General features: G+C 42.4%; 3 protein-coding genes and 1 long non-coding RNA gene across 6 annotated transcripts; 2 read left to right on the forward strand and 2 right to left on the reverse strand.

The window, feature by feature from the left end:
- Positions 1-33,743: 33,743 nt before the first annotated feature.
- On the reverse strand, positions 33,744-86,232 carry LOC102006164 (24-hydroxycholesterol 7-alpha-hydroxylase). The gene is made up of 12 exons (XM_005389856.2): positions 85,850-86,232; positions 78,723-78,858; positions 76,528-76,702; positions 75,083-75,232; positions 73,911-74,004; positions 73,367-73,471; positions 68,876-68,966; positions 56,649-56,782; positions 48,076-48,171; positions 47,137-47,225; positions 36,712-36,799; positions 33,744-34,069 (listed from the first exon to the last, which is right to left on the reverse strand). The coding sequence occupies exons 1-12, from the start codon at positions 86,036-86,038 to the stop codon at positions 33,911-33,913; spliced, it is 1,506 nt and encodes a 501-aa protein (XP_005389913.1). The 5' UTR covers positions 86,039-86,232; the 3' UTR covers positions 33,744-33,910.
- A 39-nt stretch (positions 86,233-86,271) lies between these two features.
- On the forward strand, positions 86,272-103,172 carry Slc25a27 (solute carrier family 25, member 27). 2 transcript variants are annotated; one of them, XM_005389860.2, is made up of 9 exons: positions 86,272-86,531; positions 89,241-89,432; positions 91,077-91,161; positions 92,901-93,023; positions 94,973-95,085; positions 95,733-95,817; positions 97,040-97,132; positions 97,703-97,805; positions 101,295-103,172. In XM_005389860.2, exons 1-9 carry the CDS (start codon positions 86,282-86,284, stop codon positions 101,364-101,366), a joined length of 1,116 nt encoding a protein of 371 aa, XP_005389917.1. In that variant the 5' UTR covers positions 86,272-86,281; the 3' UTR covers positions 101,367-103,172. The 2 variants fall into 2 exon arrangements, with proteins under 2 accessions (XP_005389917.1, XP_005389919.1); XM_005389862.2 differs by having other exon boundaries at positions 101,545-103,172.
- LOC106149124 lies at positions 100,906-106,958 on the reverse strand. Its single transcript, XR_001235084.1, has 2 exons — positions 106,871-106,958; positions 100,906-101,044 (listed from the first exon to the last, which is right to left on the reverse strand). It is a non-coding gene; the product is annotated as an uncharacterized LOC106149124 (long non-coding RNA).
- Tdrd6 (tudor domain containing 6) lies at positions 106,058-120,780 on the forward strand. Of its 2 annotated transcripts, XM_005389858.2 has the most exons (5): positions 106,059-112,657; positions 114,215-114,339; positions 115,627-115,716; positions 119,252-119,315; positions 120,216-120,780. In XM_005389858.2, the coding sequence occupies exons 1-5, from the start codon at positions 106,894-106,896 to the stop codon at positions 120,374-120,376; spliced, it is 6,204 nt and encodes a 2,067-aa protein (XP_005389915.1). In that variant the 5' UTR covers positions 106,059-106,893; the 3' UTR covers positions 120,377-120,780. The 2 variants fall into 2 exon arrangements, with proteins under 2 accessions (XP_013372448.1, XP_005389915.1); XM_013516994.1 differs by lacking the exon at positions 114,215-114,339 and having other exon boundaries at positions 106,058-112,657; positions 120,216-120,297.
- Positions 120,781-122,505: the final 1,725 nt, after the last annotated feature.

Here is a 122,505-nt window from a genome sequence, read left to right on the forward strand (position 1 = left end):
GAGGGAAGCAATTGGGGATTGACAGTACAAGTGCACAAGTGCTAACAGGTGATTCCAAGAGCCACAGGTCCTGTAGTGAGGTGGATCTCCCCCCAGAGTGGCATGACCAAGTGCCCACGGATGCCCATGACTCATTGGTGTGGGTTGATTTCCAAAGAAGGAGCAGCAATTTATGGGGACCATCAAAATTTTTCTGGTGGGAATCAGATTCCCTGAAGTTTGGTAAGCACTCTGTTGAACTAATTTGAGCAAAGGTGTTAATGGTGGATACTAAGTTCTGTGGGACACTTGAATAGGACACCATAGGCCATCCTGTCCCCTCTTAAGTGTCCCCTACCCTGGAGCTTCCTCCTGCTCTTAGGCTTTCCTGACTTGGCTGAAGTCGCCTGCCAGATTTTTGGAGATACAGATTCTTGGGCCTATTCCAGATGTATTAACTCAGAAACGTGAAGGTGGGATCAAGAAAGCTTATTTGAAAAGGACTTTACGGAGACTCTGACACATGCTATATTTTGAGACCACCATTCTAAGTATGTTTTATACATCACCACATTTAACCTATGCTGCAGTCCTCACAGGGAGGTCCTCAGATTGCACCACTCTACTGATGAGAAAATTGAGACACAGAAATTTCAGGAACCTTGGCAGGGGTCCCCACTGGCAAGGGGTAGAGCTGGCTTTGACCCTGGCATCTTTGGAGATGCTAGGGCTCAGCTGCTGTCCTCTGGAACATGCTTCTGGAAAGCCTTTCCCGAGTCCAAGCCCCCAGCTCCCACCAGACAAAATCAGCACCTGCCGCATGCCTTTCTTCTCCGGGAAGTGCGGATTCTTCTTGTCTGTCTATTCCTAGTGCCCACTTCCTACACTGCAATGAGCAAACTTCAGAATATGAGAAATAATGAATAATTGACTGAATTGACTGGTGAATCAATAAATACCATGACTCAGAGATAAACTGGTGAGAAGTTTCTGAAGAGCTTTAGAAAATGCAGATTACAGAATCCTACCCTTCACCAACTGAATGAGAATCTCCAGGAGTAGGGTCTGAGAATCTGTACTGTAAAAAAGTAACAGCAAAAATAAGAACCTGGCTTCAAGAAAAAGTTGTGTCCAACCTACTGGTCCTGCATACCTGACCCCCTGCTTTCACTGATGATGACAGTTTCAGATGAGCCCATGAAGCCTCGGTTGAAGTCATGCTTGAGCACAAGGTTGTCATGTGATTCTTAAATCCTACCTCATAGGGGAGCTGCTTAGCCAGCATTTCTGGATGAAAGCCAGAATGTGCTTCAGAGTTTACACACATTATATATGATTTTTCAAAAATATAAAATCAGTGTAAGAACTGCCTGGATTGAGTTTCACCAAGTTGCACATGCAAAGTATCTCCTCCTCCTCCCCTCGACAAACAACCCTCAGCCTAGAAGTGGGTCATATTCCAAAATTGCTTTTGTAAGTTGAGTTGCTTAGAGCTTGGAAACACTTTCCCACAGAGGTAATATTAGAAAAGAGGGTTCCAGTCCTCTGCCAAGACACAAAACTGATTTAGAACACTCTGAAATAGCCTTGCAGATGGCCTACATGGATGTTCATGGGAAATGTGGCTACCACTGTACGTAGAACTGGGGCTGATGAGAGCATGCATGATAATGTCTCAGTGGGACAGGGCTGTGTCCAGTCAGGAGCTTCTCCCTCCCCTAACACACACACACACACACACACACACACACACACACACACATGCACTCTGACACACACACCATATATGAGGTGAGTGCCACCTGATAGAAAGGCAAAGCTGCTGCTCAGCAAACATCCAGGCCAAATGAAACCTTTTCTCCCTTTGCTATGCAGCCTAGAGCTTCCCAGACCTTTAGAACTCCAAACAACACTATTATTGATAACATAAATAGAACACCAGAAGTGCTTCTACTCTAACCTTTTGATAACCTTTTCCTCAAATCTGGAAACATTACTCAGTCTGTGGTTTTAACTTGAAGACGACTGCAACCACCTTCCCTACTATACCTAGTGTAACAATTTGGGGAAGAATGTGGAATAAAGATTGTAAATAAAATTGTAGCTGATAAGGTGGAAAAGAGACTCAAACGTCTAATTTCCCTTGGCCATTAAGTGATTAGCTCTGAGACATCAGACCAATGTCTCTGGGCCTCTGTTTCCTCATTTGTAATCTATTGAGGAAGAGGAGTGGATTAGATGAGTTACCACAGTCCCTTCTAGATCTTACATTCCAGAATTTGATAAAAATATTCCTCCCTACTCCCTGGTGGGAAGATTGGCCAGTTGGCTTTTTCCATATTTGATAGTGAAAAACTAAAACTTCATTGCATCTCAGGCCCCAAGACACACCAGGAAGAACCAAAGCTGATAAGTTACAGTTTTAATCCTTAAAAGTTTAATTGAATTCTTACTTGCCTAAAAAACCAGACTTCAGCTAGGTGATAGCTCGTTGAACTCACTGAAACATGGACTCACTGAAACATAATTTTTAAAAATGAGGACCTGTTTGTGTAGTACTTCCCAGCCACTGGCCTAACTGCAAGTCCTTGAGCCTGTGTTGGATAGGAATTTTAAATGGAAAATGGTTCTGTAGACCACTGTGTTGAAGAGGCAGAGGAAATAGAAAACTTGTGAGTTCAAAGGGTAATAGTTAAATTTGTGGTGTTTTGTAACTTGTTTTGTTGCTGTTCAATGTTATACTAGTCTCCCCATTGTGAAATTACTGAGCCCAGTGGCTGTGACCGGGACGCATTTAGAATGTCAGTGTCAGAGCCACCAGCCTGCCACCTAAGCCCAGGGGTGCCCTTGCCAGTCTGCCTTCATTCATGCTTTCAACATCTCTGTTCTTCCAGCATGAGCTCCTCAGGCAGAGACGACAACAGGGAAAGACATTCACTTATCATTTATGTCCCTGGCTGGGACGGGACCCCATAGTTCAAGAGATGGGAAAGGAACTTGAAAAGAGACATCAAGACCTTCAGTTCTGTCTTAGCCAAAGTCACGCTCCCCTTCTTCCATTTATAACAGATGGATGGGAAATGCAACCCCCTAAAAAAAGAAGGCTAAAAGAAAAAGCCCCAGCTCTTATCTTTCACTGTAACATGTTAGTAAAACCAGCCACCTCGTAATCCCATCACATCTTGGCAGCTTTTCCTCAAACATCACATTTACATATAACCCGACACTCTGACTGCTCAAGCTTTTAATCCTGCCTCTTACTAGCTAAGTGTACAAAATGGAGCTAATAACAGTCCTTACCTTACAGATTTTCTGTGAAGATAGAATGGGTAATAAATGTAAACCACTTAGAATGGAATCTGGCACATAGTTAGAGCTTGGGGAATGCTATTCTAAGATTATTACTATTATGCACAAAAAGTGTCTATATATAAGTGATTCATTTTCTGTGGCATTTAGCTGTGTAAAGTAATGAAGGAGCTTCAAAATGAAATGCTGTGCGTACTAAGTGCAATATCGTATTCTAAAATGGATACTGAAAGAGACAAGGAAATTGGTGGGGAATTTGGTGATGTCTGAATAAAGTCTAAAGTTTAGCTAATTTAGAGCTAAGTGCTTAGTTTTGATACATGTACAAAAGTGAGGTGTGATCATAAAGTATGGTGAGTATCTATATGTGGAAAAACCCTATCACAGTAAAAGACACATTGCCACAAACCCCACCCACGTACAATCCTCCCTCTTGCATCAACCACATTTATCTCGTCATTCATGCCCCTTTCTGAAGCAGCTCTGGAGTCCTCTTTCCTGAGTGACTTTCGTTGTGCTGTCCTGGCTGCCTTGATGTCCTGAAAGGATTCAAAACGTTTCTCTTTCATAGTCATTTTGACTTTGGGAAAGAGCTGGAAGTTGCACAAGGCCAGATCCAGTGAATGAAGTGGATGAGGACATGCTGTCATGTTTTTTGTAGCCTGATTTTCCATTGGATGGTGCTCGTCAGCAGCATTCACTGTATCTGTTATCACAACTCATAAAGACACTCACGAAAGAGGACTTCCAGAACTGCTTCAGAAAGTGGCAAGAAGGATGAGATGAGTGTGTGTGAAGTAAAAGACGAGTGTTTTGAGGGGATTTAATAGCAGTATGTCTTTTACTGTAATACATCTTTAAAATTTAAACATTTACTGTATATTCTGATCCCACGGCAACCTGTGCTGGAACAGCAGCTTACCACAGAACAGGAGGCAGACACGGACCGAAAGCCCATTCGAAAGAAGCAGCCGCACTCTCTGGGTGTGGATGTCACTTGGCAGACCCTGTGGCCTTCCTGTCCTCAGGGCAGAGTGGGTGCCTGCCCAGTGCCTGGCACTATGACGTGCATTCAGGAAAAGGTCTGCCGCTGGACAGCTCAGGGGCAAATCGCTAGCAAGAGAAAAGGTTTCCCAGAAGGCTGAGCTGAGACTTCTGCTTCCCACATATTTGAAAAATCACAGAATACACAAGCTCTTAAATAATTAATCGTTAAAACCAACATCACTCTGAAGAGACGCTTGTTTCGATGCCAACATTTCTTTGGAATGAGACAGGGTCAGCTAGGAAAGAAACAGTTCCCAGGGTTGAGCTCTGCGTCTCTCCCAAGTGGGAGTCTCTCCCTGCCCCCCACTTTTAATCATGGCTTGGAGAGGTTTGTAAGGAATCAGAATTGTGTGTTAATGGTACCTCTGTAGAAAAAGATGTAAAAATTAAAGATGAAGAATGTATGTAAATGGTCATTCAGTTTTTAAAAAATTGGTCAGTACCATATTTAAAACTTCTGTGGTTTATAGGGTTTAATTTGCACTTTAAACTGCACATAATACATTGAAATGGAAAAAAAAGAATAACTTGGATCCTCCAGCCTGCTCATCACTTTCATTTATTGATTCTTTTCCTTATTCACTTACCCAATGGATATTTTTTAATAGCCACTATTTCCTAATCAAGCTGGGGAGAATGGTAGCAAGCTGCCAGTATGATTAAAATCAACAGTATTTCTACACATCTGCAGTTTCCGAAGGTATTTCATGTATCTTATTATTAATTGTCTAAACTGTTTTTCAAGGGAGCATTTTTCCCAATTGTCTGGCTGTGAAAAGTAAGTATCGGAGAGGTCAAAGCAATTTTCCACAGAAGTACACAGCTGGTGATGTGCAAAGCTGGGGGTGAACTCAAGTCCTTCACACTCCAAGGGCTGAGCTTTTCCATAGCATGAGTGTGGGGAGCACAGCCAAGAGAGCAGGTGCTGGGGTAAGCCTTTTTGGAAATGCTGGGCTGCGGGTGATCGGTGTGAGCAGGGAGTGAAGCTGAGACAGAGCCCTCTGCCAGCAAGGCCCTGAGGGGGGAGAAAGCTCCGTGGAGGACAGGAGCAAAGTGAGGAATGGGAGAGACAGGCAAGACAGAGATCACAGGAGCAGCTCTCTGCAGAGATATCTCGGATTAACTCAGGTGGACACAAGTCACTGCCAGTTGTCATGTAATAGAGCGCATCAGACCATCGCTTTACTGAGAGATGGAGAAAAGGAGAAAGGAAAGTGGATACATACATGGCAAAGGGGTCACATAGCAGCAGGTCCAGGACCCAAGAAGATCCAAAGACATGAGTTCTTTGGCCAACACAAATTAGATGCCAATGCTTAATAAAGAAATCCGTGAAATTCTGCGTGTATGAAGTCTCTTTTAGTATTTACAACATTTGTTTCTAGTTTTTTTGGAGCCTCATTTCTACAGAGTACGAGGGAACCAGGAATTGATGAATGATGGTCATGCAGCGGGCACTTGGCATTTTGAAGCCCTCTGTTTCCTCCCAACCCTTATTCTTAACACCTATCACATCTAGCTAGGCCCTGTTGTAATCTGAGTTTGCTCCCTGATAAGCCTTGATCAGCTTCCAGTCACTCTAGATAGTTGGGCCATTGCTGATTTAAAAAAAAAAAAAAAAAAAAAAAAAGTATACTTAACGCATCTTTAAGATTTCCTACAATTACTACACCCTGCTTGGGTAATCAGAGAAAATGCGAGCATTATTTTTAAAACTATCACTTCCACAAGCACCAAAGGAGGAGCTGTGGCTTGGCAGGAGTCTTGTGAAAAGATGCAGGGGTTTTATTGAAGTCAGGCTCAGTGCGAGCCAAGATCATGACACAGCGGCTAGAAAACAACACAAAACAAAACCCTCAGCAATCCTTGGAAGCCGTGCCTCCAGGACGCTGCATGGGTCAGGCCTCATCTGGAACACAAGCCACATTTTATGAGAGAATGTAATAAACTAGAATGTGTTTGCTGCTGGGAAACCAAATAGAGAAGTCTAGAAGTTAACTTATGTGAGGAATACTTAGGAGAAAGCGGACATTTTCAGTTTGAGCTTCTTTAGAGAAACCAGAGTCAGGCAGTGGCTCTCTTCTGGGTTTAGAGAGATGGAATATGGTCGAGACAGCATCTGACTTCCATGGCAATGGAGGAGGTAGGAGGCAGGGAAAGTGCCACAAAAGGGACAAAATAGAAGATACCAATTTGACATGAAAGGGGTATTCAAAATGCAAATCATCCAACAGTGGGTTGCCTTGTGCATTGGAAGTTTCCAGTTTACAAGAAACCTTCAGAAAGAGACTGTATGACCTATCTCAGGAGGGAGTTTGGGCCAGACCTCAAAGCACCCTTCTGATGTGCAGTTCCTCTCTTCCCTGACTAGATCAATGATGGTTACAGCTATTCCAGATCTCTGGGATAAAGACAGGAAAGTGAATACAAGTCAACTCTCTGGAAGATAAGAAGCAAGATTACAATGGGTACATTCAAGATGGCAGAACAGAGGTACCCAGCATTCACCTCTTCCGCAAAGAAAAACCAAAGTAACAAATGTATAGCTGCATTTGGAGGTCAGTGACCATGGGAGAACCCCGCAAATCAGGAACGGAGGCTAGAGCCTTGTAAGATTCAAGACCTGAGACAACTGTATAGAAAGAAACGAAACATCCCAGCATCTGCCATCCTGGCTGCACAGCTGGGAGAGAATCTTTCTAATAAAAATACAGTTGAAAGGCTTAGCAGATTAGATTAAGAGGCAGCAAAAAAATAACTGACTCCAACACAGGTGTTTTAAAAATAGCACAAACCACACACACACACACAGAATGAAGAGAGCATTCAAGACTCTTTCGGAATACAATTAAATGAAAAAATATCAGCATTTTAGGAATACTGAAAGGTAAGAAGACAGTACCAGGCTACAGAATGAGAGAAAACATATGCAAGTATTTGTCTTATAGAGGGTGAATACCCATGAGTCCTAACAAAATTCACCAGGACTTTATGAGACATCCAAAGGTGAATTTGTCCCAAGTTACAGAACTGGTGAAGTGGTAGGATTTGTTGCCAGAAATCAAGTTAATTTACATTTTGGCCCTGTCAAAACTGCACATTTTGGGTGGAGTTAATCCAAGATATATGTGCCCCGCTTGTCTATTTTAATGATTTTACTGCCAGAATATTTGTTATTTGATCAGGAAAACTGCTTAGACTAGAGGGGTGTGGGGAGAAGCTCCTCGTGTTTGATTTTCTTCTTGCTGTCTGAGGGGAATGCATTGATTATCCATTGTGACATGTGAGATCTATGGTCCAGTGGTAAGGAGGTACTTGGCTACAGGACCCAGCACCTTAAAAGTAGAAGAGCCTATGCATTGCACTTGACATGATGGGCTTGCATCCATTTCCCTACAGATGACTCATTTATCTTTCTTTATGGCAGAGTAGTATTCCACTGTGTGTAAATACCATATTTTCTTTTCTTTAATATCAGATTTTCTTTACAGTAGGAACTAGGGAGCTAGATTATTCTCAAAGGGGAAGGGGATCAAGAGATGGAGGGGGAAAGGGGTCAGGGCTGAAAAAAGGGAATCAAGATGTATTATATACACGCAACTCCACGCAAAGAATATAAACATCATGTACTGCAAACATGCACACAAACAGAAAGGGAACAAGAGATGTGTGGACAGAGAGAGAGAGAGAGAGTGAAAGGAGATGAAGAAAGGAATTAAGTTGTGTTATGTACATGTGCCAACTTCCCGCAAGGAATCTAAACATTATGTACTACACACATGTACTAGTAAACTGAAAAAGAAAAAACATTAAAAATAGGAGAGGCTACTAGAGATTTAACTCAGTGGTAGAGCACTTGCTTAGTATGCACAAGGCCCAGGGTTCACACCCTGGTATCAAACATATATTTCACCTAACCTAGGGCTTGATAGAAGAAATGATAGCTGGTGTGGTGGCACACACCTATAATCCCAGTACTCTGGGAAGCTGAGGCAGGAAGACTGCAAGTTTGAACGTAACCTGGGCAATTTAGTGACTTACTGAGACCATGTCTCTAAATAAAAATTAAATTAAATTAGAAAGGTCTTAGGACACACATGTATACGAGACCCAAGCCCTCACTGAGCCTAGTTCCTGGACTAGGCCAACCCACACACTCTCTCCTGGTGGACAACTGGAAGCACTTTCCCTGTAGGAGTGATGTCACCCTCCCTTTCAGAGCTGCAGGGACACTTTGTGTTTGTTAGATTGTGGCTAAATTTGTAAACGTATTCAATTAGCCGCTCAAAATTTCCTAGCTCTTTGAATAAAGTACAACTATTTCTTTTTCTATAAATATACACAAAGTAAAAAAAGAGGAAAAGTTATTTAATACTTTATTTTATAAAATTAAGTAATCAAATTCCTCCTCAAAGGAGAACATGGACGTCTAAATGGTCTCAATACTATTTTTAGCACTTTAAAAGCTTTCCTTGCAATCTCCTGACATTTCCTAATTTTACCATTTGAGCGTTTAGAGTAGGAAATTACATTTTAAAAATGTTTTCATTCTCTTTGACTCAAAGATACTTGATACTTCACACTGCCAAAACTACCCTTATTTATAGTACTTCTACAGATAATGCTAGAACATTTATAAAAGTTCATAGAAATTCTTGACCCTATTAATAATGTTTATCACGAGTACAAAACAAGCTATGCATTTTTCAATGCTATGAGAGTACCTTTATGAAATGACTTAAAGTATATATAAATAATATGAATGCCTACAGAAAGAAGAGAAAGACGGAGTGCTGAGCTGAAGGAAAGGCAGAATACTGACAGTGATTATACCTGAGAACTTTATATCCAAGCACTGGCAAATGGGAGAGTCTCAATTTCTTGTTTCTTTCTGTCAGTTTTGCTAAATTTCCTGCAATACTTTTACTGTGAGAAAAAGCCTGCTCTTCTTCCTAACAAGAACTTACATCCACTGAGTGCTGCAATATTCTAGATATTCGAGAGGGATTAATCTGTTGTAAGGCTCACATAAGCTCATGAATATGGGCAGCCTCAGCCTGTCCTCTCACCACGAGGAAACAGAGGCAGAGGTAGCTCTCTCAGAGTCAGGTAGCTTGGTTCACCTATCATCTGCACTATCTCAAGGTCTGGTCCAAATGAGACGATCAGGTGCCCCCAAGCCATACCTTTTTTCCCGTCCTGCTGTAGGAAGGCGTCACTTCTGCGCTTCCTGCTTTGACTTCTGTTTCAAATCTGCTAGAGCTTGGATCATAAATGTCCTTTAAGGCCCTTGTGTTAATGGTGTGGGGACCAGAGGGTACTTGTCCGCAGTGGTGGGCAGTCTAAGAGGTGTTGACTAGATAGTGACCTTAGATGTTGGGGTATGCCTTTGAAGGGGATGGCGGGACCCCAGCCCACTCTTTATTCTCCCTTGCACCTCTGCTCATGTCACCTCCAGCCACAATGGCTGCTCCACCCAGGCTCATAGCAATAAGTTAGGCAATCAAGACTGCACCTCAAACCTGAGAGGCAAAACAAACCTTTCTTCTTTATAAGTTGATTATCTCAGGTATTTGTTACAGCACCAGACAAGGACTAATAGGAAGTCCTTTGACTTGAAACTGTATTTAACTTTGGATCTCTCTGTGTCTCTCTGTCTCTCTCTCTTTCTTCTTCTTTTCCTTTTTATCCTTCATTCTTCTCCTCTTTCTGCCTCTCTTTCTTATTCTCTCCCCTACCCCCTCTCTCTCTCTCTCTGCTCTGCCTTAACTCAATACTGATCAAAGAGTCCACTTATACTTTGAATACTCTGCTTCCAATTTCTCTGAGAAGGCAGAACATGCATTTATAAATCAATCTCTCTCTCGCCCTATTATATATCCATCAATCTATCTATCTGTTTGCATCTATCTTTTCACCATATCTCTTTTTCTACACATCTAACATACATTCTTTTCCCTTGCCTGGATTTTGGAGTATAATTTACAAATTAAAATTGTATACATATAGAATATACAATGCGATGATTTGCTATATGTAATCATTCTGAATTAATTCCCACAACCAAGCCAATCAGCATTCTCATCACCTCCTATAGATTTCATGTGTGTGTGTGTCAGTGTGTGTGTGTGTTGAGAACATTTAAATTCTAATATTTCAGCACAATACAGTATTGTTAACTACAGCCACCTAGCTGTGCACTAGATACCCAATGCCTAGTCAATTTATGATGAAAGTTTGTATTCTTCACCCAGCATTTTCCCGTTTCTTCTTTCCTTCAATTTAGGACAACTACTATTTTACTATGTGTGTCTACCAGTTCAATGTTTTAAATTTCACATATAAGTGATCTCACAGCATTTGTCTTTCTATATCTATATTTTGATTTCACTTAGCTTAATGTTCTCCAAGGTCATGCATGTTGTTATAAATGACAGAATTTAATTTTCAATACTCAGTAGTATTCTATTGTGTAGAATAATGGATTCCAAGGTACATTTCTTGGCAACTGTGAACAGGGTTACAATGTACCTGGATGAAGGTGTCCCTGCAAGACTCCAATTTTATTTCCTTTGAAAGTATGCCCAGAAGTGAGCTAGCTAGACCATATGAAGTCCCATTATTAATGTTCTGAGAAATCTCTGCGTTATCTTCTGCAATGACAGCACCAGGTCCACTCTCAACCGTGTGTCAGGTCCTTCACCATGCTCTTGCCAGCCCTTCCTGTTGTCTGTTTGGTAATATCTGTCCTCACAGGAGTGAGACAACACCTTCTCGAGGTGGAAGCACGTCATTCTTTTTAACTGTTTACAAGTAACTTCAAACTTAGGGAAAACCCGGAAGAATATGACACTGTCATTAAAAAAAAAAATGGGATCATACACTTTGAAATGTTCTTACTTGATCCAATAATGCACAGACTTTTTCACATGTGATTCTTATTTCTTTGACCATTCAATCTGAATGCTGCTGACTTCAGGGTAGTTCATGATTAGGATCTAAAATTAATTTCTTTTTCCAACACAAATCTGTCAGATATTTAGTTGCTTCTGGGTTGGTTTTATTCTGTTTTGTGGTCATAAACAGTACTACCTTAAACTACCTGGGGAGAACTCTTTTCAAATACCAAGGTTTATGTTTTAAAAATTCCCTAGAAGTGGAAATCATGAACTAAATTTTTGTAGATTTTAAGTTTTCAAATTATCCCCTCAAAAATATTTCAAAAATCAACACAACCCAGCCATCCCTGAGAGCACATTGTGCATTTTAATTTTTAATGACACTTTGGCAGTTGTAGAGGCAAAAAATGTACCTCATTTTCCTCATTGGTATTTATTATTTCATTACTGTCATGTATTAGCTACTTGTATATTTTTCACACAAATTTGTCAGCAGATTTTGTGAAACAGTAATCATTTTCTTGTTGATTTATGCAAGATATTTGTATAACAATTCAATAAGTTATTTGTTGCATATACAGCAAATATTTTCAGCTAGCATTATCTGAGACTTTTTATCTTCCTATATTTTGTGCATTGCATGTGTTTTTTCAAAGTTATAAAATGCCCACACTAAGGTTTTGTCATTAGGCTAAGAGCCCCTAAGAATGTCTTAAGAACAATAGTAGCTTCAGAAAATCCTGTGTTCCACACAGCTTTGTGAAATTCTTGGACAAGAACCCTTGGCCACAGCATCTGTGTAGCTCCCCAACGCATGCCACCCACCTGGTCTTTGTGCTCCAAAGCTGAATGCCTTTCTGGCTCCCTTCCCAGTAGTGGCACTGTCCTCACCTTTATATTGGCTTTGGTAGGGACCTCGATCAAGAAGCAGGGAAAGCACAGGTGCTTAGTGATCTGCAGTGACGCTCTGAGCAGTGACCTCGAGTCCAGTGTTCTCCAGTGCTTGGTTTTCTCCAGCTCTAGACATGTATGTTGTAAGAATACCACTGAGCAAGAAAGTTGTATGTAAGCAAGGAAAATACATCCTGGTGTTCTCGGGCTGCACTCCCACAATCCATCCAGGATGAGAGAGAATAGATACAGGAGAATCTAGAGGTGACCAACGCTCTCCCAGCTATGTCCCTTTCCTGCTCTCTCTTTTCCCTTTCCTTTATTCTGTCCTTCTTTATTCAACTCGGAGCCACAGAGAACCACTTTTACAACACCACATTTAAAATTTTGAAACAAGGTCCCCCAAGCTCAACTGAATTTCTTACTCTTAAACTCATATGAAGAGAATGTGCTGGACCCTTGGGAAGTTTCAGTGTTTGGAAATATTCCTGGTCATTTTATTATTTTTTTTTCTCCTGTTGTCCCCAACTGATCCTTGAAATACCTCTCTTATTTAAAACTTCAAGTTTCCTACTAGCACTACTAATATTACCCAGCCTGGATTCCATTCTAAGAGTTCCAACACTAATATTTTTCCTGATATTTCATATATACTTGAACAAAGCAGAAAAGCCATACGAAGTTTGTTTTGCTTAAAGAGTAATTGAATTACAGACAGTGTAACAGCATCGCCAATATCCTTTCCTATCCTCCCCATCTCCAGTATCCTGTCCATGTTCCTCTTCCTGTTTAATAAAATAATTCTTATTTTTGCCTGTGCAAATTACTGTCCTATCTTCAGGTGTTGTGGCTATGCATGGCGGTGCCAGTGAATTGTGATCAGCGAGAGGGATATGGTATGTGCTGTCTCTGTCCCTTGTAGGAAACAGATCAGACTTTCCTCCACCTGCTGTGTGGACTTTGGTGTCTAGGGTTCATGGGGCACCTTGGACCATAAAACTGAAGCCTTGTGCTGATAATGGGAAGTAAAAGGCAAGGAATCTTGGTCCCCAATGCCCTAGGCACACTGGGACTTTTCTTCTGTGAGAGAAAAACATATTTATATCTCATGTAAGAAATTAGTGTTGTAAAATTTATGATATGTGGTGGCCAAATCTTACCTTAGTAATAGATGTCTACTTGATCCCAACAATTTGTCTTTAGTCTGTGTTAATTTCACCTGCAACCAAAAAGTCATCCCTGGATTATATATGTCCTGTATAATGCAGTGTGTGATTTGCATGTGTATCTGCATGTACACACTCATCCAAACTATGTAGAGCACAAGTGCAGTTACACATGTGTACAAATAAGTGTGTACCTGAGCATAGAAAGTTCAAGGGTGAGAGAGATCCAGAATATTAAAAGTGATGTTTATTTCTAGTTGTGGGAGTAATTTAATGTGACAACACTAAATTAAAGATGGCCTTATTTTATGCTGGGTGTGGTGGCACAAACCTGTAATCCCAGAACTTGGGAGGCTGAGGCAGGATTGCTGCAAGTTTTAGGCCAGCCTGGCCTACATAGTGAGTTCAAGGTTGGTTTGGACTACATAGTGAGACCCTGTCTCAAAAACAGAAACAAAAACAAAACAAAATCAATAAAGAAATAAGATAGTCTTATTCTATACATGTATGTGTGTTTGTCTTTGAGAATGCTAGAAAGTATTTCTAAGGGTTAAAATTGATAAGAATATCAGAGTCTGGATCATATTTTTATTTGTTTGGCCTTGCATGACATCAAAAGGAGCAGGCTTAGGTGTCCATTGTGATGGTGGCTGTCTTCTGTCAAGTCTGTTTGTGGCCTGTGCTGTTTATGTTAAGTCCCTTTCTCTTTATGACACCCTTAAAGGATTAGTACTTTCACTCCAATCTCAGGGTTGGAAACAAGCTCTAAGAAGGTATGGCGCTTTTCTAATAACTAAGAAAAAAACAGGCAGAAATAGGATTGTGTGGCCTCTTGCATTAGTCAGCTTTCCACTACTGTGACAAATCCTAAGGTGATCAGCTTGTAAGAGAAAAGGTCATGGTTTCACAGAGTTCAGTCCATGGTCAGGTGGCCTCACTGCTTTGCACTGTGGTGAGGCAGTGCATCACGAAGGAAATATACAACTGAGCTAAACCACCCACCTTGTGGCCAGAAAGAGAGAGAGAAGAGATTGAGGTCCCACTGTCACCTCTGAGGACATCCCTACTCTCCATGACTGAAGACATCCCACCAGCTCCTACAAACTGGAGGTTCTACCAACTCCCAACAGTGTCTCAGGCTGGGGATGGAACCTTTAACACACAGACCTTGAGGACCCTTATCCAGACCACTGTACCTCCCCAATCATTCATGAAGTGACAGTCCCCAGGTATAACATGTAGAACTTGCACATAGTCATGTAAAATATGATGAATGTGAAAACAGCCTTTACCAAAGGGGCCATCAAAATTAGTCATGCGCAGTTGTAGAGCAGGGAAGGTGTGGCTTGGCTACAGGGCACATATTCAGAGCCAGAGAGTACTGGATAAAGGTGTCACCTGGAGGGCTGCCCTGAGGAAGTTGGACCACTGGATCTGGGGGTGGGAGAGTGGGACACGATGGCCACTCCATGGGAAACCCTAGTGGCATAAAAACATGGAAGTGAGAATAAGGTTGGCACGGGGACAGTGAAAAACAGCATGAGTAGGAGCAATGGAGCAGGGCACCAAGGCACGAATTCAGGTGGGGCATGGGGAGACCCAGGGTGCACAGTTCCAGAGCCACATGAGCTCCAGGTAAGGGGCCTGGGTATCAGAGCTGTGCCCCTTCATAAGGCTGGGGGGCCTAGGGGTTTTGATTTCCTGCTTTTTAAATAAAACAGACATTCCTTGTTGACTCAGGGTTATGATAAATAAAAAAGAAATCCACTGGCCTAGAGGGCTTAAAGCATTCCAGACTTTGTTTATACAGGGAAAGATTTTTCAAAGGTCAGCCTTCCAGTGCTGTATCGCCTTTATATATCTAGGTTCATATTATTCTAGGTCCATACCAAGCTTAAAATAGGAGCTGATAATACCATCAGATTTTTAAAAGGGAAGAGCTTCACATTTCTGTGTATCTACAGCCACATGCACTGTTTTCAAGCAAGGTCAGTAGTTTTGGGAAAACATTGCATTTTTGGCAACAGGTTTAAACTCTGATTTCTTTTCTATACAGAGTCAAAGATGAGGTTGTAGAAGTGTACACATTCACACAAAAACTTGCGTACAGATAATAAGTGAGAAATAGCATACCATGAAAGATTAAAATCCCATTGCTAAATTAAAAATACTTTTAGAATGCATTGGAAGGGTATATGAAAGACATAGCTATAATTTTCTCTACAGGCAGAATTACAGATGGTTTTAATTTTCCTTTTCATGCTTATCTGTATTTTTAAAATATTTCCACAGGAAATATATAGTCCTTGCATAATTTTTATCCTGATTAATATCTAAGAACATAAGAATTTCAATATGCAGGAACTGCTAAAATATGGCTATGTTTACCACAGGTTCAGAAAGGGATTTTGTTATTAAAAAAGGGATGGGGAAAATAATTAATTTTCTCTTAATTTCATTAAAAGGAGGATATGACAGCAAGACTATAATGTAACTCTTCTCATATGTACATGTTTGTGACAACCTTAGTTATGTTTATCTAAACCTTCTGATCCTTATTCTCCCATATATGAATTAAAGACCGGGATGGTTTAGGCATCCCTTCTATCCTGAAAAAAATTACCATGACTGCAGCCTTTCTTGACAGTCATGAGACTGACCTTACTTGGCCTGTCATATTTCTGTCATGATGCCAAAAGAAGGTACTGATCTTCACTTATGTGCCCAGAAAAAAACACATTATCTAAGTGACTCAGCCTCAGCCAGGAAAAGGCAGACAGTGGGAATTGTTTCATACCCTGTAAGTTCCTTAGCTTCTGGGATCAACTTGATTATTTCAGTGTGAAGGAAAAGACAAATTAATTACAGAATTTTCTAATACAGGATCAGGCAGAATTGCACATTCCTGTGCGTATTCCCTTTTTCATTGTTTTCAGAGAAATGCCTCAACCTTGGGTATAGGCCCAGTGGACTACGCTTTGTCCTTGAAACCACAGTTTGTGAGGGTTTTGTTCACAAAGTGGGAGATATCATCCACAAATGGGAAATACCATCCCTGTCCAAAGCAGTCTCACACCATTTTCCTTCCTCCATTGCTATTTTATCTTCCATTAGATTCTAATTCTTCTTCTTCTTCAAATTGTAGCATTTAATCTCTCCACGAATTTACCCAAATTATTTTGCCAACAGTGATTGCTCCCTCTGTGGAAATTCCAGTCCCACACCATTGAACACTTATGCCATCTTCTTGTCTATGTTACTACAGTGTCTATGTCTTGACAGAAGACTTTTTCATTCCAGGTGGAATATGAAGACCTCAACAATAAAAACAAAGCCTTCAGCTATTCCCTACTGTTCCAGTAATGCCTGGCATATTGTTCAGGCCACAGGACTTTGCTTGATGAAAAAATGAGACACTTTTCGATTGGTGAAAGGGTCCCAAATTATTGATCAAGTCAACTTTTGCCAGGAAGTAGAATCCAATACAGTGCTTGCAGCAAGTGTGGAAAAAGGCCACTTAAAACTAGAGGTTCGGCTTTCTGATTTGTGTTACCCATAAAGAGGAATTTTGCCTGCAAACACCGCATACACTAACAAGCCTCTCCTGACCTTGCAGCAGGAGCCCTGGGGAGGCTGAAGCATGGGCTTCTTTCAAAAGACTAAACAGAAAGCAAACTAGGAAAGAAGCAGAAGAAAAGTTAGATTGCTGCATGCCTTGAAAAATCAGAAAAGAAGTCCTGGATTTGCACAGGACAATGTCTTAGAAATAATGTATGAAATTATATCAGAGAAACAAACATTCAGAAAATGGCTTGCTGCAGGTAGGTAAGTGGAACCAGCACTGGAATCCCAGGCCCAGGTTTGGGTCTATCAGGTCTAGGACTTCCTACTTGGGTCCTTATGTTTTCCTCTGGGATTTTAATGAAGCAACGTGCCTTAAGAACTTACACCCATTTTTTACCAAGAGGCCAAGCATGGAGAAGGATATGCCATGCCATGCCCTGCAACCCTCATTCCCATGATGTACCGCTTCCCTCTCTGCATGCTGGGACAGATTCCATTTTTATATTCCACAGCCCTAAAATCAACACTGAGAAGAAAACTAAACAATCAGACCGAGAGAACATACCACTGGTTCCACTTCGGGTTAATGGTAGGCCTGACTCTTTGAGCAGTGCCTAAGAATTCACGCCCTGTGTGATGCTGTAGTGCTTGGTTCCAGGAGGCCTAGAGTCCTTTGGGGGCATTCTCCGAGGCCTGAGAATATGTTTTGATAAACAATCTGCTAAAGGGATATTCTTAACTTCATCTGTTATTACCACAGCGAACTGTTGTGATGTGTGGTTGTGGGTGGTCTGCTGGAAATTGTGCAGTCACTGGAGACAGAAGCAGGCCAGCTCTTCCCCGTGTTGTGTTGGAACCAGCAGCTGGAGATGGTTCATTGTTTTTAGTTTTTATTACACAGCTGATGTGAGGGATTCAATCGTCACGCATTGAGGCTTTCAGGACTCCTGGGAGCTAAGAGGAGATTCTTTCGTTGGGTGGGGACTCCTATTAGCTTGATGAGGTGTCATAGCAAAAGAGTGTGTTTAGGTAAGTTCTGGCTGAGGACGCTGTATACTATACACAGCATAGATGAATAGTGAATTTCACACTTATAAAATAGGACACTATTTCTAGTGCTTCACTGGTAGATTCAATAAATCCGCCCTTTGTGAGTCATTGATGATAGGAAGAAACCGCAAATATTCTGCTCTATCCAGTGCATCTCTAGGGGTAATTGGAGAGACTTTTAGAGGGATGCACATACTGTCCCCAGCAAACACTTGAGAAAGGGCTAGAATGACATGCCCATCCGAGCCTTTTACATCAGCCTGACTTCTCCAGTGCCCAGAACGTGGCTATGAATATCCTCACTTACAGATGGGGAAAGGGAAGTTTGGCATGTAATCCCTACTGGTAAAGGATGGAAGAATGGAAGTAAGTGTTCAAACCTAGCAGGTTTTTGTGTATTGTCCTGTTTCCCTCAAACTGATGCAACGCAAACAAAGCAAAAAGCAGACCTGCTTGGATGTTGCTCATATTTATGAATTTATTAAAAAAATAGAAGAAACCCAAGCATATCCCTCTGACAGCCCAGAGCAGCAGCCGCTCTCTTACTAGTTTAGTAGGTTGAGTAAAGGGAAATAATATTTGCAAATATGATCCCCAAAGCTTATTTAAGTTTCTAGTAAGTTCATATAAATATCCATGTGGAATTTTAAAGGCTTCTAACCAAACAATTATCTTTCTCCTCTCCTTTTGAACCAAAGCTCTGTCTTTGACATTATAACAGTATTTTTCTGAACTATATTTTGATGCTGTTAAGTATACAGAGGAAAAACTAAATATAAAATGACATTTTAAAAAGTAATTCAAGAAAACATCAGGATAAATATAGTGTTATTCTGCTTTAGGACTTGTCCAAGATTTTAACACTCCAATGTTTGCGGACCGGGTCCCAAATATATCTGACCTCAGGATCTCTTTCCTCCATTTTTGAGGAGTGAGTCTACGACTGTTTTATGTCCTGTGGGGCATACCTTAGAAAATATTGCCCAATACAACAATTTCCAAGTTAGTTCTCTGGAGATTCTAAAGTCTCAGGATTTCCAAGTTTTGTAGCACTTGGGAGAGATGCTTCATCTATGACTATGAGACTTGTGAGTAACAGCTGAAGAAAATGTTTTTAAAATGAGCTAACATTCTGAAAACATAAGTCACATAAATATATAGACAGCTTGTTGAAGAAAGCTTCAACAACAAATCTAGATCTCTCCCCTGTGCTCAAGACTTCCCTGACCAAACAATCTCCAGCTCCTTTTGACTCCTTTGCACTCCTGGAGTTCATTTCTACCATATCATCTTGTTTAAAGTTTCTCATAGTTTTATCATCCAAAGTCATTTTATTAGTGTGTCTAGATTTAGAATCTGAGATTCATAAACATTGGGCTTTATCTAGATTTCCAGCAGCTACTACAGTGCCAACTATATATGAAGTCAAAAGTTGTTTCATGCATGGGTATATTCATTTATTCATGCATTCATTCATTCATTCATTCATTCATTCATTCATTTATTCATTCATTCATTCATTATCTACTGAGCACTGACCATGTGCCCAGAGCCCATCCCTTCCTGGTTGCCACAGTTAATTGAGTTGATATCTCTTCTCTCCTTGAATTGTTGGCACATTAGATTTTATTTTTGAAAAGTAAAAAAGACTTTGCATTCTATGAAGATGGATTATTTTAAGCTCTTGTAGGTATTACTTAAAATTTGCAAGTATCAATACTTAACTCACCTAAGTTGGCAAACATGAATTGTCCTATACTTGATTTCATTGTGATTTGAAGTTATCCATTTAACATGGAAGAGTTTAGTACTTTAGCCCCTTGTAACCCCAGCAACCACTCAGTAGAGTGGGGAGCACTCCCCACATCCGGCATATGTGGAAATTGAGGCTCTGGGAGCAGATTACCCAAGACTCTTACCTAGCAGAGAGGTCACCCCAAATATAAGCCCAGAGAGCCCAAGTCAATGCCCACATCATTTTCTCCCACATCCACTCTGCCTGTGATATGAGTACAACCAACAGTTGTTCATAGAAGAAAAAGCTGAAGCACTGAAAAATGACTTAAGTCCATGGGACCCTTGGGTTGGGTTTTGTAATTGTGTGAATTCCCTCTGAATTTTTGCATCCAGGCTCCCTGTGTGAGCCTTGAGCAATGAATCCTTTTGCCTCCTAAGGGCCCTGTCCCTGTCCTGGCTGTGAGCAGATGCCTGCACCACCTCCAGGCAGTGACCTCTGTGTTTCTGACACTTCCTGTCTTCCTGTGAATAAGACCAAAAGGTATATTTCATTGCATGGATGCTGCAGAGAGAAGATAAAACCAACAAAAGAGCCAAAGGACATCAGAAAAGAGGAAAGGATAAGGCGAATAAAAGCAAATTCAAAATGAACTAAATTTGGGAATCAACTGAAGTGCCATTGTTCATAATACAAAATGTGTCCTGGCAGCTCAAGCTCTGTCTACTCGATGTGCGACTGTACCAGGGTCCTCTGACCTTCTGTGTGTCATGAGTGACACCACAGAGTGATGCCTGGACTCCAAACCCTGACTTCTTGTATGCAGAATAATGAGCTCTTGTGTTTATATCATTGTTATTTTGGATTTTTCCATTGTATACAGCCAAATGTAATCCTAATTGATACATGACTGCCTATTTTTAGTATTTAAAAAGTACCTTTGAAAGAACTCCTTGAGAATCAGCCACACACTCAAATAATTGAAAAAGTAGCAGTATAAATAGTGATGAGGAAAGGAATAATCAGGAAGAAGAAGAGGAGAGGAGGAAGAAGTTGAAGGAAAAGGAGGAGGAAGGAGATGAACAGACTGAGTATGGGGAAGGAGGGTGCTATGGTTTGTTCTAGAATGTCCTTCAGAGCCCTCATGGGTTCAGAGGTGGAGATTTGGAAGGGAATTGGATCATAGGGGATTAAGCCATAGATGAGTTCAGAGCTAAATATGCTTTAAGAGGTGGGGCATGGCTGGAGGGGTCACTGGGGGTGTGACCTGGAAGGGTCTATCTCCTCCCCAGAGTCTCCTTTCTTTCTGCTTCCTGCCCACCATGACATGAACAGCTCTCTTCTGCCCAGACCCTTCCACCATGCCATTTCTAGCTTGAAACTGGCCAACCATGGACTGAGACTTCTGAAACCGTTAGCCAACAAAACTCTCCTTCACATTGCAGGTGGCAGGCATTGTGTCTTGGAAAAGGGAAAGTGACTAAGACAGGGGATGAGGAGAGGGAGAGAGAGCAGCAGCAACAGCAATGACAACCATCAACAGGAACACGGAGAAGGCCCTTTCCAAACAGAGACTGAAATCCCTTAAGTGACACTCAGATCACATTGTGCCAGTGTCTGGGTGACTCTTGAGGTCTCCTTGTTCATTAAGTATAATTCCTCCCAAACATTCATTATTACAGTCCACTGTCATTCCCACCAAAACCCACCAAACTAAGGTTCAGAGTTCCTCTTGTGTATAATGATCTGTAGTATTTTTCTTTCTAGTTATCCAGAACAAACCAGTAGTTCCTTCATTAACCAAACTGTATCAGTTACTACTCACTAAGTATTCGCCAAAGTTTGCACATAAGCCTTCATTTTACTTTCCTTATTGAGGCACAGTATTCCTGGAATCAGTATTCTAGCTTCAGCATCAAAATCCTTTCTCTCTGCCCCTTAGATCCCCCCATTTGGAGTAAACTGGGTTTATCATTGTTCTCCTGGTCTACCCACTGCAGATGAGTCAGAAGGAGCTTAGGGGACAATCATCTCACCGTACTGACACTGGGTTATGGTGTGTGATGCTTTGGGCAATGAAATGGAAGAGAATAAAACCCAAAAAACAACAAAGCTACTATTCACTCCAGTTCTGAGTGTAGGAAAAGATTCTCTGGCAGAAAGAAAGCAAAGATGGAGGAGAAATGACCAAGGGAAAAGAGGAGGCCGATCTTGGGCTTTGTGTCTGAGGATGGCCCAGCCATGCTGTATCAGGACTTCCCATCAGCCACAACCAGAGAACAGAGGACCCAACTCACTGACCCATACCCACCCCTGTGAGAGAATTGAACATTTCCTATACTTGGTGACTATGCTAGTTTCCTATCCACCTGCACAGAGAACGATCTCCTTTTAGTAGCTACCAACACTAGCCTGTCCCTCAATGGCTAGGTACGGTCTTCACTTGAGCCCTTCCTGACTTTCCCTTCATGACACCACCCAGCCTCTACCACCGATGTGTCTGACACTCACAACCTTCCTAGACCCTTCAGGTGTGCAGGGTCGGGCTAACCAGTACAGGAAGCCTTCATACTTGGGATCTGCATGGGTTAAATGCACTCAGCTTGAGAGCCTCCCCAAACCGGCCCCCTGCTCACACGTCTCTTGCTTAAGTCGGAGCTTGCTCCATTGTACAATCCTGTGGTCTGACAGCTGTGCTCAGGTTCTTGTTTCTGCATATGTCCCCCTCAATAACTTGTCCTCAGTTTTGTTTGTAGTTCCAGGGCCTGATATGACTATGCCGGGTCACCAGTCCCTTCCATGCTGCAGTGACCTCACCCTGGATCTACCATCCCCACTGACATGCTACAGCCCTCCCTCCCTCCCTCAATGGGCTTGTCATTTAGTTCCAGCATCCAGAGCTCATGGGGTAGCATAGAGTTTCTCTCGAGTTTCTTCAGAAAGTAGATCACCAACTGCTGAGCACTGAACCACAGTCTTTCATCCTTACTTCTGTCTTTATCTTTACCAGCACAGAAGCCAAAACAGAAAGGGAAAGAAAAGAAAACCTGTTGTAGACTTTGGCATGTGAAACCCCCTCCCTTTTTCAAACCAGAGGGCAGTCATTCCAATCCCTCCCTCCCAAACCCCATCCATCCTGACTTTGGCTTTTGAAGTGAGTGCTTATGTTTGGTACTGCACATTTGATCATTATCCCAAGCAGAATGCTTGGGATAATGATCAAATGTGCAGTACCAAACGTAAAACTACTTTCTAAAAGAGCTCAGACTCATAAAACGAGCTTATCCAGGCCAAACTGTAGACCTATATAAATGGAACACACACATGTGAATGATGGATGAAGATATTTTATCACGTTCCACTTGTGGATGGGTGAAGTACAGTAAATCGAATCAGATCAATTTCTAATCTGGCCTAAATTAATTTGGTGTCATTTCATTTTACGGTACTTGCACTCTGCACTAAGAAAAAAATCAGTTTTGTTTCCTTCAAGGCATGGGGATGGAAATAATCTTCAAGTGATTTAGAAGCCTATTTCAGTCTGATCCGAAAGACAGTGCTGCATTTAAATTGTTACAGAACTTTTATTCAAGCACACGGGGTAAGTTGTCTGCCACCTCCAGATGTTTGAGGCTTAACATTTTACCAGGCTGCTATTTATATTCTTTACATGTCACTGTGGGCTGCGGGGGCCGGGAGAGACCCTTCTCCTCAAGGTCACCCCAGGTCCCAGGCCTCTTTCCGCGGGGCTCTCCCAACCCATTGGTAGAGCCAGGCAAGGAAGTTCAGAGTCTTGCTGGGAGGTGGAGGAAGACGCAGAGTGATGCGCAGGTTTTCCACAGCCCAGGCCTAGAAGTCACACTGGTCTCATTGGTCACACCCCAGTCACATGGAACCACTGAGGAGTCTGTGAAGAGTGAGACTGCCAGGGTGGCAGGAAGAGGAGGAATGAGTTTGGTGGAACCATTTTGGAAGAGCTCACGATACAGGAGAAGGTGCCTTTCTCGGCAAGAAGAAAAGGAGAGGCGAAGAGAGCGGCACCGAACGAAGGGGGACAGCACGGATCATGGCGTCCTCACTCTGCGCTTTCGTCTTCCAGCTTCAAAGAAGGCACGGGGAGAGCTCTGCTGGCTCTTGGCATGACCTGGATGACCTAGCCTCTGTTGGGTTCCAGAGGAGCAGGCGCAGCCCCAGGCTCGAGGGGAACACAGCCACTCTTGGTATTACTTCAGCATCTTGTGAGTTTAATGATGTTTGCACTCTGTTATTTCCTAATGCTTTTTATTTTTAAGTTTATTCATATAACATTATAATAAGGATGTGCGCCCGTATTGTAGAAAGTCCCAAGAGTATGTGTGTGTGTGTGTGTGTGTGTGTGTGTGTTTTGGTAGGAGTATTGTGTGGTTGTTGAGAATAGAGGTAGTCAATGGGTTGGGACATTTAGGTGAGAGGACTGTCTTATAAAAATTAAAGAGAAAAAAAAAATTAAAGAGCAACGGGCCGAGGATATAGCTTAACGGCATAAGTGCCTGTCTGGCAAGTATAAGGTCCTGAGTACGATTCCTGATAAAAAAAAAAAAAAAAAAAAAAAAAAAAAAAAGAGCAAACTAAAAGATAGATAACAGGAAGTATGCAGATTGGTGTTCCTCAAGTGGGAAGGGGGGGTCAGGAGATGGGTGGAGCAGGAAGGCAAGGAAGGAAAGGGAATGGAAAAAAAGAATTAAGATGTGTTATGCGCATGCGCCAATTCTGCAAGGGAATGCAGACATCGCGTACTGCAGATGTGAACTAATAAAAACATGAATTGCCTGGAGGATTTGTAGACGGTCCCTTGGACATTTTTTTTTCCACAATTGCACCGTCCAGCCCTATACATGCTAGCTCATCACTGCTGTTGGCTGTTTTGTTGGAAATGTAACCAAATGCTAGAACAGACCCCATGCTTGCCATCTCGGGCGTATCAACTCTGAGGATTATTCCTGAGGGATACAGCAACGCTGATGGAATGCCCTGGATATCTTCAGAGTGAAATCACTGAAAAGAATCTGTATAATATGACTCACATGCTAGACAAAGTGAATGCTTTTCATTGTTGAGGCTCTTTTCTTTTCTACGGTATTTTTGCCAGTGACGGCAATGATGGAAATATGAAAATATTTAGAGAAAAACAGATCCATAAAGTGAAAACTACAAATGAACTAAATCACCCTCCTGGGGGCTAGCACTGCTCCACGATATTTAGAAAATCCTGGAAATGTTAGAGTATATGGGTCCCTGGAGGAAATAATCACCTGCTCAGTGTTTAGAGAAGTGGGAATTTGAAGGTTTTGACCAAGTATCTGAAAGATCCGCGTGACTCATTCCTACGGGAAAGGCTGATGGTGACTGCGGGAGAGAAGGCGAAGACAAAGCACAGGTTCTGGCCAAAGTGTCTGGGTTGAAACCTGGCTCTTCAGCTATAGCTTGCCTTAGGGAAGACATTCCAACTCTCTGTGCCTGTTTCTGCTTTTGAAAAATGGAGATGATGTCAGCGCCTGGGTTGTCACAAGCACATGCCATGTGCGTGGCATTATCAAGTGGAGACACGGGTGTTGGGGAGGGCTCCTTTCCGCCATCTTAGCCTTCTGATGCCCAGAGGAGAAAGAAAGACCACAGCTGTGCCCAGCTGTGCCCAGGGCAAGTGTGGAGCCTTTTCCTGTAGCTGTCCTATTCAGCACCCTTCTTTATTTTGGGCTCAAGATTACCAGCCTCCTGGTGTGTTTCAAAGGAAAACCTTACCCTCCAGCTGTTTGTCTTTAGTGAAAACTACACTTCCATTTCTTCTGGTGAGGAAATACATTGAAAATTAGAAAGCTATTGCTTATTCCCATGGGTGTAGGCAATTGTAAAGTAAGAATCCTTGGTTTCCTTCCTAACATCCTTCAATAAAGTACTATAAACAATTTCAGTAAAAAATTTACTGTAAAAAATTTGATTTTCTGACTCAATTTCTTGATCGGAGGGAAGGACGAAATCTCCATTTTCTTATTAAGCATGGTTCTTGTTTGTTCTTGGAGGAAGAAAGATATGTGACAATCATTCACACGAGGCCAACCACACAATAATGTCAAGTGTTACCTGGTTACCTGTATTACCTGTAACTCAGGGCTTTACTCAGAAGTGTAAACCTTCAGAGGGCTCAGATACAGCAATGTAATGAATCTGTTTGTCCTTTCCTTTGCTGCCCTAGAAGAATGGGGTGTAACTATTTCTATCATTTCCTGGAAATATTTTAACTCTACGCCATTTCTGTCCTAATTGAGATCTGCTGTGGGTGTAAAGAGCCATGGAGACCAGCCCTTAACCAACAAGAAGAATTGAGTTTCAGTGACACCACAGTGAATCTTGGAGAAGCAGGAAGCAAGGAAGCTTCTCCTGAGACCAGAAGGACAGGCTGGTGGGAGCTGGCTAGGCTTGACGGGTCCGTGGTGATGAGGCCCTGGTGCTCCAACTATACTGAGCAGGGCAGTGGGTCCTGAGAGTGTATGATTTCTCCTCCTATAAGTACGAAGACAGCCCTAGCACATAGACACTCCATCAGTATAGTGTGGGGGAGCATCTACTACTGAGGTAGTAACTTGTATGACTCAGAAATTGCTTTGGGTGAGATTTTTTCTATTTTTAAATTTCAATTAAAATAGTTTCTTAGCTGTTCTTTTAAGAAAGAAGAAACACATTAGATTATAGCATGCTTTTTAAAACAAAACGGCAATCGACTTGAATCTCGCACTTGGAATTTCATAAAAAGTTTTCTTTTGATATGGCAGATTATATTTCACATGCCATCACTTAGCACCTCTGTCTTTTAAACACATTGGAGCCCGCAGCACCCTATATATCATCAGGCTTTGCTACACTGAGACCATGCCTGGCCTGGAAAGTCTTTGTTGAAAGCAGGATTCCTAGAGCTATATTTGAGAAGTAAAGAGATAGACTTCTCAGGGTGAGAATACCAATCTTTTCTTAATATTTCAAATTTAGGTGTTATAGTCGTAAATCTCCCAAAATTATTTGCTCTCTGCCTTTTAAAGCCTCTAGTAATGCTCCTAAGATACTTGTAAGTTCTCTCTTAAACAACAAGACTTGAAATGGGGCACTTACAGATGGGTTAACATGCAGATTAGGTTAAACACACACACACACACACACACACACACACACACACACACACATTCATATCACTTGCTTCTATTAGGATCTAGTTCTTTTTTATTTATTACTTGTGAATTAATAGTGCTCTTCATAATCTTCCTTTACCAAATTAGAGAATATAAGTTTAGATGATCAAAGCAGGTAGAGCCCAGCCTTCAAAGAACTATTTTAGGAACAGGAGGGAAATTCTATGGTGCTACAAAGTATCCCCAAAACCTTCAGGAACTTTACTTTCACAACTGGTAGAAAAGTACAGAAGTTACAAAGTTACAAAACATCACCCCAAAATTTCAATTCTATTTGATACCTCAAGCTCTCAATCCCACTTTTTGTTTCAGTCCCTCTTTTTTATAGTCACTTCAAGACAGACTAGAAAAAAATATTAAGAATAAAACCTTAATATTCCAGATTTGCAAACTCAAAACCTTCAAATGCTGCCCTGTGAAAATCTGTAACTTTCCTATCTGCTTCGGTGCCCTGGAAGACCCAAGCACAGAATATTAAAGTTTAAAACTGCACTAACACTCTCAGGACACCCTAGATTTTACTACCTGCTTCTTGTCACCAGACCACATGTTGGCTACATAGTGAAAATACCTTCCACTATGTTTGTTTAACAGGCAAGAGGAAAATGATCAGGAATGGAGAAGCATGATGAATAGTTCACAAGATGGCATGTGGACCCAATAGAAGTAGATAGTCAATAACTGCTACTTTCTCTTATGACCACAACCAAGCTAAACGCTAGTAAGTAGTACTTGAATATGTACGGCAAGTGGTAGCTGACAGCGTTTTGGTTTAAACTGATTGCCACTAATGACCAGCAGCTTCAGTGATGCCACAGGATGAAGACCTTCAGTCCCTAACAAGTCTACTACTAAGTGACTTTGAGAGGATGAGGAGGCATGGCTGGGGCTGGGAGTATGGCTCCATGGCAGAGAGCTTGCCAGGCACAAGATGAGGCCCTGGGTTTCATTCTCAGCATCACGCAATAAAAAGAGCCCCGTGCTTTCACGGTTCTGCTACACCAAGCCTAAAGGCACATGGGGCAACAGGAAAAATATATAATGGGGGCAATAAGAAAATCATCAAATTACACAGTGTCTTGAAAATCTAAACATTTAAAATTTTAATTAAAAAGCTCACATGGCTCTCAGATACTGGTGTAGAAAGTAAGCACATACCTCTTTTGGTTGGGATTTCTGTTTTGCAGCTCTTCTGTGATCCATATCTCAGGGACACTGTTCACCTGGGAGCCTCCTTCTCGTAGGGAATAGCAGCTCACCCCTGCTGGGCCTGGGCCAATGCCCCCTGTTCACTCTCACTGTGGCAGGCTTCAGTCAACAGCCGTCTTCATCACCACTTTTACCTGGTCAGTAGGGGACAGCTTTCTACCCCGAGCTCAGAACACCTGACCCCAGGTGCACCAGCCAGGTGGTGGATCATTGCCCACCCACACTCATGGGGAGGAGGACCTCACCTGTCACACGGGGTCCCAGGAGTCTCACTGAGTAACAGGTAAACCACCAGGGCTGGGGGAGGCTTCAAGGTATCAAAAAGACAGGACACACCTGCTTCCCACTAGAAGACGGGATTAGCTGGTGTGAAGGATCCCTTCGGCTGGCAGAGAATTGAAACCTGCTGGTGAGGATGAGCAGAACCTGGTTCTGCCTGGTGAGGGGATCTGTGGGGCTGGGATTCTGTTGTCCAGGTGCAGGATGCACCATGTAACCCAGGGGTCCCGCTGTCCACACTAGCCAGGGTGAGCCAGAGAGCTGGAATACACAGGTAATGAACCTCAGGGGCAAAATGGGGTCAGCCCTCCAACAGGGACTGCCAAGACCCACTTGACGAACACACAGTTCCTGTCCCTAAGCCCTGGATCAGATGAGAGGACACTTCTACCTGGTGGCACAGTAGGTTTCCAAGGAGGTAAAATTACTTCTCAGCCTTTGGGGCTGCTCATGCTTCTGAATCAGCAATCCGAGAAGGGGATTTGAGCTGTGGTGGAGAAAGCGACCCCACGCAAGAGTGGGGAGTTTCTGAAAGCAGGAGATCTGCTCTCTAGGTCACCTCTGTGGGCTGTGTCTAGTAATCACGGAGTGGGAAATTGCAGTCATTCTGCTTGACAAAAGCCAAGCAACCAAGCACTCAGGTCCTCAGGGATGAGGTTCGGTTGTTTCATTTTGTTTTGATTTTGAGACAGGGTCTCACTGTGTAGTTCAGGCTGGCCTTGAACTCACTTATGTAGCCCTGGCTGGCCTCGAACTCATGGCAGTCCTTCTGCTTCAGCCTCCTGAGTGCTGGGATTACAGGCATGTAGCACCACGCCCAGCCTATGGGGTGAGTTTTGGGTCCTCCCACCAGGTGAGTAACCCAGAGACAGTGGATAGATTCGCCCTGGAAGATCAGTCTGTACTCTGGCCCCAGACTCCACCTGTCTAGTGGGGCCCATGGCCTCAGAAATTAATCTTTGTTTTAAGTCTGATAAAGGAGAAAATGACAATAAATCTAAGTTTGAAGATATTAATTGGTTTTCTTTGTGGTTCTAGAATTGGACAGCAATCTGCAATGGTTCATAAGGAATAAGAAGGGCTGAGAATGTCCCACCCCAAACCACAGTGGGTTACCTTTACATCCTAAGTGACGAAAGTGACAATCAAAAAACACAAGTGTGGTATAGACAGAGCCCTATGGAGACAGTTCACACCTGTCTGGTTTGAACAGGGCTAGAACAGGGGCCCATTGTGAAGGCAGCACAAGCCCAAACTTAATTCCTCCAGTTTGAGAGATTGAGCAGAAGGGTTGGCATTGATATCACTTTGTCACCACTGTAAATGGATTCATTTAGCCTCAAATGCCACTGGGAAATAGCAGAGCAGTGGGTTGTGTAAGTTAGGAACAAGAAAAGAGAAAAATAGGCAAAAATATTGAGTGGTTAATACTGGGTTACTGCTTTATAAGGGTTAAAGCTGAGGGGACCTCCTTATTAGCCTGACTCAGCCTGGAACCTGCTATTTTTAGGGGGAAAATTGTCCTGTTCTGAACTGATCTGCTTCCTAAAAGTTTCAGTTTGGTTGTGCGACACTTAGCATGGGTGACTCCATTTCCTTTCGGACTAATTTATTGGAGCCTAATTTAAGAACGTAAAACAATGGCATGACCAAAACAATGGCACTGCCTAATTTTAACAATCCTGCATTTTGGGAGAAGGGTCTGAACAAAAATTAGAGCCTTCACACTATAGTCTCCGTGATGCCATTTTGGGTCTACTGCTTTGTCGTGTTGTTTATAAGAGATGGTCTTCATGATTACACATTTCTTTGAGTTTTGTCATTCCAGTCAAGGAGAGATCCTTTAGTGGTTTACAGACGGCTGTATGTAAACTTTTAAAATGTTTTAGATAATCTATACATGAAGACGGTTTTAACTACCAGGAGGACAATGCCAAGAGTTTGGAGTGTGTTCCTTAGAACGGGACCGCATAAACCACACCAACTAAAATCCAGTAGGTCAAAGAACGCGCCAGACAAAGCATTAGCCCATTTGAACCTGAAACTGAGTGTGTAATGTCTGGTGCATTTATCTATGTGTGGCAAGAAGTACTGACAACTGCACAGGTTCTTCCGTGTCTGGCCGGCATGTAATCTACATCAATTCTATTATCCAAGACAACTTGCATTAGAGGATTTAAATAATCCTCTGTTGTGTACCCTCAGCCTTTGCAGTAGAATTGGCTGCAGAGCCTATTGTGAGGGATAAATTTCCACTCATTGCCTCATTTTACTTTAAGGCATAAAAAGGGACCTAGCAAATGAGATCCATCCAGAAGTGTTGGTGCTTCCTGGCAATGTTCTCCTTAATCTATCATGCAGATCAAAAGGAGGGGACCAATACTCTCCTTGTGTTTCTTGAATAGAAAAGACTGTTAACTTTCCTGGCTCGTATCCGTCCTTCCTCCATCTGTCAAGGCAGGAGACTGCCTCTGAGTAAGGCTGTCTAGCTGGGTGGGAGGCAGGGTTATTAGAAGTTAGAGAGCACTATGGTGCTTAGGCACATAAGTCTATTTGAGTTTTTGGTGCAAACCTACCTTGTAAAATACTCATTGGTCTTGATTCTCAGATCTTATGACTGGGTTACATTAAAACAGGAAATGAAAACATGTGGGTTTAGAAATTGCACAACGAATGTAATTTGGACAACAGTTACATCAGGGATGTTGTTAAAGTTAACTGCTGGGTGAACTAAATGATTGCTTGGGTCATGCTAAATCTGGGTTGGGCATGTCAGGTCTAACACTTCGTCAGAGAAGATACTGATCATGAAATTCTAATTACAAAATTACCCCCTGCAGTGGAAAGGAAGCATATGTAGGGTAAGGGTTTTATTATGAGGGAAGTCTTGTTCTGAAGTTTGGGGAAAAGCCGTCCACTCTCAGATACCATCTGATCCCAGGGAGAAACTGCCCTGGCTGGCTTTATCTCCAAGTCCCCAGGGGGTATAAGTGCTAGGAGTTCATTAGCGGGTTCAGTGATACCCTGGGCCTGATGCTGCTTCCATTGGCACAAATGAAGGCCGAGGCCAATGCCAAAAAGCTGGGCACTCAATGGAAAAAGGGCAGAGCCCCCAACCCCCACCCTCACAGGAACTCACCCAGGACCCTGGCTCTCCAGGAAGGCAGGGAACCCCCAAGGGGTCTGCAGCGCCTCTCCGGGGCTCCTCAAGGAGTCTTTGTATCCCCTTGGCATGGTTACTAGAGCTGCTCCAAGAAAAACATGACCACAGCTTGAGTTTTGCAGATTGTAATTGGCTTGGCTTGCAATTCTAGAACTGGGGAAGCTGTCTGGACCCAGAAGTGCAGAGTCCTGGGCCCACCCCATGAGCACTTATTTATAGCCACAGAAAGGGTGTCACACACGGGACAAGGAAGTGGGTACAGAGCTCAGCTGGTCACAGCTGGCACCTGTCTCACAGGGTGGGTAGAACAGGGGCCTCTTGTTACAAAAGGTCACAGTCACAGCATGCAAGGCTGCGTTCACTGCGCATGGCAAAGCCGTCAGGCCAAAGCTAAAACATGCACGAGGGCAGCTCGGGCCTTCACTTGAGATGGAGTGTGGGTCTGACTCCAAGCAGATGTAGGGCAGAACTCAGTGCCAGTAAAGGAGTCCCCAGATGTCCCTGGTGTCCCCACTTCACACTGCCCCACTCAACCTCTTTGCACAGAGTTCAGCAGCTCCAAGCAGGCTCAGACTCACCTTCTGTGGCCTCTGGAGCTTCTGACACCGACACCCAGCTCAGCCCTCACACACAGTGGCTGGGAAGCACAGTGTCTCTTGCCCATGCCCAGCAGCCATTGCTCATCAGAGGTCACTGATGCCAACCTGCAATCTTATCTCTGCCCTTCTGGTGGGTGAGTGCAGGAAGTGTTGAATATGTATCTCAGGGGGCCCCAGAACACTGAACCCCATGCCCACGCTGCAACATATGCCTGCCTACTCTGGCCCTGACCTCTCACCTCTGCGTGGGTGTGCCTCCGGGTACACTGTCTGCACACATCTCTGTCTTCTGCTTCCAGTGAAACTCCCGTTAATAGGAGCTATTATGACTTTATAGTATTTGTAAATATAAGTAATATACAGCCCCTGGCTAGGGAAATAGAAAGTCTGGGACATCCAAGCCTATTCAACTCATTATTCCAAAGGCCACCAGATCTCCTGTGTATTTTCCTAAAAGTGCACAGACTTGAAGCTACCATTCAACTCACCAAGCAGAAGGAGCAGGTACACAGTGGCCCTGAGTGACTGCAGCTTAGTGGGTGCGGATCTCACACAGTTCCCACATGGGCCAGGCCGCTGTCCAGAGCTCGGAGCTCTGCTGGATTCTAAACCGCTATTCTCAGCTCCTTTGACTCCAGTCCCGAGTCTGCTGCTAAGCGAAGCTATGAGCTGCCAGCCAAGTTTCAAACTCCTCACATCAGCCTGAATACCACGCACAGCCTGACTCTTCTAAGGAGTTGTGAGCTTGTGTGGGAAATGTGTAACTAGGCAGTCATTACTGACCCTGAGAGATGATTCCAGCAGAGGCAGGCATGAGCCTGAGGACCACACAGAACACTTCCTGGGAAATTCGGGAGGCAATGGGAAGTGCTTGGCAAACAGTGGTGAGTAAATCCTGACATCACCATACACTGTCATTACTGTCATGCGTTTCCCCTGCACATACATGGCTGAGATCGTTCTATGGGTTTCATGGCAAATATTTCAGTTGTAATTCTTAAATACAGTTATCTGCCTTAGGGCAGTACAGCATTTGTGCTTCCATGCATTAGCAAACACATGGTATTAACTCCGTCACATTAACTTCAAACACCTAGAGTCACCAGTGCTTCTACTTTTACTAAAATATGCATAAACACATCAACCAACACGCATTTATTAAATATTTGTTATAGAGGAGATGCTGTCCTGCGTGTAAAAGATGGAGAAATGTAAGGCATGATGCTTTCCTCATAGGTTTTAGAAAACTACTTTATTTATACTTTTAACTTAGGGCATGTTACAATAAAGTATTAACAGAGCTTAAGAGTTCCAATTACTAGTTAAGAGATTATAATGGTTGATACATTGTGTCAACTTGAGAAGTTTAGAAGGTTAACTAAGGGGGAGCTAGGGTCCTTACTTTGTAAAAGTCCTAATCCTGTGCAAGAGGGCACGGAGATGGTAGAAGTGCTACACCTGCCCTTGGAGGTGCAGATGGGGGTAGCCTGCTTACAATATAAGGCAGGGAAAGAGGCTTGCTCTTCTGCTCTTTTGCTCTTCCTGCTTTTGCTGTCTTCTGCTGCCTTGAACTGTTGGCCCTGTGCCATGCCAATCTGCCTTGGAGCCAGCTGATTATGGGCTGAAACCTCCACAGACTGGAGCTAAATAAACCTTTCCTTCCTTAATTTTGGGTGTCAGGTATTTTGTCTCAGCAAGAGAAAGGTAACTAAGAGAGATGTAAACAAAAGAAGTTTCTAGAAATCAGTAACTTTGTTATTCTGAATGGCTGTTATGGGTCAGGTTAGTGTGTGTGGGGTGACATCACCCCTTGTGCTGGCCAGACGCCAGGTGAGTGGCTGGTGGCGTGGCTCCTCCAGAAGGCCCTGGCTCTCTTGGGTCCTGGCAAACGTCACGTCTCTGTTTATATTCAATTCGGCACTGTCCTTCTGGCTGGGGGACACCCACCACGTGGAGATGACTCTAAAAGCAGAAAGGCAGAAGAGAGATAGACATTAAGCGACATAAGCCAACTGTTCTAGACATCGGTTCATTCACCTGCAATTTTCTCTAGAAAGTACAGGGTGCGGGGTTCTGGAAGCATCTGCATGGATGAGAACCGAAAAGCACTCTGAGAACAGAGCATGCACTCTGGCTCTATTCAGGACGGAAAAGGAGGAGAAAGTACTGTATCTGATTCTAACAGTCTCTTCCTGGACACACCTGCACTGTTGTGTTCTCTTTATCTGAATAAAGAGGACACGGTAAATCAGGCCTTTCTGCATTCCTGGCTCCAAGGCTGTGACACCTCCCTTGTGAGCAGGGGCTGAGGTCACAATCTCACATGTCATAGGTGTTTAAGAGCCACCTGGAGTCGGAGGTGTGAAACACTGGCACAGTGTACTTGTGATCCTGATTTTCCAAAAACACATTTTCTTTTTTGGTTTCAAATGTGACTTTTCTCCCTAGCCATGAACAAGGTGTGAGTCTTTGTGGGGGTGGGGGAAGGAGTATTATAAAGAATGCAATTTTTTTGTAAGGATAAGGGGATTGAAAAAGAAAAGCAACCCATTCTGTGGGGGAACAGTGGGGACACATTCAAGGTCGATGATCAGTCCGTTTCCACGTCTGAAGGTGGCAGGGCCCCACCTGACTCCTTAGCAGGAGAACTGGGGAGGCTGAAGAAATGAGCGGCAGGGTTCCCATGGGGCCACTCAGACTGGACCCACAACCATATATTAAGAAATATGTACTTTTCTAGAAAAGGATCTTTAAATGCTGAGATTTCCTGAGGATCCACGGCCCAAAAGAAAGTGAAAATGGAACACAACTGAACAAGTGCAAGCCCACTGCATGAGCTACAGTGTGCTACAAGCTGTTTCAGGAGCACTCTAAGGACCTGCATACCCATTCCGGGAACAGGACTCTCCTGCCAGCCAGGATTCTCAACGCTTTGTAGTGTCTCCTGATTGCTTCCTAGTGGGAGGGAATTGAAGTGAAATTAATTTATTAATACTTTTTGAGTAAAATAAAGCATTGGGGCCTGGGGATAGCTCAGTAGTAGAGTGCTTGACTAGCATGCATGTGGCCCTGGATTTGATCCCCAGCACCTAAAATAAAACTCTGGGCTACTTGAAAATTAAAACTGGGGGTTCTAATGTTTGATTTTTGCTACGCTGGCAGGTAAATTCTTGTAAAGAGCAGGTTCCACAATCCCTGATTGCCCTGCAGTGGACATTGTGTTCAGAACACACCCTTCCGGGAGAGGCTATAATCTGAAAGTCATTTCCTCAATTTCTGACCACTTCATTTTGTAACGTATTAAAGCAACTCGAATAGTTTCTAAAATAAGGATTGTGAAATAAAGTGCTCTTTGAGATCATGGGAATTTACTCAGATGTGTACATTTTACAAACTGAGATAACATTTCCTTAAACAATGTTCTGATTGGTGTCAAAGCAAAATAAGAGGTACACAAAACAGTAATAGAAATTAAATGTAGGGGATGGAATCTTTTGTCAGGAAGAAAGTGCTAGGAATATTCTTGCCTATGGGAGCTGATCACAATTACTGATCTCCATCATTTTCACTGATGTCATCACATAGGAATAGGCAAACATTTCTGGGTCTTCTTGGTGGCCAGGGAATAGCTGAATGCTGAGTCAATTCTGGGAAAAATTGTGGCATCTAACTTGGTAGACCAGAGAGCTAGTGTGTGAGGTCTATAAACTTTGACTCTGATCTGCATGTTGCCCACAACACAGCAGGCAGCTGAGAGCCCTGGGGAAGGGTGCTTTGGGAGCTCCTACATGCCAAGATTTGGAGAGCTCCTTAGCATTCATGGTTAAGCTCAAACCAGAAGTACAAAAGAAATCAATGGAAATTGTTGACAGGTTCATGTCTGTAATATAGTTTCTTTATCACACACACATAGATCCCTCCATACGTTTGTCTTATGAGACTGACGTGCTGCAACATTAAATCAAAATGTTCCATGAACAGTCTCAAGACTGCAGTGCTTATTTTTTAGTTTCAACCTGTGCTCTTCCTTCACTAGCCCCCAGGTGGCTCTGATGCTCAGGCCGGTTTGAGGGCCACTGACAGCCTAGAACAGATCCACTGTGGAGATAAATGATTGCAGTATTCCATGCCGCCACTAGGGGTAAAGTGATGGCCTTTCCCACTGCGTTTTCTGCTTTCTGTTTCCCCTGGGGCAGTTTTTTTCCTACGACACTGCTTTCCTAGTGGACCAAGGATATGACATGCATCCAAAATGCCTGGCTACTTTCAGACCTAGAGAACACTTCCCTTTCTGGGGATACAAGGTCAAAGCTAAGGCCATGTTTGTTTAGCCCAGGAAAAAGAGTCAAATCTGGGAAGGCCAGCGAGGAGGCCCTCACACTGGTAGTTGCAGAAACACTGATATTTGGTCCTGGCCATGTAGCACTGTGGCACAATAAGGAGACCCTGAATGAAGGAGACCAGGAATGTTCTCAGCCTGATTCCACCGAGCTCAGGCCCAAGTGAGAGAGTCGTTAGCTCATCTCCAGCAATGAAAATGAAGGAGTCAGAGGTCATATCAAATCTGAAAGTTATCATGATATTCAAAATTCTGAAATACTTACCTGCTTTGGTAATGGGTCCAGAAGACTACAATCATACTTATAAAGTATTAAAATAATACATATTTGAATCTCCAACAGAGCAAACCACCTAAGGAAAAGCATAAAATTGGTGTTTAGCTGTGAAAGTTGTGTAAGTACCAACTACCAGAGAATATCCAGAAAGTGTGTGTGTGTGTGTGTATCAGAGCAAATATGCTTTTTAAATAATCTTCTCCTATTGAAGGTACAGAGTAAGAATTTACTCATTTCTTTTAGATTTATCTTTGTTTTAGTTAGTGCACGTGTGCAGTGCATAACGATCACACTCCTGTGTGGAACCGGCGTGTGTACACGACACATCCTCACTCCTGTCTTCTGCCCCTCCCCGCCCCTTCTTCCCCCATCTCGCCATCCATCTCTCAATGCCTTCTCATGCAAGTCCTCGCAGACACTACAACAAGGGACCTGGAGGAGACGACTCTGAAGAGCGTCGTGGAGCTGGCCAAGATGGTCCCCAAGGCAGAGGCATGCCCTGTCCCGCTGCGTGCACTGAGAAGGAATCCGGCTACCTGGGGGCTGCACGCTGCTTGTCCATGCTGGGGGCAAGGTGAGGACATGAAGCGGGACAGGGCAGGAGGAGCCTGTTCATGGGAGTGAACTGCATGGGACCCCTTGGGATTGTGACCCTAAAAGCGCTGGAGCCAGTGATTGATCACACTTAGAGAAATTACATCGATGTGTGAAAATGAGGCTTCTCTAAGCATTATTATACATAAGAAGCTTCAATAAATGCTTCGTCCGTCACTGACAGAGTGTGCCAAACACACGAGTGATGTGAACAAGGTCGGTGTTCTGATTTAGAAGAACAACTGGAAACATTCTAGAAATAGTGGGGCTATTTCAATTAGAAACGATGGTTCTCAGTGGCCAGGTTTGGGAAGTGGGGGAGATCTTAGCTAAAGGACATAATTTCAGTTCGTCAAGAGGAGTAAGTTCAAGGAATGTACTTTGCATCAAGGCCTTTAACAATGTAGTGTATGTGTGAGAACTGCTAGGGCACTAGCTTCTCGTGTTCTCACAACACACACAGTAAGTATGTCAGGTGACACACACGTGAAGCAGCTTGAGGTAGTCCTTCCACAACATATGAGCATGTCGAAGCGCCATAAATACATACTCTTCTCACTTGTCAATTAAAATGAACACATTTAGAGCTTTCAAACAGAAATGTATATATTAAGAAAAAATCTATGGAAATTGAATGAGAAAAAAAGAAATGATAGAAATTTTTCAACAAGGGAAACAATTAGAAATAATATTTACCATTTCATTAAAATAGTATCCCACTACAAATTATAAGGCATTTCTGAGATTCTGTAATAGTCTTAAAAATGATAAAACTGTATTTCCCTTAAAAATAAACTATAATACAGGCTTTTGGCCAAATGATATGTGTATTCTGAATTAGAGAGACTGTAATATTTTTCTTCTTTTATTTTTTAGTGTTGTTAGTTTGGTTATTAAATTAATATTAGCTACTAAAATAGCATTAATATTAACATGACTTTTAGTAGTGCTTATAACAATTTTGATAGCTTAAGGGAAAAGTAAGCTTAATTAATAATGTGCCATAATAAAATTAGTGCTGAAAAAATCTTATTTTTTTCAAATCTAAATATTTGCATACACTCGTAGAATTATCTCAATTATCCACTGGTATCTGGGGGAGGAATTATGGCAAAAATAAAATATAGTGTGTTTTAGGCTTTTACTATGTTATTGAGTTTTGTTTGATGTCTAAAACACAAGAAAATCTGTGACATTAAAAGCCTTTTATATCAAAGAGAAGGGCTTCACAAATTTGAATTTTTACAAAAGCTCTCAGAAGCAAGCTGAGCTGTGTTTGTGTTAAAAATGTTTTGTTAATACTTGTAATGACACAACGGTAAAAATAATGAGGAATATTATTTATCCCAGATTTGTTTTTTTACACTTAGAAGACTATCACACCTCTACAAATAAAACATATTAAAATACAGACATGTTGAAAATTCCTCAACTACTTAGTACTTGGGTTATTTTTCCCTTGGCTCAAGGAACATTACACAGGCATCAAGAATACAAAGTCCTGAAGAACACACTGCCGGGATGACAGGGAAAGGGAAGGTGACGGTGCATGCTAGCCATCGAAGGAAGGGTGTGGCTGAGGTGGTGACTAGGTGGCCGTGGGATGTGTGGTCTGGCAGGAGCACGCTGACCTGGTACATGCAGGGGAAGCCGGAGTTCGGTGTGGAGGAAGAACAGGCTTTAAATAAATGGACTTGCTGAGCACCAGTCTTCACGAGTGACAACCAGACATTATTATTTCAGGAACATTAATCTATCTGTCATAAGGGGATCGAGAGAGAGACAGCGCCAAGGAGAGGGCTAGAAAACAGTAAAAGTCACCTGACACTGGGTTGATAAAGATCTGATTTCAGGAGCGTGAACAAACAGGGAAAGCCAGGAATGGGTGAAGCAAAGGACGCTTCCCAGAGCCGGAGCCGCCAGAACAGGAAAGCAGCTGTGAGAGACAGACAGAAGGGAGGCCGGGGTGCAGGTAGTAGTTAGTGAAAGCCTGTGTAAATGCTTGATCTTGAGGGCTAGTCTTCTTTTATAAAGAAAATCTCTTTTCCTCCTAGAAGTCATGGCAGGCAATGGCAGCATGGGCTGGAAAACCATTGCTGTTGCCAGGAGCAGGAGCTGCAAAGCGTCCCGAGCTGCTACCAGCTGCAGCTTATGAAAATAGCATGCTCTTGCCTGGAATTGGGTGAGGCCAGTGGGCAGGCGTAGTTTCGCAGGCGTCATGCATGGGAGCACAGCTATTCAAGTTCAAGGGGAAGTGCTTTTCCCATAACCTCATTCCCCTAAGAAATCTTTTAGGAACATAAAATCAATTTGGGGGCAGGAGGTAAATAATCCAGACCTACGGTTCCCGAACTTTACCGTGTACTGGAATCTCCTGGAGGGTTTGTGAGAACACCGACAGCTGGACCTCACCCCGGGTTCTGATCCAGGAGCTCCGGGATGAGGTACAGGAACCTCATTTCCTACAAGTCCCCCGATACTGTTCCTGTCCGTGGTCTGAAGACCACATTTTGAGATTTGTTAACGAGAGAAACTTGACAAGCAGAAAGGAAAAATATTTCAGCAGATATAATTTACCAAACTTTCTAATTTTAGTATACGCTATCCAATTTGTTAGGAAGAATATCTCAGTGACACACAAAACGCTATGGGTGGGGCACCAAACTGTGGGCTGGGAACAGCAGTAGTAAGGGCGTAATCAGAAAGAGTGTGCAGGTAGATGCTTTATGATGAATGAAGAAAGTAAGATGGAATACAATGGGAAGATAGGAGTGGCATAAATTGGAAGAGAAGCAGAAGGTGAGAACATGAAAATAGAATAGGAAATATTTACAGGAGGAAACATGAGAAAGCAGATGGGAAGGATGGAAAACCTCAGCCCTGCTCGATTTGGGATGCCCTCTTCTGTGCTGTTGAGAAACTGGGTTCAGGCCAGGGGCCTAGTCTTCCAGAATGCAGCAGGATTGTTCTAAAAGTGCTCCTGCAGCTCCTCCTCCTAGATGGGGAACTCCCAGATGTATGAGCTACCTGCAGACCTTTGGGTGCCTCCTTTCACACCTCCATATTCAAGAAAAAGGACCAAGGTAATTCCTGTACTTGATGTTAGGGAAGGGTCTAGCTTTGCTCCGTTATTTATGCACACGGTGGTGAAGGTTGACAATATGTTCCCGTCACATTGCAAGGCCTCAGCATTCTTGTCAGAAATCACTTGCCCAGTGTACCTGGGTCTCTCTTCCCTTGGTCTGCATGTTGGTCTTTGTGCCAGCACCACATGACTGTGGAACTTTCCTTTTATTCTTAGGTTGATGAGTGCTTTTACCAGAAAGAGTGTTGATTCTGTGGGATGCTTTTTCTGCATCTATTGTGATGATCATGTGAGTTTTTTCAGCTCCTTTCTGAAAATTTGGGTCAGAAAAAAAGCATGTTTTGCCTAAGTATTAAAAACCACACTCAAATTGCTTCTTCAGTTCTTGGCAGACTTAAATCATGGCTCCATGTGAAGTGTCAAGATGAAACAGCTGGGCAGATAATGACTGCAATTCTGCAAAGGTTTCTGTGCTTCTTCAAGTGAGTCACGGCTCCTTATCTGAGCTGTAAGAGAGTGGTGTGGCTGAAAATGAACAGGGGAACCAGCAGCCCGGCTCTCAGGTTCAGGATTCAGCGTTTTCCCTTCCTCCCACCTGCACCCCTGACCTCTTCCTTCTCAGATATTTTCAAAGACAGACGCGCTCTTAGTGGCAATGATAAGAGACAATTACGCAAGTACATATGCTCATTCAATCACACCTACCAGCTAGAGCTGCGGAGATACATCTGCTTTTGTACCATATGCCTTGGAATAAACTGGATTTTCAATTAGTTGCTCACTCCTCAAATATAATCTATTATTTCTAAGTCTAAAAGGGAGAAAGCTATGGACAACACTCCTCAAACATAAGACTGTGCAAAAGTTGTTTACTGGATAAGGCACAGCTGTTAAAATGACATCAGCACAAATGTATAGGGATAAATGAGCTGCACAAATCCAAACACAGCAGTCTTGGTGTCAATGTGTAGGTGCACTGCTGCACTCATATGGGTTCTGAATTCTTTTCTTCTTTCAAAGTCTTGTAGCAAGGTGCCTCCATGACTCCTTTCACGTTGCAGCCTCCTGGGCCCTCTCTGCTCATGATGGCAGTTTCTGTGCCACTGAGTCACAGGGCGCATCCCACAGGAATCTGTTGCCAAGTGCTTGTCTGCCTTCATGCGGCTCTGTCCACGTCCCCAGGTACCGGATCAGCTAGTGCCTTGAAGTATCACAGTTTTAATGAAGAGGCTTGAGTCAGAACACAAGACCTGGGAGACAGATCTTCAGCTGGTTTGTTTTCTGGGGTGACTCTCAGAACCCTGCCTGACACAGTCTACATTCAATAAACTGAATGGCAGAAGAGTCATATTATACTGGGTGCTTGAGAAAGACCTGTTCAGCAGAATGAGAAGAGCACCAGCAGTCTAGTATTAGCTGTGCCCAGGCTTTTGATTAAGTTTCCAATAGCAGTGATTTTCATTAGAAATTCAATATCCACTTTGTTGCCTATCATTGCCCTTGATACATGAAGGACCCCCATACACACACACACATACACACACACACACACACAGAATTATATTTCTATTCCTTAGAAATCCACACCTCATTTCCACTTCTCAAATACTGTAGCCTGACTCCTATTACACCCTCTTCTCATTGGAGAATGCCGTTCTTCCTACGCTGGTTCATCTTGCAAAGATCAGGGTGGTTGTTTTACACTGGAATTCAACCCACATCATTCCACACAAGGGTACCTACAGTTGCAGGGGTGGGAAGCAAGATAAATCCATGGTTGTCAGCTCTAGTGGGCCTGCCAGGAGGAGACACAGCAAGCACATGCCCCTGTACCCAGGTCACCAGCTTTCAGAGATGCCGCTCAATGTCCTCTAACATTGGAATCCCTTTTTACCTCTCTGTTGAAACCCCAGGGTTTTAGATGAGACCATTCACTGCAAGGAGACTCTGTATTTTGCATCCTGCTTCTGCAGAAGCCTGGTAGTTCACAGGGCTTTCTCCTGATTGTTTTTCAAAACCCCTCGGACAGTAGAGAAGTATCCAGTGTGGGGCTCCTCCTGCAGACCTTTCGGAGTGCCCCGTTACTGCAAGAACTCCAGTTCTTCCATCCTCACTTCTGGTGGGCAGCTGACAACAGCCACAGTGCTCATGCAGGGAAATCAGCAAAGCCTTCCCTGTGCACTCATGAGAAGGAGTGACCTGCATACCACCTGATGGCTCAGACCCAGAGAGGTGATCGCTGTGTGTGTTCATCTCAAGCACGGTTGTTGGTTATGTCACAGGCAGCTTTCTCTGACTCACTGAGTTTTTGGTACATGAGAAAGCAAGTTGGCTCCTGTACTTCAATTAGTAATGGGTGTAATTTTCTGGTGTTTATCCTAAGGATTTGTGGGATTAAATTTCTAGTGGAAAGATCTATCTTGCTATACACTGTCTACATGAAGTCATTTGCTCTTCTGAACAATTTTTATTTTATCTCTTTAAAAACAAAACACTTTATAGGTTGGCTGTTTAAAATGCAAGTCCAGAACCTTAACAGAAAGCTAGACTCAGTGAGGTTTTTAACAGGTTAGATATCCTCAACACTAGCACTTTGCCTATAGATTTTTGCTACATGGCAGTGGTGGTGAACCTGTGGTACAGATGTTATTATGCTTTTCTTTTAAGACAAAGGATGTTAATAAATTGTTTTTCTAAACTAAAAAGTATTCAGGTTTAATTGTAGTATTGGCACTTTGCAATAAATAAGTGGGTTTGGGGTTGCAGTTTGGCATTCGGTCTCTAAGAAATTCACCGTGACTATTATATGGTATCTATTTTGCTGTGCCTCAGACTCATTTTCCCAAAGAAGGCTTCATACCTTGCCTCCAAGCTTGCTCTACTTCTAGTTGATTCATTCCCACCATCTCGTCCAGCCCTTTATAGATTCAAAGCCACCTAGTGTCCCTCCTCTTTCTTGATCCCTACAGCTAATGACCTTTTAAGTCTGCATATTTAACCATGCCATGCCTCCTACATGGAAAGTAATGTAACCATACAACTAAGTCATGCCCCACATGGATCCACTGTACCCCAAACCATTTGGTGCTTCATTAGTGCTTTGCGAGCTGCATACAAACTCCTAACGCAGGCTAAGGGGCCCTCCTAACTGGGCCAACATCTGCTTCCATCTTGCTCCTCATCACCCTGTCACTGGCCCCAGTAACAGTCAAATCACAGATGCCTCTACCACACGCTTCAATGCTTAATGATCCTCTGAAGACCAATGGAACAGACTAGAAGATGCAGACGCAACCACAAACACACTCAGCCACCTTATCTTTGACAAAGGGGCCAAACATGTTCACTGGAAGAAAGATAGCCTCTTTAATAAATGGTGCTGGAAAAACTGGCTTTCCACATGCCGAAGACTAAAACTACATCCATGCCTATCACCATGTACCAAAATAAAGTCAAAATGGCTTAAAGATTTAAATATTAAAACAGAAATACTAGATCTACTGGAAGAGAAAGGAGGTGGAGTCTTGAAGACAGAGGTAGGCAGAGAGCTCATGAACAAAAACCAAACTGCAAGGGAAATACTTCAAAGAATCAACAAATGGTATCTCCTCTTATTGAAAAGATTTTGCACATCAAAAGAAATCATCAACAGGATAAAAAGAAAACCCACGAATTGGGAAGAAATTTTAGCCAACTGTCCCTCAGACAAAGGACTCCTGTCTACAACATATAAAGAAATGAAAAAATCAGGCCCCCCAAATTCAAACACCCAATACAAAAATGGGCATCTGAGATGAATACACATTTCTCTGATGAAGAAATACAAATGGCAAATAAATACATGAAAAAATGTTCAACATCATTAGTCATTTGAGAAATGCAAATTAAAACACTGAGATTCCATCTCACCCCAGAAAGAATGACTATCATCAAGAAATCAACCAATAACAAATGCTGGAGGGGCTGTGGGGAAAAAGCAACTCTTCTCCACTGTTGGTGGGAGCGCAGACTGGTGTAACTACTGTGGAAATCAGTCTGGAGATTCCTCAGCAAACTAGGATTGGAAGTCCCATCCAGCCTAGCTATTCCCCTCCTGGGTATTTCTCCTGAAGAACTGAAAACATCATACCACAGCAATATATGTGCACCCATGTTTATAGCAGTGCAATTTGAAATAGCTCAATCTTGGAAACAACCCAAATATCCATCAGGAATGGATAAAAAAGATGTGGTATTTTTATACACTGGAGTATTACTCAGCTATAAAGAAAGATAAACTGCAGGCTTTTATAGGTAACTTCATGCAGCTAGAGACCATACTCATAAGTGAAATAAATCAGACTTACATGTGTAAACATTGTATTGCCTCCCTACTATAAGAACCTGAACAAGTAAATAAAATCTGAAGGGTGCAATAGATATTATGAAAGGGAAAGAAACTGCTCAAATAGGAAGGAGCAACTGAGATGAAGGAGGGGAGAGGAAAAAGAAACAAGGAAGAGAAAAAAATATGTGTGTATATATACACACACACACACACACACACACACAAAGATGGCTAAGATAATTGTACTACTAATTTCTATTGGTTTATTGAAAGGAACAGTTAAATCTTACATGTCTATATCTTATTATGTGAGCAACTACTTTAAAGATAACATTATATAATATAGCAACCATTGTTAATATCCTATCACCTTGTTTTGAAATTCTGTATCATTTTTATTGTTTTTTGGCTGTTTTATGTATTTTGTTAATTTGTTATTTTGCTCTTTTCTCTTTAAAATGAAAACAAAATGTATATGTATATACAAGGATATCTGGGATAGGTGTACTGCTGATGTCGGTGGTTTATTGAAAGCAACAGTTAATGCTTAAAATTTTCTTTTTTCTTGACCAATTTTGCATGCTTGTATTTGGTAATCAGAATGACTGATTTGAAGACAACAATATGCAATATAAGAACTATTGTTGAATTCCTACCATCTTGTATGGTGAAGCTCTGTGTCATTTACAATTTTTTTTCATTACTTGTTATTGTCTTTGTTTGATCAATCTTGCATTCTTACATCTGGTGGACTGAGCAACTTCATTGAAGGTAACAGTATGTAATGTAGCAACCACTGGTAATTCCTATCATTTTGTTTTGAGGTCATGTATTGTTTTTATTTTTTGTGTGTTGTTTTTGTTTTTGTCTTCATTGTTGTTGTTAGTTTTTTTATTTCTCTTTAAGATAAAAAAAAAAACTGCTTTTCTACAGTAAAAGTAACAAGAGGCAGGGTGAACACGATGGTTGGTGGTAGTGGTTAAACTTAAGCCTCCCAAAGCAACTGACGCTCTATCGTACCATTTAACTTTGGGAGCTTTCTAGTGGGTATGTTAGCATGTTGACACCCTTGACTGCCTTAAAGGATAACAACATTCATGATTTAACATAACAGAAAGTAGATGAGCTCTTCACAGCTGATGCTTTCAGTGAGATGATGACTTCACAGGAACCCAGGTTTTCCATATCTCTGCTATGTCGTCTGCAGACTGCCCCAGCTCAAAGCATGATCCTCTGTCTTCCATCCAAGTACTAACCCGGCCCAGCCTTAGCTTCTGAGATCGGGGTGGTATGGCCGCAGATAAGGCCTGATCCTTTATAAACAACTGGGGCTGTCTGCTTTTTCCCTCACATCTCCGGCAATGAGTGAAGGGGCCTCTTTTCTAATTATGGAAGAAAAGTCTCTCCTTATTGTATGATTGGCCAGTTTAGGTCACTGACCTAGCCTAGGACAAATAAGTGGTCTCCAGGGACACCCCAGGCATCAATTTGCTCAGGCTCAGGTTTCTAGAATTGTTTCTAAGAAGGAGGTTCAAATTTTCATGGTTGACTTAAGACTAAATACATTTGTGGAGAGAGGCACATTACTAAAAGCATGTAAAGGGGGAATGGAATGGATGTTTGTAGAGTAAAAGTCATACATATGAACAGGGACTACTGTTCTGTTCAAATTATGAACATAACTAACTTTTTAAATCAAGAAACTCCAATTTCTGAGATACAGCACTGAATGGGCTTGTGCATTTACACAGTGAGATGTTTTAAAGAAGCAAATCCTGCAAAGCTGGGGTTTGCAGTGGTTTTCCTCAGCACATGATCCCTGATGTTTAGCAGGGGGGTGTTCAAAACTGCTTTTCTGCTTGGATAAATACCATAAGTACAACTTCCTGAAATGAGGAACACTTGCACCAGAACAGCAAATCACACTGAAGAGGAGCCCTCAGGGCCAGGTGAGCTATAAAGGGTATCAAGGAAGAGGTCTGCAAAAGCAAATGAATCCTGTAAAGAAAAACTAAGGTGGTGCTGTTCTCCATGCAAATGATGTCTGATGACTCCAGCAAGCATCTATGACAGATGGGCTGTGTAGGTGAAGCAATATTTATCTGTGTGTACAGAAAGGAGCACTCACAGCAGTGTACACTACCCACTACTGGAAGCTGAGTGTCTGATCCACGAGCCTTGCTCCCCTGGCATCTACCTACTGCTGTCATCTTTACTCTGTCAGCAGTCATCACAGACGCACCCCCAGAGATGTCACCTAGCATCCCGTCCAGCCAACCAAGCTAACCATGCTCTCCGGCTTTCCCTGGAATCTGACGACAAGGCGGAGAGGGGCGAAGCCAGGGCTCCCCGTTCCAGCTGTCTGCTCCACAGACGCTGGACCACTTGGCCTCTGTGCCTCACTGACCTTCCAGGACACTGGAACTTCCCGCCTCCAAATGCCATGTAGCAGTCCAAGAACGTGCGCTTCTCTAAATTTGCCTCTTTCCAACGTTCCTGTGGGAAGAAAACATTTTTCCCCAGATCAGTCTTATATAAATAAGCTTCACTTTATTTCTCTAAGCTAAAAATGACCTTGTACAGCTAATCTCTGCATACAGAGTCTCAGGGTTGTTGGTAATTTTTTCCAACCTGTTATTAATATCAGACACAACTGGGTTTTTTTGGAACATGAACTTATAAATAAAAAGGCTTAAGAAGAATTCTGTTAAGTGGTAAATGTAAATGATAATGTAAATCAACCACAGAATGGACCTAAGAAGAGGAACAATATTTATAATAAGGACTCAGGCTCCATCATGAACTTGCTCTTGGTAATAAATTTAATAATAAGGCACCAGTAGCCACCCTGTGGGAGAGAGGTGTACAGAATGGATACAATCACAGCTTTGCTGGAAGTTTTACCTAAACGCAGAACATGAATGAAATGTGTGTCTAAAGACTGTCTGTTCAGCCTTGTAGCTCAGATCATGAGAGATGACAAATCAGTGTTTTAATTTGCTTTACTTTTACTTTGTGTATTCCTTGGAAACCAGTAACAGAAACAACTGCCTAAAGAATATGAAACAAGTCTTCCTTTAGAACCAGGTGTATTTACTGAGCATGCCTTTCTGGTTCCAGATAAAAATTTATTTCAAGGTAGTGGATGCTTATTCCAAAAAGTTTTTCTATCTGATCTGAGAATGTGGTACCTTCTACACTGCCAATCTAATGCACTTTATGGCGAACTTTTTTCACAGTTACCAGATAAGTATCATGTAGTATTAGTTAATTTATGAATTCACACTCTTGACAAAAAAAAGAAATTAAAATCAAAGGATGATGTATATGGAAGCACACAACTCACAGGTTTGAATGATTCGGGATCAGGAAAATACTTCGGATTTCTGTGCAGCCAAAATGGAGACAACATCAACAAGTCACCAGACGGAACTATGTAATTCTGCGGGAGAAAAATCAGCTTCTAAAATCTGTTTTGAAAAGTGTTTGGGTCATTAAAAACAATGCTACAACTATATTACAGCAAAGACATAAACATTTTATTTTTAAGTTGATTGTGAGAAAAATCTAATCTTCCTGGACCAATCATCTCTGTTACTCAGCTTATGCCACGACTGATTTCAAATTCTGATTATTCGTCACATGCTCACATGTATTTGGTAACACGGAAGGATACTAGGTAAATGACAAAGTTTTATGAACTAGTTTAGGTAGAGTGCAGTGCAACTTCTGATGTTTGAGGCTGGCATCGGCAGCAAGTGTTCTTGATGGAAACCATGATGGATCTCTATGTTGTGGGACAAATCATCAGGCTTGGAGACAAGGACAACAGCTAGAGTAGCACTGAAGACAGGCACACTGGTGTCCTGTTCTTGGGGACACTGATGAGAGTACCAGGGAAGGGCAGTGGATTTCTTGTTCCTTTTGTTTTGGATGCTTTTTCTTTTTCCTTTGGTGAGGAAATTAGCAGCAGCGATAAGGGCAAAAAGAATTTAAAGACAACTGGTTGAGAAGACAGAGGAAAAAGCAAACACGGGCATTTATTTGGCTGGTTTTCTTTGGGGTTGCAGAGCACCTAGGACAGAGGATAAGCAGTGCTTTCTCCAACAGGAGAGTCAACATCATCCTTCCCAATTCAAAGACAAGACGTTTTCATGATCTGTACAACCTATACCAAAAACTAAAAATGGATTTATTGAGTCTCTCTTTCATCATCATATCCAGGAATCACAGGACAAGGTCCCCCAAGTTTTGCGATCATCAGGTAGCCCCCAAACTCCCTGAAGTGAAATATTTTGAGGTCCCTCTCATGCTATTTATCATAAGCCATGTCTATTTAACACTGTACAATTTTGGGATGTCCTCCTGAGCAAAATACTTCAAATTTATATATCCAAAAAAGGTACACCTACAACTAAAAATCGGCCTTTGGTTGACAGGAGAGGATGGAATATGGGTGGGGTCATCAGTGTTTAACCCAGGTGAACCCCTGCTGTCTCTGGTGGGAGTGAATCACTGTCTGAGGCTGGGTGATTTCCGTACCAGCAGCGCTGGCGAGCCAGATCCCAAACCGGGAAGGGTGAGGCTCTTGCTGGTGCCCTCTGTCCATTTTCAAAAGCGGAGACCTGTGAGATCCCAATCCTAATGTGTATCTCACCCCTGCTGAACTGAGGCTTGGAGGGGTCATGGCTGACTCCAAAGCAGCCACAGAGGTCCTAACATATGTGGGGTGGGCTGGGTTGGCCCTGGGACAGGCCTCTAGTAGGGACAACCCCCTCTTTAGCTGCTATTAACCTGTGATCATGAGTTGGAGATTGCTGATTGCTGCAGCCCACAAATCAGGCTAGCAGAGGACAGGAGGCTTCAAATAGGTCCTTAGGTACAGAATTCATATTAGCAAGAGGGAGGAGGTAAGAAAGAAGCTCCTGGTGCAGCACCAAGTACCAGGCTGATGAAAGGCAGAGATGTCTGATCTGACCGTATCAAAGAAACACTTGGGGCAGGGAAATAACACTATGCCCAGGCTATGGAGTCGCCATCTTGGTTTATGTAACAATTGAAGAGAAAGATCGTGAAGGAGAGAATATGTCGAGGTGGGCCCCTCCAGAAGAAGGAAGCAAAGTCAGGATTACCTGTTGTCACTCCAGAAAGGGTAGCGAGAGTCAAGTGGGTATCAGAAATGTGGAGTCTTGAGAATGGGGAAGTCCTACAAAGGCCAAGGTGCAAGAGAGGGTAAGGAAGGAGAGAAAGGAATCTGAATATTGATGAGAAGGGGACAGTAAAAGCGTAAAACATTTTTAAGAGATTTTCATGATGGGCAAAGCAGTATTTAAAAAAATAACTATAGACCACTGTCTCTCATGAACTTAGAGGAGAGTTTCTCAATAAAATGTCAAAACAAATGCAACAATTTAGAAAAAAAATTATGCGCCTTGATCAAGTACAACTGATTCCAAGTATAAAAGGCTGATTCAGTGCTAAAATATCAGTAAATGTAATCTACCCACATCAATAAGCTAAAGAAGAAAATCATATGCTTACATCAACCAATGCAAAAAAGCACTAGAGACAATCCAACACCTACTCATGATAAAATTCTAAGCAAACCAGAAATAAAGCAATATTTTTAACTTGACAAAGAATATCAACAAAAACTGTACACACTCCCATATCATACTTAATGGTAAAAATGGAAATGCTTTTTCCTTAAGATCAGAAACAAAGCAATATCTTGTCAAAACGAGCAGTTAACAAGGAGCTAGAAGTTAAGGCCACCAATGCAAGGAAGAAAGAAAAGGAAACAAAAGGCACACAGGTCACAAAGTAAAACATAAAAATACTGTCTGCATTAAAAATCCCAAGAAATCTACATAGTGCTAGAGACTAGTAAGTTCAGCAAAGTTGCAGATATACCATCAACAAACAAAATCACTTGTATTTCTATAAACAAGTAATGCACAATTAAAAGCCAAAATTTTAGGGGCTGGGGATTTAGCTCAGCAGCATGGCACCTGCCTAGCAAGTGCAAGGTCATGAGTTCGATTCCCAGTACCAGAAAAAAGAAAACCAAATCCCCCCCCCAAAAAGCCAAAATTTTAAAAATACCAAGTACAGAAGTTCCAAAATGAACGAAATATTTAGATATAAACCTAAAAAAAAAAAACCTATTGGATCTATACGCTTAAAACAAGAGTATCTGCTGTCTGATAAACAGGCTGAAATTCAGCTAATTATCTACTAACCAGAACACAAATGGAGCTTAATAAAAGTTCAATTAAAAGTTACTGTAAAAACCAGGGTAATTAAAATACTGCTCTATTTAACCACCAAGTAGATGATTACATACTTTAATACCCATAATTACATACAAAGCATAATTATATGCTTTAATACTCATAATTTGAAGTAATTAATTGGATTAGTTAGAAGCAAAACCTGTCAATATATCAACTAAAACTAAATGCTGTAATTTATGTAGGATATGTTAAACAAACTTTATCCTCATTGGAAGCAGAAGTAACTTTTGGACAAAATTCAAATTTTTACCTCTTGTGTGTTCTACTACAAAATTTTCTTGGTTTCAAACCAAGGACTCAAACTATGTATAAAAAGGTAAACAGAAATGGAAGACTAACTAAATGTGACCTCTCTGGATAATGCAGGCCCTAAATCAACTCAATCTAAACCAAAAAAAAAAAAAAAAAAAAATTGCTCTGCCTGACATATTCACAGATATTTAACTGAAACTGCAATGTGCATAGACCCTATCCCAGAAAGGCCCTCTCTTTTGCACTCATTTGATGACTTGAACACCAAGTGAGATCATCCATGACATTTCTGCTACCTGTTCCCTCATCTGTGACTTCTGGCCTGACAGTGTCCTCCAGTTACCCAGAAGAACTTCCTCCACATCCCAAACTCCTAAGCCCATTGCTGCTCAGAAATTCTTGTGGGTTGAATCAGTAGAAGAAAGACCATCGGGGCCACCTGCTTGATTTAAATAGGATTTCACCAATTCTGATGCAGGCTCACATAGACAAAATGATTAAAGGTTACAGTTTAGCTAAAATATTTACCAACAGATAAATTTCTCTATTAATGACTTTTTTTGGTACTGAGAATCGAACTCAGGACCTTGTACTTGCCAGGCAAGTGCTTGTGCCACTGAGCTATATCTCTGGCTTTATTAATGAAAACATGCTACACAACTTATAGTTAGCTATCCAAGGTCACTTGGTACATAATGGAATTATATAATCATGTGTGCTTTCCAAATTCCAACAACATTTTTCACAGCAATAGAAAAAAATCCTAACATTCATATGGAACTGCGAAAGACCTTGAGTAGCCAAAGCAAACTTGACCATTACATTATCTGACTTCAAAATATACTATAAAACTATAGTAACCAAAACATTATGGTACTAGCATAAAAAGACACATAGACCAATGGAACTGAACAGAGATCCCAGAAATAAATCTCTACATTTACATTCAACTAGTTTTTAACAAAGGTGCCAAAAACACCCAGTGGGGAAAGAATAGTCTCTTCAATAGATGGTACTGGGAAAACTAGACACCCATATGCAAGAGAAAGAAATGAGATACTTATCTCATGCCATGTAAAATTACTCAATATGGATTACACATAAGTCTTGAAACTGTAATACCACTAGAGTAAAACATAGAGAGAAAGCTGATCTAGACAACGAGATTTTAGATATGAGCAAAAAAAGGCAGGGCAACAAAAGCAAAAACAGGCTTACATTAAACTAAAAAGCTTCCACACAGCCAAGCAAACATTCATAGAATAAAGACACACTACGGGATGTTAGAATATATTTGCAAACCATGCATGTAATAAGGGGTTAATAGTACAAATACAGAAGTACATCCAAGAACTCAATAACAGGAAAACAAATCATTAAAAATAGGGAAAGGATCTAAACAGACATTTCTCAAAAGAAGTCATATAAATGATCAACAGGTATATGAAAAATGCTTGACATCGCTAATCATCAGGGAAATGCAAACCAAAACTGCAATGAGATAATGCTTCACACTTGCCAGGATTTCTGTTATCAAAAAGACAAAAGATAAGCATTAGAGAAGGTGCAGAGAAAGGAATTCTTCCTGGCACAGTATTGGCTTGGAATGTAAATTAATACAGTCATAAATGGAACATTCTATGGAAATTCCTTAAAGAGTAAGAATAAAACTACCATATAGTCCCGCTATCCCTCTACTGAGCATATATTCAAAGGATATGAAATCTGTGTGTCAAAGGGATATATGTACTCCTATGTTTATTGCAGCATTCTTTATAATAACCATGGTATGGAATCAACCTATATCCATCAACAAATGAATAAAGTCACACACACACACACATAGACACATAGACACACATACACACAAATACTATTGAGTCCTTAAAAAGAAGCAAATCTTGTCATTTGCAACAATGTGACTGAACATGGAAGATATTATGTTAAGTGAAATAAACCAGGTACAGAATAATAAACAGTAAATTATTACAGTTTAGATCTAAAATGTCCCTAAAAAGTCTCATGTTTGGTGGTTGGTCCTGATTGGAAGGGATGGCTCACTGTGAACGTAATTTGGAAGGGTGTATTCTCATCCCTGGCTCCTTTCTTCATTCTCTGCTTCCTGGCCACCATGTGGTAAATAGCTTTTCTCTGTCATATCCTTCTACCATGCTGTTTCTGATTCAGAGCCAACTAACCATGGACTAAACCCCTGGAACCGTGAGCCAAAATAAACCTCTTTTCTTTTAAATTGTAGGTATTGAGTTATTTTGTCTCAGAGATGGAAAAATGACTAATACAGAAAATTGGTGCCAGAAATGGGGTCATTGTTACCTGACCCTGTGGGGTTCAGAAGCCTTTGGAAATGGTTTATGGGAGGAGTTTGAAAAGGTTTGGAGAAGCTGCCTAGAGAAATCCTAGCATGCTGTGAGGAGTGCTTGATGTGCAATACTGGTAAGGGCTCAGAAGACCAGGATGATGATAGGAATGTAAACAGTAAAGGCTAGGCTCAGGAGGTTTCATTTGGGAACAGGGACTCTACTGGCAGTTGGACGAGAGGGCATATGTGTTATATTTTAACAGAAAATTTGTCTAGAAACTATCCACATCCTAAGATTTTGCAGGAGACTGAGGTTAAGGGCAGTTGACTAATTAATCTGGTGGATGAAATTTCAAGGCCCAATGTTCTGCTGTGGCTACCTTTAGCCAGATGTACAGTGAGAACCAGAAGCAAATGGCAGAGCTAAATGATTGGAAAGGTCTGCAGTTTTACCAGAAAGGAAGTACCTGCCAAAGTTCAGGCAAAGGATTGCATAGCTGTTAAAAAGATTAGCATTAAAAAGCTGCCATTTTTTATATAGGAAAAAAACAAAGATGCCTTCAGGGGATCTTAGAAACCAGTAAGAGCCCATCCACTGCAGGGTTAAAAGTGTAAAACTAAATTTTTCCATTAAGTCCCCAACTTTGGAACGTTTGAGTTGTGAATTTTCATATACAAATGGATCTCACATTACAAATATCCTTAGATGAAAACAAATCATGGAAGTACCTCACATGTCTGCTGGACATGTCACAGTTGTATGGCTGTGTGCTTACTATATAGTGTGACGTGTACAGTAGTACAGTGCTAAATCAGAGCCCAGGATATCTGGAAGCAAGAGGAAAAATAGTGGTGATATGAAGGGGACTGCTAGGTTGCACAAAGCAATATACATTATATATTTGTGTCAAAGGTATATAAGATTCATTTTGTCATACTTACAAATGAATCCAACTTATGAATGAATCAACTTATGAATGTTCTCTCAGAACAGAACTTGTCCATAAGTCAGGGCCTTGGTGCATATGAAGACAGTCTTGGGAAGCTTGGTCATTCAAGGCCACCTAGGGAAGTATATCCCTGAGTTTGGCTATGTATGTAATCAGAGGTAGCTGCAGCTGTGGTCCAACGAGGCCCACCTACTGCTTGGGCTAGCAGGAGATCTCAGCATCATCCCTACTGGTATTTCAGGTATGCAGAGTGTAGGAACTATAGGGTCATGGAGGCTTCCATGCAGATTTGAAAAGATTATCTGGGCGGCCAGGGAAAAATGTGTGACAGGGTCACAGCTCCTTCTAGTACCTCTGAGAGGGTTCTGTATGAACCTATGAGAGTAAAGCCAAAAGAAAAGAAAATGGGAGAGCTTGGAAAGGTGGGAATGCTCGGACTATGGACCATCTACTGAGGAAAGGTGCAGGCAGTGAGCAGAGCTGCCCCAAGAGAGAAGCCACATAGGCTACAATTGGCAGTGCTGTAGGGGTGGGACCATCTAAGCCCTTGAAGCTCAATTCTTGACACAAGATCTGTCGGGGTGCTAGACACAAGGCTACAGGACTTATGTTCGCCCTGCAGGATATTGGTCTTGCTTTAGTCCTATTTTGTCTATTCCCCTATTCCACGTTTTAGAATGGGATTGTTTATCCTGTTTCATTATATGTTAGAAGTGTTGAACTACCTTTCTTTTTTATTTTTTTATTTTTATGGGGGCTCATAGCTGAGTTTGCCTTGCATCTCAGAGGAGACTTTGAACTTGGGACTTTACTGCAGTGCTGGAGCTGTTAAGACATTGGCAACTCTTAGAGAGAGTCTAAATGCACTTTGTATAATGAGATGAACATGAGCCTTTTGGGGGCCAGGGGTAGAATGCTATGATTTTGATAAAAAATGTCTCCCCAAAGTCTGACATTTGGAGGTGGGGCGTAGTCAGAAGGAGCAGGTCACTAGAGGCTTCATGTGCAAGGTATACTCTTGTTCCTGATGCCTCCTCTCACTCCCCTTCCCAGTCACCACGGTGAACAGCTTTCTTCCACCAAGCTGCTTCTGCCTTGGAGCCAGCCACTCATGGATGAAACTGAAATTTCCCCTGAAATGGTGAGTAAAAGAAACCTTTCCTCCTTTACGTTATAGGTGTCCAGTTATTACATCCCAATGAAGGGAAAATTACTAACACAATTAATCTCACTTATGTCTGGAGTCTAATAAGGGTGAACTCTCAGAAGAACAGGGGAAAAATGGTATTTACCAGGGGCTGGGGAGATGGGTAGTTTAGGGAGATGTTTGCCAAAGGACACAAAATTTCAGGTACCTACTAGAATTAAATTCAAGAAATCTATTATACAACATAGCAACTATGGTTAATAACAACGTACAGCAATACCTCGGCTCATAAGTGCTTCTATTTGCAAAAAATTCAGTTCCCAAGTGAAGTGTTTGGCAAAATTATGCTTGGTTTGTGAACTCTGCATCTGGTGATGAACACAACCTGGCCATCTTCCCTGCACGAAAATAAACTCAGCCAGTACCCCCAGAATCATGGAATGAATTAAGTTTATGAACCAAGGTACCACTGTATTATATTCTTGAAAATTGCTAATAGAGAGTAAATCAATGTTCTAACCCTAAATGTATATGAAAATACATACGATAATTAGCTTGATTTATTCATTCCACAATGTATACATTTCTCAAAACATGTCCTATATGATAAATACACTGGTACCTTGGTTCACAAACTTTATTTGTTCCACAACTCTGGAAAAGATGGTCACATTTGTGTTCATGTGGGAAAGATGGCTAAGGCCACACTCATCACTGCATGGAGAGTTTGAAACAAAAACAAAATTTTGCCAAATGCTTCTGTTCATGAACTGAATTGCTCACAAACAAAAGAGTCTGTAAACCAAAGTTCCACTGTATATGTAATTTTCGTTCAGTTAAATATAAGTGGAAACTTCATAAGTCATATGTCAATCTAAAAAATAAAATAAATGAGCAAATATGTACTTTTTTTTCCTAGAAGGATGATTATTTTAAAACAAAACCAATGCTTACCAAAATTTTCACTGGCTTCACTACTTTCCTAGTTATGACACCTGGGGCTCTTAAACGAATGGCTTCCAAAATACACCATTTAATTAGCAAGAGTTTCTTCAACATATCCTCTGATACTGTGATCTTCTCTTCACCTGGCAAGAGAAAGAGAAGGATGGACTAAGAGACCGGAAGATGACATCCTGCGGTCCCACGCACTCATTACTGAGGCTCAGTACTGCCTCTGGCTGCCAAGAAAGTGCTACTTGTGGTTTTCTTTTTTGGCCTTTTTCTGTGACATGATAAATGCACATTTGACTTTGATTCTCAGACCCATGGCTATCAGATGAAGAAAATCCCTGTCAGGAAGGTGTTCCATTTCCTTCTCTCATCCTTGTTGTCCAGGTTCTCCTTCCATGAAAGGAGAAAGCAGTGGGAAAGGGTAAGACTGGCACTGAAAGCACGAAGTCTTTCAGTGAGAAAGCCACCCAGCGATCTTCCTCTGTGTTCTCCCCCCTGGCTCATTTTTCCTTTTAAATTATTCATTTCAGAAGCCTGCAAAGAGGAACAGGATAGGGAGGGCAGGGCACAGGGAACTCCACTGGAATGACGTGTGTCCCTTGAGAGGTGCACGGAACTTCCCTAAGGTGACATGCACACCTCAGTATTTAACCTGAGGGCACCTGAAAGAGAACCCAGGTCAGTCTTGTGCTGTCCAGAGTATGATCCCTGCCTTTCAGCCTGATTAGACAGCTGAGGTGATGGTATGTCACAACACATAGCGTGTGTCTTTACACCTGTGGGGCCTGATCTACAAACAGTTGCTAAGAACCAAAAACATCATTATCCACTGAAAACCATCTTGATGTATCATGAAAACACAGTGGCACTACAAATTTCATTTTATACTTTTCCTGAACTATTCCTATATCTTCTAAGCTAATTCAGAAAAATAACTTAGAAAAGCCATGGCTGGAATTAGAAAATGTGTATTTGAAGTGACCGAGACTTTGGCACATGGAACAGAGACCATTACTTGGCCTTACTGCTTGTATTTAGCGGAGAACAAAGTGCTAAGCACTGCAGGAGGCAAGAAATTTAACCCTCAGGAGATCTTCACCTTCATACATGACAGAGTCTAACTAAAGCAAGGGTAAGGATGTTCTTTAGACAGTGTTTAAATGAGAAATTTGGAGGCTATATTCTGTAGACTTAGGGATGACATGTACCCTTAGAGTAGTTCCCAGCATTTGGTAAAGGCTTAATACAAGGAAGTGTTTATCATTATCGTACATTCACCAAATGAATGTAGTGATTCTATAGAAACCATATCTTCCTGATGTACTCTTATTCCACAGATGGTAGTTTCTTTTCCCCTCAGAACATCCCCGCTTCTGTCCTTTGATCCTTCCTCTCACCACTGCTCTCCCTCTCTTCTCATCCTGCAGTATTGCAGACTGAATCTAGGCCCTCAGGCATGCTAGCGAAGTGCTCTACCCAAGCTACATCCCCGGCCATTCCTGAAACCTACACAATGGACGGCTGAGTCCCTCACTCACTAGAGACCCTGTCTGAGGAGCTGTTTCACTCACTCTGCTGTGGTGCAGGTGTGGTTTATTCCCCAAGGTCCGTGTCCCTGAAGCTGGGTCAGCAATGTGCTGTACTGAAAGGTGAAGTGACTTTTGGTGACAGGTGACCGGGTCATGATCTCTCTCCCAAAGGGAGAGGGTCAGCAACTTAGAGAAGAGCTACTGCAGAATGTGCCCTCCCCATGTGAATGGTCTTTTCTGCACCCAGTTTTTCACTTCCCTGCCACATCATGATGTAGCCAGGGGACTCTGGCCAGATGTGCTCTGCTATTTGACCTCCTCCTCCTCATAGTCAAGAGGCAAATAAATCTCTTCTCTTTTGGACTTCCCCTGCCTTGGCATTCTGCTACAGCAACATGGGGCCAACAGGAGGTGGGCAGATGCTGAGCGAGGGGGAAGGGTGGCCCTGGGCAGTACTGTGGGCACAGCCCTTAGCCTGGGGATCTAACTCTAGGGAGCTGGTATTGGAACAGGGTTATATTCTTGGATACCCTGGCCATCCTGATGAGACCTGTAGGAATGCATGGTATGGAAAAATCAATGCCCCCCCTCAGCATAAATCCAAATTACTTTGCTGAGTAAAGTCTACCTCTCCCTTTAACCTTACCCCACACTCAATCGTGGAGACAAGACAACCTGCAATTTACCCAATCTCTCCACCTTATGCCGTTAGCTCACCTAAAAAATGGGAATATTGAACGTGTCTGCCCTGTAAGGTTGCTGTCAGGATTAAAAAGGCAGAGACACATACATGCTCACAATAACTGGCAAGTGGCAAAAACTCAGTAGCTGTAACCCATCACGTCAGCCATTCCTCTGCCTTTCCCAGTTCTTTGAAAACTTGGCTCCCTCCTACCCTTCAGGCCTGAGCTAAAACACCTCTTCCCTGACCACCTTGGCCAACATCTCCCTGATCACTATCACAGCACTTTATCTCCTTATACTTCTTAGTATTATATTAATTAATTTGGCTTACTGCTTATATTTGGGCTCCAGTACCTAACACTGAGTCTGCTACGTGCGGGGAGGGTGCGCCATACATTTTTATTAAATGGATAAATGGATGAATGAATGGAAGAATGTCTAAGATGACCAAGTCAACTAAGACCAATGAAAACATCTGTAGTTTGTGTAAGGGCATCAGAGGAAACATAAGGAAATCAAACCGGAAAGAGATTTCTGAAGGAGAATGTGAGTTGTTTATTTTTTGTGGGACTGTGATGGAGACCACTACAAAGTGGCCCTGAGCAGGGTTTATATTAAGCAGGTGGCTTTTCACGTTTACTTATAAGTTCGCCCAAGACCTAGGCACTGCAGGAGACTAGGCACTGACTCCTTGTCAGGAGATAGAAGCCTGTAATGGCAGGTGAAGCCTTGGTGCCTCAAAGGACGAGACAAGATCATGGCTAATGACACCTGGCTCCAACCTCAATTAGCTAGATAAAGACTGTAGCTGCAAGCACCTCACTCCTGTGGTGAAGGCCTTCCTGGGGATGACAGTTCTCCTAAATTAACATGATATACTACTTGAAGAAGTCCTTAAAGGGATTCCCAAGTCCTGCCCAGATTCCTGCGTTTTCTTCAGGATTCCCCTCCTTTGTTTGATAACATAATAAATATGGGCTGCCTAGAGAAGTTCTTGGTCTTAAACCCCAGAAAATCTCAAATTCTGTGAAAGTGTTTAGAACCTCCCAGAGCTCTGAAATCATTTCATTTGTCTCATTTATTTAAGCCTTCACCATCCACCCGTGTGGGAGACTGTGGGTCTGATCAGTCTGCAATAACAGGGGGATATTATTAATCCAATAGTACTGGGAACTGAATGTAGGGCCTTTGCACTGAGGAATATCCGAAGCTGCTGAAGCTTGTGATCCTCCTGCATCAGCCTCCCAGAGTGCCAGGATTACAGGGGTACAAACATACTCAGCTGAACATTTTAAAATAAAAAAGCGAGTAGTAAAAAGGTATATAGCAGATCAGTGCTTCTCTTGCACCGGGCCTGCGTGGTCCAAGTTCCCTGTGACTTGGATCCTGCAGGTCCGAGAAGCACACTGCAAGGAACACAGTGTGAGTGTAAAAGCAGATTAGCCTTGTAGCCAGCTGAGTTAGATAGAAATATTATAGGCAGTCAGATGGCCCGCCCCTCAAAGGAGCCAGTATGGAAGACAAGATACCTTGCAACTGTGGGAGAGACAGATACTTTCCGCTGTGGACCGGACCTCCAGACAAAAGGTTAAACAAATGCACCCACATACATCCCTAGGGATGGACATCAGGGATTGATATTTTAAACAGGTACCAATCGCCTTGAAAAAGCCTGGAAGAGCCACTAACCCAACCCCCTACAGGCCCCTGTTCTGTGTTCATGCCTGCTTCCTACATGCCTGGCTTCCCCATTTGATCCCGATTTAATAGATTATATCTGAACAATTATACTTGTAATCTTATTGGTTGACCATAGTTTTGTCCTACCTCATACCTGCCTTGTGATTTCCCATTTTTCCCCACCTTGGACCCATGTCACCTCGTGGCTTTGTTCTATAAAATCCTTAGAAAGGCAGGGCAACCCTTGGCAACCCACTTGGGCCCCTGTCTGTCCCTCTCTCAGACAGAAGCTTTCTTTCTCTCAGTAAATATATTCTACTTTTAACTTCCATGTTCCTAAAATTCATTCTTTGATTTTAGAGAACACAAACTCACCCCAGACATTTTTCAGGTTGGGAGTTTCTTTCCCCTCCATCAGCCTGATTATAGTTATCAAATGTTCTAGGCTTCTGGCAGTTCTTAGTAGCAGCTATAAAATTATTATTTAAAAAAATATGTATGTAGTGGGTAAAACTCATGATGAAATCAGAAATCCTGAGAGCATGTATTGACCCTGAAAGCCACTAGCTTTTATTAGTATGAACATACAAGGGCTTTTATTTCTTATTAAGCACCACAGAATTAGAAAATAGGATGATCAACTCTGAAGGAACGCTGAGTTAGCCAAGACTTCAGTAATGGAGCCAAATGCTATCATTTCGCAGCTGCAAAGGTGCCGTTTTCACCAGAGCAGGCGTGGCAAGGTGCCCCCTGGGGCACTGGCTGAGCTTTTATGGACTCCTGTGCATTCTAGCCTTGTTCTTCCCCACATGAGACACGGCCGAGGGCATGGGGTGGCGAGTATGGCCAGCACTCCAGTTCCACCGCACTGTCTCACTGTGTAAATAACTGTTTGCCAGCAGAAACAGCAGCACCGCTGGTTTGTACGTGGTCTATGACTGTTTCTATGCTATTCTGGCAGTGTTAAGAAGAAGCTATAGAGACGTCATACTCCATAAAGCCTAAAATGTTTACTATCTGGGATTATACAGCAAAAGCTTGCCCTTGTCTTACGGGGATGAAGGGCTCAAGCTATTGCTTTGCTCTACGTTGTGCCTTTTCTTACCCGAAGTCCAGGCTGTATTTCAGCATGTGAATTTCATAATATTCCAAAGCTGGTGTGGTCTTCACTGCTCTTACCATTTTTATGACCAAGTCAACAATATAATGTCTTGCATGGCATTTGAATACCATGGTTATTTTACAAGGAAAATACAGACCACTTCTCAGGGGAAGAAGTATCTTTGTTTAAGATGCATTACTAAGTGGACTTCAAATTATAGTCATACCCCAAGAGGGCACATGGGAAAAAAATGCTAAGAAAATTCATTTCCAGATACTCAACTTCTGTAATCACTCTTTCCTAAAATGGACCTATCTTTCTTTTTTTCTTTTGAGACAGGGTCTTGCTATGCAGTTCAGGCTGGCCTTGAACTCACGGTGATCCTCCTGCCTCGGCCTTCCCTGTGCCCAAGTGCACCACCATGCCCAGCTTAAGATGAACCTATCCAATAAAACACCATAGTCTTACTCTTCTTCCCTTCCACATATCCGACTGCCTCTTCCCTACTGTGTAGTACAATTTTTTGCCTCTCAGCCTTCCTGAGTTTTAATCTGCTGCATTTCCCCTGAGGTACAAACATCTCTTGGGTATTTGATAAAAAGGGGCAGCTAGATAACACAGGGCGCAGAGGGAAGAGCGTTTGAAAGCAAAGTGGAGTGGCCACAGGAGGGGAGTCCTGAGAGCAGATAGATCTCCATCACCTTCTGACCACCCAGCCCTGCACGCAGACCACCCATCTGCTGCTGTGTCTGCTATTGCAGAACCAGAACTCAAAAGCAGAGAGTGTGTGACAGCAACACACAGCAGCATGGTCATTCCCACTGAAAAGGGCCAGAGGAGTCTTCTCTGTTGGAAAATGGGTTGGACTGGGGAGTGAGTCTGATAATACGGACTGCTCTCAGAATATAGTTATAGGGCAGCCACTTTTCATAACCGAATGAATTAAATCTGTGCGGTGTTATTTAAAGATTCTAAATAGACTAAGAGCATGTAGGCAATATATGAGGAGGGACAACCTCTGTAAATATTTAAACATAGGATAACAAATACTAGACGCCAACTTAGAGTTGAGTGGGGAGATAAATTCACTTAGAATGTACTAGACAAAGGGAGGGAGGGAGGCCACAGGCAGGCAGGCAGGCAGCACCTACCGGCCTACGTTGTGATACAGCCCTGTGGTAGAACCCCTGAGTGAGCAGCGTGAGACGGAGATGAAGGCCCACAGGGCTGAGAGTGTGCAAGGTGAGGAAGATGTGTGTGGAGATTGTGACAGAGGGGCCAAGCTCCATGGCAGGTGACTGGTAACCTGGCAGAAGTGAAGTGAAGATGCTCTGGGGATGAATGGTGATGGGACTTTTAACTCGTTTCTGAAGCCAACGTGATTTTTCCCTTTCCTTGCCTCATGTGTTTAGTATTTTAATAAAGTTAGGTATTAGTATACTCTAACAGTTGGGGAAAGTGAAGCTGTGGGTGACAGCCATGACATAATGCCATGCAGAAGGAGTCAGGTTTTGCCAAAGGGGAAAGACAGCAGACACTGAGAAACAGCAAATGCAGTGGGTAGGGGTCCCGAGGATACCAGAAGCCTCCATGTCCTACAGCTTCTCCCATTTCTGCCTCCAGGGATTCCTAGAAATCTGAGAGGGGACTCAGCCCAATTTCATCATCCTCTTGAAAACGAAGTCCCAGCAAGCTAGGACACTTGACAAATGGACATTACCAATAAGTTAGTAGTAACCTATAATTCAGATTCTGGATCTCATTGTTTTTCTCTCAAAACTGATTTTAGAGCACCTACACTGGATAGATTCACCAAACATTCCTTCTGTGTTTTTAACAGCCATAGGATACAGAAAAGACATACTTTTCTACTTGGCCAGGGATAGGTGGTAACTGAAGGCAGGGGTTTACAATGGAAATCAAATCTGAGTTTCTAAGTGACCTACCTCGTTTGTCTAAGACAGGCCTCATGATGGCCATGAAAAAAATTTTGTACTGCAGTAATGGTGCAGTTTGATCTCATTGAGAAATATTTTTATTTTGTATTGTATTTTATTTTTAGACTAGCTGAATGATAAACATATATTTTACATTGTATTACACAATACAGAAACAAAAGCTTGTTTTTAGTTGTAAATACTTAAAACTCTGACCTGTAAATGCATGGAAGATACTACACTTGAAAAATAATGCTTTGATCGAATATTTTTAATTTCTTAAAGCCCAGTGTGATGGGGAACAAACGGTATAGTCTTCTGGAACCAAGCGAACAACAAGGAAATTTAGTACGTTTTCAAGCATCTTTGGACAAAAGACCTTTGTTGTTAGGACGCTTAAAAATGACCTGTTCCCACACAGTGCATATCCCAGTGCACAGCTGCGGTCTGTTCTTCCAGCTTGGTGACTCTAAAATTAGAAGGCGCCGCTTGGAAGAACGCCAAGGTAATCATCAGAAGGACCACAGTAGGAGATGACCACAAAAGCGACTATGGGTGATTTGGGGTTAAATTTAGAAACCATCTGTTTAACTCTTGGCATAAATGCATTAAAATCAAACCTTAGGATATCTGAAACCAAATAAAAGAAAGGATGATTCCTGTATTCAGAAACAGCAAAAGAAGTTTCTAAAATATTCTGTGCAGTTTTGAGACTAAATAGTCATAATGGTATAACACAGCAACTATCTATTGCATGTGAAGGTTACATAATAGACTCTTGTTACTCAGTCACTGATTCGCTTAACATCAATTTGCTGCACACCTGTTATGTGTGAGCCCAACCGGGTGCTGAGGGAGCCTGGAAGAGAACAAGCTCATGTACAGGCCATCAAATCTCATAGACATCTGGGAACCTTTCACTCTTTCTTCATGACCACCTGCCAACTAATCCAGCCTCGGAGAGGTCAATCCATCCAAGAAGGCAGGCTCAAAGTGTCGGGCAGCTCTCAAACCTAGGTCTGCCTACACTGAGGGCCTGGATTTGCTAAGATGCACGCTGCTCTCCCACGAGGGGAGGGGAAGAGACAGACACAGCCACTGCTGGGAAGCACCATGGACACAAGGATGCAAACAAACCCCTGACATCAATGGTTCTGCTGTTAGTTCTGCAGGCGAGGACCCAAGCGTCAGTGGAGTCCATCCCCCCATCCCTCCTGCTGGGGCTAGGATCTCGACTATGCCCAAAAGGATGGGTGGAAAACAGAAAATGGACAAATTCCAAAATTAATCATGCAAATATGATTTATTAGGCTTTTAAAAAAGGAATCAAATAAAATCACTAAAGGAAGCCCTTTGACAGATGTCCACTTCGTTTTCTTAATAATTCAAGCCTTTTTCCTTATACACAGAGACACATACATACATGGTAAATAAATAAAAACATGGAAAATTTGTTTCTATAGTCCTGGAATAGCACAATACAAAGACTTAACTAATAACTCTGGGGAAATGATCTATGTTTGGACAGAAAAGAAGGGGATGGGAGGCCTTTGCTGAGTCATTCAGACCTTTCCAGACCTTGCCCAGCAGAGCCAGCAGCAGACCATGTCTGCCCCCAAAGGAAAGGCAGGTGCCTGTGCCAGCACTGAGGACGTGGCAAGGCAACGAAAGACAGTGGAGAATCCCTCTAACGTCGACCAGCGCATTCCCACACGGTCCTCCGCTCTTTTCTTTACTTGTGAAAGTTCACATCCTCAGCTCTGTTTGCCTTCGTGTTGTCAGGTCCTCTTTTCAGATTCACAGCACAGCTTGCTTAAAATCCACAACGCTCAGGTGTGTGCAAAGGGCCACAGTACACACAAGGGCAAGTGAATCCCAGGTAAAAACGCACGGGATGCCCTCTGAAAAACAAGCCCACTGATGGGATAACCTTCAGCAATGATTCTACCAAAATGTGGCTAGGCGATCTGCTTTCTGAATTCTACAGTAACAATGTCTTTAAAAATAAAATCAAGTAAAAGAAGTTAGTGTTTACTTTGGACTGTCATTTCAAAAACTATGTGATGGCTTTGAAAAAAATACAGTATTTCTATGACTTCCATATAAAAATAATGAAGCAAGGACATCACCAGCAGTCTGAAGATAAAGGCAGGAAGCTATTTAGTTCTCTGGCTTATTGTCTCAACCAACTACCTCAAGATAACCCCTAAAAACTTCAGTTTTTAGAGAACAGAAACAAAGCTAAAGAGAGACAGTAAATAAGAATTTACAGTATTCTGAAGGCAGCTTCAAAGAATCTTATCTTCCTCCTTTCATCTCAGGAATTTAAAAAATAAATATAAATAATCCTCAAGAATTCCATTTTGAAGCGCATCCACTTGGCTTCAGAAATGCTCTTTTATATTTATAAAACAGCTGCTTTCTCCTCCGACGAAACCCATTTTCACAGGAAAGGATTAGCACATCTCACGTAAGGGGAATAACAGTGGATACAGATGTCCTGAAGTATATTATAGATTCACCAAAGGTTCCGTATGTAGAATGACCCACTGTAGTCATTTACAGGGAGTAAGAAAGGGCTGGTTAGCGATTTGTGGGACTTTTTAGTGAGAGAAAGATTTACTTGCTGTCTCCCCGATGGGCAAAGCAATAAAACTTTTATGATTGTTTTAATTTTAAAAAGGAACATTGTGAAACTGATCTTTGACAACTAGAAAATAAAACTCAAAGACCCTGATGATCTTTTCCTTCTCCAAACTTCTATTCCCCTCTCTTCTCAAAGGCAGTGGGAAGATACCAGCATTGAGAAGCAGAGACAGGAGAGGACAGAGAAGAGACAATAAAATAATAGCCAGCAAGCCAGGTCGCATGGCTGAGGAGACTCCGCAAGGGACACGCTACGAGGGACTGGGCTTTTCCCAGTGTGGCTCATTCTGCTCTGGTGGGGTCGTCCAGGGAGCAGGGGCCACAGGACCCAAAGTGGGAATATCAGTGAACACCTAAGTCCTCTTATACATAGTAGGAGGACTCTGGATTTATGTCACCCAAAGACATACAATAGGAATTTATTGGGCACCTAAAATAGTTATGGAATAAAATGATTTTCCTAAGAGTGGAAAAAGGACAATTAATTGAAGCTTTCTGAATGCTAACCTTTAGGAGTTCACACTGGGGGAGAGCAGAGGATAAGCCTGGAAACCAAGATGGCACCGGGCTTTGGGACCATAGCAGGGTCCTGGTAGGCCCCCCATCCCAGATACTTCCAAGCGCTGCAGTCATTTCTGAGCTTTTAGCTCCCATTCTTGTAATTTTTCCAGAGGTGGATATAGCTTCCCGGCATCAGAAGGATCCAGGAAAAAACTTAAACATCAGAGACACACATTCCTTCTGAAAGCCCTAGGCAATAACTGCTTGGAAGCAGGCTCTGCCGGCTGCTTCAGCATAACATTCATGGCAGACTGAGTCCAAAAGAGACAGTGATAGGAGAGGCTAGGGACATGAGGATGCAGCCTGGCTCAGCACAGATTATTAGTGTCGGAGATAAGGACAGCAACAGCTGGCATCCCCACCCTGCCCACCATCCGCGTGTGCACCAACATCCCAATCCCATGCTGTCTCTTGAAAAGAAGTCCAGCGCCACAATGCCACGTAACCGTGTGAGATTTTCCTCTCTGGAAGGGATGTCTCATGCTATACACCAGTAGTACTCTTTATACTAAAAGAGAGATTTTCAAGTTTTCTACTGATTAGCCGATAAAATGGAGTCTGCTTCACAATTATGATGCTGTTTTCAAGGAATAAAGGACATGGTCCAATTTATAATAAATACAGGGGAGAAGATATTGCCTAAATGGGACAACAGTAGATAGAGAAAATGCAGACTAAATCTCAGTATAAAAACACCGCTACTGTGTAAAGTCTGTGCATTGGTTCCGAAAGTTTGGCTTGTGATTTTTGGAGAGATGTCGACCCAACTTTAAGACCTTTTACTTCAGCAGTTTCTGAAGAGGAAAAGAGATAATCCAAATGCCTGAATAACTCTCTAATGGAACACTCTGGAAAAGGAACTGAGAGAAAAATGTTGAGAATCAATACAGAAGATTAGCAGCGGTGCACAGCAGTGAGACAGTGAATCAACGGGATGGGTCACCTCCTCTCCCAGCCTGGAAATCTGAATAGGGTGTAAATGACCTGCAGCTCTCATAGGACAGATAGCTGGCTGTGGCTTCATACATTTGGCACTAATATTACATATTGTTTGTTCCAAGAAAACCATATCACTTATTATTTTTACAGCCACACATACAGTTTGATAGATTTCTATAACATTTTCCTCTGCACATAGGTCAGGAAGCTGAGCTCTCTTTATTTGGACTTATCTCTGCTTGTTTAGACAGGTGATGAATCTCAACTAAAAAATTCAACACAGTAATCACTACCTGCAGTCCCTAAATCCACCAGTCTCCAACAACTGCAAGAATTTGTTTCTTATAACCCTTTGGCGGTGAACTTGACCTGAACTCCACACCCCACTGGTACTGCTACGTAATAGATGACCATGTTATTTTAAATTGGGAAAATCCTGAACTCCAAAACCATGGCCTTGTAGACCAACTGAGGCAAGGGACTAGGCTACTGGAGGAAACCTAGGCAAGTTACAGTTGCTTGTGTTCCTACTTTGTCATTTAGAAAGTAAGAATTTTGGACCACAGGACCTCTCAAGAACTTGACCACAACTGAATTCTGGGGTTCTACCTGGTTTCTAAGATTCTAGGTTAATAGAATGAAACATACAAAATAATTATGTTGAACTTTGAATTATGTTGAATTTCTGTTAAAGTACAGTACAGGTATTTAGCTTTGGGATTATATTAGCCAACTTTCTGTTTCTGTAACAAAATTATCTGAGAAAATTAACTTATAAAGTATAGACACATTTACTTGGGTTCACAATACTGGGGGTTCCAGCTCAAGACTGGGCAGCCCCGCCGCTTTCATGCTCTGAGGGCGTGCAGAGGACAACGGGGGAACATGTGGCAGCACAAGCTGTTCACCACAGGGCGGGAAGCAGGAGGGGAAGAGTAAGAGCCCAGGTCCCCCCAGCCAGCTCTCAGTGACCACTAGGTCACCACTAAAGCCTCTACCACTGCCACACAGTGCCACCCTGGGGACAGAGACATTAAAACAGGAGCCTTGGGAACACTCAAGACCCAAACAGCACACAAATAAATCTATGTGAGGAGCATGGACACTTGGATGTGCTCTCAGTGCGGTAAAGTGACTCAGGTTTGGTACCTGTTCCGCCCAGGACAGAAGAGATGCCTTCCATGATAGTCTTGTGGACATCGGCGTGGGACAGGATGAACGCGAGGGTCCAAAAGGTAATCTTAAAAGGAAAAACAACATCAAAATTACAAATATCTCTGAAGGCAGTCCAAAGAAAAATTGGTATTAGCTATAAACAGGTAAGAGAGTCAAGGGCAATGGTTAACCTTAAAAGTATTCAAGAGCATCACTGAAGACAACTAGATTTTATCAATAAGAGATGTTCTACATTTCTAATAGGCCAAACTTATAATTTCATTCTGCTACTTTAGCTTAATTGTTTATATAGATTAAACTGCAAAATAGGAAAGTTTTTTAATAACAAGCAACAAAGTATTATATAAACATACATTAAAGACTCAGAAACAACAAATTCTAACATTTAAGAATGTGAATCTCAGTCAGGCGTGGTGATACATGACTATAATCCCAGCACTCTAAGAGGCTGAGACAGGAGGATGGCAAATTCAAGTCCTGCCCAGGCAATTTAGCCCCACTTTATCTGAAAAATCAAAAGACAGAGGGCAGTGGTGGAGTGGGGGTGGTGGTGTTGAAACTAGGGATATAGCTCAGCACAAAGGGGGTTCTATCTTCGGTACTGCCCTCCAAAAAAATGTTAATCTAAAACAAAACATTTTTAAAGATTTAATTTCTTTAAAATACAAATGAATCAGTAAATATTATTTACTGCAAATGGAACAGTTATTTTAAATAAGCCCAATAAACTATACTTAAATACCACAGGCTGAATTATGACAGCACCCTCAGGAAACAGGGTTTCACTCACACCTGGCCCATTCAATGTTACGGCACTCTCTTCCCTGAGCTATCTAGATGATCTCCTCTCTTTCCTCAGTGAAGTATTTTACAAGGTAACATTTTGCTGCTCTGTATCTTAAACATTAACTCCCTCCTGAGGTCGATGTTTTTGCTTCTAAAGTTCACAACAAAGAAAACCTGTACAACATCATTAAAAGCCGCTGGGGGTACTTTCCCTTTCATTTTCTTCTATAAACATTTATTCTGAAATCAATCCTGAAGTGACTCAGGCAGTGTTTTGTGAGGGAACATATTAGCCTATACCTCAACATAATCTCAACACGCCCCTCTGTGGTAGAGAGAGGAAGAGCAGCTGTCCCAAGGAAAGTGCCCTGGGGACATGAAATTGACAGGGTAAGGACACACACAGTCCTGTTTACACAGACAAGACACACAGGGGTGCCCCGTCCTTCCTTGCTGAGGTTCCATCTCTTACGAAAGAGTCGCTGTGTCCTCGCACAGATAAAGAAGCATGGGTTCAGAAAGCTTTCCTCCCGGTCTCCTCGCTCTGCCCCGCCTCCTCAGTGCTAAATTACTGAATTTAATTCACAACAACCCCACACTTGATTCACCACATGTGAAGAGTCAGCCTCCATACTGCGGGGGAAAAACCCTGCAGACAACATGAAGACTTTCAGTTACACAGAAGAGGAGTGCAGAGTTGTGTATGCTTAATTGTGGATTTGGAGATCTACTGAAATTGGGCACTGATTGCTTTTGAGAAACACAGGGGTCTGAACTGCACATGGCTGTGCAGTGGTGGTATCTCCTCTTTAAGGCCTCTCTTTTCTGAACGGATTTCTATCTTTTAAAAAAAATCTATTTTCTACTTTAGAAAAACAAAGTACTTTTTAAAAATGAGAAAAAGTATGTAAAGAGAGTAAGAAGTTAGTAAAATGTTCCTATGTGATACAGAATCACGAGGCAGGAATGTGACCCTGCGGTCAATGTGTTCACATCTGGGAAATGGGCAGATCCACTGCTCCCAACATGACCAACTGGGGTTTGGCCACAGGGATGGATTCTGTGCCAGGGCTGGGCACGAAGGTGGAGGGCTGCGTGGTTCCCGGGTTGCAGAAGCAGCTGCCCTGATGCCTTTCCATCAGTCAGGACAGGAGGGGAGGACAGGGAGAAAAGCTCCATTCCCTGCTGGGTCCGGAGCAAATGGACTGAACGTGGGCCTCAGCATCTTCCCCTCATGAAAGAGATTTAACCATTACTGATGGTACTCCTGAGACAGGCCAGGTCTGCAGCCATCATGGTCAACTCAAATATGGATAAGGCAATTTCCGCCCCAAGAACTTGCCTTCTGGCTGGGGATGTGGGGGCCACTGTACGACAGGCAAAGCTGCTTTGAGAGCTGAGACAACGTGGAGACAGTGTGGAAGTGGAGATTGCTCCTGAAGTTCCTTAGCGAGAACTTGGGAGAGGGAGCAGATACAAAGGATAAAATGCCAGCTTTGAGAACGGCTGGAGAAATGTTCTAGAAAGTTCATTCCACTTCCTAAATGGTGACTGCTGTCTCAGAACAGTCCACCCAAGCACACTGAGGCTGTGGTGACCTCCAGGGACAATTCTCAGCCCACGGGAAACCCTGGCTCTGAGCGCTGCAGGCCTGAGGCAGAGGACAAGAAGAAGGAGGTAGAGATATCACCAGGGCCCCTTCAAGGCCACACTGTGCCTCTGGCAGGACTTCAGCTGCTCCCTCAGCAGTGTTACAGGTCACAAAAGCCAGGACAGAGGTGCCACTCAAGCAGTCAAGCATGTGGAGGACCGGGTATCTCCACGCATTGTCCACGGGGTGCTGGAAGCCATCCTTGACTGAAACCAGGGCAATGCGTGTGGTGGCAATGACAGCCACCTGCCATCCCTTCCAGTGCAGCCCTCAGAACCAGCCACCGCGGTAGGTAGCACCGGTCACCAGGCTGCCGCTCAGCAGGCCTGGGAAAACTGGTGAGACAGACTTCCGCTCACCGTCAGATGCTCACTTCCTGAAATGAAGGATTTCAGTCTTCTCCGCCCAGTGCCAGGAACACAGTCAAAGCACTGACTTCCCCTGAGTCAGATCAATGGGGCTTTGTGCGGTTTGTACCCTCTGAGGGAACCTTCCTGATGAAATCTTGGAAATTAATCCCCGACAAAAGTGGCTGTTTTGCTGCTGCTCTGGGAGTTGTTTTTAGATTTGCTTTTCAGTGTTGCCATAGCTTAATCGGTCTCCAAGAAAATTACTTAAGGAATGATCAGAGAATTATACTGGAGGAACACAGAGCAGGGAAAGGGATTAGACTATTTGTTCTTGTCACCCAAATGAAAGTTATAGTCTCATGGGTCACACATGTTGGAGGAGAGGCCAAAATTTCTGCTCCTTACATAATAAATTTTACAACAGGTCACAGAGCACTAAAATATTAGGACTTCAGAAAGGGGAATGAGAAATAAGTAATCCGTAAAACACCTTCTTTATTTCTGTTAGAAGAAAAAGGGGGGAAAAGGCCAACCTTATCACTAGAGATAGATGAAAGTTCTTATTTAGTACATAACAAATATATAAAAAGGGTTACCCTTTAATTTCACACAATACAGGGAGCAGCTAAGGCTAACGGTGACAGGCTTCTGACCCCAGAAACTAGCATGGATGGAACAGAAAAGGCAATAAATCTTGTGGCTGTGATTGAGCTCAGGGCAGCTTTAAAAACAGTTTTAGCCAGGCTTAGTGGTACATGCCTGTGATCCCAGCACTCTGGGAGGCTAAGGCAGGAGGGTAGCAGATTTGAACCCAGGCTGTGCAACTTAGCAAGACTTTGTCTTAAAAAAGAAAAGGTTGATGAGGTGGTTCAGTGCAAAAGGCGCAGTACTGGAAAGGGGAGTAGGGAGAGGAGAGGGTTGGGGAGAGGTGGGAAGAAGTGAGGTTGGGGAGAGGGGTAGGGTGAGGAAAAGAGGAAAAAGAAAGGAAGTTGTTAAAAGCCTCTGCTGTCTTTAGATAAATGGCACGTTCCAGTGTCATCAGCCCCTCTGTGGAAGGCAGGACCGTGAGGCCCGGTGATCAGAATGGCGTGCACACAGACAGAACAGCTCAGTCACTGGGCACCTGTTCGTCTCCTCTGTGGAGCCCTCTCGACTTTGCAGAGCAATGGAACCACGTAGAGCAGTGGGGCCCCCAGGCTACAATGGCAGTTTTGTGTTTGTTCTCTCTGTTACCAATCAGGAAACGAACAACTGAAGTTACCACCGTGACACTCTACAGCTCTAGCTGGCATGTCTGGCTTTAAGCCCGACTCTGTTTGAATTGTCCATTCCCTTACTTTTTCACGAATCTCAGGTGGGGCTGAGCCTTACTGATCTGCAGCACTAACACCTAGCACACTGCCCACACAGGGAAGGCTCCCTCAGCAGGACAGTGCCAGCCAGTGCCCAGGCCAGCTCCTCCTTGCCAGGCGCTGCCCGGAAGAGTTGGGACACTCTCTGCCTCCTGTGTGACCCAGGCAGATTCCAGTGGGCATTTTGCTTCGCTTTTTATCTCACAAGTGAATCCACTGTAGTTTTTTCTTTCTCTGTAATAAATGAAGGGGGGATGCAGAAAACACAGGAGAGTGCAGCAGACACAGAAACACACTCTACTTCCGCATGGGACTGTGTACTTACAGGAACAGCATTAGACAGAGAGGCCCACAGCAGCAGGAGCCCGTAGCTCGCACTGTGCCCACCTGCTTCCCCCTCTACCACATCCAGCACAGCCTGCATTAATGTCTGTTTAAAAGAAATGAATATGGTCAAACCATGGCTACAGTTCAAAGTGATGTATACAAGAGATCACGCATCTTCCTTTCAGCCCAGAGCAGAGCACAGGCTGCTCCAGACCTCAGTGGAAGACATGCAGACCTGGAACAACACCGCCAAAAACAAATGACTGTATTATTTCTTTCTTTTCTTTTCTTTTTGTTTGTGGTTTTTTTTTTTTTTTGTACCAGTAATTGAACTCATGATCTCATGCTTGCCAGGTAGGCACCATGCCACTGAGCTATATCCCTGGCCCACAAATGACTGTATGTGAGCACGTCCAGGGTAGCCCTGGGCACACAAACGGTGTCTAATCATACTCCTTCCTCAGCAAACACTTACTCTCAACTATCGTACTTCCTTGCTCTCTTCACATACACTTTAACAAGAGAAGCTAAGAAACACTTACCACAGAATCAGCCTTTTCAGGTTTGTATGCTTTTATCTCTGGAATGCTTTCCTCAAAAAGTGCTAGGAGCCACCTTTTGGATTTTGACCAGTTTCTGTGTGAGGAAAGGAAAGCATATGCAGAAATTAATCCGAAAGTGTGTAGGGAAAAACAAGTCAAGACATCAAAGCGGGAGTCTGTGGAGTTAGAATTCTTTCCCTACATCTTGTCTTCATTTTCAGGCAGAATTTTCTAGAGGTCTCCCTGCAGAACTCAGTCCAGAGGGAAATTGATGGGTCAAGGCCACTACACTGGAGTCTTCTGCGAGTAAACATCTGGATTCCTAGTGGACTGGCACTGAGTAAGAACACAGGTGACCCCTGGCTCAGTTTCCTTTTGCTGCGGCTGCTGCCCAGTGAGAAGGATGAAAGCCAGCAGAGGCGGCAGCTGCTGGATGAAGCCAGGCAAAGTGGCTCTCAGCTTCCAGTCCTCTCTGAGCAGTGACCAGTGTCAACCACAAGCTGAAATCTTAGTCCCCATGGTGCACTAGGAGAGGGTCTTCGGGCAGTGATTACACATAAGCACAAAGCCCTCATGGAAAAGACCCCGGCAGGGACACGTTTGCCCCGAGGACCCAGCAGGAACACACCGTGAAACTGGCAGCGGGTGGCTGGGAAGTCACCTCTTCCCAGCACAAACCCCCTTCGCTCAGGCCTCAGGCTTCCCACACTGGAGCTACGAGGCGCGGATTTCTATGATCTGAATTGACTGACATATACAGCAACCCTAAGAGATTAAAGAGCCACCCTGTTATTGCATTTGAATCATTTCATAAGTGTTCACCTAAGCCAGCTGTGGAAATGCACCTGGCTACAGCTGCCTTTGCCTCAGAGAGAACAGGCTGGGGTGGTCACTCTGATGACTGAGCAGGACCCAACCCTGCCAGCTCTGGTTGGGAAAAGGCCTGGGAATAAGTCCTTTTATTTGGTTCAAGAGAAACAGAAAAAAGAACCAGCACGCCTCTCTTCTTTTGTTCCTTCTGTGTATATCTGCACACCAAGAAAGCACAAAGGTGGCAGAAATCGCTTCTCTCCATGTGATCTGGTGTCACATCTACCTGTGAGGAAGCTGATTGGTGCACAGATTGCTGAGGTGGGCGGGGCCAGCAGGTCAATGACAGAACACAACTCTACCTCAGTAGCCACTCTGGCATCTGGGATCCATACTCAAAACCTTCATCATAAATTTGAAAATGTTGGCAGAAGTCCTCAGTTTTCCTCTTGTGTGAGGGAAACATGGCTTTCTTAAAAAGTACGTTCACTGTGACCGGATAAAGGAGCTGCCTACAGAGACAGAAACACACACAGTTCAGACCCTTATGCCAATGAAGAAGCACTGGGTCACATGACTAACTATGGGTCGGTAATATGTGACTGACTCTTTCAGGGGGGTGGGTTAGCCTCAGGGTTTTTAATATTTGCTAACAGTGATCAAAAAAATTCAGGGAGAACTGAAATTGTGGTTTTATTTACCTGAAGATTTAAAAATCCTTTCTAAGCAAACATATTATATGCTGACAAATAGGATAAACAGAAATAAATTGATTCATTAAGTTCAACAAGCATTCATTTAGTAAATACTAACAACAGCTAAGGTAATGGCCCATGCCTAGTGATAGCAGCAAAAATAACCAAAGAGAAGCAAAAGCAGTACTAATCATCATATTTCCTAATTTTTCACAGGGTCCCATATGCTCACATTATTGTGTATTGAAATATAGTACTTCTCAGTAATTTTTGCTGTATGCAAATAAAGTGATCAGTGTGGCACACTTAAGAGTATCAAAGATATTCAAGGATAGTCAATATTCAAAACTACATATTTTGATATCAAAGATAGCATATAAGATATTTATTATTCCTTCAGATTCTCCTTACCCCAAAGTTTCCAAAATATCCAGGGATCACTTTATTCTCTCACAGACACTGGTGTGCTTTAGCAAATTTTAAGTTGCCCTGGTTATTCCTGCTTCACCCCCGAACCACATTGGGGGTTCTAACACCACATTAATCGACATTCTGTCTCGAATCTTAACTGCTGCAACTATGCCTTCTGTGTTACAGCATCTGCAGAAAGCTTCAGCACATGGCTGCTCCCTCTGCTCCCCCTGCAGCTCTCCTGTCTCTTGGGACCTCCCTATCAGGACAGTCTGAAGACTCAGCCCAAAGGCCCACAGTGACTTGGCTCTAGCTGCCCTTTTTGGACCTTTGTCATTACATAAAGATTCCAATCTCTCCCCTGTCCCCACGATATCTCTCCATTCCACTGATTTGCATGGAATGGTGAGCAGATGGTGATTTGGTGAGGCAAATCCATGTGGAACAGACATAGTCACTGGAAGGACTAAGGGAAATCACATAGATATACTGTATTAAAATGACTGCACTGGCTTATTTGTGTACCATATAATGGGAGTGGAACTGCCTATTAATTAGAACTTTAAAAATTTAGAGAAATCACTTAATAAACGAGTTGAGTAGATTTCATTAATCTGCCAGGTAATTTGTGAAGCCCAATGTGGTAGTTTCCTTTTTTACTTGAAGATTAAAGGTTAAGTGATACTAAAGCTTCTAATTACCTTACTAAACTGATCAGGTCCATTGTCCCATGAGGGCCTAAATCTTCTAATTGTTCATGGAATTCTTCATTCAGTTGCTCTGTAAACTGATACACGTTGAAAGTCCCCATTTTCCCTTTCATTGTAATGTACAGTTTTTCATGCAGTGTTAGAAAGATATTCTTTGGAACTGACGCTATAAACAGAGAAAACTATTTTCAAAATAAGTCACAACCTCTCCAAGTATCCATTATACCTCTACCCTTATTGGATCAGTAAGGACCTTTCCCAACATTCTTGCAGTACACACAATCACCGACTGTGAATAAAGTGGACAACGATTCAACCTAGACTGTGAGATAGACTGAAGTCTAGAGAGTGATTTGCTTTATGGGATAATGTATAAATGGGTAATTCAGAGGGTTGAGATTGCCATCCTCTTCCTCCTCCAAGTCTATGTTCTAGGTATATTGAGAATACATAGCGCTTCACCTTTCTCAGTGTTTGCAGAAGCTATTCTGGATGCTCAAAACATTCTCTCTTTTACCACCTCAAGCCCTATGCTGTACCCCCACACCCATCAGCCCAAATGCCTCCTGCTAGCTTCTATTTATTCCTCCAGTGTCTTCTTACATATTACTTCCACCAAGAAGCCTTTCCCAGCCATGAGTAACTCTGACCCCACTATTTCCTTCATTTTAGTATTTGTGTTCCTTCCCCGATACCCACTTTTGGTTAGACTGGGGTGGTGGGAATGTAAGGTTATTTTTAACTAATTTCTTTTTATCTTGTTTTATTATCTTTCAAGTAACTTTTCCAAAAACATATTTTAAATTTTCTATCTTCTCATTTTGCTATGTGTAGATTCTGTACATTAATTTTGTATAAATGAATGAGGAATAAATGTTAAAGAATTTTCTCTATGGTGGCAGGACACAGGGGAGGGACACGAAGCTCCTCCGGAGTCAGTGCTCACACATTTCATCTGTTAAACACCATGGAAGGCCCCAGAGAGGGCACAGGTGAAAAGCTTGCTGGTTTCCATACACCTTCAATAAGCAAGGGGTGTATTGTAATACAGATCAAAAGCCTTCAAGGTATATGTGCTCCGCGGTCAGGATTTCTACAGCCCATACGTCAACAGCATTAAATAGAGAATTTAACCCACATATTGAGACCAGCATCCAAGGAAGAAGAAAAAATAATCATGGTACTAATCACTGATAAGATTTAAAAAGAAACTTTTTGGTCTCAAAGGCAAGAAACACACGAGAGACTATATGAAAAGGAACAGTGGAACCTAAGGAAAAAAAGAGGTGGAGAGAGAGAAGGCACAGCATGTAGAAGCCAAGTGTGAAGGTCGAGGAAGGGCCAGCGTTGCATCTGGGGAGGGCACATGGCTTCAGCACACACATCTGCAGTCTGAGAAGAGCTGAAGTTGGACAGCCACACGGCAGCATGCTCACCAGTGCCACCAGGAGTCCCGAAACTAGACGGAGAACGTGTGAATGGGAAAGTCAAGGCCCGGCTCACCTACCAGTCCTATGCGGAATGCCACAGAAACCCACACAAGGATGGGGATCATAGCTCAGTGGCAGTGCAAATGCCTAGAAAAAGCCACACGAACAGGTTTTGCAAGCAGGGGACTGCTACCTGCAGGAAGCAGAGTCACAACAGAGAAGCAAGCAAGAGCTGCAGCATGTACACAACTGTACACACAGCAGCAGAACACAGACTGCAGCATCTTGGGTGTTGCAATGTGGGACAGATTCCAAATATTCTCTCAAAAATTATCTACTGGTGAGGTAACCCCATCTTGTACACATGTCTACTTGACAGGTAAATGCATTCAGCTGCCAGTAATTGGCTTTTCAATCCTCACACACTCACTCCTCCTTTTAGCCTAAACTCAACAATAACAAAGTACATGCCTGTAAACCCAGAACTCTGAGAGGCGGAGGCAGAAAGATCCAGAGTTTAAGCCCAGCCCCAGCAACTTAAGGAGATCCTGTCTCAAAATAAAAAGAAAATTTTGAAGGACTGGAGATGTAGCTCAGTGTGAAAGCCCTGGACTCAATCCCTGATATTGGAAAAAAAAAAAAAATTAAAAGGGTAAAGAAATGGGCTCTCATCAATTGCGAGTGTAATTTTTACAGAAAACTATTTTTGGATTTCAATGTTTTCCTTCAAATGAACTATTTGAAAATATTCTTTACCTGTATGGTAGACAGGATTTTGTACTGCTAGTTCAAAATTTACTTCTTTGGATTTTAGAAACACATTGATTCCCTCTTCTTCAGTAACAAAGGTCATTCGGTTTCCCATGGCAAAGATTGTAAACACTGGTCCATACTGCAATAAAAACATCAATAAACCACAGAATGTTAGTGAGCATTTCTAAGCCAGGGCTTTGGTTTAAAGGAGTTTTCATAAAGAACCCCAAAACTGAAGCTATGGTCAAATAAAAATGACTATATCTAGGAATTAGTTTTAAATGCTGACAGTTTTAGACACATTAAACTGAAACAAATCTTAATTTGCACTGTTCCAATAAAATTTGTAAGATACTATTATCATTTACTTATATTTGCCTTCCTCATAGTATGAAATAATTATTAGAAAATAATGATTAGAAATAATTAGAAATCTATCAACACTGTGATCTTTGAACATTGTTTTCATCATATCATTAAGCTCATACACAAACTATAACTCAATGTTGCTCAAGAAAAAGAAGCAAAATTGCCAGCTGTTTTCCAGGAAATCATTTTCATTAATTTCTAACCGTATTTAGAGTTTTCTCCAATTATGAGGCTAGGTAATAAACCACATATTATCAAAAGAAACTATCATACATTCATACCTCATGGCAGTTATCATAAAGATCTTAAAACATCATTTATGCCCATCATTCCTTCAATCTTAGTCACTTCAACCCCACCCATAAGATGACAAATGATTACTCCTGTCATACACGGTTCTGGCACCAGGCAACTGAGGGCCCCAGTAAAGCCCCATTTTCTCATCCTAATAAGCCATCTACACTGCTCCCCAGTATGACCTTATCTACTGTTGTTGCCAATCAATACTCAGAAGATGAATCATTTTCATTGTTAAAGTTTTCCTTGAATGAGATTGAACTTCCCATCAGGGAAATGGGCTTCTGTAGCATGGATAGGTACAGGGCCCAAGTGTAAATCAACTGAGTTCAAACACACTGAACAGCTGAGATGGCTGCAGACATGTGGCTTTAAAGTCACTGCAATACAACTGCATCATGAAAAACAGTTGTGCGTCAAGTTATAAATTCCATAGCAGCAGGTCATAGGTGTTTTGTTTCTCTTGGTTCTCCTTTCCTTGTGCAATCTCAGTATTATGAAACATACAATGTAGGTTTTAAAAAGGGCACTTGTTTTTGTTTGGTTTTGAGACAGGATCTCACTAAGTCACTAAGTTGCACAGGCTGGGTTCAAATTTGGGATCCTCCTGTCTCAGCTTCCTAGTGTACTGTGATTACAGGCATGTGCCACCATCCCTGGCTTCATGTATTTTCAATTAACTATTGAGATAATTATAGGTTAACTGTAGCAATCATAAGAGATATTAGAGAGATCTCATGTACTCATAGCTGTTTACCCAGTATTACTACCTTGTCTTTTCTTTCCCCTGGCTGACTGTACTAGCTGAAAGTTCCAGCAGTGGGCTGTAAGAGTAGTGATAACAGAAACCTTTGCTTACTTCACAAACATAGAAGAAAAATTTAATTTCCTATTAGCTATCAAATTTTTGTAGATGATCATGATCAAGCTGAGAAAGCTCTACTCTATTCCTAGTTTTCTGAAAATTTGGTTGTTAAGTTTCTTATCATAAATAAGGTTTTGTCAAAGCCTTTTCTGAGGGGCTGGGGATTTAGCTCAGTGGCAAAAGCGCCTGCCTGGCATGCGTAAGGTCGTGAGTTCAGTTCCCAGTACCGGAAAAAAACAAAACAAAACAAAAAGCCTTTTCTGCACCGATATGATCATGTGTTTTCTCTTTTCTTCTGTAGCCTGTACAAAGGAGTTTTCACTGATTTTCAAATCTTCAAACGGTCTTCCATCCCTGCAATGGACTCCTCTAGGTGATTTTCAAATCCTGCTGAATTTTATTTGCTGGTATTTTGTTATATATTTTTGTACCTACTCGTCAGGGATAGTTGTCTGTAGTTTTCTTGATACTGTCTTCGGAGTCTTCGGACTGCTATCAGGGTAATACTATCTTCATAAATACCCTGGGAATAACTCCCTTCTCTTCTACTTTTTGGAAGAGACTGTGTATAACCAAGTGTTAGCTCTTCTCCTTTTTTTTTCTTCGTTTGTTTTGTTTTGTTTTTCTTCCGGTACCGGGAATTGAACTCATGACCTTGTGCCTGCCGAGCAGGCACTTTGCCACTAAGCTAAATCCCCAGCCCCCCAAGTGTTAGCTCTTCTTTAACTATTTGATATAATTCCAAAGTAACACAACATGGGTCTAAAGAATTGTAGGGAGGGGGGCTTAAATTACAAATTCAATTTCCTTAATAGTGCAGTCTACTAAAATTATCTACTTCATATTGAATACTTGTGGTAGTTATGTTTTTCCATAAACTGTTTCACTTTCTCCAAGCTGTTGAATTTAGACATGTGGGGTTATTCACAGTATTCCCTTATTCTATTGATGTCTGGGAATCTACAATGATGCCCCAACTTCATTTCCAACACTGCTCATCTGTGGCTTCTCCCTCTTTTTCTCTATTGGTCTTGCATGAAGTCTGGCAATGCTGCTGATCTTTTCAAATAACCAACTCATTAATTTTCTCTATTAGTTTTTTTTAATCTTCCATGTCATTGATTTCTGTTTTTTAAATTTCTTTCCTGTCATTGTTTCAGGTTTATTTTGCTCTTCAGGGGTGATTCTTGAGAAAGAAGCTCTGATTATTGACCTCAGATTTTTCCACTTTTCAAATGCAAGTACTTAGTGATAAAATTTCTGATATGTTGTATTTTAGGTTTTTGTTTTGGTTTTTTTTTCTGGTACCTGGAATTGAACTCAAGACCTTGCACTTGCCAGGCAGGCACTGAGCCACTGAGCTAAATCCCCAGCCTCTGATATGTTGTATTTTTATTCTTATTTTATTTTGCAGTTCTGGGGCTAGAACCTTAGGGTGCTCTACCACTGAGCTGCACCTCTAGACTTTTTTATCTTTTGAGACAAGATCTCACTAAGTTGCCTAACCTAACCTTGAACTTGCAATTCTCTGGCTTCAGCCTCCCGAGTAGCTGGAATTACGGATGTGTGTCAACATGCCTGGCTCAGTTCAATATATATTTATTTCTAAGAGACCAAGTTAAAATATAAAGACTCAAAAAAATTGAAAGGGATAAGGAAAGATGCAACCTGCAAATATTAACCAAAAGAAAGTTGCAATAACAGAACATTTTAATCAAAATAAATTACTACAGATGAAGCCATTGACTCCCTCTTAGACTGGCAAGGAGCTGTCCTTGGCAAGGGCTGCTGAGGTGGGTAGGCGGGAGTTGTTTAATTAAGCTATTTGCTGTGGGGAACTCTGCCTTATAGGGGCTGCTTGCCAGCTGATTTCCACACTCTGGTGGAAGGCAGATACCATTTCCCTCAATAAAATGTTGAAAATCATGATGTTTAATTGTGCCAAGATTATCCCAAGTTTACATAAACTGTTCACTAACTATAATTTTTGCAAAATACTCAACCTTGGTCTATGCACTTCGGGACACTGTGTTTCCACATTGTGTTTCCAATGTGTCAAGAAATAAATAATCTTAGCTGCAGATTTGCAGCCTGGGACAGGTATAAGTAGTACACGGTCAACATAACCTCCCTAGGAAAAGTCCTAGAGATTTCTTCCAAGTTTCATGCTTAAGAAATTAGAAACCATGCTGGACATACTGGTGCATGCTGGCAATTACAACACCCTGGGGGCAGGGTGGAGACAGGTGGATTTCAAGTTGGAGCCTGGCTTGGGCAACTTCACAATCCAGTAAGACCCTGTCTCAAAAGAGAGGGGTGCAGGAGAGCGAGGACAGATTCACTGGGATTTATCTTGATGCAAAGGCCCTTGGCTCAACCCTCAGTATTGGGGAAAAAGCTATAAATCATATCGTAAGATTGACATAGCCAAATACACTCTGAGATTTAAACAAAGTCCTCTGTATTCAAAATACCAGGTTTTCGCCCCATGGGTTTTTGTTGATAGAACTTACTAACTAAAGACTGGGCCCCAGTTATCTCAAAGGTCAAGGAGAGTAGGAGCCATGCCAGGCTGGCACGGTGGGTGGCAGGATTCAGTCTTCCACAGGCCACTAATGGTTTTAGTTCTTTGCTGGTTGTAGACTAGGGTCTCTCTGTTTCTGGCACCCTAATTGGCAATTTTTCATCAGAGCCTTCAAGTGGGGCAGGTGACAGGGTCTGCTATCCAAATGGCAGCAAGATCCTGGAAGCAGCATCCCAGCACCTATGCCACTGGATTCATCAGAAGTGAGTTCTTAGGATCTGCTGACACCCAGGAGGAGGTGACTGCAAAAGGAATGGGCAGCAGCAGGTGGGCGCAGCTGTGGGTTACCTTAGAAATCTGACTGGAACATTTATTAATCTGGAAGCCTGTTGAGTGATACCCATGCATCTTAAAAAGAAAAAAGGAGTTCCAATAGTACTAATGTCAAGAGTTCAGTATTTTGGACACAAGAACAGTGTGAATCGTATGATACACCTGCTTATAAAAGATGGAAAATAAGCATCTATAAATGAATTTGCTTACATATGGTTCAAAAAAAAGATGAAAGGATATATAAGAAATGAATTACTGTGCTACCAACGTTAGGGATGAGGACCGAGAACCGAGAGGAAGGGAGAAAGGTCAGGGAGATTTTTCACTTGATTTGTTATATTTAACACTTTTTGAACTATATCAATTCATAATCTATTCAAAGATTAATAAAAACAAAAGGGAAAACTTTTTTTTTAGTACCGGGAATTGAACTCACAAATGGGAAAACTTTTGTGGTCATCAAAATGCTCTTTTCCTTCTCCAGGGTCAGAAGAAGCTGAGGGTGACAGTTCATGATTAGATTTTAGGAGTCACTTCTTGAAGGTTCAAAGTGCCATAAGCTGTGTGTTACACACTTGCCATTTAGATGCATTTTTCCATCAAGCCTACTAGGGAGAACCTAGTGCAGCTACTGTTAAAAAAGCAGAATGAACCCCATGCTCCCACCCCAAACCCGGTTCACATGTCCAGACTGTTGATGTCACACACACAAAGACGGTATGAACACATTTATTGTTTACATAGCAGGGTTCTGCTGGGACTAGGGTGGCTGGCCTCTGACCTTGATCTGAAAATGGCCTGAGGAAGTGATTGGGCTGGAGGTTTTATTACAGCTAGGGAATAGGCCCATGGACCCATTCCTGCTTGACAGCTGGGACTTCTGTCGTTTAAGTCTTCCCTGGCACCCATGGCAAGAGCACCCACCTTTTATCATCCTGCCCAGGTGGCGAATACAAGGGAAAGAAGCCTAAAAACTGTCAGCAGCCAAACATCACACAGTGCTGCCGCCCCATTCTCTAATTTAGTACTAGGAAAAGCTCATTTATACTGTTCCACATGACAGTTGACTCGTATAACTAGTTTCATTTAACCAGGAAAGCTATGAAGCCCTCACAAATACTTGATCTGAAACAAGCTTGTAAAAAAGCATCCCTGAAGAGTTATTACGGTCATGTGCCTGCCAGGGACAAGGAACATTTCTTTAGAAAAGAGCTTTTTTTCATTTATCAGATTAGCAAAAGTTACAGTATCCAGTGCAGCCCAGAATATGAGAAGTCAGGCAGTTCCTCCCACTTAAAAGTAAAAAGCATATATTACATATCTTTTACAAGGGTAACACAATAATATAAACAACTGTGCAATTCGACTTTTAGGGATTTATTTTGAGGAAACAATCAGGTAGGTGCAAAATGTACAATCACATACATGTGAAAGAGTGGACATCAAACCATTGGTTAAAATTAAAAAAAAGTTGGCAACTAGCTATCTATCCAATTAAGGATTTAAATAAGCTAGCGGATCCTCAAGTGATAAAACACAGCCATTAAAAGGATTCACACAAATACTTAATGACATGGCAAAATTATTTGCATTAAAAATTAAATTTGAAAGTACATAAAATAGTAGTACAATATTACCCCATTGTTTACTAACTACTTTGCATAGAAAAAAGTAAAACTAATACACAATAAATTTTTAATGTGTTTTACTTCTAAAGTGACATCTGGGTTACTTTTATTGTCATCTTAGTTCTCTTTGGAATTCCCTAACTTTTAAAAAATCTACTGTACACTGAAATCTTAGATTTTCAAGACAAATGATCAGCAGCATATATGATACTGGTTATAAAATTATACACAGTGTAAATTGGGGTAACTAGCCAGGAACATATGTGGAAGATGTGTCCACTTAGAAACTACTGTAATACAATACATACTAATGAAGATGTTTAGTATCATATACATTTATTAGATAATCAAATACCACAAAATCTAAGTGGCTCGAAATTGGATTAAAATTAAAAGGCTAATATGTCTGTTTTCTAAAGTGTTCCAGCACTGGAAAGATTCTTTAAGGATAAAAACATCTATTCCAACAACCATTCCTAACGTCCTTTGGGTGCAGAAAATTCAGGCTCATTGTCATCAATAACAATTCAGATGAAAGAATACTGCCCCTGAAATTTGTTTTTTTTTAATTTATTTTAAAAATAAAAGACGGAAAACATTAACAAACAGACATCCATTTAGAAAATAGCATAAGAACAATACAAGCCCCTGACATTTGTAAAGATCAACTTTGGAAGTAATTTTCACAATACCTTCATGTTAACTCCATTTGGGGCTATGGATTTATTATACACTTTCACAAATTCCAATCATACTACACTTCTGTCCTTCCGAATTATTGCAAACACTTTATTAACATTTGTGCACTTACTATGCTGAAGTAACTAGCACTTAAAAGCTAATCTCTTCTTCCAACAAGGCAGACCCAAACTGAAGCCGATTTCTTTCCTTAACTGTAATTATTTCTTTGGTACTGTTTTTAATGCATAATGACTGCATTCCTCGTGGGGAGTTGGTATATGTATCTAATTTCTTTCATCTCCTGCCTCTTCCCCTCCTTTCACTGGACTCCGTATCTTTTCCCAAACCTGGCGTGGAAGAGGTTGCTAATTCCCAGCAGAGGAGTGAATAAACTAGGCTGGAAGCGTGTTCCGGGTGTCCTGCCCGCACCTACCTGGGCCCGAGCCTGCTCGATGAACTCCAGCGGGGCCTTCCCAAACCGCAGCCCGGCGCCGACCCAGGGGATCCAGCCCGTGGCGCACGGGGGTCGGCGTGAGCCTCTGCGCCTAAGGACGACGAACAGCGCGACGCCGGCCAGGAGCGCGGCCACCGCGGCGACGCCGGGGTACAGGTCCTCGCTCATCTTCCTGGGTCTGAAAAGCGGAGAAGGTCCTGTCCGTGTTTCAGTTTTGGAGGCTGTTGCGAAGCACTACTCACAGCGACTCCTTGGCCCCGCTACCTCTTCGCCTCTCCTGAGACACCTGAAGACCTCTAGCATCCTCACTCCCGCTCACTTCCGCTTCTTTTACGGATCCAGTAAAAGGACAGAGCCAGCCAGGCGAGGTGCGCACGCGCGGTTACCAGGGAGACCATCCAGTCAATCAGAATGCACGGTCTGCGGACTCCATCTCCCAGAAGGCCCCGGGGTCCGGGCACCGCACTGGACCGCACCTCCGCCGGCCGCAGCAAGGGGCGATGTCTCTTGGCACCTGCTGGCCGGCTGACTCGCGCCGCTGTCCCACCTCGCTGGATGTCCGTCCCGGAAGACGAGGACTCGCCATCGCCGCTCGCGCAGCGATGGCCCCGCGCGAGCAAGTTCCTGCTGTCGGGCTGCGCGGCCACCGTGGCCGAGCTAGGTACGGGCTTCCGGCGGGCGGCTGCTGCGTCGCGGGAGGGATGAAGTGGGGATAGAGAAGGATGGAGGGACAGACGGAGAGAGGGATGGATGGAGGGGTGGATGGAGGGGTGGGTGGAGGGATGGAGAAGTGGAGGGATGGATGAAGGGAAGAATAGAGGGGTGGCTGGAGGGAAGGAAGGAGGAATGGATGAAGGGAGGGAGGGTAGGAGAGGTGAAGGGAAGGATGGGAGGGTGGATGGGGAATGAAGAGGTGGAGGAATGGATGTCAGGAAGGATGGAAGCGTAGAGGGATGGATGGTGGGATGAGGGGATGGAGAGAGGGAGGAAGGGGTGGAGAGATGGAGACGGATGCGGAGAGGGAGAGGGAGAGGGAGGGAAGGATGGAGGCGGCTCGGGCTTCGCCCCTGGATTGGGCAGGCCGATTGGGAAGGATGGGGCAGGCAGAGGGCCGAGGATCCTGGAGGTCTACCTTCTTTTGAGTCCGCAGGAGCCTCAGAAGTGCTCCTGTGCCTGGTGGGAATTTCTACACCCTCTCCTGCAATCATCTTCCCTTTCGCCAGGATGACCCTTTTAAAAACCATCCACCCTTCATCCTTGTTGGGAACGTCTCTGTCTTGGGATCACTGTGTCTTCCTGGACCAGGTTGTGAACCTGCCTTGTAGAGTGTCAGTTATTAACCATTCATTACTGAGCAGCTCCTTAACGTCTGCTAGTTTCCTGACCTCTTTTGAGTTGAACTCATCCATACCCTGTTTACCTTAAGGGAAATTACTGAGAAGTTAAGTATATATAAACGCTAAATCCAAGGCAGGGCACCTATTGATTGTGACATGATTATAATGACTACAGGACTAGGGCTAAGGTAGTGTGATTGAAAGGACCCTGATTTGACCTTCTTACAGGCTGCTGGGGAGACATGCAGAGAAAGACAATTACCATGTGCTGCTTATTATGATGAAGCTATTTTCAGGTCTCATAAGAGTTTAGAACAGTGATATCTCCCTGAGTCAGAGGAAACTTGAGACCACCTAGTGTAGGATTATGGTTCCTTTACATAAACCGTTGGTGTTTTTTCCTAGGGATTTGTGAGTAGAGTGCTGTAAATGTGTATTTCAAAATTACTTGTACATTTCTTTGCTCATCAAAAAGAAAAGAAATAGGGCTGGGGATTTAGCTCAGCGGCACAGCACCTGCCTGGCAAGTGCAAGGTCGTGAGTTCAATTCCTGGTACCGGGAAAAAAAAAAAAATCAAACAAAAAAAGAAAAGAAATAAGGTACATCTCTGATGTATTTGTCACTTGTAAATACATGTCAGTTCTGATCTAATGTGATTTTATTTTCTGCTTCTACCACAGCCTGCACATGTTCTCTCGTTTTGTCGTTTGTACTCTTTCACTCTTCCCCTTCCTTTGGCTTCTTGATTTTTTCCATCTCCTGTCAAAGCTGATGGAAAATTTTTATTTTTCATTGTTCTTACTGAAACAAAGAAATCTAAAATCAGATGGCTGAGTAATAGATGTATTTCCAGGTTTTTTTTAAACTGATGTTTCTCTGTGTGACTCAGTGGCTTTTATACAGGAACATTCCTCCTGTGAAAAATTCATGGAGAGAATTGTGCGGGGAATGTGGATGGGAGGCCAAGGAATCAAAATACGGGGTGGTTTTGAGTACAGCTTGATTCAGGATAAAAACTTGAAACATGAAATAACCAGAAAGAAGGAAAAACTAGCTTGAGAGGTTTCGTTTATGCTTAAATAGAGGTTTCTATTTCTTCAGGGGTTTTTTAGGTTCATATGCAATACAAAATGGTTTCAAGTCTCTACATACAAGTTACTTTTGTTTTAGGAAAACGATTGGCAAGATATTAACTTTCTGAAGCAAGTAGTAAAATTTAATATTCTTTGCCCCTCTCCTTGTTCTGTTTTCTCTTAAAGAAAGCATGCTCATTGAAAAGTCTTACATAATGTCAGTCATGTTCACAAACTTGTCTGAATGTCATTATTTCATTCAGACAAGTTATTCCAGACATTGTATACAGTTAAGAGCTTGGCATTCCTTATGTGGGTCAGGTAGCTTAACTGATAAGAAAAGATCTATCTCTAATTCAAAATATAAAGACAGTTTTTTACAAATACTTTTAGAAGGCCATGTACAAAACTTATCAGTATTGGAAAAAATTTAACCCATCACTTAACTGAAAGAATATTGAGCATGCTATCCTTGTATATGAAAGAAAATGTTATAATGTCTGCTGGATCTTCTATACCACAAACATCAGGTCTGTGGTTTGTTGGCATGTGAAAGTCATCCATGAAATTATGGAATTCAGCTTCATTTTGTGTTTACTGTAGCACACAAGAATAGATAGCACAGTTTCTAAAGTTGGATCTTAAATATCATGGCTGCCATCAGGGGTACACCACAGAAAATAGGTACTTTAAATTACTTCTCATTGGAAAGCAAAGTTTTAAAGTAGATTTTAGTCTGAACTTTCTGAATAAAAATCTCAAGGGTTGTCACTTTTTTTTTTTTACTGTTAATCTGGGATGATCTGGTGCAGTGCTTGTTACATTTTTGAGTGCTCAGAATCAAATGCTTCTAAACTCTCATCAGTCTTAGGAAAACATTAATCCTATGCTTTTAGAATTTTTTGTTTGTTTCTCTGAATGTTTTGGGTTTCCCCCCCTCATGTGTTCTTTTTTGTTAGCAACCTTTCCCCTCGATCTCACAAAAACTCGACTCCAAATGCAAGGAGAAGCCGCTCTGGCACGGTTGGGAGACAGTGCAAAAGAATCTGCCCCCTATAGGGGCATGGTACGCACAGCCCTAGGAATCGTCCAGGAGGAAGGCTTTCTAAAGCTTTGGCAAGGAGTGACACCCGCCATTTACAGACACGTAGGTATTTATCTTGATTCTAGCTGGTAAGTTTGTTATAAGTTCTGTGTTCGTCTCCTCTGCTTTTTAACTGTATCCCGAAACTAGTCGGGGCTTTTCCCCCCTACCTATATAACCAAAGAGCGCATGATCTTTGCAGAAGAAAAAAATGAACTACCAATTGTTATTAAGGAATCACTCCCTTTAGATTTTATAAATGCATGCTAAAGTATTGAGGGATGAGCTGTTGTGATGTCTGTAAAGTACTTTAAAATAAGCAAGGAAAAAAGAAGCACATTGTGCAATAATTTTAGCAGTTGATCGATTTTAATAGTAGATACAGAGTGAGTTGTACTATCATCTTCCCAACTTTCCTGTATGTTTGAAATTTTTCATAGTAAAAAGTTTTAAAGGTGTAAGATTGATATAATTTTCCTCTACTTCATAAACTTTAAACACAGAATTTAATGTTTTTATATTCTTTGAGAATTACTTGTTTACTATAATGCCAAGCCTCATGAATCTTTGCGCCATACATCAGTAGCCAGGCTGTGTGAAAGAGAACAGGGATCCCTGTCGAAGTCAACTCTAGCCGTAGGCTAAATGCAACACAGGTGACTTCTGCCTTACTAGGTCTGGAGGCCATTACTAGTAACTATGGCAGGAAAGTATCAGCTATGCCAATGTAAGCACTTCCTACTCTGCTCCCAAGGGGACTGAAATTACTAACTTCTCAGCTTGTGGGCAGGAGCAATAAACTTGCTTCTAAAGGAGCTGGACAGGTACAGCACTTTCTTCTCTGCCTTCACGTTTCCTTAGATGTGCAAGGACCTTTGGTCAGAAAAGTTCTAAGTTCTAATATTTATTGGCTTAATGTTTTTAAAGATTAGTTCTTCAAATCAGAAAGTTGGAGTGTATTCACCAACAGCTAGCCAGAATTGTGCAGAAACAGTTACTGTTTTGGACTTCATATATTTTTGGTTATCTTAAAATAGAAAATTAAACTTGAAATATTAAGCAAAGCTCTCTGAGTGAATACCATGTGTTGATTTTAGTGAGCTGATGTCCTATCTTTTAGAATATTTGTCTTCCATTATTGTTCTGAGTTTTGTTTCTTTTCATTTGTATTTTTGCTGATACATCATCTTACAGATTTCACTTCACATGTTTGAAACTTGACTGAAAAAATTATGTTAATGTAATAAATTCTTTAAAGAGATTATGTATGTTTATTCAGTGAAAATCACTATTGTGTACCAAGCTGTGAACCAGGGCCTTTGACATAATGCCGACATGCAGAACCTGCCTGTAGAATCTCATGTCTGGTGGAGCAAGAGCAACTTGATTGCTGTGTCAACATGTTGTGCTGGCCTTAAACATCAGAGGAGAGGCTAGAGAGCACTTTCTGAAAAACATATTCTTTGAGTTGAATCCCGAAAGATAGGGTAGAGTTAACAAAGCAGAGAAGGGAGAAACTATTCTAGAGAGATCAGACAATGTACAGAAAGGCCTGACACCTACAGGGTCATACCCCAGCTGGAGAAATACCAAGAAAACCTTGTGTCAGGAGTGTGTATCACAGCTACAGAGGGACGTTCCGGATCAGAATGTCCTCTTGCTTTATTAAGCAAAGAGCTGAATTTGCCTTTTTTAATGACCTGTTTTACAGTGTACTCAGGAGGTCGGATGGTCACTTATGAACATCTCCGAGAGGTTGTGTTTGGCAAAAATGAAGATGAGCATTATCCCCTTTGGTAAGTTTTGTGTCGAAAATAATACTTTCCGCTATAAAGGCATTTATTTTTATCTGTCAGATTTATGTAGAATTGTACATTTATGTTAAAATTGCCTTAAGTTATAATTTCTGGCATGTCCAGCCTAAGGCCCATCTTTCCTTTTGCTGTTGTTTTAAGTGACGAGGAATTTTCTTGGACTGCCTATGAAATACATAGTATCGTGTATATGCATAACAAAACTTCCTATTTTATATTTTTTACTGTAACATTAAAATAGAGGGCAAAAAGAAGGTTGGTTGGATATACCTGCTTGGATTGCATATTTTAATGGTCCTTTGAGTCACTTCCATCTTTGAGCCTCTGGAGACCTGGCTCTCAGATCTCTCAGTATCTCTTCTACATCTCTTTGTTACCTTTTCTTCTGCATAAGCCCCCTCCTGTGACTGCATTGGCCCCTGCACAATAGGCACCCAGTCTTAGGCATCAGTGTCCTCCAAAGGAAGAGTACAGTGCTGAGACAGAGCCTTGGGTGTTGACTGACTGGTGTCTGCTCTCCTAACCTTCACCTCTCCCATGCGTGAGCTCCTCAGCTGTGGGTGTGGCTCAGGTGCAAACCCTCCATCTCTAGACTTCCTGTCTGATTCAAACTTGTCCCTATAATGATAAACTTCATTATTCTGTAACTCTGAGACTCACTGTCATATGTTATTCCTTGCTGGTTCTGAACCCTAGTGACTTGGAGTGGGTGCCTCCTTTCTCCCTGTTGTGGAGGAACTCTAGACTTTAGGGTCAGGCAGAGAGGGTCTCAAATTCCCACTCTGCTGTTGTATGGCTTGAGAAAGTCTTCATCTGCTTTTCTTTCAGTTTCCTAGCTGTAGAAGTCAGACCTACTGGATGGCTTTTGTTTTGTTGTAGAAAAGATAATGTTTACAAATGCCTACCACTTACAACCATAAAAAATAGGTTACTATAAACAATGCATGTAGAACTCTCAACCAGTAAATCAATAAAAACATGAACACAATGGAAAAATATGGAAAGGATTTTGATAGTTCCCCTCAAAAGAAATAGAAATGTTCATTGAAAATGTAAAAATGTTCAACCTCGTCAATAACCAGGGAAATTAATTGAACTATCTTTATCAAACTGTAAGGGGAAATGCAAGCATCTATTTGTAGCATAAACTACTTGTTAAAAAGTTTAAATATGTGACCCTTTGGCCCAGCTCCTTCTGTGTGATTATAAGCATTCAGCGTAGTCTTGTGCACTGATGGCTGAGTTGCAAAAAGAAAGATGTGTTTAGTAATGGAAAGTTTCTTTAGAAAGAGAAATGTCTTTAATCCCGCTTTGTTTGGGACACTACTTAAACTGGTAGTTTTTACAATTTGGTTTACCAGCCTTTGTTAGGTAGATGACATCTATGCTGTTTTTATTCTCCTCGTCAGAATTAAACTGGAGTTAAATTATCTATTCAGGTGTTTATGTCTTTGAAGCAGGTGTTCCTTCCCTGTGGATTTCAGGGCATGTAAGGCTTGAAGCTTCAGATTTTTATTTTCATTCATTGTAGTCCACTAGCCCTGCTGTAAGTAAGCAAACCATGTACTTTCTTTTCCTGTGTGTATTTGGGTCTGTGCTTTGCTTCACTTTGTCTTAAATTCTTACCCAGGACTTGTACCAGCTTGGTATTAGTTCACTGTAAAATATGTTGAACTCACAGGCAACTTTTTAAAAGAAAACATGTCTCCTTTTGCAATTAGGAAATCAGTCATTGGAGGGATGATGGCTGGTGTAATTGGCCAGTTTTTAGCCAATCCAACTGATCTAGTGAAGGTTCAGATGCAAATGGAAGGAAAAAGAAAACTTGAAGGGAAACCCTTGAGGTACGTTTTCCATTTAACTGATACTTTCCTTTTTCCCCTTGCCTCCATCATAGTTCAAACAGTTACCTGGTCAACTTATTTTTGCAGTTCACTGATAGTATTAATGCCGCCAGCTAACCTGGGTCTCTTCTATACATGATGAAACATACATGTTCTCTGTCAGGCCAGTTACTTGTGTTTCTGACCCTTCCCTACTGCTCCCAGACTAGGCATTTAGACTTCTCCCCTACGCATGTTGTTCTACAGAAACTGATCATTAACGTTTGTCCTGGTGTGAACTCCAGCTTTGCCATTGTGGCTTGGTGTTGTGAAGTCACTAAACATTTCCAGTCTCTGTAGTTTCATCTTTAAGACAGGCTTTCTCAAAATGTTTTCATGACACTTAGTGAAGATGCTGGCTCCAAAAACCTGGCTTTTTCCTCTTTTTCTAAGAAAGAAGGAAAGTAACAAGGTCAGTCTTACAAATTGTTCCCACTTCCATGTCTGATCCCATTCCTGCTGCATCCCAACGCCCTCCTTAAGGATGTTTAAAGATTTTTTGATTATGCTTTTGTGATATAAAATGCAGATACATTATCCAAGAGGAGAAAAGACACAACTCTGACTAAGGAAGGAGTTTACAGAATGCCAGGGCCCATTTTCCCATTTTGGAATGACATGTAATTACTGAGTAGCAGGAAGAAATCACGCAGTCTTGGCTGGGTTGAAGGGGAAAACCGGTTGTTAGAATCCCAAAATCCCTGCAGTTTTAGTTGATTCCCCAGTTGTTTTCTTCTTTGTCTCGAACGTTGGAAAGTTCTGGGTTGTCTGTACTTAATGTAATAAACAACGTGAACCTTGGGACTATCCTAAAAATCCAAAGCCAACCTTTACTACACTTTAGCTTTGTAATAGCAATCAAGTTCTTTAACCATTCCAGCCACAGTTTTCTCAAGTGTAAATTGGAATAATAATGTATATACTTCATAGAGTTTTCAGGATTAAAATGCATCTTTTGAATATAAATGCCTGACACTAAATAGGTGGCCAATACATTTTAGCTATAATCATTGTTTGTGATTATCACTTTCCATGCCTCTTTATCACCACTGTAATTATTCATGTCAAAACTGACCGATTGTCTTTTGGGGAAGATCCAGAGCATGTAATGCCTGTGTAAAAACAACACAGCTAAAGCGAGAAAGGTGGCATTTGACTTTAGGTTTTTCTGACTATAAAAGCCCAGAATTTTCTTTTATAACAGGTTGCTGGGTTGGGTTCATGGTTCAGCATCAATTTTCATCTCTCTCCAGAAATATGAGCAAAATAAAAACAGGATAGTAAATTTTCAGAAATCTAAAATTACTCTAAGAATGCTTAGATTAGCCTTTCTACTTCTTTATCTAAAAATATTGTTTATTGTATGAGATTATATAAGAGCCAATGATTTTGTGTGTGTGTGTGTGTGTGTGTGTGTGTGTGTTTGTTTTCAGTGCTGGGGATTGAACCCAGGGCTTAGTGCATGCCAGGCAAGCACTACACTGAGCTGCCCCCAGCCCTGAGAGTCAGTGATTTTTTAATGCCATGTGGCAGAATTTAAAAACTTGCAGTTCCTCATCATCACCAGGAAAATGAACCCAGAAATCTTACAACTACTCTTTCCTTCTGTAGTTGGTATATCTACTGATGATCTGTCAAGAACAGTATTTTTAATCCTTGAAACAATCTGAAAAAAAGAAGGTAACACAATTTATAGTGATTTCTGTTAAAAATCTTTAAATCAAGTGTTGGCCTTTATGCTAAAGAATTAGGTTTATCTGGAAATTAGACTCGTGCATATTCTTTTAATTTAACAGTTTTGAATAAATATTACTGTACTCCAAATTGTGACAGCTACAGGTGAAGCTTATCCAAGACATTCTGTATGCAAGGATACATCATTTTTACACTTCATTTTTTATATTCCTTAGATTTCGTGGTGTGCATCATGCATTTGCAAAAATCTTAGCAGAAGGAGGAATACGTGGGCTGTGGGCCGGCTGGGTACCCAATATACAGAGAGCGGCGCTGGTAAACATGGGAGGTAATGGAAATGTTACTGGATTCCAAGAAGTCCTAGCTGTCTTGAGAGCTATAAGCTCTTGTATCAGGAATATGAATCTCTGTCTCTTCCCTTAACAGAGAACAAGGGTTTGAGTTTGTCTTGTCCGTGGCTTTCTCCAGTGACTAGAATAGCACCGGGTACGTGGTGGGCGCTGAGATACTTGGTGAACAATCGGATGTGCCTGTCCATTCTTGCCTTCATTAGTTTATTTCCTTATGTGTAGGGGGGGTAATCTGTATAAAACTCCAACATTATGTCACTCTCCTGTTTGAACCCTTTAATAGCTCTGTTTTCAGTAGAAAAAAGTATAAGAAGTTTGATGTAGAATAGTGGTTGGTACTGTTATTTATAATATGGGGCTTCAACTCAGCCTTTGGCTTGCAAAGGGATTTATCAGTTTGCATACAGAGATGGTGGGGTTGAGTTGACTTTGGGCCTAGCTGGACTCAAGGGTTCCAGTGATACAGTGGAGTGCCTGTCTCTTCCTCTTGCCTGTATTCTCCCTGCAGCTGTAGCTCTCCTTTCATTGTGGAGCACATTCTTGCACCAAGCCTAGCATATTCTCAACACAAAAGGCATTCAGTCTTGAACACACGAACATTGAAACCTTCTCTTTCTATTGCCAGATTTAACCACTTATGACACAGTGAAACACTACTTGGTTTTGAATACGCCACTTGAAGACAATATCATGACTCATGGTTTGTCCAGGTAAGTGTTTTAGTTTGACTCTGTTTTCTTCCTTGCATTGTTTCTTTCATTTTGGGGATAAATTCTAACTTTTGGTCTCTTTTGATCAGGCATCTAGTGGTATTGCCCTTAGAGAAAGATGGTAGTACATTTATAGAGTAATTTTCTTAAAGGAGAAAAGACAGATAAATCTGCAGTCAAATGAAACTGCAGATTAAAGATCCCAGAGAACTTCCACCTTGGTGGTAGCATCCTAAGGCAGGCTGGCAGTTACCTTCAGCCTAGTTCAGCAGATGAACCTGATATACCCTTTCTGTTAAGGGCACTGTGCTGCAGGCCCATGGATCCCGTACACAAGCAGAAGTCCTGCCCGGAGCTTCCACCAGGGGGAGCAAGATGAGTTAAATGCTGAGGGAGGGATGGCTCACTGAAGGACTGAGTAACCAATGGAAGGGCCCAGAATTAGATTACAGAAGATTATCTGAAGGGATGGGCTTTTCCTAGACAGGGACAGGAAGAAAGGTGTTTTGAGATGGGACACAATCTTACTCTCTTTACAACATAATTTCACATTCTCCATTACAGTGCATTCCTTTTTAGTATCCACTGTATTTAACTTATAGTCCTTTCTTTTAGCTTGCGAGGTTGGTTTCAAATCCTAGCTCCCTGTACGCTGCTGAGATAATCCAGAAGTGTACTGACATGTCCAGTCAATGATCCTTAAACACACCAAGAGCATCCCTGACTTGGGCTCTTGTTCCTGCTCTTGCATCTGTTTGTACCGCCGTTCCTACAGGGTTCTTCTAGGTGACCGCCTTCTGCTGCCACCCTGAAGCCTTTTCCTGTCTGCCTGTCATCACCCAGTGACTTGGTCACGCTTTCCTGTTTGATTTTCCATTGCATTTGTCAGCGTGTCAGATCACTGATTCCCCCTTGGCCTCTTCACACACAGAGCATGAGCTTCAGGCAGTGTCTTTCCTGTCCTTCCCTGTTTACCAGGGGGCCTAGACCAGCAAATGCGCAGTGCGTATTTATTGACTGCTGTTCTTTTTGTATTTTTTTTCTGCCTCTCCAGTGTATTCAGCATTAATTTTAAGCTAAAAGAGCATAACTATGAAGAATAGTACACTAACATATTTAGTATTCCATTCTTCTTTAATATCTCTTTCAATATCAGTTCCCCACTCTTAAAATTTAGAAGCTACTGTGTTTTGTCTTTCCGTTTCATTTATTTGTACTACAGTTTATGTTCTGGACTAGTGGCTTCTATTTTGGGAACACCAGCTGATGTCATCAAAAGCCGAATAATGAACCAGCCACGAGATAAACAAGGAAGGTAATTAGAAGCTCCTCAGTATTTGCAGGGTTGAATGTCAGTAATACTGTTCTTTAAAGACATAGTTATTCTTGACAGAAAGCTATTTATGTGTTTTTGTGTTTAATGAGGAAACTGTTTTTATGTAATTACCTGCTCTTTGATGAAAAAGTACTATGTATTTGGGGAAATAAGCTAAGTGACAGTAATACTGTTTAGATACAAGGTATTCATTGTGACTTTATTGTTTCCAAAGAGTGTTTGAGAGCATACTCTGCTGAGAATTCACAGAGCACTTTCTTCAGAAGCTTAGGACTTTCAGGTAACATGGAGAATTCAGTTTGATATAAAATAGTGTGCTCTCTCTGGAAGAGTCAGGCGGCACGAGTAAGTACAAGACCAGGGGTGCGGTGAGACAGAAGAATCAGCCATAGAGTTATCTTTAAACTCAAACGAAGCTATCTGCATCTATATGTATACTTAGATCTCTATCCACACGTAGTATAAGACGTTTCCTTAAGCTATGTTATGTGTTCTGTACATGTGCTTAGACAGAAACAACTTAACAAAGCTCTCTGGTTTCCTCCGTAGGGGGCTTTTGTACAAATCGTCGACCGACTGCTTGGTTCAAGCTGTTCAGGGTGAAGGGTTCATGAGTCTGTACAAAGGCTTTTTACCATCTTGGCTGCGAATGGTAAAGTTAGGATTCATTTCTTCTTTCTTATATTTAAGTTGGTGTCAATCCATACATGTTTTCCCTTTTCTCTTCCTATTTGTAGCACGGCCCAGCCCTCAAATCGAGGCCTAACTTTTCTTTGTAAAAATTGTTCTTAGTTTTCCTTTACCTCTTCTCAGAGTTGTATTGCCTTCCTTGGCAGATAAAGGTGAAATAAGTCACTGATAATGGCGCTTCGGTTCACAAACTCAGACCTCTCCATGATTCTGGTCACAAACTAGACTGGATGAGAATTGAATCAAATTTCCCCATGAGGTCAATATTGAACGTAACTATTGAATTTGATTTGGTTCTTATCCAACTTATTTTGTGACCAGAATAGTGAAAAGAATCAAGTTCCTGAACCGAGGTCCCACTGCACCTCCTTTAACAAATAGGGTACGAGTAGCCAATAGATAGGTCTCTCATAATATAAATCCTTCAGAAGTCTATCTAGCTCAAATATAATTGATTGGGATAGGTGCACAGATTTCACAGGACAGAACTTTCTTAGGAAAATTTTACTATTTCAAACAAAATTTGTTACTTTGATGGTAAGTGTTATATTACCTATTAATACTTACTGCCACACACACAAAAAAAACTTTACTTTGTAAAAAGCATTATATCATTCTTATGTGGTTTAGATGTTATTTTTTACTGACGTGAACTAAGGTATAGAATTAGGTGTGCTTAAGTAATGTAGCAAATATAATAAAGGTGAGAAATGCAAATCTTTTATAAGTTAGAAAATATTTTTAAAAAATAGATGAGTTATGGTTTAGAAATTCAAACACTCAAAGATTAATATAATATGTAATATTTTATATAGATTTAATAGAACACAACTCAGTGCAAAGCCCTGCACTGAGGATTTGCCAGGGATAACAAGCTGGAAGTGGCCCGTGTTTTGAGAAGAGTGCTAGGTGCTGTCCATGCTGTCTATACTGGGTGATTAAGCAGCCCTCCCTGGAGATGTTGGAACTGACATGTGAAAGAAGAGTAAGACCCAGCCAGATCAGAGGGACACAGAGAGCGACAGTGCGTGTGGACAGAGAGCTTGACGAGGACACGAGCTGCAGGATGCCCAGCGGGCCAGGGTGCCCAGGCTGCAGAAGAGCAGCTGGGGTGGGGGCAGCTGGAGGGGGGCAGAGGCAGGAAGGAGCGGGGCCTGGCATCTACAGCCATGGCCAGAGGAATCTGCATTCTCAGAAAGAGTTCTTGGGCTTCCCTGGGTTTGGAAAAGACCAGGAATAGTGATAAATGAGGATAAGTTGACAGTTTGCCGGTGGGGTAGCAGAAGGTGGTTGGAAAGGGTTTTAGGATTTAGGGAGGAGGTAGAGACATGACTGAGGACACGAGAATAGATGGGGAGGATAGGGAAATATCAGGCCCTGAGCACTTTGCCCAGATTAGGGTCTTTGGCAGGGAAGAAGGTTTGTAGTTTAGCTACAGACATTTGGGCATTTGGACACCCACAAGATGTCCAGATCGAGATGTCTGGGTGTCCAACTTGATATACAGGTCCGAGTCATAGTAGAGAAATAGGGATAGAGAGTCAGGTTTGAGCACTGCACACAGATAGTGGTCACTGAAACTTCAGGCATAACCGAACCCTGAGATTACCCAGGTGTATCTTAACACAAAAACAAGTAGCCAGATGAGAGCGCTTGCATGCGGCAGAGCCGGAAACTGACTACAGGTCGTGCCTAGCTCCAGCCCTTCTGTCTGTGCTGCAGTAGATGCTGAGATGCTCAAAATCTGTAGCTGGTTTACAGAAATGTTGAAAGAAGAGAAAGGGTATAGTGAAGAGAAGAATTAACAAAGAAAGGTCACTAACTGCCCAGATCTCCAGAACCTCCACCTTGTGGGTTTGCCCCGGTGTCGACTTGGTGACTCACAGCCCAAGAGCCTGACTCATAAGCTTCTCCAAGTAAATGGGCCTTGAAAATGCAGATTCACCAGCTGACTTCATGGACACCGATGGCTAGGCCAGAACCTCGTGCATGCTCACATTGCACACATGGTCCACGTGCTGGCGACGCCAGGGCAGCACACTCTATCCCAAAGTCAAGCGGTCTGAGGCTGCATGCTAACGCAATTGCCATAGAGAAAGCTTACTTTTACTTGTAAATCTATACATAAGAATATCAACCCAAAAGAGCACTTAGGGGTCTAGCTCCACAGTAACAGGCATAGGAAAGGACTCTACATTTTCCTAGCAGTTACAACAAAAGCCAGACCAGAGGAAACCACATGTACATCACAGGTAGCATCTGAGCTGTGCCAGGGAAAAAAACCCTGAGTAAATGTGGTAGACACCCACTACTGCTGTGAGAGGCTGGTAGCCCCCAGCCACTTCCTACCCACTTGATCCCGTTAAGCCTACTGGAACCCAGCCAAACTCCGTCACCATCCCTACTACCAGCTGGAGGTAGCCGGACCATGTGCTGCTCAGCACTGCTAAAGGCTTATTTCATTGGCCCTGTGACTTTGCTGCTACTGTGTTGCCATTGGCATGAAGAACTCTGATTACCTCAGCAATTAGGGGTGATTGCACCTGACTGCAGTGATGTTGGCTCACTTCATTTTTATTTTCATAAAAATAGAGTATTTTCACACCTTTATATTCCTTATTTTGCCTAAGTCTGACAAGATATGTTCTCCTAAGTCTACTATTTAATAAATTCTCAGCTTACCAATAAAACATAAAATGCTCGATATTTCCACGCATGACATATTAGGTTACAAACTCTTTACCAAAATCCATCTTGCATGCTAATTGCTTAAGCTTATATCTTGAGTAGGCTAGAGTTCTTCAGTAAGTCTTAATCAGAAATTAAATCCAGTTAGATCCTTTTTTTTTGTTCTGATATTTACCCCGTAGCATTTATGTCTTCTTCCAGCCTGTAGCCTTTTATAATTCCTCTAGAGATAGCTGTGTCTTTGTTCAATTCAAAGTTAAGCGTTGCAGGTGTTGTGAGACATCAGCTATTAGTGTTATGATCTAACTCATTAGAGATGTGTGACGTGTCAAGTCATCACAGTGCATGTACAAAACCCATGGGGCGGAGCTTACCTAAAAGTTAGGTGTCCTGAGTCCTAGCCCATCAGCCAGGATGGTCCAGTGGAAACCACTCTAGGCTGGACAACAGGAGCCTCTGGTTCAGCTCTACCCCACATCAGCAGGCATTTGACGGCTAAGCGTCAGTGCTCATCTGTAAAGTAGGGATATTATTACTTTTCCTTTCTTTTGTAAACTGCCTCTTAGGCAGTGATATATGATATATGAGACATTAAGACACTTTGTAAATTATAAAGTACTTTACAAAGGTAAAAGAGCAAATATTTGTTTGCAGCTTCAGCGGATTCAAAATGACTTTTGTCACTCAATGATGTAAATGCATATATGTAGACTATTGATCATTGCTTTGAAATATGCACTAACTTCTTTGGTTAATCTTTCAGACCCCTTGGTCATTGGTGTTCTGGCTTACTTATGAAAAAATCAGAGAGCTGAGTGGAGTCAGTCCATTTTAAGCCCTTACAGATACAGTGCTCAGTATTATTGAATGTGGGCATCTGCAACACACACCCCCTTATTTCTACCTCTTTAGGAAGACATTTTACTCCACTGAGACTGTGATTTATAGGGGGCAGCACTTTTTTTTCCCTCTGGAAACCCAAGTTCTCTTTGACTCCTCTTTTTGTCTAAAAGTGATCTAGTCCGATCTCACAAGACCACCCAGTGACCACCCAGCATCTTGTTTGTAAAGAAGAAGGGAACCCTGGCCACTTTCACCTTGGCAGGAAGGCCTGGCCTCTGACACCACTCTGTGTGAAGAGCTTGCTGGGAAGAGGAGGAGCGGGCAGGCACCAGCCTTTCGGATCTGAGCAGACGGCGGGATATAGAGGAATATATACATCTATATACATATATACACACCAGTGCTTCAGAAATATACCCAGCCTGCCCTGTCGGTTGTTATAGTTGAAGTTCGACAACTCGTTGTTCTGTTGTTAAAGTGTACATGGTATGAACTAAAGGGAGGCAAATGAAAGTTCATGAATAAACATTTTGAGTTTCCCTAGTATTGAAGGAAGTCATGTGCCTTTCCTTTTGAGGAGGATGAATGAAGTCAAGTTGAGATGATGTTTGCATTTCAAGGACGGACAAGGTTGATGTCCTTCCAGTCACTAGTGTCGCATTAATTGGCCTCTACACTTGCTAATAATAACTCCCTGACAGCCACAGACTGAGGGTCCTTGACAACAGTTCCCCTTACAACTCAGAATTGTCACCAGCTCGCAGCACTCCTGATCTATAACTGCAACTCGTGATCAAAGCTCAACTGTACAGGTCCTCCTACAAAGGACCTTTTGTGGCCAGCAGCCTTTCAGTGGTATTTAAAAAGCAAGACAGAAAGAAGCCAGCTAGTTGTGTGGGTCCTTTCGTAACCCCTCCCCTAGCACTAATGGCTCTAAGAGAGGGAGAGTAGGCAGAACTCAAAACATCACCCTACCACTGAATCTCCGTCTGATAAATCATCTTGCCTGAAATATGATAAACTCTGGTACACAGTTGTGTCTCCAACTTTCAAATTAAATTCCTTTTCTTATTTTAGAAAGGTAAGAAATTTTTTCAAGTTCACCAGCTCCCCTAAATCTTTAAAGAGTGGCATTTTGGATGGTTGATGTCAGGTATGGGTAGAGGCTGAAATTGTTGAAGTAGGAAAACTCAAGACAAGCAGGCCCAAGAAAGACTGGGCACTAACAAATTCAAATTTACAGTGGACAGGGTTGATGCTGGACGGAAAATCTACAAGTTCCATGTGGTGAAACCAATGTATAGAAAAGCATCTACAAGTTCCATGTGGTGGGACCAATGTATAATCACTGCCATTTTCCAAGGGAGAGTACACTTTAAAATGTATTCTAATGTGCTGTGCTAATATGTAGTAGCTTATCATTTTTCTAGCTGCAGAATGTGGAGTTTAATCTCTTCAAAGCTTTGAATTGTCTATTTTCCTGTTGTGTCTGTCAATCTGTAATTAAGTTGTCAAATATATTTCATATCTATATTATGTGCTTAAATTCCCAAGTGTTCTGCATTGAACTGCCTTGGGGAAACTGGTTTTTTTATGTTTTGTAATTTTTAAAGTTATGTAAAAACTTCATCAAAATAATTATATGTAAATTGAACCATGAAAAATTGATGTAGCTCTATTCTTTAGGGGAGGGGGCATGTGGGATTAAAACATTGCTTAAATACTGACACTGTTCCTTGGTATCCAAATCAATGTGAATAACTGAGATTTTTACCCTAAATAAATGATTCCCTGAGAACACTGGTTTAATTTAATCTTATGCGGTAGGAGACTGAGGCCCAAGAAGTACTGCCAGCTCCCAACACCAAAAGTGATTTAGTAGCAGAACCAGGACAAAAATGCAGAACTCCTACAAATTAGGATTATAGCAAGGGACAGTTACCATGCACCATTTAAGTACCAAGTGAATATTTTTTACCATCTTCACAATGGGCCAGGTCAGTGCTCTTGATCTTCCAAAATTTTTTCCAAGTTTTTTACGGCTTTTTTTTGGTCTCAGTCATTTTGAATTGCCCCCAGTGTAAACTTTAGAATGGAGTCACTGTGGTCCTTCAGTTTGACCCTTGACCCTTCAAAATCTGACCAGATATCGTATATATAGCGTATATCGCATCACATTCCTCAGGGATCTGGGAAATTTGCTTTATTTTTGTGAAATTGGAACCTTCTTGTTCCTTTGCACACAGTCCATGGTAAATACAAAGAGTACAGCTCTCTGAGTTTGTGTCTGTGTTCATGGATGGGACAATTCCTCACTTCAGTTTTGCTCTTTCTCTTGGGCTCAATATTAATAATTCTTCCCATTTACATTCCTTTTGTTTTGCTATCATATTCTTTCTCTTAAGTGCTTTTTTCTTATTGAAAAGTATGTGCACTTAATTACATATAGTTCTCTGTTCTTTAATTAACATATATCATTAAAGAGGTAGCTTTTCTTTAATTTTCTCGTAGGAGTAGTGTGTGTTTTCCTGGGGCTCTGCATCCTGTTTTGTGGTAACCCACTAGTGAGAAGAACATATTTTGTGTTTTTATTTGAATTTCTGCTCACTTTTGTCGCATTCTTTGCTGTTAAATCCTCAGAAAATTGACTATGACTATGGTATATATAACATAAATCATCTCATTTTGTCTTCATTATTTTAAGAACTTTGTGACTCAGGAGTGTGAAACTCTACTTCCACTTTGTTCACAAAAAGAAACAAATTCAGGGACTTTTACAAGGAAAATAATTTGCTGTTCTGTCATCTTCAAATCTCCGAGCACATGTGTTTATAATGGATATGTGTGTTTTCCTGTTGATGAGAACAAAGAAAACATTCCTTCAGGACTTCCCTTAGAAAAATGCTTAATTTTAGTATTTGGTTTAAAAGTGAGGGGGGTTAATAAAGGATTTTCCCCCCAATTAAACCAGCACTGTAAAGACAATTACCAAATATAGATATATATTATTGAATGCTAGGAAAGGTGGAAAGAAAGCAACCTGAACTGTACAGACCATTACTGTGTATTGGGCTCTCTTAACAGAGTGCCCTCCCTTTTGTGGATTTCCATTTCTTTGTAAGATGAAGTGACCCCTGGAGTCTTAACCTTGTCTAGCCTTAAAGGGGAACATTGATGGCATGTTTTAAAAATAGGGCTTACCTTTTTATTGGGATTTATTTTCTCATATGTGGAGATTGAGTTTGTTACACTTGAAGACTTTCAAGTGTAACAAACTTAGGTAGCTGGACTGTCTCATCTTGAAATCTGTCTTAGGGAGAAAGACACCTCTGGCCTTCTTCCTTCAGACACCTCTGGGCAGGTCACCCCCTATTCTCCCTCCAGTTGCTCCTTCCCATTCATAATGTAAAACTTTCATGCCATATGCAGGCACTGCATCCAGCCCCCTCAGCTTTTCAGCCTGTGCTTTCCATGCACGCCAGCTTCTGCAGAAGCGATGGTGTACCTCTTGCCCTGAGACCCTACACTGGGTGCTCCCATGCTGTGTGCCCTGCCATCCACTGCTCCTCTCCCACCATTGCCCATCATGTTCATCTTCACTGTCAAGTCCAACCCCACTTCTGTGTCTAAGATGATCCCCTCTGCTGCTATGGAAGTCTTGGACACCTTCAACACCTCTGCACGGGGGCTTCCTGCTGCTAGACATACGATGCCACTTCCCCAGTAGACGACCAGCTGCTCGCCAGCAAGGATCTGGAATACTTGTCTGATACCTCATAAACTCTACAGAAGGGTCACGGAGATGGTCTTGGTAGAAGTAGGTGGGGTTTATTTTTGGGTGGGGGGTGTAGAGAGAAGAGTTACATACAGAGGAGTAAGTCGTATTTTTTCTCCGGCCTTCAGAAAAATTGTTGGGTGACACTTCTAATTTTGTCAACTGGTTTAGCATGTGAAATACTTAATTTCCTTTTCAAAAGATCATATACGTTTAAATATTTCATAATTTTAGGAAGTATCACCATCAATTTAATATCTATTCTACAAGAGCTAGAATCCAGTAGTTTTAAATAATATAACATTGGGTTAGTAGTTGATTAGTAGTTAATGAGTAAATAATGTATTTCCATTATTCTTCCTTGTAGAGGCTGCATGGAAATGATACTGCTGCTTGGCCTTCGTAGGTACCTACAAATGCACATGCACCTGCTCAGGTGTTTTGTGATTTCTGAATTTTGAGGGATACGTGGTCATATTTCTTTCCCCATACTTTACCCCCAGCAGGCTGCTGTGACTGTCAGCTGCAGTGAGAGCCACTTGGAAGGTTTGCTAAGTGCAGATGAAGATGTTCAAAGTGGTCTGTTTGCTGGTCATATCTGGTAACAGGAATATATGTGAGTAAACATATTGTGCTGTTCTGATTTTTAAAAATAAATTTTAACATGCCTAATTGGTTGTTATCAAGGGTTTTTTTCCCCCTGCTGTGGTTTGGAGTTAGTGTGCAAATTAAAAAGTGGAGACATGGTTTATTTTTAAAACCTGAATCTTTACTGCTTTGCAAGTTAGCAAAAATTTAGAAAGTGGAATTGAATATTCAAGAATAAGTTCATCAGGAAAAAATGAAAAGCGTTTAGAGAAATCAACATTTATTCATTTAGCTAATATGTATTGTCTCTACCCCAGGCTAGATTCAGTAACACAAGGATTGGGTATGGGTAGTCACCCAACACACGCTATCACCAAAGGGTGACACGGGGTGATATGAGGCCACACCCGGTGGCCTCTGATCTGGACAGACCGAAGACACTGTGATTTGCACTGTCAGGCCAGGGTCTTACGAAGCACACAGTGTGTGTGTCAGAGAAGCTCCCAGGGATGTGTGTGATTTTGCACATGCATACATCTGGAATGCAGGCGCATCCTGGGAGCCTCTCACACAGTTCGCTTCGGTTCCCAGGCCACCTCCGCCTGGAGGTTCCAAAGGGTGTCCAGGGGAGAGGCAGGTGTAGGAACAAGTACTGGATCCGAGGCTGCGGACACTGCGAGCCTAAAGACCTCCTGTGGCCAGGCCACATGGTGCTAGCTCAGAACACACCAAGAGCACCTTCTTAAGTGGGTCGTGGGGCCCAGGACCTGAGGGGAAGGAGTATTTGCCATGCCCCCTCTCTCCTTATGGTCCCTTATGGACGTAGGGAGACCACATAGGGTCAGCTACTTCCTGGGGGCCCCCCGCGCCCGCGTCCTCCATGTGCGCATGCGCCCTAGAGTCTGGCCGTTCGCTGCCCAACGCCCAGCACGCGCCCTAGTAGGCGCAAGCACTCAGGGAGCCCTCTGGGGACTAGCTGGAGGGACGCGGCAGCAGTGATTTCGGGCCAGGTCCTTATCGTGGAGCCCAGGCAGGTTGTGCCCCCGCGGGCTCCTACGCGCCCCTCCAGGCCGGGTCTCCTGAGCTCAGCTGGTCCTACCCATCCCCCCCGCCCGGTCCCGTGTGGCCCCTACCTCTGCCCACCGCGCCGGTCACCATGAGCTGGGTACCGCCGCCCGGGACCTGGCTGGCGCTGCGGGTGTGCTCGGTGGACTCGCGCCCCGACTCGGTGCCCGCGGTGCTGCGGATGCGGCCCGGAGGCCCCAAGGCGAACGGCGAGGCGCTGAGCTGCGTGCTGGCCGGCCTGGTGCCTGCCGGGTACGGCGCGGGGGAGCCGCCGCGCTGGGCGCCGGACGCCGTGAGCTTCCTGAGCGCCCTGCGGGGCCGCGAGATGCGCGGCCGGATAGCGGAGGTGCTAACCTCGCCGCGGCCGCTGGTGTTACTGGACTTGCCTGCCGTGGCGCAACGCATGCAGGAGCTGGGCCTGGCGCGCCAGGTGCCCGACAGCCTCTTCCGCCCTCTGCTGGAGCGCCACCTGCTGCGCCGCGCGCCCGAGCCACCCGGCCCCGACTACTTCTACCCGCAACTGCAGCGAGGCGTCACGGAGCCCGTGGTGGTCACGCACGTGTGCCACCCGCTGCGCGTGCACTGCCAGCTCCGCGGGCTGGCGCAGGAGATCCGCCTGCTGTCGGAGAGCATGGCACAGGCCTACGGTGGCGCCCCGGGAACGCCTGATGTTGCCAGGCCGGGGGCCCCCGATGACAGCCCGGATGACAGCCCCGACGAGAGCCCGGATAAGCCGGGTGCACCCTGCGCCGCCTGCGGGCCCGACGGGCGATGGCACCGGGCGCTGCTACTGACCACGCTGCGGGCGCGGCGCTGTGCGCAGGTGCTGCTCGTGGACCTGGGGCGCCAAGAGCTCGCGAGCCGCGCCCGCTTGCGACCCCTGCTGCCTGAGCATTTCCGCATGCCGGTGGTCACCTACCCGTGTGCCCTGCTCGGGCTCTGGGATGGCGGGCGGGGCTGGTCCCGCGCGCAGGTCCGCGAACTGCGGGCGCTGCTGCTGGACCGTGCGTTGAGTGCTAAGATCGAGTTCTACTGTGCCTTCGAGCATGTGTACTATGTCACCCTGTATGGCGATGACGGCGTCAACCTCAACCGTGTGTTCGGGGAGCAGACGTGCTCCTTGACCGACCAGTTCCTGCAGAGCTCAGGAAAGGAAGAAGAGGAAGAGCAGGAAGAAGACGATGAAGAGGATGGAGAACAGGAGGAGGACCCAGGAACGCAGGTGGGGGCCCCGGACGCTGCCCTCCCAGGCTTAAGGTCGGTCAGGCTGAAGCCCAGCACTTTCTACGATGCCCAGGTGGAGTTTGTCACCAGCCCCTCCGAGTTCTGGATCCGCTTGAAGAAACACAGCAGCCCCTTCAGCAGGCTATCGAGGAGGATGTGCAGTTTCTACACCCTGGCCAGCAAGCTGGAGGGTGTTGTCCTGAAACCTGAGGCCGAAGACCTCTGCTGCGTCAAATGGAAAGACAATGGCTATTACCGGGCCATTGTCACCAAACTTGGTGACAAGACTGCGGAGGTCTTCCTGGCTGACCGGGGCAACACAGAGCAAGTGGACTTGGGTGATCTACGGATGCTGCTCGCCCAGTTCAGGCGGCTGCCCGCGCTGGCCCTGAAGTGCACCCTTGCGGATGTGTGGCCTTTGGGAACAGCTTGGAGCCAGGAGGCGATCTCCTTCTTCAAAAAGACTGTGTTGCACAAAGAGCTGGTCATCCACACCCTGGATAAGCGAGCGCAGCAGTATGTCATAGAGATTCTGGATGAGTCAAGAACAGGGGAAGAGAACATCGGGAAGGTGATTGCTCAAGCTGGCTATGCCAGGTATCAGGAGTTTGATGCCACAGAAGGCATGGCAGTCCATGCGCACTCCCTGGAGCGAAATTCAGACCATTTCATTGCTGAGAATGACAAAATACCTTCTGCCACAAAGGTAGAAGAACAGATATCGGAGAGAGATAAAACTCAGTCTGTTTCAGAAGCTGTGATAAGTGCAATCACAGTTAAAAACATTTCAACTGGAGGAGTTGTACAGGAAAAAGGGAATGTAGTGTCTGTTTATTCTTCTCTGACACCACCGGGCTTCTTGACAATGAAGCTGGGGTCCTCTTCGATAAAGCTAGAGGTTGGAAGTACAGTAAAGGTCAAAGTGTCTCATGTTGAAAACCCTGGGGATTTCTGGTGTCAGCTGGCCAGGAACCTACACAAATTTAAAGCCCTAATGTATGACATTGAGGACTATTGCAAAACCACAGCAGCCCCTTACCAGGGGGCCTCCCCTGCTTGTTTGGCAAAGCGGGCAGCAAGTGGAGAGTGGTCCAGAGCCCTGGTGACAGGAGCACTGTCTGAGGAGCATGTCAGAGTACACTTTGTAGATTATGGAGACACAGATGTGGTCTCTGTGAAGAACATTTATTCAACTAGTGACAGGTTTCTCAAGGTTACAGGTTTGGCTTTCCGGTGTAGTCTTTATAATTTAATTCAACCAACTGGTGAAAGTCCCTTTGTTTGGGATGAAAAGGCGACACAAGCCTTCAGTGAATTTGTGCATAATGCACTGCAAAACTATCTAGAATTAAAATGCACAATATTTGCCGTGGTCTCGGTACATAATGAACAGTTTAATGTTGTGGATTTGCTGACACCTTTTCAGAGCGCATGCTACACTTTGGTAGAAAAGAGACTTGCAAGACCTGTAAACCTTCAGAAGCCTCTGGAGTCTTCTGTTCAGCTACATTCCTACTACTATTCTGCACATGACGTGAAAATTGGAAGTGAGGAATCAGTGTATATAACGCACGTTGATGATCCTTGGACATTTTATTGCCAGCTAGCAAAAAATGTGGATATTTTAAAACATTTGTCATGTCATATAACACAACTAATTAAAGTTTTACCTAGTACACAAACATTGTCCTTGACCTGTGGAAGCTTATGCCTTGCCAGATATACTGATGGCAACTGGTACCGTGGACTAGTGATTGAGCAAGAACCGACTAAAGTCTTCTTTGTTGATTTTGGGAATGTTTATGTGACAAGTGATAATCTGCTTCCAATTCCTCATGATGCATATGAAGTTTTGCTTTTGCCTATGCAGGCTGTGAAATGTTCATTATCTGATATTCCTGATCGAATGCCAGAGGAAGTTACGTCATGGTTTCAGGATACTGTTTTAGATAAGCCAATGAAGGCCTTAGTTGTAGCAAAGGATCCAGATGGAAGACTGATTATAGAGCTATATGATGACTGTATTCAAATCAATGCTATTATCAATGAGAAGTTTGGGCTACTTGGTCACAAAGCTACAACAAGGGGCAAAGAGAAAGAAAGTGAAACACTCCGCTCCACAACTGAATCTCTCAAAGAAAATAGTGAAACTGTGAACTTTTCATCTATGGAGCATTCAAGTAAATCAGCGGAGAACCAGTCACACACTTTAGAGAGTTTGGGAGAATCATTCAAGCCTATGACCAGCTCATCATGGAATAAGCTCAGACATTTACAAAATTCAACAAAGACCAACTGTGTCACTCACCATCAGTGCTCTATGGGAAACAAAAATCAACAAGTATTGCTATTTACTAGAGAAAAGGAAGACATTTTTGATGACCCACCTTTGAAAGCCACAAAACCAGAAGCCATCCTGTCAGAGAAAATAGAAGAGTCATATAACAAAGATCTGCCTCTCAAATTCTATGAGTTCCCACAGAAGACGATAATGCCGGGCTTTAAAACAACTGTATATATTTCACATATTAATGACCCTTCTGACTTTTACGTTCAGCTAACAGAAGATGAAGCTGAAATTAATCATCTTTCAGAGAGATTAAATGACGTGAAAACAAGACCCCAGCATTATGCAGGTCCTTTGCAAAAGGGAGACGTAATATGTGCCGTCTTCTCCGAAGATAGTTTATGGTATCGTGCTGTGGTCAAGGAGCAAAAACCCGACAACCTTCTCTCTGTGCAGTTTATTGACTATGGAAATATTTCCATGGTCCACACTGACAACATCGGTAGGCTTGACCCCATGAATGCATTGTTACCACAACTGTGCATTCAGTGTTCGCTAAAGGGACTTTGGGTTCCTGACACTGTCAAGTGCAAAGAAGTGACGCATTACTTCTCCCAAAGGACGGATGAGGCTCAGATAAGATGCGAATTTGTTACACTTCAAGAGAAATGGGAAGTTATTCTTGCTGATAAACATGGGATTATAGCAGAAGATATGATTAGCAGGTATACTTTCAGTAGAGAACCTCAAATATGTCTTTCTACCCAAATAATTAAAGGTGACTATGCCAAGTCTGCTCATAAGTCAGATATTGACACTACAGTGTTGCTCAACTGGCATAATCCCCAAATGAAGATGGTAAGAGCTTATGCCATGGTTGTAGATGGACCTGAGTATTTCTGGTGTCAGTTTGCTGATACTGAGAAACTTCGGTATTTAGAAGTTGGAATACAAACTGCTACAAAGCAGACCGTAGATTGGAGAGACAGTGTCCGATGTCCTCGCATTGGAAATCCTTGTATGGTAAAATATAGAGAAGATGGGCATTATTATAGAGCACTCATCACTGATATTCGTGAAGATCATCTTTTGTCTGTCAGGCTTATAGACTTTGGGAACGTTGAAGACTGTGTGGACCCAAAAACGGTCTTGAATATTCCTCCTGAGCTCTTATCCATTCCCATGCAGGCCTTTCCATGTTGCCTTTCAGGATTTAACATTTCAGAAGGCTCCTGTCCTCAACAGGGAAATGATTATTTTTATGAACTAGTCACAGAAGATGTGTTGGAGATAACAATTTTAGAAATCAAGAGGGATGTTTGTGACGTCCCTTTAGCAGTTGTTGACTTGAGAAGCAAAGGTGAAAGTATTAATGAGAAAATGAAGAAATATTCAAAAATTAACATTGCTAAGAGCTTTCTGCCTTATCAGAAAGATGGGCCAGAGATCAAGGGAGCCCTTGGGTACCCCCAGCCTGATGTTGGATTTAAGAAACTAAGTAATAAAGTTGTGCAAGGTAAAGCCTTGCACGTGGAACCACAAGCAGATGAGCTTTCTGAAAGGATTGCAAAAGATTTAAACATTGAAACCAAACCGAGCAGATTCTGTGACCTTGGAACTGATAACATTTTTAAGGCTTTTGAAAACCCTTGTGAAGCTGGAACTGGTTCTGTCCTAGAAGCCAGAGAAGAGTGCTACTTGGGTGACCGGGCAGTGTTTGATGATGAGTTCCTGGTTACAGAATTTAACACATTATTGCCACGTGCCAGTGAAACCACAGAGAGCTTAGAACTGAATTCCTTTGAGGTTCCACTTTCCCCTGATGAAGACTTGAAAGAATTCGTGGAACTAGAATCCCTTCAGTTACAGCCTTCTCCCATCAGGGATGAAGACAAAGAGGATCTAAGCCTGCAGCCACCAATTATGCCACTCTCCAGAGGCTGTGACACGAAAGCTACCCTGGAGCCATTTCCAGTGCAGCTTCCCCACAGCTGTGAGTCTGAGACACAGCCAGAAATGGAACTTCCCAAAGCCCCACTGTCTCCTGAGCACGTTGTGGGCCCCCCGTCTGTACCGGTTGGTGAGAAAGCCCAAGAGGCTGGGTGTGTGGAGGGTGCAAGAGAGGCAGGCTGTGGAAACCCTGTGGATGACCAGCTCAGGGTGCCCGTGCATCTCCACGAGGAGAACCGTGACCCCACGATGCATGCAGAAACAAGTCTGTTTGAGGAGAAACTCCCAGAATACAAAAACATGGATGCCATTTCATCCTTAATACCTTTGCTCCCTCAAGAAGGACTCAGAGACAGAAAGAAACAAAGTCATGCTTCACCAGATAGTGGCTTAGGTATGTGAGTTTGTTTTCTTGCACTTTAAAGTTTAACTTAGAATCTTCCAGAAGTTCTTTTTTTTTATTATTTTAAAGGAAATGGAGTATTATACAAATTTCTTAAATAAGTTTTTTTTTAAGAAAGATTAATTGCAAAGAGGTGAATCACATTTAGATTTTTAAAGGGGATTTTATTTATTTATTTGGGTGGTTACTGTGTTGGTTATTAATTATGGGGTCTTGCTAAGTTGCCCAGACTGCCTTCAAACTTTTGATCCTCCTGCCTCAGCCTTCTGGGTAGCCCAGATTACAGGAAAGTTCCACCATGCCTGGCTTTTATGAAGGACATTTTAAACATGGGGAAAATTAGTTGTGAAATTAATGTAAATTAAGATAATACTAGGTGAAGTGCTTAAATATTAACTTTGTGTTCAAAAATAAAATGCTTAAAATCGATGTCTTCAAAAGGCAAGTACTCCTTGTGCCATAAAAAAAAAAGGCAAGCACTTTCCAAGTGTAAGGACATAGCCTTAGCAGCAAAGTAATGTATGGGTTGGTGAACTGCATTTACAGTAGGGTTCTTTTTAGTTTTTCAGACTTAGCTCATCATGTGTTTTATTTTGCAGTGCGTTTCTAAGCCCTTTCATAACAACAAAAAGAAGATTCAGGGAACTCACATTAACCAGTGCAAGTTAGCAGTCAGGGCTAAAGCTTGAAGAACATTTATCGTATTTACTTTCTGATAAATTATTTTCTGATCATTTATTTATAAGTTATTATAAATTGTTATTTTCTTTGCTACCTACAAAGATTTAGAAGTTAACTAAGTAGCTAACTTTTAGGCTTTTAAATGTCATACTTCTTAAAAGTCAGTTTTTATATTATTAAATTTGAATAATGACACACAACAGAGAGGAAACGATGACATAATGAGAATGAAAATCATACTCTTCCCATAGAGAAATGACTGGTTGTAGAAGCGCAGTCTTCTTGTAGTCACTTACCTTTTTGGTGTACATCTCTCTGCATACAGTTTAAAAGCTAAATGCAGACCATACAGCCCTACCGTGTGTCCTGTGTGTTGATCCCTTGAAGCGATTTTAGAATACTTTAACTGCATAGCATACCGTGCAACGGGTATATTGTCATTTCTGTGACCATCACCTTGCAATAAGTCTTTATTCCTCATTGTCACCATTTAATCATAGTAAGTACTGGCTTGTGACACCAGTAGCCACTCACTCACAACATGCTGCCTGCTGTAGGAATGGCTGTCATGATTATAGACAGCATCATCGGTAACAAGAGTACCAGGTTTTAGTAGTAACTTGCAGTGTGCGTGCTGCATCTACGTGGTTAAAGAAAAGGAGAGGAGTATAAGGGGAGGGAACACTGGAAAGATTTAAAGTAAAATTGAGGACAAGAAAGACTGGGAATATATGGCTACCTTTATAGTAATAACATGATATTGATGATATTGGAATAATAAGTGCAGATTAGGAAAATGCTTTGCTTATGTATCACACAAAAGAATCGAGAGGTACCCACTGGGTCCCCCTCTGTTCCATTTGGCAGCTCCAATGCAGAACACTTACACTCTGAAAGGATTTACTGTTGGATCCAAATGTGTTGTGTGGTCGAGTCTCAGAAACACATGGTCTAAGTGTGAGATTTTGGAAATAGCCGAAGAAGGCACAAAGGTAAGGGAAATTCAGATGTTTTATATCAAAATGTATTTGCAGACTTAGGGAATTTTAGTAACTTTTACCATGCGGCAGAATGCAGTTAGTGGGAGTTTACCTGCTTGTTCCCTCTGGTAATTTGATATAGTACAAAACTCTTATTAAACATTCATATCAGAGAATCCTAGCAAGAAATGACCCTAGGTTCTTACCACCCCAATGACATAGTCACTCGCTTTGCACTTCTTACCTCTGATTTAGAGCAGTTCATACCTAATGCCTCTACTTCGGCAGAGCCTTTCCTTTCACAGCTATATTACTCTAGTAATCTTTTACTTGATTTACTTATTCTAGTCTTCCTTCAACTGATTGTCCACCCCACTAGTATGAAGCTGGTCAAATGCAAATCTGACTACATCATTTCTGGGTAAAACTTTTTAGGGACTTCCAGTTCACTGTGTGTTTCCTGTAATCTGAAAACTACCTGGACTAGCACCACTTGGTATGTTTTTTAACTGTAGATTTCTGAGCCTTGGCCTGGCCTGCTGATTCAGGCTTTCTGGGGACAGGGTTCCAGAATGTACATGTGTATGCCATAAAACTTGGAGAACCACTGGTCTAGAATAAAGGCAGGCTCATTAACATGACATAAGAGATCCTGGAGGGCTGAGTGTCTTAAACTCCTCCAGTCCTAACTCTTCTTTATATTTTGTACTTTGCATTAGATAGCACCCAGTGCTTGACTTCTGTATCTAACCATTCTGCTTGCTGCTTTGTGTATGTAGTAACACCGTTCTGGTTGCCTGTATTGCATCCCATTCCCCCAAATTCCCCAGAGAGTTAATTTCCACTTATCTTTAAAGATTCGCTTTAGCCATTATCTCTTTCAGGAATAATTCACTGACATCATTTCCTAAATTTCACTATATCTTTGAACACTCTTCATCCATAAAAGGGCTTTTATATTTGTGTCATATTCTTGTATGTAAGTGCATAGGAACAGGTCTCCTTCTGCAGAGGTCTGTGCATCCTACATGTGTTGTGTTCATCTGTTCATAGGTCTTTTCTTCACAAGATTGTGATCACTTTAGGCTTAAATTTCATTCCTCTTTGTTCTCCAGGCATACACACTCAATATATCTCTTTTGAACTAAAGTAGCATTGAGTTTGGGATATAATATTGAAGTTTAACACAGGACAATCATTCTCTTTGTCTCGTAAAGCGTTTCCTTTTAAGGATTGCTGTGGTACATAAATCAGTGAGTTTCAGGAACTTGCCAAGTTTTATTACATTTTCTGTTGTAGGTTCTGAACCTTTCAAATGGCGTGGAAGAGCTGGTGAACCCAGAGGATGTCTGGAATGGCATTCCCAAATCAGAAAAGAGTCCATCAGAGGTGTGGAATTCTGTGAGCCATTCATTCGTGAGAGCACTGTAACAAACTGTTTCCAAAGTCCTTGCATTAAGAACAATGCTGCAAAAACACTACAACAATAACAGCTAAAGGGGCTGGGGATTTAGCTCAGCGGCACAACGCCTGCCTGGCAAGTGCAAGGTCGTGAGTTCGATTCCTGGTACCAGAAAAAAAACAAAACAAAACAAACAAACAAACAAAACAATAACAGCTAAAAACATCCATAACAAAAATTGGTACTTCTGGCCAAGTATCCAACAAACTAGTTTGGGAAAACTAGTTATTAGTGCTTTATTCTTTGTTTTTCATCTTGAGGTTAAAGAATGAAAATTATTGGGGAAATAATCTGGGAAACAATCTGGGCAATGTGACAGAATTAAAAGTGAGAAGGTAACAGTCACCACTGATATGCCTGTCCAAAGACAGACAGGTCAATTAGCTTGATTTTCTTCCAGAATTTTCCTTTATGTTGAAGTAGTTCACTTAACTATTATGGACACAATTGATGTGGCAGTCCATGTCATTTTATATTCCATTCTTCGACTAAGGCTATGTGGTGGGCATTCTCCTTTGTCATTATGATTTTTCTGGATGTTTAAGTTTATCCTGTTTTGGGTTTGTTGAAGTTATTACTTCACCAATCTTTGTCTGGTGGTTCCCTCTTGGTCACTTTCCTCATTGCTGGGACAAAATACTTGGCACCTGCAGTTTAAAGGAGTGCTTGATTTTGGTGCACGTCTTTGGTCCACAGTTGGCCGGCTCCAAGAAAGCGAGGCCTGGTGGTAGGGCCTGGGTGAAGGAAAAGCCGCTCACATCATTGCAGCCAGGAAGTAGAGACGGAAGGGACCCCCCCAGAAGGAAATAAACCTTGCCGGGTTGCACCCCAGGGACCCACTTCTTCCAGCCAAACCCCACCTCCTAAGAGCACGTTCAGCTGCAGCACCCCGTCATCCAATCACCTTTCAAAAGCCTCACCTATGAGTGCACAATGCTGTGGGAGGACACACCCACACAGAAACCATCCCAGTTCCAAAATCTCAGGAGTTGCTACTGTTGGTTGTCTTTTCCTGGGGAGATGCTCAGCTTTCCCTGGTGCTTTGTGTGTGGAGCAATTTTGGGTTATAACGTGAATGTAGTGAATCTTAGGTGGAAGACCTGGATCCTGTTCACGGCTTGTGCAGAAGGTTGAAGCTCGTGTTTCCACAGGCCATGAACCCCCTTCTGCTGCATCACAAGCTCCGCCCCCTTCTGGTGGCTGGTTCTCACGTCAGTTTCATGTTCAGGCTACACGGGCATTGGTCTGGGACTCAGACCATGCTTTGTGGAGTCATCAGGAGGAGGAGCTTTGGAGGTTTCTTTGATTCTGTTCTGCCTAGCACAGCTATGGTGATCCCAGATACATATGGCTTCCTGGAGGGGAAGAGGTCTACAGTTGTGGTGCTCTTCTCCTTCCTGAGCTTTCCTCCACACTTTCTGGCTCTTGGGCTTCTCTTTTATCTAGTCCCCAAAGGCCTCTTCTATCCCCACCCCTGGCCACAGAGTACATACCGGTGTGCCTTGCCAGTTTCCCTCTGCGGGCATGCACTTCTGTGTGGCTGAGTCTGTGTCCGGAGCAAAGCAGATGAACGAAAAGGGAGAAAGTAAGAATTCTCTCCCTTTCCTGTGCAACTAACGCAAGCCTCATCCACCCTAGTTCCACTGGCCAGATAGATGGAGTGTCCCATGGCTTCAGGTCCTGTGTGGCCACTGCTGCCAGCAGGCAGAACCCGAGTGGCTGCCCTACAAGACAGGAATGGGGAGAAGCAATGAACTAACAACATCATAGAAGCCATTCCCACATACGGTCTATTTTCGAACACGCAGGAATCCTTTTTCCTAACTTCTGCTAGTGATAGGGGATTCTGTCAGAGCGCTGCTGTCCACCCGCTGAGCAGTTTTGAATTGGCCCACCCTGAGATCAAAGCCAGAGGACAAGGTGGTGGAGAAGCAAGAGGAGGAGGAAGGAGAAGGAAAAAGGGAAGAAGGGAAGAAAGAAGGAAGGAAGGAAGGAAGGAAGGAAAAAGGAAGAAAAAAGGAAGGAAGGAAGTAGGGAAGGAAGGAGAGGAGGGAGGAGATAGGAAAGAGAAGAAAGGAAGACAAGGAAGGGGGTAGAGAAGGAAGAGGAGGGAAAAAGAAGGAGAAAACAGGGAGAAGGAGGAGGAGGAGGAAAAATCTCATCTCTAATGTGAGCCATTATGCAAGTTTTGTCTTGAGCTGTCAAACTGCCTGCTCCTGTTTGCTTTTGAGAATTCTCAGCTGTCATTTTCTGTGTTGTGTCCAGAACCTCCAGGTATAAGCGGTGGGAGAGAGGGGCTCTTTAGGAAGCTGGCTCCATCTTGGCTGTAAGCAGAGGCCATGTGCAGTATTTGATAGCTTTCATGGGCCACCATGCCATGCACTGAAGCATTTCCTGTGGAGTTGGCTGTTTAAATACCTGGACAATGTTCACATTAGAAACCATGGTATCTTTCTTCCCCTCCTCGTGTTAATTCTGCTTTTGTTTACTTGTCAAAAAATAACTGTGTGCTACACTTTTATTGCATCTCGTTTACTAAAACTTTCTTTTACATACTGATTACCTCTGTCTATTAATTTTGAAAACTCCACAGCCAAATACGGAAAGAGAAACAGAGAGAGAGGAGACAGAGATAGAGGGAGAGAGGACTTTAGTTAAATAAAATAATGTAGATCTACCAAAGAGAAAAGATTTAGGACTATTTAAAGTAGACACAAACTAATACCTATAAACAGATATACCTGCAATTACCTCTGACTTTAAGGCAATTGTGAGATATATATAGAAACTATTTATGCGTAAGGCTTTCAAATATTTGATTTGGTTGTTCATAGGATTTAAATGATCCTTTCCTCAAAGTTGAGGGAGCTCTTCAATGAACATATTTGTCTATGAATGAGCTAGTTTTTCTTAAAAAGTGAATTCTATGAAGTATTAAATTATGTACAACTTTTCATGACATATCAAATCCTTACAGTCTGGGTGTCTTTCTGATTATATTTTGTAGGAATTTAAAATCTGAGCCATCTCACTTCACCGTAAGGAAATGTTTCATTCATTAGGTTTGCTGTCACGCTAAGCCTGCGCACCACGCTTTGAGTTAAGGGGGAGGTGGGAGGAATCTGTCACTCCATGTTAAGCTTTAAGTGAATCTCCTGGCTCCTGGGACAATGTGTTTGAGTGGTGACTCCACGGACAGCAATGTCCCTCCTCCTTCTTCCACCCAACACCCAGCTTGCCCAGGGGTGGGAGCCCTGTGTGCTCCAGCAGAGAAGTGCAGATCTGAAGAATACAAAGTATACTCGGTGAATCTTCACTATGAAACCTCACTGTCCAGTTTTAATAGGAATTCTTCTTGTAGTTTATCTTTTCTCTGGCTTATGTATGATCCTGTTTCTGATTTTAAACTGTTCTCTACTTATAATTTTTAAAATGGTAATAATCTAAAGTTTTTTTTATTAGGCTTCATTCCAAACACCGGAGAAAGGTCTTTCATTCCTGTCATTGGATGACACTGCATCTCAAGGTAACCTGTGTTTTTAAACCACAACCTTCATCAACCAGGATTCCTTTTTTTTTTTTTTTGGTTTTTCTCCGGTACCGGGAACCGAACTCACGACCTTGCGCATGCCAAGCAGGCGCTTTTGCCACTGAGCTAAATCCCCAGCCCTTCAACCAGGATTTTTAAGCCTGAATGATATCATTACCTTGAATCTCTAAAAACAAGATTTGTCAGTTTCTTTAGATGCTCTTTGTATGAAAAAGGAAGGAAGGAAAGAAGGAAGGAAATTGGAAATTTTAGTAAAATGTTTACATGTGTTTAACAGGGATAATTAAGAGGATAAGTTCTTGAAATGTCAGAGGAAATTTGGTGGGTTTTCTACTTTAAAAAGTAAACTGTGAGCCTGGTAAGGTTGTGTTTTAAAGAACTTTCAATATTTTTCTCAGTATTAATTAGTTTATGTCCAAGTGATGATGTCTTTATGTTAATCTTTTAAAATTTTGCTGTAGATGTTTAGTTGATCTGTGTGGTGAGAGTCAAGTTGCTGATTGTTCTGAGTTACGTACTGGATGTTCAGAACCAGTACCCTGGCTGTCACAGTTGAAGAACATTCAGCATGAAGTCAGCTGCCGGCAGCTTTGGTCTTACGTGAAAAACACACACCCATCCAAAAGAAAAAGAACTATATTGGTGATGAGCCTTGTTAAGCTCCCTCTAGCAAAGGACAGCCAGTTTCATAATCTTCTGAAGAAATGTGGATGGTAGGCACAGTGTAAGAACCAAACGACTAAAAATGTCATTATGTCTATTCCCTTACAGTAATTAGAAACCTCTCGTTTCCTTCTCCATGTTCTTAGCGGTCGTTGGATACGTCATGCTTGAGTCCCCAAACATAATTTTGCTGTCTTAATATTTCTTTCTCAGATGAAGGTGTTTCTCTTCTTGTCTCAGAAGAGGAGTCTGGAGGTGACCTTGGTTTTTCTGAGGACCCAGACAGTTGCTCAAGTGGTGTCTCACCCGGACCAAAAATACCGGAGAAGGCCGGCAGCACATCACCACAGGATATTGTCACTTTTGAGAACTGATGTGTGTTAAGAACAAAATAGGCCTGTGGTTGGCTGTAGAGTGTATTTACAGTGTGACTCTTGTATTTATGGATTTGGGATCTTTCCTCTACCTTTAATTATTTTTATGTTTCTATTCAGCGGGGAGGATTTACATTGCTAAACAATTTTGTTAACATATTATTCATGTTTCAAAAGTAAAACCATTGACATCTTTTTAATATAATGTTTATATTCAAATAGAAAAATACAGGTTTGTGACAAGTCTGTTACATGGCCTTATTTAGTATGGCTTTGTTAGCAGTAACTTCTTCAGAATTTTTATTTGAGTTTTGAATTTTGCTTTGTCTTTCTAGTTAAATGTTTATTATTATTATTATTATTCTGTTTGCTTATGTAACACGAGATTACAATAAAGTTTATCCTCAAAGGCATGGCGGTCTCACTTCCTTCTGCCTGTGGTTCCATCTCTCTTCCCCTGAAATTGGGGCTTGGGAAAGTTTAGTAATATTAAATATTGACCATCATGTGTTAACTGATACTGTAAAGGCCTTGTCCCATTTTAATCATCAACTTTTAGGTACAGAATAATGTTATCCATATTTTATAGGTGAGAAAATTAAAAATTTTTAGAGACGTGAAACAACTTGCCTAGGGTCAGCTAGGGACTCTCAGAGTGTGATCAAGCTCACACACTGCAACTTCAAAGGCCTTGTTTTAACATCTGACCTTGTAAGGCTACATGGTGCAAAGCACATGGCTCTTGGCTATATTCTACTTACTAGACAAGTGGCCCTGGCAGGTTATATAATATCTTTCAGTCTTAATCTTCCTTATATGTAAAATGGCTATGATAAAACCTTTCCTGCAGTTTTTCTTTCTTCCTTTCTATTTTTTATGGTTTTTTTTTTGTTGTTGTTGTTGTTTAGTTTTTTGAGACAGGGTCTCATTGTGTAGTCCAGGCTGGCTTTGAACTCACAGTGATCCTCCTGCCTCACCCTCCTTAGTGCTGGGATTATAGGTGTACATCACCACACCTAGCTCTTGCTGTTTTCCTAAAATTAGAAATAATTTATACTTTATGAAAAGGAATAAACATTTGGCAAATGTTTCTGTCTTTTCCCTGAAAAAGACTGTGTTCTAGATTTTTTTCTTTTTAAACTTTAACTCAATGAGTATGTTCCTCAGTTATTTTCTCCTTTTGGCATCTGCCTGTGCCACCAATGAATAATTGCAAAAAATGTGCTCTTTAGAGTTAGATGTGGTAGTGTATACCTATAAGCCCAACACTCTGGGAGGCTGAAGCAGGAAGACTGCAAGCTTGAGCTCAGCCTGGGCAATTTAGCAATTTGGCGACACCCTGTCTCAAAAAAATCAAACTAATAAAAAGGACTGGGGATACAGCTCAATATGAAGACTCCAAGTTCTATCTACAGTATTACAGATGACCTACCAACCAACTGGATATCATCTCAATAAGTGGAAAGGAGAGGGGTTTGTATTAACAACAATTAAGGTGATAAACATATTGCTTGTTCCTAGGGTAATGAATCGGTAGACAAGTCGGGCTGGCTCATTAGGAGACACAGCTGTGAATTACCAATAGCAAACACGGATAGATGTGCTCTGCCATCAGACTGTAGAAAACCATGAGTTTCAAGCTAAGGGTTGGATTCCCCATTTAAATGATTTTATTCTGAATGGCTATAGAGGGGGAGAATTTCTCAGAATTTCAAATTTCTCAGAGTGAGTGATTTTTCGCCTTTAACCACTAAATCAGGCCAGTGGAGCCAAAGCAGAACACACTGGTTCTTAGCATCCAGGCAAAGGCGCTAGAGAGTGGTCCATCAGCCATGCTTGCTTGGTAAACATGGGTGGCCCTGCTCACATGGAGCAGGTTCACACTAAGTACGCTTGGTTCTGGGGAAGTTGTAGGAACCGACTTAAGACTAAAATATGTATTAACCTAATGAGCAGCATGGGAAACAAAAACATTTTCCAGGGTGGCCAGATTTATGAGTGTATCTATATTTTAAGATTTTTTTAGCCTCCATCTAACTGTTACTCCACTGCTGGGTATAGAATTTTAAAGATTGAGGGGCTGGGGATTTAGCTCAGCGGCAAAGCGCCTGCCTGGCAAGCGCAAGGTC

The sequence above is a fragment of the Chinchilla lanigera genome, unplaced genomic scaffold (genome assembly GCF_000276665.1).
Source record: "Chinchilla lanigera isolate Chin_1 unplaced genomic scaffold, ChiLan1.0 scaffold00036, whole genome shotgun sequence".
NCBI classification, from domain to species: domain Eukaryota; kingdom Metazoa; phylum Chordata; class Mammalia; order Rodentia; family Chinchillidae; genus Chinchilla; species Chinchilla lanigera.

What these genes read in the sequence shown, in the direction of transcription:
- LOC102006164 (XM_005389856.2), bottom strand. Translation starts at nt 86,038, where the DNA reads ATGAGCGAGGACCTGTACCCCGGCGTCGCCGCGGTGGCCGCGCTCCTG. An exon ending in TCGAGCAGGCTCGGGCCCAG is followed by an intron (nt 78,859 to 85,849) that starts GTAGGTGCGGGC and finishes TTTTTATTGCAG; the next exon opens with TATGGACCAGTGTTTACAAT. An exon ending in AAGTTCCAGTGTCCTGGAAG is followed by an intron (nt 36,800 to 47,136) that starts GTCAGTGAGGCA and finishes GCTTTTCCTTAG; the next exon opens with GTGGTTTGCTCTGTTGGAGA.
- Slc25a27 (XM_005389860.2), top strand. Translation starts at nt 86,282, where the DNA reads ATGCACGGTCTGCGGACTCCATCTCCCAGAAGGCCCCGGGGTCCGGGC. An exon ending in GGCCACCGTGGCCGAGCTAG is followed by an intron (nt 86,532 to 89,240) that starts GTACGGGCTTCC and finishes CTTTTTTGTTAG; the next exon opens with CAACCTTTCCCCTCGATCTC. An exon ending in GATGAGCATTATCCCCTTTG is followed by an intron (nt 91,162 to 92,900) that starts GTAAGTTTTGTG and finishes TTTTGCAATTAG; the next exon opens with GAAATCAGTCATTGGAGGGA.
- Tdrd6 (XM_005389858.2), top strand. Translation starts at nt 106,894, where the DNA reads ATGAGCTGGGTACCGCCGCCCGGGACCTGGCTGGCGCTGCGGGTGTGC. An exon ending in TAGCCGAAGAAGGCACAAAG is followed by an intron (nt 114,340 to 115,626) that starts GTAAGGGAAATT and finishes TTTCTGTTGTAG; the next exon opens with GTTCTGAACCTTTCAAATGG. An exon ending in GGATGACACTGCATCTCAAG is followed by an intron (nt 119,316 to 120,215) that starts GTAACCTGTGTT and finishes TTTCTTTCTCAG; the next exon opens with ATGAAGGTGTTTCTCTTCTT.